The 107609-nt window shown below is 32.6% G+C and overlaps 10 protein-coding genes, 1 long non-coding RNA gene and 1 pseudogene across 12 annotated transcripts; 2 read left to right on the forward strand and 10 right to left on the reverse strand.

The window, feature by feature from the left end:
* Window positions 1–1519: 1519 nt before the first annotated feature.
* LOC107927868 (uncharacterized) lies at window positions 1520–14910 on the reverse strand. The gene is made up of 2 exons (XM_016858992.2): window positions 14773–14910; window positions 1520–3785 (listed from the first exon to the last, which is right to left on the reverse strand). The coding sequence occupies exons 1-2, from the start codon at window positions 14783–14785 to the stop codon at window positions 1687–1689; spliced, it is 2112 nt and encodes a 703-aa protein (XP_016714481.2). The 5' UTR covers window positions 14786–14910; the 3' UTR covers window positions 1520–1686.
* An 18422-nt stretch (window positions 14911–33332) lies between these two features.
* Window positions 33333–36628, reverse strand: LOC107939399 (uncharacterized). The gene is made up of 2 exons (XM_016872730.2): window positions 36304–36628; window positions 33333–35633 (listed from the first exon to the last, which is right to left on the reverse strand). The coding sequence occupies exons 1-2, from the start codon at window positions 36314–36316 to the stop codon at window positions 33529–33531; spliced, it is 2118 nt and encodes a 705-aa protein (XP_016728219.2). The 5' UTR covers window positions 36317–36628; the 3' UTR covers window positions 33333–33528.
* Window positions 36629–46337: 9709 nt separating this feature from the next.
* LOC107939393 (NAC domain-containing protein 6) lies at window positions 46338–48003 on the forward strand. Its single transcript, XM_016872723.2, has 3 exons — window positions 46338–46680; window positions 46778–47046; window positions 47338–48003. Exons 1-3 carry the CDS (start codon window positions 46494–46496, stop codon window positions 47725–47727), a joined length of 846 nt encoding a protein of 281 aa, XP_016728212.1. The 5' UTR covers window positions 46338–46493; the 3' UTR covers window positions 47728–48003.
* Window positions 48004–48670: 667 nt separating this feature from the next.
* Window positions 48671–50188, reverse strand: LOC107939406 (endochitinase). 2 transcript variants are annotated; one of them, XM_016872736.2, is made up of 3 exons: window positions 49697–50188; window positions 49376–49535; window positions 48671–49207 (listed from the first exon to the last, which is right to left on the reverse strand). In XM_016872736.2, exons 1-3 carry the CDS (start codon window positions 50121–50123, stop codon window positions 48829–48831), a joined length of 966 nt encoding a protein of 321 aa, XP_016728225.2. In that variant the 5' UTR covers window positions 50124–50188; the 3' UTR covers window positions 48671–48828. The 2 variants fall into 2 exon arrangements, with proteins under 2 accessions (XP_016728225.2, XP_040959173.1); XM_041103239.1 differs by having other exon boundaries at window positions 48671–49211; window positions 49697–50171.
* A 2958-nt stretch (window positions 50189–53146) lies between these two features.
* LOC107939407 (endochitinase 1-like) lies at window positions 53147–55045 on the reverse strand. Its single transcript, XM_016872737.2, has 3 exons — window positions 54439–55045; window positions 54135–54294; window positions 53147–53630 (listed from the first exon to the last, which is right to left on the reverse strand). The coding sequence occupies exons 1-3, from the start codon at window positions 54605–54607 to the stop codon at window positions 53279–53281; spliced, it is 681 nt and encodes a 226-aa protein (XP_016728226.2). The 5' UTR covers window positions 54608–55045; the 3' UTR covers window positions 53147–53278.
* Window positions 55046–57036: 1991 nt separating this feature from the next.
* On the forward strand, window positions 57037–58295 carry LOC107939387 (uncharacterized). The gene is made up of 2 exons (XR_001695112.2): window positions 57037–57703; window positions 58007–58295. It is a non-coding gene; the product is annotated as an uncharacterized lncRNA (long non-coding RNA).
* A 2393-nt stretch (window positions 58296–60688) lies between these two features.
* Window positions 60689–62186, reverse strand: LOC107939402 (endochitinase 2). The gene is made up of 4 exons (XM_041095786.1): window positions 61720–62186; window positions 61517–61620; window positions 61362–61381; window positions 60689–61269 (listed from the first exon to the last, which is right to left on the reverse strand). The coding sequence occupies exons 1-4, from the start codon at window positions 62177–62179 to the stop codon at window positions 60867–60869; spliced, it is 987 nt and encodes a 328-aa protein (XP_040951720.1). The 5' UTR covers window positions 62180–62186; the 3' UTR covers window positions 60689–60866.
* Window positions 62187–76691: 14505 nt separating this feature from the next.
* On the reverse strand, window positions 76692–78383 carry LOC107939397 (endochitinase-like; annotated as a pseudogene).
* Window positions 78384–79289: 906 nt separating this feature from the next.
* LOC107939404 (protein ALTERED PHOSPHATE STARVATION RESPONSE 1) lies at window positions 79290–84096 on the reverse strand. The gene is made up of 6 exons (XM_016872735.2): window positions 82558–84096; window positions 82320–82477; window positions 81996–82219; window positions 80034–81909; window positions 79829–79950; window positions 79290–79744 (listed from the first exon to the last, which is right to left on the reverse strand). Exons 1-4 carry the CDS (start codon window positions 83819–83821, stop codon window positions 81168–81170), a joined length of 2388 nt encoding a protein of 795 aa, XP_016728224.1. The 5' UTR covers window positions 83822–84096; the 3' UTR covers window positions 79290–79744; window positions 79829–79950; window positions 80034–81167.
* On the reverse strand, window positions 80058–80384 carry LOC107939401 (acidic endochitinase WIN6.2C). The gene has a single exon (XM_016872732.1). The coding sequence runs from the start codon at window positions 80382–80384 to the stop codon at window positions 80058–80060; it is 327 nt and encodes a 108-aa protein (XP_016728221.1).
* Window positions 84097–90887: 6791 nt separating the features above from the next.
* Window positions 90888–94036, reverse strand: LOC107939390 (protein HIGH CHLOROPHYLL FLUORESCENCE PHENOTYPE 244, chloroplastic). Its single transcript, XM_016872720.2, has 8 exons — window positions 93763–94036; window positions 93437–93675; window positions 92733–92831; window positions 92464–92658; window positions 91975–92067; window positions 91784–91879; window positions 91291–91431; window positions 90888–91215 (listed from the first exon to the last, which is right to left on the reverse strand). The coding sequence occupies exons 1-8, from the start codon at window positions 93917–93919 to the stop codon at window positions 91039–91041; spliced, it is 1197 nt and encodes a 398-aa protein (XP_016728209.1). The 5' UTR covers window positions 93920–94036; the 3' UTR covers window positions 90888–91038.
* A 991-nt stretch (window positions 94037–95027) lies between these two features.
* On the reverse strand, window positions 95028–100102 carry LOC107939383 (protein ROOT HAIR SPECIFIC 17). Its single transcript, XM_016872713.2, has 10 exons — window positions 99783–100102; window positions 99605–99655; window positions 99354–99444; window positions 99036–99112; window positions 98450–98538; window positions 98171–98354; window positions 97427–97608; window positions 97210–97312; window positions 96785–97116; window positions 95028–96371 (listed from the first exon to the last, which is right to left on the reverse strand). Exons 1-10 carry the CDS (start codon window positions 100035–100037, stop codon window positions 95945–95947), a joined length of 1791 nt encoding a protein of 596 aa, XP_016728202.1. The 5' UTR covers window positions 100038–100102; the 3' UTR covers window positions 95028–95944.
* Window positions 100103–107609: the final 7507 nt, after the last annotated feature.

Raw genomic sequence — 107609 nt, forward strand, 5'->3', positions numbered from 1 at the left:
ATGTGGGTGGGTTCCAATAATTGGTGATGGTAAAGACACTCGGTTTTGGGAGATGTTTGGGTCCCAGATGTTGGCCCTTTGCGCGAGATTCCGAAAGATACTCAAGTAAGAGATATGGCCAGTGAGGATGGTTGTTGGATATGGGATTTATTTGCAGATCATCAATTAGACCATTCTACCATCTTAAAAGTTACGGCTATTAGACCTCCTAATAAGGTTGCAGGGAGGGATATTTGTGCTGTAAAAATGCAATAGATGGAATCAAGCAAAGCACCATGGAATTGGCATTTGAAGAAAAGTAATAACTACACATAAATTATCTAGTCCATAAAAGTTGAGCATTTGATAAAAGGAATATACATATCATATGTGCATCATGCAGTACATTTTATATATAAATTAGAAGGATATAATAATTTTTTTTTAAAAATAATCAACAAAAAAATAAAAATATTAAATATATATTTAATTTTGAAAATATTTCTTAGCAAAAAAGATTGAAAATATTTAATAAAAAAACTTATTATAATTTATAATTTTTTGAATCACTTCAAATTGAAGTGATTTTATCTCTATTTAAAAAAATAAAAATATTATAAATTCAAGGATTAAAAATTTGATATATATATATAATAATTATTATTATTATGCATGCAAGTATATTAATTTATTAACCACATGAATTAATCTTCAAGTTTTATTACTTATTAAATAATTCTATTAAAGAAAAATATATTTTCTTTTAGTGTTATATTACTGATATATCATAATTGAAGAATTTACTTTCAACTCATAATTTTTCTTTTTAAAATTATATGAAATTAAATAAAATTGATTAACTCTCTTCATAAAATTTTATGTTTGGATTGATTATATAAAATTGCATTTTTTATTACATATCCAGGATCGTTTGCTTGTTTTTGGTTGCTTTTGGGATTTCGGTTGATACTTGTCGCTTTCTTTGTATGGATGCTACAGAGAGAGGTGATCACAGTTTTTCCGAGAGCAGTTCCTCAAGGAATGTGTGGCAATCAATTTTGCGCCTTTACTCCACTCATAAGGCTGCAGGAACCTGAAGGCAGGATTTAGCTTGGGCGATTTTGAAACTTAAAGGAAAATCCTTACTTATTGCTATATTCAAGCTAGTTTGGGGTGCATATTTGTATGTGATATAGAGACAGAGAAACAAGAGGCATATTGGTGCATCTTTCTTGATTGATTGTGGGGGCTAGTTTAGGAGGTAGATCTAATCAATAGAACTAATCTTGTCAATGCTTCACTTTATGCTTTTTGGGTATCATTAGTTAATTTAATTGTATAGCTTAAAGTTGCTATGCAATGTTTTTTGTTCTTTTGTAACAGTTTAATTGCATTATTAGATTAATGAATTTCATCATTCATCCAAAAAAAAATTACATTTTTTATGTGATATTTTTAATTATCAGTATATCAAATTATATATAGTGATATAATCTAAATTTTATTAGAAATAATATTAAAATAAAAAATAAATAAATTATACAAAATCATTTCACATGCAATATTTTTAAGGTAATTACTACAAATAGAAATAAATTACTACAAAAAATAAAAATAAAAAACTAATCTATACATATTTGCAAACATCTTATTTAAATTTTTTGGGGAAAAAAAGAAATACCTTAGAATGCAAAAAAAAGAAGAAGTTTATATGTGGTTAGTATCATCAGTCGATTTTTCTTGCTTATGGACTTGAGTACTTAAACCAAGATGTGCCATAATGAGAGCAACATGAGTGAGCAGCTCGCCACCATGCCTCAATTGTTGTGCATGTTGCTCCCATGTGCATCGACTTGCACCATAAACCATCATCTCCATCCATACATCACTTATCATTTTCCATTTCTCTTCATGATCCCACCTCTCTGGTATTAAGGCTTGTATTTTCTTGGCAAACTCCACTCCTTCCCATAACGCTCCAAATTCGAGTTCTGGTAATTGAGTAATCATAACGTCCGGGGACGGTAACCATAGTGTTTCGATGAATTCCATCATTGCGGTCTGTTTCGATTTCGGTTGAAGAGGTATCCTTTGAGTTTGGTTGTAAGTGTCATCGTTTACCCTATCACTGAATCCCTTCGGCAGCATTGTAGGACGGACCAAAATGAGGTACATCATGTAATCGGACAAGGATTTGCCGATCTTGCATATCGAACCGCAGCTGCACTTTCGATGCTTCAAGAGATCGTCGTAGTAAACGATCGAGGTAGCGATGTGCCAAATAAAGATCCGACGGGTGAAATCCGTGGATTCCATTTTCCAGTCCTCGTTCACAATCGGATCCAAACCTTTCCTCTCGAGGATGGCATCACCTTTCTCCCCCAACATCTTCTCGAGATGCTTTGGATTAAACTGTTTGTTACTAAGCTCGGTACGCATGTTTTTGAGGTGTTCAAAGATGAATTTTTTCAACTCGTTATCCACGTCCTTCCACTCTGAATACCAAAACCTCTGCAAAAGGTTAATGAAATCGATGGACTTCAACGCCCGAGTAATTTGGCTTGTCTTGGCCTTCAAGTAATACCCCAAAAGATCATGTTGTGCCATTCTCCGTAATCCCTCCTTCGATTTAATCGAACGTAACTTTTTCTCCGCGAACCAAAGGTACAGCCTCTTGAGTTTGTTTTTTTTATTTGCATGCCACATCAGCGTCCACTTGGACCGAATGTACATATGGAACGAAGAGCTCTCAAGGAAAACTGCGCTGAACAGCAGCACGTAGGTGACGACAAAGTCAACCGTGTGATCCTGGAACTTGTAATAAAGAGCCGAGAAAGCTATCAGCACAGAAAAAGCAGAGTAAAAGCATATTAAGCGAAGCGCTAGGTTGCAAATATGGTGTTGATGATGTAGGGGGTTCTTGGTGAAGAGCAAATCGTAAAGGAATTCGAGTTCGATCTTAACGAAATTGAAGGCCTCTGCTGCATTCTTGGTACAACGGTTGAGGTACACCAATTCACCGTGAAGCTCCTTCGAAATCTGGAACGGCAGATCGGTGAAGAGAGGCTTGAGAACTTCGAAAGATGAATGCACTAGCCGAAGAAACCTTACTTCCTCAGTAATGGTCGGATCTTCTATAAACCTTTTACTTCTCGAAAGATCGTAAAGTCCTGTTCGGATCATTTTTTCCTTTTCGTCCCCATCACTGCTGCTATCACTCGGATTTTTCGATCTCAGGGGTACATAAAAGGACTTCATGAGCTGTTTCGGACTCGCACATCTAAGAGCCCATATCCTTTCGAAATACTTGAGAACTCCAGCAATAAACAACGGGACAGCCATAGCGTTTAGTTCGGTGTCCGATTGAAACCGGACAGAGATATAAATCGCCTCTCCGATCTGGAAGAACATCCCAAGAAAGTGGCGCAACCAAAGCTCATTATCTTCCAAAGAGTAAGCGGTGATATTGTAAGGACCGCCGAGATGCCATAGAAGAAAAGGGGTCCAGAAGACAACGAGTCCTTTTTCCAATCCAACACTGCCTCGAAGAAGGGTACTAAGCACAAGGGTTGCCATCCAATCTGCAGAAAGATATATTATCCAGGCACAGATTGCAATCAACGGAACCCGAGCTCCAGTATATTTCTTTCGCCTCTTCCCGAAATGAATGAGGAAAAACTGGAGAACAAGACTGAGGAGAACCATCAATCGAAGCTCCCATTCGTTCCAAAAGTTATTCACTATTTGTGAGAATACCCTCCTCAACACTGTGCCCTTTATCTCTACATAAAGTAGAGAGACGGCAACTGAAAATTCAAAACCATCCATTATTATTTCTTTTTCATTGTTACAAAAGGTTCACATAACAGGGTTTGAATCTATATGAGGTTGAATAATTAGGTAAAATAAGAAGGAAAAAAACACTTATACAACATTTCGAAAAGAATTGAATTGTCATTTTTTACAAGAATACAGACTAAAATGTTAAAGTTTTAGACATTACAGCTCGTAAGATAATCCACGTGTACTTTATGTATTGAATTTTGAGTATTTTTATAACGCTAAATTATTTGTTGACCTGATATATAAGATAAATAGAGTCGTACTAGTACAAAATGTATGTGAAGTGTGAATGGCCACCAAATAATTTAAAAACTATTTGATTATTTTTAAAACTTTAATGTCTAAATTTATCTAAAAATAATAATAAATATCAGATTGACAAAAGATATAAACGTTAAAAATTAAATGTACCATAATGCCAAAAAGAAATATCTTAACAAACTTTATGGATAATCATCGAGAAGATAATTTATATCCTAATTGAGAAAGTTATGCCCAATACTTATAGCTAGAGGTGATTATCATGCATTGTGTTTATTGGAACCCACCATTGTTTGAAAAGTCAAATGGGGTGGGCACCAAAAGTAGAAAGTAATATTGGTTGGCAAGTTGGGTTAAAAGTTGGCATGGGATAACTGCAATTTTGGTCCCTAATTGTATAGGGACATTGCAAGTTGATTCTTGAACCTCAACTATAAATAGGCCTAACCATTGCTTACTTTCTTCATCCCATAACTGACATTCTCTACTTAAGGCATTATTCTCTCTCTCTATTTGTAAATTTCACTTGTAATTTTTGGAGTGAAATATATTTGGTAGTGCCCGAGGACGTAGGCAAAATTTGCTGAACCTCGTTAAAATTCTGGTGTTCTTTATTATTTGTTTTGCATATTTTGTGAATGTGATTGTAGTGATTTATTGTGCTATTAAATTACGATAGAGGGATATTCTGGCTAGGAAAGACTTGGTATTTAAGTGATCTTCGTGTTCTACCTCTCTTTCCTGGGAATTGAACTTAGTGTGATTTTTCAGTACAATAATTTTACTCTTTCACACGCTTCCGCGCAACAATTGGTACCAGAGCCAGGTTCGTACTTGGGGAATACGACCGTTTACAGTACTATTCATGTATACGGCACTATTCACGTATACAGTACTATTCACGTATACGGCACTATTCACGTATACGGTACTGTTCACGTATATAGTAGTTGGGATTGAAGAGAAAAATGGCTGCAGCATCGTCATCAGCAAGGACTACTGTGACAAATGCAAAATTTGAAGTAGAGAAATTTGACGGTACCAATAATTTTGGTAAGTGGCAATGTGTGATCCTGAATGTCTTATGTCAGCAAGAGCTAGATATAGCCCTTGAAGAAAAACCTGACAAGATGGATGACAAGGAGTGGGCCAAGATCAATAGACAGGCGTGTGGTACAATCCGCCTATGTTTGGCCAAAGAGCAGAATTACTCTGTCATGAGGGAGACATCAGCGAAGAAGTTAATGGGATACACTGGAAGAAAAGTTTCTAATGAAAAGTTTTGAAAATAGGCTTTATATGAAAAAGAAATTTTATCGATTCACGTATGCACCCGGTATGTCGATGAATGACCATGTGAACTCATTCAATAAAATTTTAGCAGACTTGCTAAATTTGGATGAGAAATTTGAAGATGAAGACAAGGCATTATTGTTGTTGAATTCCCTTCCTGATGAATATGATCATCTTACCACCACATTGCTTCATGGGAAGGACACGATCACATTTGATGCAGTCTGTAGTGCGTTGTATAGATCTGAGACTCGAAAGAAAGATAAAAGAGATCACAGAGATACAACCGCAGAAGTCTTAACAGTAAGAGGTCGTTCACACAGCAGCAAATCTGGTAGAAGGGGAAAGTCCAAAGGGAGACCTGCCAAAGATGAATGTGCCTTTTGCCGTGAAAAAGGGCATTGGAAAAAGAATTGTCCTAAGCTACAAAAGGGCAAGGCTATTTCTAATGCATGTGTAGCGGAGCATGATGAGGAGTCAGATTTTAGCTTGGTTGGCATGGCAATGGCATGTCAAACGGATGAGTGGATTTTGGATTCAGGATGTACTTACCATATGTGTCCTAATAAGGACTGGTTTTCTAGTCTTAAAGAGCTAGAAGGTGGAATTGTTCTTATGGGCAATGATAGTGCTTGTAAGACAATGGGAGTGGGTACAGTCCAATTGAAGAATCACGACGGCTCAATCCAAGTCTTGACAGATGTTCGCTACGTACCTAGCCTGAAGAAAAATCTCATCTCATTAGGTGCCCTAGAATCTAAAGGGCTCACAATCACTTTGAAAGATGGATTACTAAAAGTAGTAGCTGGGCAACTGACGGTGATGAAAGGCACAAGAAGAAATAACTTGTATTTTTTAAATGGAAGTACAATTATTGGATCAACATCAACAGTTTCTACAAAAGATGTAGATTCAGAGGCTACCAGATTATGGCATATGCGATTGGGACATGCTGGTGAAAAAGCTTTGCAGACATTGGTGAAGCAAGGCTTATTGAAAGGTGCAAATTCTTGCAAAATGGAATTCTGTGAACATTGTGTTCTGGGCAAGCAGAAGAGGGTAAAATTTGGTCCAGCAATTCACAATACGAAAGGAATTCTGGACTACGTTCACAGTGATGTGTGGGGACCTACCAAAGTAGCTTCTTTGGGAGGTATGCACTATTTTGTTACTTTTGTTGATGATTATTCAAGAAAAGTATGGGTGTATCTAACGAAAAGAAAAAGTGAAGTTTTGGATGCATTTCTAAAATGGAAGAAGATGGTGGAGACTCAGACTGGTCGAAAGGTCAAACGACTTCGATCAGATAATGGTACTGAGTACAAAAACGATCCATTTCTACAAGTATGCCAAGATGAGGGCATTGTGCGACACTTCACTGTTCGGGATACACCACAGCAAAATGGGGTGGCAGAACGAATGAATCGAACTATACTGGAGAAAGTTCGATGTATGTTGTCCAATGCTGGATTGGGCAAAGAATTTTGGGCTGAGGCAGTTACATATGCGTGCCATCTAATTAACCGTTTGTGTGACACACCTAAAGTGACCCTAGTCGAAAAGTGGTTTCGGGACCACGAAACCGAGTCTTATAAATAATTAAAGGTTATATTCTGTGTTTATGATGTGAGTAAATGCTTGTGTGATAGTTCCATACTTCAATTTGGTCAGTGTATGTGAAAATTATTAGTAGGGACTTATGTGAGACAATTTAGAAATATGCTAGGCAAGTGCTAAAGTGGCCTATTAGTATATGTGGGAAAGTGCTTGTCCTTGCATGTCAAATTAGCCAAACTATAGGTAGTGGCCGGCCATGCTACAAATTGTATAATCAAGTGTGAATTTTATATTAACTTTAATTAACTAGGTGCCATATTAGTATGGAGGATGTAATAAAATAAAAATTGATAACTAAAGGAAGGGATGGGTGAAAGAAAAAAAAAAGAGATCATCAAACATGTTTCTTCCTAGCTGAATCTAAAGAAAAAAAAAAGGGAACAAGAGCATTTGGTGATGAAAACAAGTTGTGTTCTTTGGTTCTTCTTGGCCGAATTGAAAGGAGGAAGAAGGGAGTGAAGCCATCGGTCGTCTTAGGTCAATATTAAGGTAAGGTGTTCATATTAGTTCTTGAAATTTTAGTTGATCTTGAGTGAGATATCAAGTTATTTTTTTTGTAACCCATGATGAAATTTTGATTTTTGGATTGAGTAAGGTTTTCGACTATGGTAGCTAATAATGGTGAGTTTTGTTGTTTCATGTTAAAGTTAGGTGAATGATGATAGATGAGTGTTTGAACCATAAAAAGAATTCGGCTACCTTGTTATGAACTAGGGCCGATTGTGAGTTGGTTGTGGTTGAATATTACATGCTTGGTAGAATGGTGGATGAAAGTGCCGAATGTGGTCTTTGGTTTGGCATGAGGTGATAAATAAAGGTTTAAAGGTAGCCTAAGTTAATTGATACTCACTAATGATTTCGAATGGAAGCTTTGTTAAGTGTGAAATGAGTGGCCGAGAGAGAGAACTATAGACTATTGCCGAATGTATGTTGGGTTGATTGAGTCTCCAGATTGATTTTATGTGAGTATGCATGACCGAATATAATCGGCCACATGAGTAAAGAAATGGGTTATTTGATATGTGGTAAAAGTTAAGTGTTAAACGAAATGGAAATGATTTCATATGTATGTGACTTTAATGTCTAATGTATATATATATGGGTTAAGTACCTTGATTTTCTCTTTTCGATGTTCAAATGATTAAATCAATTTATTTGTTAAATTAAGCTCAAGAGCAAAGGGGAACTAAATCCGATAAAGGGAAGGAAAAAGTGATCAAATAGCCGCCGAAATCGTTCGACCACATCCGAGGTAAGTTTTAAGTGATTAAACGTTGAGTAAATTCAATCATAATAGGACATAATGAGTTGATTTAATAAGATATGATGTGGCCATGATATGTCTTAAACTCAAATGGTAAGTTCATATGTGTTTGGACTTGGAAAGTTAAGAGCAAATTGTAATAATTTGCTTTGGACAGCAGCAGTAACGTGATTTTAGAAAATCACTATAAATTGTTGGTGTGGAATTATAGGCTGAATAAAATATGTAATCAAGGCTTAATTAGTCTAGTTTCTTATCAAAGAGACCTTGTGAGCAAACAAATTTCCTATAAAGAGATATTTAAAGTTGTGTGAGACGGTGTCAGAATGACTCCGAAATCCCCTGTTCTGTTTTTAGAAAATCATTATAAATTGTAAAAAAATGGTTATAAGATAAAATTTATATGCTTAGACTCCTTAATGAGTCTAGTTTCAAATGAAATCAAATACAACACATTTTTAATTCTGTAAAATGAGAAATTTGATTCGTAGTGAAGAGTGGTCAGATTAGTCAAACAGTGAAACAGGGGAAACTTTAAGAAAAATCTGGTATTGATTGGCCAAACCTAAAATTCTGAAAATTTTATGGATGGAATATATACGAGTCTATATTCAGGGAAAATTAACGGCAAGTGATTTGGAGTTTTTTAGCTCCAGTTATAAATAATTTAGTGACTACTGCTCAGGAAAACAGCTCGTAGTGAATATGTGATTTTGTTGTAAACATGGATAAAACTTGTTTTAGTTACTCATAAGCTATTGATTAAACCCATACGTGAATTCTAAATCGTGATATTGTAAAACGATACATGAGTGTTAGATGGATCTTTGATATTAAAATTTGTGAAATTGTAAGTTTATGAGTATTCGAATATGAAATGATAGTATGGCGTGAAATTGAATTATTCATTGGGAAATGATTAATGTAGGTTCGGCCAAGACAAAGTGTATACATGATAGTATATGTGATATGTGAAGTATATTTGGATAATTGTGATGTGAATATATATATGTGATAAGGCCTAATGGCCGATGTGATGAATGTGAAAGTGTATATATATGTGATAAGGCCTAATGGCCGATGTGATGAATGTGAAAGTGTATATATGTGATAAGGCCTAATGGCCGATGTGATGAATGTGAAAGTGTATATATATATGATAAGGCCTAATGGCCGATGTGATGAATGTGAAAGTGTATATATATGATAAGGCCTAATGGCCGATGTGATGAATGTGAAAGTGTATATATATGTGATAAGGCCTAATGGCCGATGTGATGAATGTGAAAGTGTATATATGTGATAAGGCCTAATAGCCGATGTGATGAATGTGAAAATGTATATATGTGATAAGGCCTAATAGCCGATGTGATGAATGTGAAAGTGTATATATGTGATGAGGCCTAATGGCCGATGTGATGAATGTGAAAGTGTATATATGTGACAGGGCCGAGCGGCCAACGTGATGGATGTGAAAGTGTATAAATGTGATAAGTCCCAAAGGGCAATTGTGTCAGTACTATATCCGGGTTAAAACCCCGCAGGCTTTATGCGAGAGTATTATCCTGATTAATGTCCGTAGGCTTCGTGCTCGTACTATATCCGAGCTTTAAAGACCCGACGGCTAAATGCTAGGATTCAAGTAAGACTTTGATATTGAGTATCTGCATTAAGTTACCATCAAATAAGTATTATGTATTCAAGATGTTCAGGTACGTATTACTTACTCATCGGTGGAGTGATTTCGAGGTGAATTATCAGTATCAAAGAGGTAGGTAAATGTGATTAATATTATAACTCCAAATGTGAGAATGTGCTTTGGAAATATTTGACCATCTAGGTCATTATTATTCGAAAGTAAATATGTGGCAGCCAAGTGTTGCGTTTAATGATATTATAGATCGAGATGAAGCTCTAGATTAACTTCATCGAACAGTTGAAATGAATGACCAATAATAGTGATTGAGAACACTTTGTCTTGCTTAAAACTTATTAAGCATTAAATGCTTACTCCGTTCTTTGAATCTCTGTTTTATAGATTTTGGTTCGTCAGCTATCGGACTCGGGATTATTGAAGTCGAAGTCGCCCACACTATCAAAGCCCTTTTGGTACACTTTTGGTTGAACTCTGAAAATGGCATGTATAGGACTACCCTTTTTGTAGTGGGTCATGGACCCTTTGGATTTGTATAATTTTGGATAGCCATGCGAAAATGGCTTATATATGTTTGAGCATAATGTTATAATCATTTGGTATGGATATGGTTATTGAGAGGTGTGGATATGCTTAACAAGGATTGGCCATGGGAATGGTTAATCACTATCATAATTTGTGCTATTTATGCTAAAAGGGTTAGTTGAATCATGGAAACTATGAAATAGGTAAAGTCTACCTTAAAGGCAGATGCTGACAGCAGCGTGATGTAGATTTGGAAAATCACTAAAAATAGTAGGAATGGAATTAAATAGTGAATAAATTATTTAAATGAACCTTGATGAATCCACTTTCATATGGAAGAAACGAAACGGTCATATGAGTGGTATGTTAAGAGATAATTAGGTTTTCGTGAGACAGGGCCAGAACGGTTTCTGGATTCCCTGTTCCGACTTTGGAAATTCATTATAAATTAACCAGAGATAATTAGGAGTCATGCCATATATGTATAGATTCCTCTCTGATTCTAGTTTCTATAGAAACAAACGGCATCAGTATTGAAGCCTTGTACAGGGAGATATCCGAATTGTAATGCATGAAGGTCAGTGTAGTCGCACCCTGTAACAGGGGAGACTTTAACTAATAAACTGTACTAATTGGCCTGACCAAAAATTCTAGAAAAAATATGTAGATGGACATAGGAGTCTAGTTTCAGGGAAAAATCACGAAACTGATTTTCGAGTTGTGAAACTCAAGATATGATTTTTAAGGTGACAGCGACACAGTTAGCCAGCTGTCTGGAAAAATTTAAAATGGACTGCGATAGTAAGCGAATTTAGTCTGTGAACCCCTCGTGTCCGACTCCGGCAACGGTCTTGGGTACGGGGTGTTACAGTTTGCCATCAGCTGCAATAAATGGAAAAACTCCTATGGAGATGTGGACTGGTAAATCTGCTATTGATTATGATTCTTTGCATGTATTTGGTTCCACTGCATATTATCATGTAAAAGAATCTAAGTTAGACCCAAGAGCAAAGAAAGCATTATTCTTGGGTATAACTGATGGAGTAAAAGGATATCGTCTCTGGTGTCCTGATACAAGGAAGATTGTTTTCAGTAGAGATGTGACTTTTGATGAATCAACCATGTTGAAGTACAAGGATTCACAAAAGGATGACAAAACCAGTAGTACTTTGCAGCAGATGGAGCTTGAAAAGGTTAACGATGATCCAGCTAATATTGAAGGGACAAATGATGAAGAGGTTCCTACCCAAGAACCTCTACAGCAACAAGATTCAATTGCATATAGAAGGCCAAGAAGAGAGATTCATAAGCCTGCTCGCTTTGATGATATAGTGGCCTATGCACTTTCAATTACAGATGATGATGTTCCTTCTACTTACACAGAAGTAATAAGTAACCCTGATGGTGTAAAGTGGAAGCAAGCAATGAATGAAGAAATGCAGTCTCTTCATAAAAATAAGACCTGGGAGTTGGTGACACTACCCAAGGGAAAGAAGGCAATTGGATGCAAATGGGTATATGCAAAGAAGGAAGGATTTCCTGATAAAAATGAAATTCGATACAAGGCTAGATTAGTAGCAAAGGGTTACGCTCAGAAAGAAGGAATAGACTACAATGAAGTGTTTTCTCCAGTTGTGAAGCATTCGTCTATTCGGATTTTGCTAGCCTTGGTTGCGCAATATGATCTTGAACTAGTTCAGCTTGATGTGAAGACCGCGTTTTTACACGGTGATTTGGAAGAGGAAATCTATATGACTCAGCCAGATGGATTCAAGGTTGCTGGAAAAGAAAATTGGGTTTGCAAACTGACAAAGTCGCTTTATGGATTGAAGCAATCTCCGAAGCAGTGGTACAAGCGATTTGATCAGTTCATGAAAGGGCAAAGGTACACAAGAAGTAAATTTGATCATTGCGTGTATTTTCAGAAGCTACAAGAAGGAACTTTCATATACTTGCTCTTATATGTTGATGACATGCTAATAGCATCTAAGAGCAAAGTTGAGATTGAAAGATTGAAGACTCAACTCAATCTCGAGTTTGAGATGAAAGATCTAGGAGAAGCTAAAAAGATTCTCGGCATGGAAATATGGAGAGATAGAGCTCATGATAGAGTTAGCTTGTCTCAGAAGCAGTATTTGAAAAAGGTACTACAGCAGTTTGGCATGAACGAGCAGACAAAACCTGTAAGTACCCCGTTGGCTTCTCATTTCAAGCTTTCTGCACAACTATCTCCTTCGACGAATACGGAACGAGAATACATGTTGCAAGTTCCGTATTCTAATGCAGTGGGTAGCTTGATGTATGCAATAGTGTGTACAAGACCCGACATTTCACAGCAGTTAGTATAGTGAGCAGGTATATGCATAATCCTGGAAAAGGACATTGGCAAGCTGTGAAATGGATTCTACGGTATATTCAGAAGACCGTGGATGTTGGATTACTGTTCAAGCAGGATAATACACTTGGTAAAGGTGTTATTGGGTACGTTGATTCTGACTATGCCGGTTATTTGGACAAGCGAAGATCAACCACCGGTTATGTGTTTACACTTACTGGAGGACCAATAAGTTGGAAGTCTACACTACAGTCTACAGTTGCATTGTCAACCACAGAAACCGAGTACATGGCTGTAACAGAGGCTGTAAAGGAGGCTGTTTGGTTACAAGGTATGGCTAAAACCTTGGGGTTGGTTCAGGAGCATATTAACGTGTATTGTGATAGTCAAAGTGCTATTCATTTAGCAAAGAATCAAGTCTATCATGCACGTACAAAACATATCGACGTACGATTCCATTTTGTGCGGGAAATTATTGAAGAGGGCAAAATTTGTCTTCAGAAGATCAAGACTGCAGATAATCCCGCAGATATGATAACCAAGGTGGTAACAGCAACCAAGTTCGAACATTGTTTGAACTTGATTAATATCCTGCAAGTTTAACAGTTGAAGAAGGCACTATCAAGTATTGTTGTCAAAAGCAGAAAGAATTGTGTGAAGATAAGATTATCGTAATCAAATCTTCAAGGTGGAGATTATTGGAACCCACCATTGTTTGAAAAGTCAAATGGGGTGGGCACCGAAAGTAGAAAGTAATATTGGTTGGCAAGTTGGGTTAAAAGTTGGCATGGGATAATTGCAATTTTGGTCCCTAATTGTATAAGGACATTGCAAGTTGATCCTTGAACCTCAACTATAAATAGGCCTAACCATTGCTTACTTTCTTCATCCCATAATTGCCATTCTCTACTTAAGGCATTATTCTCTCTCTCTATTTGTAAATTTCACTTGTAATTTTTGGAGTGAAATATATTTGGTATTGCCCAAGGACGTAGGCAAAATTTGCTGAACCTCGTTAAAATTCTGGTGTTCTTTATTATTTGTTTTGCATATTTTGTGAATGTGATTGTAGTAATTTATTGTGCTATTAAATTACGATAGAGGGATATTCTGACTAGGAAAGACTTGGTATTTAAGTGATCTTCGTGATCTACCTCTCTTTCCTGGGAATTGAACTTAGTGTGATTTTTCAGTACAATAATTTTACTCTTTCACACGCTTCCGCGCAACAGTGTTAATACTATGGATAGTTATTCAAATATAATCATTTTTATGTAAAATTTAGGAATTATATATCTTCTACTATTTGTATATATATAGCTTTAGTAAGATTTTAAATATAGATAATTTATTAGTAAGTTTTTTTTTAGTCATTCAATTATAAAAAAATTACAAAATAATCACTCAATTTATTGGGTTTATTTTTTTTATCACCAATGGTTAATTGATTAACCAAAAGATGACCAAATATGTTGAGTTAATATCAAATTTTAAGGGTAATGGATTATTGGTTACAATATGCTATAAGTCCTACTTTTCGTATATTTGGAATTCAAATTCTTGTACTCTTTGTATATTTGAGAATTTAATCATTCTACTTTTAAATTTTAAAATTGTAAGTCCGATTATCAACACCGTAGTAATTCTTCTATTTAATTGAGATTCATTACAACTTTTTTTTTTTGTTACATGGTTACCAAGTGAGTATTTTTATTTTAAAATTTTACATCAATAAATCTAACAGAAGAATTTTAACAGTTGAATATAAATTTTGAAATCTAAAAAGTAAATGTAGAAACTAAAATCCAAATATACAAATAGTAGTATGAGAATTTGAAGCATATTTTAACTACATGGCTCGAAATCCTATCATCAATCTAAATACACCTTTCATCACTAAATACATATTGAAGAGAGGAGATTGATAAATTAATCAATGCTAAGAGAGAAATTAAAATGAACAAAATTTCACTATTAATCATAATAATAATTTATACTTACTTGCAAATAGCATGTATCACTGCGCTGTTTTCCAGATCTTGACTGTAAATATTATTGGAAAGAAATTTCATGGAATTGAAGATAGATTGAAAGGCAAACTGTACAAGGAAAAATCATGCTTGGCTCCTTTATATTGAAACATATAAAGGAGGCAAAGAACGTGTAATACGTTGACATGAATATTGTATGCCAAGAAAAGAACTTTCACTGAAAACCCTAACAGTGAAAAAAATTATTCATATATTCTTGGAGAAACAAAGACAAAAAGATGTTTCCAATTAAAATTCTTGGTGCTGTTGGGTAAAATGCATGAGAGGGGAATCAAGCAAAGCAGTGGGGAATTGGCATTTGAAGAAGAGTAATAAGTACATGAATTATTAGTAAAGCAAAGGATCAAAGCATAAAAGTTGAGCATATCGCTTTTTTCAATGGATTTATACCTATTGGTTACTAGATAAAGAGGTACATTAATATATAAATTATATGAATGTTTGCCATTTTCAATTTATCATCATGCGAGTGATTATGCATTAAGATGCATGATTGATTGTGTCAAAAGTGTAATATACGTCGAAAATAACAGTAGTAATGATCGCAAAGTAATAAGAAAGAAAAATAAGAATACGTCGCAAAGGAGGAGAAATTTATTAATGTTGAAAACAACAATACAAGAAGTTTGCATATACAGTTTTTAAGAGTTAAACAGTCCGTATAATGGAAGAAGTATAATCCTATACAAATTAAACTTGTTCAGCCTTCTGTCCTTCACTCGCACAAATTCCCAATTTTGTCTCTCTATTTTATTTATTTAACAATTGAGTTGTACTTCGAACTTTTCAGACCGGATCAAATGGGATTCAGGTCACACAACTCTAATAAGAAGTATATAATTTTTTTATATGTACATTTTTTTGTTGATCATATAGGCATCATGCACATGATAACATTAAGCTAACATATCCAAAAAAATCTTAAATTACTACATTTCGTTTAACATATAAAGGTTTACGTGGAGAAAAAGAGAATGGAATGTAAGTCTGATCATTAGAGTTTCTTCATTGCTTTCATTAACAATGTGAGTAAACACATCCACAAATGAAGCTTTGAGGAGTGCTTACAATGTGTACGTGGCTTATTTGAATCAATGAAGGAGACTTGTTAAGGCTACTTTTGTTTTCGTTTGATTTAGAACTGAGAAAGACTTGAAGAAGGTAATTGGGTTGGAAATAAGGAGTATTTTAAAAGAAATCTCACATTATCCCAAATTACAAGAGGTTTTAGTCATGTATTCTGTCCATATGGAATTCTGTTGTATGTGTTTAGTCTCTGAACTGTTTTAATGTTCTAATTTTTACTCATTTTTCACTCGTATTGCTCTCAAGTGCTTAATTAAGCATCAAAACGTGAATATAAATAATTAAGAGTATATAATTCACAATTAACACCACATAATCACCCAAAATATGCACAAAAAATGAGGCCAAAATATATTACTTTTGACACTTATATAAAAAAACTCAAATCCTTAATTTAAATTGCGACGAGTTTTTCACTTTCTTACTTTCTCTCTTATTGATGAATATTTTTCTTCTGATGTCGTTATTTCTTCTTTTGTTTTTTTTAATAAAAATAATGTACAAAGCTTAATTTTTAACTTTTGTATTATATTGCCGAAAGATTAAATTGTAGTTGATGGATGGGGGCTTGGAAACAATGCCCTATAGATGTTGTGCAAGAAGAACCCTTTAAATGCTTGGCTTGAAAATGTTTTCAAAAGGGTTGGGTAATAAGTGGGGCAAGTTTGTGATGCTCGATGGACACCTACTAGTAACAAAGAAAGATTTGACATTGCTAGTATGACTATAAAATAGGTTTTTTGCATTTTTCACTTTTCACATAGCTAGATGCATTGTGAGCGAATATATTTTCCATTTTTTTCTTAAAATTTCGAAAATTTTGTAAGAATACGCGCATTATTGTTAATGCAGGAAGATGTAGGTTCAAATGTGTTGAAGTGCATTATCCTCTTATTTATATGTTGGAGAAGGGCTATGAATAATTTTAGACATAATATCCAACAAATGTCAAGCAAAGTTTTTAAAGTTTTTCAAAATTTCTTAAGAATGAGTACTTGTCCAGTAATCCTTAAGAAAGAATTGATATTTAAAAATGTTGATTGTCACCCACATCTGTTTCCTAAAATCTTACGTATTGCACAAATTCTACATCAAATTGATGCTGATAATGACAAGATGATGGATGTCTTTCATATCAAAGTTTCAGAGGTTACCAACATTTGTATTTGCCCCCCAAACTTGATCCCATCCCAAAACGCCCCAAATTCAGAAAAACTTGTAGGAACCACAGAGTGAGAGTACAATGACCCTAGTGTTTCAACGAATACCTTCGTCGCGGTCTGTTTTGTTTTTGGTTGAAAAACTATTCTCTTGGTTTAGCTGTAGGTCTCATCGTTTACCTTATCACTGAACCCCTTTGGCAGCATGGTTGGACGGATCGAAACTAGGTACATCATGTAATCGGACAAAGATTTGCCTATCTCGCAGTAATGATCCATTGCGGCTCTTCAATGCTTCGAGAGGTCACTATTTTGGTCGTTTAATTATCTTAGACTTTTTGGTGTTTTTATTTTTACATTAACTGACTAGTGATAAAAAAAATAAAATTGAATAGTTGAGTGTCACCATTTTGTAACTTTTCATAAAAGAAATTTATTGATAATTGAGTGACAATTTTATAATTTTCCATAATAAGAAAAACAAAACTATAACAAATGGGTGACCTCTATTATAATTTACCCAATTAAAAATAAAAAGTTTTACTACTAATAGTTACTCGTGACTAGCATCGATCACAGCTGCTTTTCAGTGAACTTAAGAAATAGGTAAATCCCAAATGATCAACCCAAATCTTGACTTTAGATTTTAGGAAACATTCTTGGAAAATAATTTCATGCAATTGAAGATAGATGAAAGGGAAAAGTCATGCTTTGCTTCTTTATATTGAAATATACAAAGGGCAAAGAAGGTGTATAATGTTTACATGAATATTAAATTCCCACAGACAAAGAAAAGAATTTTCACTGACAATCTTAAATGCTAAAAATTTCCTTAAATTTCTTTTTGCTGTAGAAGACAAAGTGTGTTATTGTTTTTCCCTTTTGCTGTTGGGTAAAATACATGAGAGGGGCATCAAGCAAAGCAGTAGGGACTTGGCTTTTGAAGAAGAGTAAATAACTACATCAATTTTTTGTAAAGCTATGGATCAAGGCATAAAAATTAAGCATATGTCATTTTCCAATGAAACCCTTTTTTAACTTAATGGTAGCATTATTTAAGAATTTTTATCAAAAAGATTGGCACTTAGGCTTTTATATATTAGCATTATGTGTTTCAACGTTTGGCTTTGTTGAATTTTGATTTTCTTTTTAATTTTATTTCTTGCGCCACCTAATTTTTCCGTATTACCGTTTAGGTTACCCAAATTTAAAATTTTTTAACATAAACACTAATATTTGAATTTGTTCTTATTTTGGTTATGCGTTATTAAATTTTCAATTGTTTTGGTTACTCTATTTTTTTTTCTGAAAACAATGGTGGTTTTAGTTTTAATTTTAATTTTTAATTTCTAGTCTTTTTTTTTTGCATATATATGCTATTTTTCAAGGTAAAGATGCCTCTAGATCTCTTGAGAACAGTCCTTGGAGAACCTTATCATGATAGAGCACAATGATGATACTTGTAAAATTGGAATCCGAGATGAGGAGGATGGGCCATCTGAGACTGAACCTTTTTTACATCACTGATGCGGTGGATCTCTTGAGGTTCTTAATAGTGATTTCTTGATTGACCAAAATTCATCGTCAGGTATGCCTGGTTACGACAGGGCTAGGATACAAATTTTAGCAATTTTATCAAGGTGAAACATCTCCTGTTCGTTTCTGAATTCTTCTAGTGTTGTGGTTATTGTTGGTTTGTCTTTCACCACTTTGGTGATTATTTTCCAAACATAGCATTTGGGTATCAGTTTGTAGTGTTTGTACTATGTATCATGTCTTTGTATCCTTATTGTTCACAATTCCTATTAGTGGAAGTATTTTCTTTAAAAAAAAACGCTCCAAATCTTTCTACTCTTCATACATATGGAATTTAATTCCCTACTTTCTTTTCAAAGAATTTAGTCTTTCTACTTTTTCAAATTTAAAAATATAAATCCAATTGTTAATACGATTAAAATTATCTGGCAATTTTAAGTCCATTACCTCATTATTTTTCTTATCTATCAAATGAGTATTTATTTTATTAATTCAAAATGACACACCAGTGAACTTTATAAAAAAAAATTAATAGGGTTAACTATTAGACTTGAAGATAAAACTTGAATAGTGAATATATTACCCAAGTCAACCTTGAAAATAAAAAGCATCAAACATAGTATTATAACCTTGAATCAATTGCATTTTTTTTAGGTGAAGTATATTTCGCAATTACAAGTAATTTGTATAACTACAATTAGACTTAATTAATATAATACTCAAACAAAATCATAATTACAATCAATACATTTGTATAACTATAATTAAGATCAAATTATTAAATAAAAAATTGACTAATAATTAAAATCATTAAAGAAAAAGTTTAAAAAGGGGTGGGAAATGCAGAAGCACTAGCTTGATCAGCTGATTCTTCAAGCCTTTGGACTTGAGTAGTTAAACCAAGATGAGCCATAATAAGAGCAACATGAGTGAGCAGCTCACCACCATGCCTCAATTGTTGTGCATGTTCCACCCATGTGCATCGACTTGCACCATAAACCATCATCTCCATCCACACTTCGCTTATCATTTTCCACTTCTCCTCATGATCCCACCTCTCTTCACGAACCAAGCTTTGTAATTGCTTCCCAAATTTGATTCCATCCCATAATGCCCCAATTTCAGAAAATTTATTAAACTCTAAGGACAGTAATGCTTCACTGAATTCCTCCATGGAAACTTTCATATTTTTCTTCGGAGATATTCTCTTGGTTTGTTGGTAAGTTTCTTTGTTCACTATGTCACTGAACCCTTTCGGCAGCATTGTAGGTCGAACCAATACTAGATACATCATGTAATCGGACAAAGATTTGCTGATTTCACAAGCTGGATTGAACAACGTGCTCCTCCAATGCTTCGAGAGATCGTTGTAATAAACGAGGGAGTTAGCGATGTGCCACACGAAGATTTGACGGGGGAAATCTGTGGTTTTCAATTTCCAATACTCATCCTTATCATCTAGATCAAAGCCTTTCTCTTGGAGCACATTGTCACCTCTCTCCGTCAATATCTTCTCCAGGCCCTCAAGCTTAAACTGACCTTTTTCGAACTTGGAACGCTTCTCGTTCAGGTGATTATAGATGAACTTCTTTAACTCGATATCAACTTCCTTCCACTTCGTGTACCAAAACTTCTGCAAAAGGTCACCGGGGTCAATAAACTTTAAGATCTGAGCAAATCGGCTTACCTTGGCCTTCACGAAATACTCTAAAAGATCATGTTGTGCCATTTTTTTTATTCCGTTCTTCGACTTCGTCAAATGTAACCTATTTTGAACAAGCCGATGGTATAGCTTACGCATTTTATCTTCTCTAACAGCGTGCCTGAGAATCGTCCACTTGGAACGAATGTGCGTGTAGAACGAATAACTCTCGAGCCAAACCGCTCCTAACAGCAGCATGTAGGTGACGATAACATCAACGGTAGAATCTTCGTTCTCGGGATAGAGAACTGAAAAAGCTACCAGTATTGAAAGAAGAGAGAAAAAACAGAAGCAACGAAGAGCTAATGTTGGTGCAAAGAGACAACAACAGACTGTTTTCAATCTTGCTTGTATAGCAAGCCTCGAGCCTTGCTGAAGAAACAAACTCAGAAGCAAGAACAGAAACACATGCGAATGGAAAACAAAAGAAATTGAGAGAGAGTATTTTGAATGAAAAGAGCTGATATTTTCATTAACAAAAATCCAGAAGGCATAATGCCATTACATATAATAGATAACAACAACAAAATGAACAAGTCTTTACCTAATGACATACCTAACACCACTAAATTTACATTGGAAATTGTTAATCAGCTTGCTTAAGTTTCTTTGCTGATTTTTCAGTCAATCAATCAACAAAAAAACATCATAAGGTTTACCAACTTAGTTCAACATGAACTAGATTACAAAATAATAATTAAAAATACAATCAAAACATAACAAGTAGTTAGGCAACTTCAAGCTCCAGTTTCTGCACTTCATAGCTCGACTGCTTGCTGCCACTTCTCCTTGCATGGCCACCTTTGCATGTCTTGCATGGGAACTAAATTCAACACTCCTCCTTAGTTTCCATGCTAGTGACACCTAATTGCCTTCTTAATTTAACAAATTTAGACACATTGAGTGCCTTTGTAAAGATATCAGCAATTTGCTCTTCTGAATTGCAATGAACCAGCTCGATTTCATGAGCTTACTCCATCTCCCTTATGACATGTAGCTTGATGTTGAAGTGCTTTGTTCTACCATGAAAGATAGGATTCTTTGCAATTGCAACAGCAGATTTGTTGTCACAGTAAATCTCTGTTGCCTTTCCTTGATTTTGATTTAAATCAGCTAGGATTTTTCTAAGCCATATGGCTTGATTTACAGCAGATGCAGTAGCAACATATTCAGCTTCTGCTGTTGACTGTGCTACCAGACTTTGCTTTTTAGAACTCCAGCAAAACATGCCTGAGCCAAGACTAAAGGCATATCCAGATGTGCTTCTCATGTCATCACAAGATCCAACCCAGTCACTATCAACATAGCCTATCAGCTTCATGTTTTCAGCCCTTTTGAACAATACACCATGATCAATGGTGCCTTTGATGTATCTAAGCACTCTTTTAGCTGCTTGAAAGTGCTGATCATTGCAGTAATTCATGTATCTGGATAGCACACTAACAGCAAACATGATATCGGGTCTTGTTGCAGTTAAATACAACAGACTACCAATAAGACTTTTGTACATAGTCTCGCAAATTGGTTCACCACTCCCTTGCCTCGAAAGCTTCACTCCAACAGCCATTGGTGTGCTTGTTGGCTTACAGTTCTTCATAGAGAACTTATCCAGGATCTTCATAGTAAAAGAACTCTGACTAAGAAAGATTCCCTTTGCTGTTTGCTTCACTTCCATTCCAAGGAAGTAGTTCATTCTGCCTAAATCAGACATTTCAAACATTTCCATCATTTTTCTTTTGAAATCTTCCAGCATTCTTCTATCTCCTCCAGTCACCAATAAATCATCAACATAGAGTGACAGGATAAGCTGAGTTTCTACTTGGTTCTTCTTCACATACAGTGTTGGTTCACTGAGACTTCTCTCGAATTCCAAACTGAGCAAGTAAGAATCAATTCGAGCATACCAGGCTCGAGGAGCCTGTTTCAGGCCATACAAAGCCTTTTTCAGTCTGTACACCTTGTGTTCTTTGCCAGTGACCACAAATCCTTGAGGCTGTTCGATGTAGATCTCTTCTTCCAGGAAACCATTGAGAAATGCAGACTTAACATCAAGCTAATGAATGGTCCACTGATGTTGAGCAGCCAAGGCAACTATCATTCTAACTGTGTCAAGCCTGGCTACTGGTGCAAATGTCTTCAGATAGTCCAGACCATACCTTTGGCTAAAACCTTTGACAACAAGCCTGGCTTTTAGCTTGTTCAGACTGCCATCTGCATTCTGTTTTGCTCGATAGACCCATTTTACTCCAATGGTCTTCTTTCTAGTAGGTTTATCAACTAGCTCCCATGTCTGGTTCTTCTCAATCATGTTGATTTCATCGACCATAGCTAGTTTCCAGCCTTCATCTGCCTCAGCCTCTTCAAAACTGCTAAGTTCTGCTATTGCAACCTGTGCCCTTTCATAAATATCATCTAGGGCCTTGTGCCTCTCACAGGCACATCATCAACATCCATTTCAGGTCCTAGCTGCTCAAGTTCAGCTTGATTAGGCATCAGGTCTTCTGAAGCAGCTTTTGGTTCATTCTTTTCCCAATTCCAGCAAGCCTTCTCATCGAAGATGACATCTCTGCTCACTTGAACTATGTTTGTCAAAGGATCCAGCACCCTGTAGCCTTTCTTAACTGAGCTATAGCCTACTAGAACACCTGGTTGAGCCCTTTCAGAGAGCTTGTCTCTCTTTGCTGCTGGTATTTGTGCATAACACAGGCAACCAAACACCTTCAGATGTGCCAAGGAAGGCTTGAAACCGGACCAAGCCTCGAAAGGTATTTTGGATGCAAGAGCTTTGGTAGGAAGCCTATTTTGAAGGTAGACAGCAGTGTTTACTGCCTCAGCCCACATGGTCTTGGGCAGTTTCTTCTCAAACAGCAGGCACCTGGCCATATCCATCAAGCTTCTGTTCTTTCTTTCTGATACCCCATTCTGCTGAGGTGTGTAGACATTTGTAAGCTAGTGTTTGATACCAGCATCATTGCAAATGGCTTGAAACTGAGCTAAAGTGTACTCAGTGCCATTGTCTGACCTTATCGATTTCAGCTTGCAACCTATTTCTGTCTCTACAGCAGTTTTAAACTTCACAAACACTTGAGCTACCTCAGACTTGTGTTTTAAGAAGAAAATCCAGCAAAACCTTGTAAAATCATCAATGAAGAGGATGAAATACCTATTTTTGCTGAGTGATTCAGTCCTCATCGGGCCACATACATCAGAGTGCACCAGCTGCAGTTTTTCAGTAGCTCTCCAAGCTGAATTTGTAGGATATGGCAGTCTTGCCTGTTTCCCCATCTAGCAAACTTCACACACATCATCATGCTCCACTGAGCTAGTAAAGTTCTCTGCCAAGCCTTCTTTGGCCATTCGAGCCAATGATCTGAAGTTGGCATGCCCAAGCCTTTGATGCCAAAACTTGAAATCATCAACAGAGGTTGTATATGCAGAATTTGAGTCATTTGGCCAGTGTACCTCAAAGCATTTGTCAGTCATTGTGACTGTCATAAGGCTTGATCCACTTGGATCAGCAATGTGGCACTGTTTGTTCTTGAACACAACAGAATAGCCTTTCTCGAGCAATTGAGCTACGCTGAGAAGGTTTATGTCGATTTCTGGCACTAACAGCACATTTAGAATGATCTTGTTGCCTGTGGGGGTACATATCAGCACCTCTCCTCTTCCTTCAGCCCTTATGAACTGACCATTTCCAACCTTGACCTTGGTTTTGCAACTTCTATCCAAGGTTTTAAATAAGGAGGCATCTGGTGGCATGTGGTTAGTGCAACCACTATCCAATAACCAGCCTTTTGAGCATTTCTTCTCAGCAGCTAAGCAAGAAACAGCAAAGACCTGCTCTTCTTGATCACTACTGTCCTCAGCTACTCGAGCTTCAACCTTTGGTTGTTGAAATTGACTCTGCCTTGACTTGGTTCTATTTTTGCAAACCCTTTCAACATGGCCTTTCTTCTTGCAGTGTTGGCATACTGCATCTGGCCTGAACCAGCATCTGTCTTCTGGATGACCTGGCCTCTTGCAATGTCTGCAGGGCTGGTCATTGCTCCTTGCAGTATCAGGCTTAGGCCTGCTTTTCCAAGGCTTTTTACCTCTTGGAGCATTGATGCTCGAGGCTTCTCTAGCCTTGGCATTGAATGCACCTTCCTGGTGGTCTTCAGCTCTGCTAACTCTCCTTTGTTCCTGAGCATAGAAAGTGTTGATTAGCTCAGTCAAAGAGATGGTAGCAAGGTCTCTTGAGTCCTCAAGAGAGGATATCTTGGCCTCATATCTCTCAGGCAAAGTGGAGAGAACTTTCTCTACTATCCTTGCCTCATCAAAGTGCTCACCAAGGAGCCTTATACTGTTAACCACTACCATGATTCTATCTGCATACTGCTTCACTGTTTCTTCTTCCTTCATCTTCAGGTTCTCAAAATCCCTTCTCAAATTCAATAGCTGCTGTTGCCTTGTTCTCTCAGTGCCTTGAAACTCCTCCTTAAGCTTATCCCATGCCTGTTTTGGAGTCTCACAGGCCATAATTCTGGTGAAGATGACATCTGACACACAATTCTGAATGCAGGACATGGCTTTGTGCCTTTTGGTCCTCTCATCAGCATGTTGCGTAATCTGAGCTACTGTGTGATTGGCTCTCAGTGGTGCTGGCTCAGCATCTGTGTTGACAACTTCCCACAGATCAAAGGCCTGTAGGTAAGTCTTCATCTTGACCAGCCATATGTGGAAGCATTCTCCATTGAAGACTGGTGGGGCTGCTAGTGAAAAACTTGAGGAAGACATTCAGCTTTCTTAGTTTGATAAAATAGGTCCACTAAGAATAAAGCTCTAGATACCAATTGTTGGTGCAAAGAGACAACAACAGACTGTTTTCAATCTTGCTTGTATAGCAAGCCTCGAGCCTTGCTGAAGAAACAAACTCAGAAGCAAGAACAGAAACACATGCGAATGGAAAACAAAAGAAATTGAGAGAGAGTATTTTGAATGAAAAGAGCTGATATTTTCATTAACAAAAATCCAGAAGGCATAATGTCATTACATATAATAGATAACAACAACAAAATGAACAAGTCTTTACCTAATGACATACCTAACACCACTAAATTTACATTGGAAATTGTTAATCAGCTTGCTTAAGTTTCTTTGCTGATTTTTCAGTCAATCAATCAACAAAAAAACATCATAAGGTTTACCAACTTAGTTCGACATGAACTAGATTACAAAATAATAATTAAAAATACAATCAAAACATAACAAGTAGTTAGGCAACTTCAAGCTCCAGTTTCTGCACTTCATAGCTCAACTGCTTGCTGCCACTTCTCCTTGCATGGCCACCTTTCCATGTCTTGCATGGGAACTAAATTCAACAGCTAAGCTCACAATATGGTGCCTGTGTTGTATGGGGTTCTTGGTGTAGAGCAAATCGTAAAGGAATTCGAGTTCAATCTTGACAAAATTGAAGGCGTCGGCTGCTGTCCTTGTACTAGGATTGAGGTAGACCATTTCATCATGAAATTCTTTTGAGATCTGAAACGAAAGATCAGTAAACAAAGGCTTGAAAACATCACACGCTGAATCTACCTCCCGAAGAAACCGTACATCCGAAGTAATCATTGAATTTCCTATAAAATCTCTCTTTTTCGAAGGATCAAAAAGGCCGGTTCGGATCATTTCTCTCATTTCGCTTCTAACACTGTCGCTACTGCTCAGATTTTCCATTTTCGGGGCAGAGTAAAAGTACTTCATGAGCTGCTTCGGATTTGCACATCTAAGAGCCCATATCCTTTCCAGATACTTTAAAACTCCCCCAATGAACAACGGAATAGCCATAGCATTTAGCGCGGTATTCGATTGAAACTTCACATAAATATAAATCGCCTCGCCGATTTGAAAGAACATTCCAAGAAAGTGGCGCAACCAAACCTCATTGTCTTCCAAAGAGTAAGCAGTGATATTGTTAGGGCTGCCGAGATGTCATAGAAGAAAAGGGGTCCAAAAGACAATGAGTCCTTCTTTTAATTCGTAGCTGCCTCGAAGAAGGGTACTAAGCACAAGGGTCGCCATCCAATCTGCTGAGAGATATATTAGCCAAGCAATTATTGCTATCACTGGCACCCAGTTTCCAATATATTTCTTTCGTTTTCTCCCGAAATAAACAAGAAGAAATTGAAGAAAAAGACTCAACATAACCATAGAACGAAGCTCCCATTTATTCCAAAATTTTTTGACAATTTCAGAGAACACCCTCTTCAAGACTGAGTCCTTAACCTCTACATACAGTAGAGTGATGGCAACTGAAAATTAAAAATCTCAATTAGCTTAGATAAAATAAGGAAAAAAAAAAGTTCATTGAAAGGATATCCAGTTTAATAGTTAAACAAATTATTTTTTCCAATTATAGAAATAAGTCATTAGTTGATTCTATATGCATAAATCATAATTATGATGTATGGTAAGGGCTAAAAGTAATGTGTTTTAATTTCATTTTTATGCTTAACGGAGCACTTGGGAGCAAAAGAAACGAAAATCAATGCCGGAACAAGCTATAGAAGCCACACAGGCTGTGACCAAAATCCCCCAACACATAAATGGAAGTATAATGCATTTCAACGCACTCAAACCCAAACCTCCTGTATTGATAACAATGTTCATACCAATCGAGCTAAGACTCAATCGACTCTTTTATTAATTTTCTAAGCATAAGCATCTATATATATTTAATAGAATAGATTTAATTTCTATAGAAACAAACATTCGAGTTTGAATGAAAAACCTAACCATATATGTACTATGCGTAACACAACCAATATTATAAACATCTAGTTTAAAACAAGCAGGTGGATCATAAAATACCCTTTATAGACAACAAAGAAAATAAAATACATACATTGAGGATGTTAATCAATTAATGAATGCTAAGTGAGAAATTAAAATGAACAAATTTTACTACTAGTCATCACAGCAATATGTACTTACTTGCAAATAGCATCGCTCAACTGCTATTTTCCAGTAAACTTCAACAAATATCTAACCCAATACCATCTACCCCATATCTTGACTGTAAATTTAGAGAAACATACATTCTTTTAGGAAACTTTCTTGGAAAATAATTTCATGGAATTGAAGATAGTTGAAAGAGGGGAATTATATATAAGGAAAGAAAACTATGCATTGATCCTTTATATTGAAACATACAAAGGGCAAAGAACGTGTAAAATGTGGGTATGATTCATGAATATTGTATGGCAAAGTCCCATAGCCCAAGAAAAGAATTTTCACCATAACACTAAAAATGTTCTTTATTATATTCTTGGAGGAAGAAGAGAAAAAGATGTTTTCCCGTAAAAGATTTATTGTACTGTGGAAAAACTAAGTTATAAGGGAGTGTGAGTGTTTTATTGATTTAAAACTTGAAATTTTACCAAATAAAAGGAAATATTTACATGTTTCTATGTTATGCAAAAAGCATGAGAGTGGAATCAAAGCAAAGCAATAGGAAAATGGAATTTGAAGAGGAATGGATCAAGGAATTAAAGTTAAGTATATGGCATTTTTTAAATGTATGGATTTATAGTTATACTAGATAAAAGGGCTATATATATTTTTTGAAACATTAATCTTATTAAAGGTTATTATCATATATGCTCTTTTGATACAATACTTAAAAGTACCCAAAGCCCCTCCCCAACCCTTAAAAAGGAGGATAATGCGCTTCAGCGCACTCAAACTCACGCCTTCCTATACTGAAAACAATATCGATATCAATCGAGCAAAGACTCAATCAGCAAAAGAGCTATATATTTTATAAATATTTGCAATTTAAAAAAAATAAAACTTTATAGTTATTATCATTAAGCTTAGTTGTATCATAAAAAGAACTATTAAACTTATTCATCAATCGAGTTGGATTGCAGTTTGAAATTTTTTTTTGTCGAGTTAAAAAAATTTTTTAAATAAATTAATATATTTTATTTATCCTACGATGCACTATAACAAATTAGTGGTTGACAATGCGAAAAATCATCTATACAAAATTTCGACCTTCCCTAAGTTGCACAAATTCTAATATCACAATGGTCCTTTCTAATTTTCTCTCCAATTAGCCTCAACGTGATTACATCCCTTATTCTTGATAAACATTCCTATTCAATTCTTAAAGTACTTGCAATTCCTTTCTTTCCAATTCTAGTAAATCACAACATGCCAAGCAAGCCTTGAGACAATGGAACTCAAAGTTTTACCTTTGATTTTAGTTACTACCCATTACATCTCATATGTCCAATGCCTTGCAAACCATTTTATTGACCAAAGTCTCAAAACCCCCTTTGAATGCCTTTGAGTAAATTGAAAAGAAAAAAAAAAGTGATTTCTTCTCTCCAAATTTGAAGAGTACTATAAATTTGCATACTCCGGCCTAGCCAACTTCTTGTCATTTGTTAGGAATTGCCATCCAAGTTATCACTACGTTTGGCAAAAGTATTATTTTTCATCATGTTTTAGTATATGAGTTAGCAATAAACTAATTTCAATCAATAATTTTTAGCCACTCACGTGGCTTGTTTTGGAAAAAGAGGAGGAAACTTTTTGACTTTTTCAAGTTTAAAAGTGCATTAACTAGTCTTTATTTTATGCCAAACTATCATGATATAATATATATATGTAATAAAAAAGATTTTTCGGTGAATAACCGAACGAGTAGTACTCTTCAATTTTCAAAGCTACCCCAGCTGAGGGAGGTGTCCTATTGTATCCTTTTACCAATTCTTGAGCCAATAGTATCTATAATATTGTGTCCACTAACAAATGGACTCTAATTCCTTGCCATGATGTTAGGTAGATGTTTGGCCAAGCCTCTTTACTAGCACTCTAGTGATGCACTTCTAAATGAATGAGCAAAAGATATGGGTCAAATATTCTTTAGCACTACTTGCATTAGAATTCTTTTGGCATTGAAACTACCATGGTTGAATTGAAAGCTAGGGTTAGCTTCCTTATCTATAAAAAACATATGATCCTAGATTTTTGTCCAAAGAGAATTTCCTCAGCTTCTATTAGTTAGAAAACTCAATCAAACTGATAATCAAAATATATTTAGACCTACATTAAAATAATTATAGACATAATCTACTCATGATTTACACAATGTGAGACTCGAGTCTTGGATCACAAAATTCTCAAGACCTCAACCTCACTATTAAACCAAAATCTCATTGACATATAACTTTTAAATAGAAAGTTAATTGCACTAGACATCTCCAAATTATGACCCTCATTATAAATTGGTCTCTAAAGTTTAAAATATTCTAATTACATCCCTAAACTATTGATGTTTTATAACTTATGCCTTTTCATTATAAAAATCATTAGTTTAAATATTAAATGAAACAACAGATCTTACGTGGCATAATTTACCATTTTAGATTTATCCATATGTGTGATTGTGGATTGTACCTCGTATTTTTTGACAAAACAGAGTCAATGTCGTTACGAGGAAAAGTCAACGTCCCAATGACATGACACTCAATGTCCCGACGAGGCGACATACGACATCACGACATGTTCCCACATCAATCTGATTTTTCTTCTAATTAAACTCTAATTATTTTTCCTAGTCAAAGTATGATTAATCTAGGATATTTTAGTCATATTTGACCTATGAATTTGGCCTATAAAAGCTCTTTAGCAACCCTAGCGTAAAGGACACAACATAACACAATTAAGAAATAGCTTTAACAGAGCTTTAAGAGAATTTTGTGTTTTAATCGGAGAGTTTTGCATTCGGGATTCAGAATTTGTTTTTTATTATCTTCATCTTGTACTTTTCATATTACTTTCTCATTAGTGAAGTCTTGTTTTACCCGTAGTTTTTTATTCTCTTGATTTGAGGAGTTTTTTTACGTAAATATTTGTGTGTTTGATCTTCTCTACTCTTTCTAATTCATTGCTTATACGAGTAGATCCCCAACAATAACTATGATTAACTAACCGATTATTATTTCCAGATCTGTGCCAGAAATCTCAAGGCAATGTTAGGAAGAAAGTTAACATTAAGGAAGAGAAAACTCGCAAGCTAAGTATTCATCAGACTTTATTTAACAATTGCAAAATTGAATTCAAGTATTTGAATGGTTGATGTTTAAATTGTGGGTTGGTGTTTTCATATCTATGCCAGAAATCTCTCTTTTATTGTTCAAAATTTTTTTATGAAACAACTTTGAATGTTAAGAATATATAAATCAAAATTCAAACAATTTTTTTCGTTTCTAACACTGACCGTTAGATCGTCTTGCACCTTGGACCAAGCTTAGACAAGTAATTTTGCACCTTGGGTTAGCCCGAATTCAATTTAAATAATAAAAAAAATGTAAATTTAAATTTAATTATAAAATCTATAAAATATTAATAAAAAGATTTTTTTAATATTTTATTATTTTTAAATAATGATTAGAGCTTTAATTGATATGATTAGGCAAAGTGTGTTGATACCATGCCTCAATTGCTGTGCATTCTCCTCCCATGTGCATCGCCTTGCAGCATGAACCATCATCAGCATCCACCTTTCGCTTATCATTTTCCATTTATCCTCATCATCCCATCTCTCTTCGCTTACCAACATTTGTATTTGCCCCCCAAACTTGATCCCATCCCAAAACGCCCCAAATTCAGAAAAACTTGTAGGAACCACAGATTGAGAGTACAATGACCCTAGTGTTTCAACGAATACGTTCATCACGGTCTGTTTTGTTTTTTGTTGAAAAACTATTCTCTTGGTTTGGCTGTAGGTCTCATCGTTTACCTTATCACTGAACCCCTTTGGCAGCATGGTTCGACAGACCAAAACCAGGTACATTTAATCGGACAAAGATTTGCCTATCTCGCGGCAATGATTTGCGGCTCTTCAATGCTTCGAGAGGTTATCATAGTAAATAAAATTGTCACTCAACTATTTTGGTTGTCCAACTATCTTAGATTTTTTGGTGTTTTTATTTTTACATTAGCCGATTGGTGATAAAAAAAATAAAATTGAATAGTTGAGTGATCACCATTTTGTAATTTTTCATAGAAGAAATTTATTGATAATTGAGTGACAATTTTTGTAATTTTCCATAATAAGAAAAACAAAACTATAGTACATGGGTGACCTCTATTATAATTTACCCAATTAAAAATAAAAAGTTTTACTACTAATACTTACTCGTGACTAGCATCGATCACAGCTGCTTTTCAGTGAACTTAAGAAATACGTAAATCCCAAATGATCAACCCCAAATCTTGACTTTGCATTTTAGGAAACATTCTTGGAAAATAATTTCATGCAATTGAAGATAGATGAAAGGGAAAAGTCATGCTTTGCTCCTTTATATTGAAGCATACAAAGGGCAAAGAAGGTGTCTAATGTTGACATGAATATTAAATTCCCACAGACAAAGAAAAGAATTTTAACTGGCAATCTTAAATGCTGAAAATTTCCTTAAAATTCTTTATGCTGTAGAAGACAAAGTGTGTTATTGTTTTTTTTTTTTTTTTTTGCTGTTGGGTAAAATGCATGAGAGGGGCATCAAGCAAAGCAGTAGGGACTTGCCTTTTGAAGAAGAGTAAATAACTACATCAATTTTTCGTAAAGCAATGGATCAAGGCATAAAAATTAAGCATATGTCATTTTTCAATGAAACCCTTTTTTAATTTAATGGTAGCATTATTTAAGAATTTATTATCAAAAAGATTGGTACTTAGGCTTTTATATATTAGCATTATGTATTTCAACGTTTGGCTTTGTTGTATTTTGATTGTTTTTTAATTTTATTTCTTGCGCCACCTAATTTTGTCCGTGTTCTTGTTTAGGTCACCCAGATTTAAAATTTTTTTAATTTCAACACTAACGTTTGAATTCGTTCTTCTTTTGGTTATACGTTATTAAATTTTCAATTTTTTTGGTCACTCTATTTTTTTCTGAAAACAATAGTGGTTTTAATTTTAATTTTTAATTTCTAATCATGTTTTTTTTGCATATATATGCTACTTTTCAAGGTAAAAGTGCCTCTAGATCTCTTGAGAACAATCCTTGGAGGACCTTATCATGATATAGCACAATGATGATACTTGTAAAATTGGAATCTGAGATGAGGAGGATGGGCCATTTGAGACTAAACATTTTTTGCATCACTGATGCGGTGGATCTCTTGAGGTTCTTAATAGTGATTTCTTGATTGACCAAAATTCATCGTCAGGTAGGCCTGGTTACAACAAGGCTAGGATGCAAATTTTAGCAATTTTATCAAGGTGAAACATCTCCTGTTCTTTTCTGAATTCTTCTAGTGTTGTGGTTATTGTTGGTTTGTCTTTCACCACTTTGGTGATTCTTTTGCAAACATAGCATTTGGGTATCAATTTGTAGTGTTTTTATTTATTATTTGTACAATGTATCATGTCTTTGTATTCTTATTGTTCACAGTTCCTATTAATGGAAGTATTTTCTTTTAAAAAATGCTCCAAATCTTTCTACTCTTCATACATATGGAATTTAATCCCCTACTTTCTTTTCAAAGAATTTAGTCTCTCTACTTTTCAAATTTAAAAATATAAGTCCAATTGTTAATACCATTAAAATTATCCGGCAAATTTAAGTCCATTACATCAGGGGCAAAGCTAGGGGGACTAGCATGGGCCCTAGCCCCCCCTAAAATGTAAATTTGTTCTTTAAGCCTTTAAAATTTTTTAAATTAATAAAGATAAAATTACACTTTGACCCCTATAATTAGATTTAATCCTTTACAAATTATAAAGATATAAACTATAAAAAATTAAAATTTTATCCGGCCCCCTTAAAAATTTGTTCTAGCTTCGCCCCTGCATTATATCATTATTTTTCTTATCTATTAAATGAGTATTTATTTATTTCAAAATGACACATCAGTGAATTTAATAAAAAAATTTAATTATGTTAACTATTGGACTTGAAAATAAAACTTGAATAGTGAATTTATTACCCGAGTCAACCTTGAAAATAAAAAGCATCAAACATAGTATTATGACCTTGAATCAATTGCATTTTGTTTAGGTGAAGTATATTTCACAATTACAAGTAATTTGTATAACTACAATTAGACTTAATTAATATAATACTCAAACGAAATCATAATTATAATCAATACATTTGTATAACTACAATTAAGATCAATTATTAAATAAAAAATTGACTAATAATTAAAATCATTAAAGAAAAAGTTTAAAAAGGTGTGGGAAATGCAGAAGCACTAGCTTGATCAGCTGGTTTTTCAAACCTTTGGACTTGAGTAGTTAAACCAAGATGAGCCATAATAAGAGCAACATGAGTGAGTAGCTCACCACCATGCCTCAATTGTTGTGCATGTTCCTCCCATGTGCATCGACTTGCACCATAAATCATCATCTCCATCCACACTTCGCTTATCATTTTCCACTTCTCCTCATGATCCCACCTCTCTTCACGAACCAAGCTTTGTAATTGCCTCGCAAATTTGATTCCATCCCATAATGCCCCAATTTCAGAAAATTCATTAAACTCAAAGGACAGTAATGCATCACTGAATTTCTCCATGGAAACTTTCATATTTTTCTTCGGAGATATTCTCTTGGTTTGTTGGTAAGTTTCTTTGTTCACTATGTCACTGAACCCTTTCGGCAGCATTGTAGGTCGAACCAATACCAGATACATCATGTAATCGGACAAAGATTTGCTGCTTTTACAAGCCAGATTGATCAACATGCTCCTCCGATGCTTCGAGAGATCGTTGTAATAAACGAGGGAGGTAGCGATGTGCCACACGAAGATTTGACGGGGGAAATCTGTGGTTTTCAATTTCCAATACTCATCCTTATCATCTAGATCAAAGCCTTTCTCTTGGAGCACATTGTCACCTCTCTCCGCCAATATCTTCTCCAGGCACTCAAGCTTAAACCGACCTTTTTCGAACTTGGAACGCTTCTCGTTCAGGTGATTATAGATGAACTTCTTTAACTCGATATCGACTTCCTTCCACGTCGCGTACCAAAACTTCTGCAAAAGGTCACCGGGGTCAATAAACTTTAAGATCTGAGCAAATTGGCTTGCCTTGGCCTTCACGCAATACTCTAAAAGATCATGTTGTGCCATTTTTCGTATTCCCTCCTTCGACTTGATCACATGTAACCTGTTTTGAACAAGCCGATGGTACAGCTTACGCATTTTGTCTTCTCTAACATCGTACCGGAGAATCGTCCACTTGGAACGAATGTGCATGTAAAACGAATAGCTCTCGAGCCAAACCGCTCCTAACAGCAGCATGTAGGTGACGACAACATCAACGGTCGAATCTTCGTTCTCGGGATAGAGAACTGAAAAAGCTACCAGTACTGAAAGAAGAGAGAAAAAACAAAAGCAACGAAGAGCTAAGCTCACTATATGGTGTCTGTGTTGTATGGGGTTCTTGGTGTAGAGCAAATCGTAAAGGAATTCGAGTTCGATCTTGACAAAATTAAAGGCCTCGGCTGCTGTCCTTGTACCAGGATTGAGGTAGACCATTTCATCGTGAAATTCTTTCGAGATCTGAAACGGGAGATCAGTAAACAAAGGCTTGAAAACATCACACGCTGAATCTACCTTCCGAAGAAACCTTACTTCCGAAGTAATCATTGAATTTCCTATAAAGTCTCTCTTTTTCGAAGGATCAAAAAGGCCGGTTCGGATCATTTCTCTTATTTCACTTCTAACACTGTCGCTACTGCTCAGATTTTCCGTTTTCGGGGCAGAGTAAAAGTACTTCATGAGCTGCTTCGGATTTGCACATCTAAGAGCCCATATCCTTTCCAGATACTTTAAAACTCCCCCAATGAACAACGGAATAGCCATAGCATTTAGCGCGGTATTCGATTGAAACTTCACATAAATATAAATCGCCTCGCCGATTTGAAAGAACATTCCAAGAAAGTGGCGCAACCAAAGCTCATTGTCTTCCAAAGAGTAAGCAGTGATATTGTAAGGGCTGCCGAGATGCCATAGAAGAAAAGGGGTCCAAAAGACAATGAGTCCTTCTTTTAATTCGTAGCTGCCTCGAAGAAGGGTACTAAGCACAAGGGTCGCCATCCAATCTGATGAGAGATATATTAGCCAGGCAATTACTGCTATCAATGGCACCCAGTTTCCAGTATACTTCTTTCGTTTCCTCCCGAAATAAACAAGAAGAAATTGAAGAACAAGACTCAACGTAACCATAGAACGAAGCTCCCATTTACTCCAAAATTTTTTGACAATTTCAGAGAACACCCTCCTCAAGACTGAGTCCTTAACCTCTACAAAAAGTAGAGAGATGGCAACTGAAAATTAAAAATCTCAATTAGATTAGATAAAATAAGGAAAAAAAAGTTCATTGAAAAGATATTCAATTTAATAGTTAAACAAATTCTTTTTTCCAATTATCAAAATAAGTCATATTAGTTTATTCTATATGCATAAATCATAATTATGATGTATGATGAGAGCTAAAAGGAATATGTTTTAATTTTATTTTTATGCTGAATGGAGCACTTGCTAAAATCAATGCCGGAACAAGCTATAGGAGCCACACAGGCTGTGACCAAAATCTCCCAACACATAAACAGAAGTATAATACGTTTCAATGTATTCAAATCTAAGCCCTCCTATATTGACAATAATGCTCATACCAATCGAGCTAAGACTCAATCGACTCTTTTATTAATTTTCTAAGCATAAGCATCTATATATATTTAATAGAATAGATTTAATTTCTATAGAAACAAACATTCGAGTTTGAATGAAAAACCTAATCATATATGTACTATGCGTAACACAACCAATATTATAAACACCTGGTTTAAAACAAGCAGCTGGATCATAAAATACCCTTTATAGACAGCAAAGAAAATAAAATAAATACATTGAGGATGTTAATAAATTAATGAATGCTAAGTGAGAAATTAAAATGAACAAATTTTACCACTAATCATCACAGCAATATATACTTACTTGCAAATAGCATCGCTCAACTGCTATTTTCCAGTAAACTTCAACAAATATCTAATCCAATACCATCCACCCCATATCTTGACTGTAAATTTAGAGAAACATACATTCTTTTAGGAAACTTTCTTGGAAAATAATTTCATGGAATTGAAGATAGTTGAAAGAGGGGAATTATATAAGGAAAGAAAACCATGAATTGATCCTTTATATTGAAACATAAAAAGGGCAAAGAACGTGTAAAATGTGGGCATGATTCATGAATATTGTAGGGCAAAGTCCCATAGCCCAAGAAAAGAATTTTCACCATAACACTGAAAATGTTCTTTATTATATTCTTGGAGGAAGAAGAGAAAAAGATGTTTCCCAGTAAAAGATTTATTGTACTGTGGAAAAACTAAGTTATAAGGGAGTGGGAGTGTTTTATTGATTTAAAACTTGAAATTTTACCAAATAAAAGGAAATATTTACATGTTTCTATGTTATGCAAAAAGCATGAGAGTGGAATCAAAGCAAAGCAATAGGAAAATGGAATTTGAAGAGGAATGGATCAAGGAATTAAAGTTAAGTATATGGCATTTTTTTAATGTATGGAGTTATAGTTACACTAGATAAAAGGGCAATATATTTTCTTTTTTAACATTAGTCTTATTAAAGGTTCTTGTCATATCTCCTCTTTTGATACAATACTTAGAATTACACATAGCCCCTCCTCAACCCTTAAATAGGAGGATAATGCGCTTCAACGCACTCAAACTCACGTCCTCCTACACTGACAACAATATCGATATCAATCGAGTTAAGATCCAATCAACAAAATAGCTATATATTTTATAAATATTTGCAATTTAAAAAAAATAAAACTTTATAGTTATTATCATTAAGCTTAGTTGTATCATAAAAAGAACTATTAAATTTACTCATCAATTGAGTTGGATTGCAATTTGAATTTATTTTTTTTAATTTTTGTCAAGTTATAGTTTTTTTTTAAATAAATTAATATATTTTATTTATCCTACAATGCAATACAACAAATTAGTGGTTGACAATGTGAAAAATCATCTATACTAAATTTAGACCTTCCCTAAGTCGCACAAATTCTAATATCACCATGGTCCTTTCTAATTTTCTCTCCAATTAGCCTCAACGTGATTACATTCCTTATTCTTGATAAACATTCCTATTCAATTCTTGAAACTACTTGCAATTCCTTTCTTTCCAATTCTAGTAAATCACAACATGCCAAGCAAGCCTTGAGACAATGGAACTCAAAGTTTTACCTTTGATTTTAGTTATTACCCATTACATTTCATATGTCCAATGCCTTGCAAACCATTTTATTGAGCAAAGTCTCAAAACCCTCTTTGAATGCCTTTGAGTAAATTCAAAAAAAAAAGTGATCTCTTCTCTCCAAATATGAAGAGTACTATCAATTTGCATACTCCGATCTAGCCAACTTCTTGTCATTTGTTAGGAATTGCCATCCAAGTTGATGTGCGTGATAAGTTTTATATTTATGATTGATCGTATTTGAAAACTAACTATTATCACGATAAAGGCAAGCGCACCTATCAAACAGTAGTATAGCTTATAGCAAAACCGGAATGTCGAACCCACAGGAACTAAAAGTACTAGTATTAACCTTCTTTTTATTATCGAGCCTAAAAATAAGGGGATTTGCTTTATCTAAACTAATTAACTAAACTAAGAATGCACATGAAGTAAATTGGGGAAATACTTTTGGGAAAACTAATTGATTTAGACAATACTCAAGGAAGAATCTACCTAGACTTCACTTGTTATTTGACTCTGAACTAGACGATTTATTCACTTGACTCGATCCGTAAAAATCTCTAATTTATATTATTATCTCTCTCGAGACTAACAAATTCTAACCCTAGGTTGATTAATTGAAATCTCTTTCTAATTAAAACCCCTAGTGTTGCATTAACTCGATCTATGGATTCCATTATTAGGTTTGACCCTAATCCGGAAGATTTATGTCGCCCTATGTCTAAGGCTGCAATCAACTCCGTTTAATTATGCTAGATCTACTCTTAAACAGGGACTTTTGCTTCTTTGAATAAGCACATCAATACTTGAATCAATATCTTGGAATATTAAAGCAAGAATTAAGAACACATAATTAAGAACAAATCAAGTATTTATCATATAATTCAGAAAATAGTAACAAGATCCGTTTTAGGTTTCATCCCCTTTAAGTATTTAGGGGATTTAGTTCATATGTGTAAAAGAAAACATCTCAGAAGAATAATAATAACAAAACATAAAGAAACCCAAAAACCCTTGAAGGAAATTAAAGGGAGATCTTTAGTCTTGAAGGAGAATCCGGCTTCTGAGACGGATCAATCGGCTTTCTTCGAGTAATTTCTTGCCTCCCACTCCGTATGCTCCTCTAGGTGCCTCATCGGGTGTTTATATAGGCTTTAGAATGCTTCAAAAACCTCAAAAGTGGCCTTTTCCGAGTAGAACTAGACTTGGGCTAGACAGGGACACGGCCGTGTGCCACGCCCGTGTGGGGTGGCTTAGGCTGTGTTAAAATCTGCTAAATAGACACGGGCGTGTGGTCTACCCGTGTGAGGAAGTCCAGGCTGTGTTGATTTCCTACATTGACCCATTTTCTCCGTTTTTGGCCCGTTTCTCGCTTTTTACTCTCCTATGCTCACCTAAGTATAAAACATGAAATTAAAGGATTAGGAGCATCAAATTCCACAAATCTAATGATAATTCATCCATAAATGTGCTAAGCATGGGATAAAAATATATATAAATTATGACTTATCACAAGTTATCGCTACGTTTGGCAAAAGTATTATTTTTCATCATGTTTTAGTATATGAATTAGCAATAAACTAATTTCAATCAATAATATTTAGCCATTCACATGGCATGTTTTGGAAAAAGAGGAGGAAACTTTTTCACTATTTCAAGTTTAAAAGTGCATTAAATAGTCTTTATTTTATGCCAAACTATATCATGATATATATAATATATATGTGTAATAAATAATATTTTTCCTAATATTATTACGTGAATAATCAAACGAGTAATACTCTTCAATTTTCGAAGCTACCCTAGCTGAGGGAGGTGTTCTATTGTATCATTTTACCAATTCTTGAGCCAATAGTATCTATAATATTGTGTCCATTAACAAATGGACTCTAATTCCTTGCTATGATGTTAGGTAGATGTTTGGCCAGCTTCTTTACTAGCACTCTAGTGATGCACTTGTAAATGAATGAACAAAAGTTATGGGTCAATATTCTTTAGCGCTACTTGCATTACAATTCTTTGGCATTGAAACTACCATGGCTGAATTGAAAACTAGGGTTAGCTTCCTTATCTAGAAAAAAAAATGTCATCCTAGATTTTTGTCCAAAGAAAATTTCCTGAGCTTCCATTAGTTAGAAAACCCAATCAAACTGATAATCAAAATATATTTGGACCTACATTAAAATAACTCTAAACATGGTCTACTCATGATTTACACAATGTAAGACTCGAGTTTTGGATCACAAAATTATCAAGACCTCAATCTCACTATTAAGCCAAAATCTCATTGACATATAACTTTTTAAATAAAGAGTTAATTGCACTAGACATCTCCAAATTATGACCCTCATTATAAATTGATCTCTAAACTTCAAAAAATTCTAATTACGTCTCTAAACTATTGATGTTTTGTCACTTAAGTCTTTTCATTATTAAAATCATTAGTTTAAATGTTAAATGAAACAACAGATCTTACGTGGCATAATTTAAAATAAAAATTTTTTAAAAAAGTAAAACATTGATACATACCTTTTAAAAGTAAAAACCAAAAATAAAATAAAACCAAAAAAAGAGAGATTAGATGATAAAGCTTCTGTCAAGGCATTGAAAACCTCAAACCAACATTTTCACAATATTTATTTTTCTTATTTTCATTTTAAATTCTGTCAGATGAAAGATAACATCTAATTTAACGGCTAAATTAATGATTTTAGTAACAAAATAAACTTATTTTTATAACATCGACAGTTTAAGGATGTAATTAAAATGGTTTGAAGTTTGAGGACATCTGTTGTAATTAACTCTTAAAAAGATAAACTCAGTCTCTCATTTAACGTACAATCTCAATTGAATATAAGACTACAAATGAAAAGGATAAAAATATACCCAAAAAAAAACATAATAATTTAGAGGTTTTCTTTTAAATATTTAAACTTTGCCCATTCAAAATTTTTTTATTGAACATTAATTTTATTATAGGTTCTTATTATATTTATTCTTTTTTTGATATAATGTCTAAAACTATCTATAGCTTCTCTCCAACCCTTAAATAGGAGGATAATATACTTCAGTGCGCTCAAACTTACGTCCTCCTACACTGACAACAATACTAATACCAATTGAGCGAATATTCAATCGACATACCCATTCAAATTTAAAACCCAAAGTTTGAAACATAAAAATGTTTAGTCCATTCAAATTTAAGCATGCAAATGGTCATTGTATTCACATTAACATGTAAATTTTAGACCATTGAAAATCTATTTTTTTTTCTTTTAAGTGTAATCTTATATAATGAATTAATCCTTGTGGATGTAGGTGGTCAATTTTCAAGGGTCATCGTCGTTGTTCAGCAAGTCCTTGTTCAAAGTCCTTATGTAAAGACCGTTCACCCCGATTAAGTTAATTGGTCACTTGTATATTCAATTGATTATTGTATTAGAAGGAAATTACATATTGTAATTATGTTTTGGATTCATATAGTCGTTCTTATATATGTATGTGACATAGTTTTGTTCACATTTTGGTCCGTCAGTTTAACAAATTCGGTCCAAATTAGGACTGAGTTTGAAATAAATCTTTGATAATTCCATTCAAATCTGGTTCAAATTAGTTATATTCAATTCCAATTTTTATTTAAATAATAAAAATATTTTATTTAAAATATAATTTTTAAATATATATACACTAAAATGAAAATATGTTACTTTTTATTCGAATCCAAAAATTCGACTCAATCAATTCAAGCCCTAACTCGATCAAACTCAATTTGTTCATAAAAAGTTAATTATTGGAACTCGTCCAACATAAATCTAAATTGATCTAGATCTAAATTGACTCAAACCCAAAGCGATTCGAATATGAAATGACTAGAATGTAAAATAACTCGAACCAAAAATGATTCGAACTTGTAATAAAATGATTCGAACCTGAAACAACTCAAACAGAAAACGATTCAAGCTCGAAATTAGATCAAACCCAAAATAACTTGAAAATTTTCAAGTCTAAATTAACTCGATTCAAAGTGACTCAACCCATCTAATTGATAGGTCGAAATGAAATTGATAATCTTTTTGTTTTTTAATAATAAGGGTTAACTGCATCATAAATTTCAAACTATGATATGAATTCTAAATTGGTTCTCAAATTTTAATACATTCTAATTGAGTGATCAAAATATCATTAATATTGTAACAATCCGATCATTTCATCATCTTAACTAGCAACTTGGATATTAAATGCTAACTTGAATTTGACATGAATAATATTTAAAACACGGATCAAAATTTAAACACGTGTACCTGTCAAATAGGTAATTTGGATCTAACATATTAAAAACATTCTCCTAAATTTTAATGACAATGTCTGTTATTTTTAACACATTAAATCTAAATTGTCCATGCTTGCAATAGTTATATGCTTTTTCAAAGATATGAGCTAGAATTTGCAAATGAGAGTATATGATTGAAGCAATATTGATACTTAGAACATTTCATTCGCATGTTTTAAAATTTGAAAAACAATTTGAAATTGACCTCTTCAATGGAGGCAACTTTTGATATGCTCTTTCTTAGCACATCAAGATTCAAAGGGATAAAGTAATTCTAGTCTTTGAACTTGAAATTTTCTCACTTTAGTTCTTAAACCTTTTTTTGTCCACACTAATCGCAGTAATTGACAATTTTTTTCAATTTGATCCTTAAACTTAAATTTTATTAAGGTATGATTACATGATATTTTAAAATAGTGTCACACCACCTAAATTTATTTTTTTTAGTTTTTTATATAAATTTTTAAGTGATGTCATGGTACAATCTAAGAATGTCATGTCAATCTAAGCTCATGGATCAAACTGGGGAAAGGTGTGAAGTTACAGCACTAATATGGGCCAAGAAAAGTTTAAGGACCAAATTAAAAAAAAGTTCCAAGTTAAAGGACTAAATATTATTTTATCAATTTGAAATTTGGTGGATTAATCTAGTTAACCCAATTATTATTATAGTAATAAAAGTGAAACCGTGTATTCCGTACAAATGAGTAAACTATTTAATAGAAAAATTAGATTTAATCGTCACAATAGTTAGCAAGTAAATTTCTTGGAAATAGCAGCGAAAGCTACCTTTGTTTGCTGTCAACAGTTTACTTACCAAAACTAGAAGAAATGTGAACAAGACATTAAATTGATTGCTTTTAACTACTTGCATTAACTGATGACCAATTCAAAATTAAGCTTTTGGGCAAATATCAATTAATTACTATGTATAATACGGCTAATTATATATTGGAGCGAATTTAAAAAAAAAAATTTTAGAGTCGAAATTAAATTGTAATTTTTAATAATTTATATTTTTATAATTTTTAAATAATTAAATTAAATTTTTATTATTTTTAGAAGTATCAAAGTATAATTTAATCTTTACTATTTTAAAATTTTAAATTTTTTAAAAAATCTAAATGGACAATATTCCATTTTAGGGGGTCGAGGCCCCTGGTAGCCCTTTGAATAGGTCACTGATTATATAATTATTGTTTACACTAGAAAAAGCAAGAGACTTCTCGGGGACTACTATGTAACTTAAAAACTTTTTTCCTAATTAACCCCTAAACTTAAATTTCGTTCAGCTATGATTATGTGGCTTTTTAAAATTGTGTCGCGTCATCTCTTAAAATAATTTAAAAAAATTATGTAAATTCTAAAAAATACAAAAAAAATTATTAAAATTATAAATAACTTTTTTGAATTTTCTTTTAAACAATGATGATGCGACATAATCTTAAACTGCTACATCATCGTACCATAACGAAATCAAAGTTCAAGACCAATTTGTGAAATTTTGCAAATGATCTGTTCCGATTTAAATTTCACAAATCATTGACATTATTATTAGCGTAATACCATTTTATTGTCGCATATTACATACACAAATAATTATATTTAATAGTTATTTTTTTAAAATTTCTATAATTGAATAAAAATTAATATTTTAATCGTACAGTTAAACAAAAATCAAATTTTCATGTTTAAGTACATCAAATTAAAATTTGCATATCATATTATATATTTAATAAAAAATGAGAATAAAATATGATTATAATTAATAATGATTGATTACATTCATAAATATAATATTACCTAAAGTGGTGTATAACTTTAGCATGATATCTCATTTTAAAATTCAATCAAATATCATACATGAAACACGAAACGTGACTACACTTGACTACAGAAATTTATAAAAGAAAAATAGTAGTATATATGTATCTATACATATGAGACAATTTATGCTAAAAACGCGGTGTTGCTTTTCCATTTTAGATTGGCAACTTGGGTAGCAAGTCTTTATTTTATGATTTATGTATATTTGATTTAGGTATATTTAAATAGGATATCTTCCTATTTAAAAATTAAAAAAAAGTTATATTTTTTTATTAAAATGTCTGGAATTATTTATAGTTTCTTTCCCACTCATAAATAAAAAGATAATATACTTTACTACACTCAAACTCAGGGGCGGATTTGGGGGGTTGGTAGGGGCCCCGGCCCTCTTAAAATTTAAAATTTTTATTTAGCCCCTTAAATTTTTTTTAAAATTTTTAAATTAGTAAAAGTAAAATTGCACTTTACCCCTTAAAATTATAAAAATTTGATTTAATCCTTTAAAAATTATAAAGATATAGACTATAAAAAATTAAAATTTTATTCGGCCCCCCTAAAAATTTGTTCTAGCTTCGCCCCTACTCAAACCCAAGTTCTCTTGTATTGGTAACAATACACATGTCAATCGAGCTAAGACTCAATCGACAACAAATTTGTATTTTAATATTATTAAACATGTGTTCAGTTTTTGAATTTATAATTTATAATTGTTTTTATTTAAAGATGATATAAAAGCATTAAAAGACAAAAGTGTTTTCATAATAATATGAATTATAATTTAAAAGAAATATTTTCTGTAATTTCATAACTGAGTTTGTGATCTAATTAAAAGTGATTACATCCAGTAAAATATTTAAATAATAGCTTAGATATTTCATTTAAAATATAATAAAATAATCAACATATATTTGATATAATGATTGGTTACAGTGTAATCTCAAAAAAAAATGATGTTCAAGCTTGAAGACGTTATTATTAAAAAAAGAAGTGACATTCGATTTTTCTCAAATATTTACATTAAATTCAAAATTTTAAATCGTCATTATTAAAAAGACTTTAACAAAATACTATTACTACTCAAATAAAATTATAGTTATATATAAATATATATATATAAAGTAATTGTTTATTATATTCCGACAATCCTCTTTAAAAGTTAGTAACACTTTTTATATTATTTGTAGAGTCGTCAAGTCAACAGTTTAGTAATGATTCGATGAACATGCTCCCACCACATGTTATCTTATTCCTCAATTATTTAATACTCTCAATCTCTGAAATTACGGCTTGACCATTTCAAATTTTCATTTAAAATACATAAAATATTGAATAAAAATATTTTAAAATTTAAATCCATCAATTTAAAATTACTATTTAGTTAATTAAACATTATTTACAAAAATATATGAATAATTATTTAATACAAATGACTTTTTTTTTAATAGGCGAGTGATTTTACTGTTTTTTTTTAAGTTGTATTTAAATAAATAAATAAAACAAAATTTCAAATTCTCTTATAGAGTTAAAAATTTTCTATCATCTGTGTATCAAATAATTATCCAGAATATATTAATACTAATATAAAAATAGTTTAATATTTGACATATTGTTGATTAAAATTATAATGTGATTTTCGTTGGAAGTTAAATTTATTTTGGATTTATTTAATACTTAATTTTAACTCGATTGATATAGGTATTGTTGTCAATACTAGAGGACATAGGTTTCAGTGTTCCTATTTATATTTGGGAGGGTAGTTTTTTTTCTAATATTATTATTATAGATTCTAATCATATTTATTCTTTTTGACACAATCTCTAGAATTAATTATAGATTCTTCCCAACCTTTAAATAAAAGAAAACAGACAATAATATTCATGTCAATTAAGTTAATATATACTTTTTAGCCTAATAGATTGTACCATATATATTAAAACCATATGGACATAAAATTGGAACTGCTAAAATGTGTAAAAGCATATATGCAAAAATAGTAGCCAATATGACCAATTCAAAGGAATCTAATTTACAAGGTTTTAAGATTGAAGACCAGGGAACTTATCTATAGTCTTGGTTTCTTATTTTTCAAAGATCAAATTATATGATAGAAATTTTCTTGGAAAAAAATGTTGTTTGGTAGCAATGCCACTGGAATTTCCGAGCAAAACCTAGTCCACAAAAAAGGAGGTCAAGCAAAGAACTCATAAATTTTTAAAATTTAATTTTTTTCACTTACTAAAAGATTAATATTAAACTCGATACAAAGCACAATTAACTGAAAACTCAAATAAATTACTTGTATATAACAAGATTCGACTATGAACATTCAAAATCTTAAGATTTCAATTATCACTGATACTACTAAAACATCTATCAGACTTTAATTTTCGAATCAAAAGTAAAATTAATTTTCAATATACATCAATCAATGATGACTTTATTGTGATTAACCGTGTGGGTTCCACCATGAAAGAAAAAGACCCCAAAAGTCTCATTCCATCATATTTTTCTAGCAAATGCTTCCAAGTATTGCAAGACTTTTCTCTCTCCCCCCACACATAACTTCTGGTGCTGCTGATATTTACTTGGTCTTTTCCCTCTTGTTCAAAACATTTATAAATAACCAAGTGTGTTAATCTACCAAACATTGTGTCTTTTGAATGCAACAAACATTTCTTACACTCTCTTGCATCTTATATTCACTTAATATACGTACACAAATAAGCAGCAACAGCCTACAGCTACAATGAGTAGCCTATCCAGTATGGATGATAATGCTACCCCGAAGATCGAACTTCCAGGCTTCCGATTCCATCCCACCGAGGAAGAACTGCTCGAATTTTACCTCAAAAACATGATCTACGACAAGAAGTTACGTTATGACATTATTGGATACCGTAACATCTATCATCATGATCCTTGGGACTTGCCTGGTACGTGGATATATACACATATATGGTTTAATATGATGGTTTTAAGTAATGTTAAGCAAATTTATAAGGTTGGAATTTTTATTTTTTTTTATAATAGGGTTGTCGAAGATTGGAGAGAGAGAATGGTATTTTTTTGTTCCAAGAGATAGGAAGCATGGAAGTGGTGGGAGGCCTAATAGGACTACGGCAAATGGGTTCTGGAAAGCCACCGGTTCCGACCGGAAAATCGTGAGCTTATCGGACCCGAAGCGCATTATCGGCTTGAAAAAGACTCTTGTTTTCTATAAAGGGAGAGCTCCACGAGGGTGCAAGACCGATTGGGTGATGAACGAGTATCGTCTCCCGGATGGTTGCTCCTTGCCTAAGGTATTTAATCTTTCTTCATCCACATACATGTTTGCAGTTTAACCACATGTTTTAAACATGCGAAGCAACTTAATCATCTTCGTTGAAATGTTTATAAGTTTAGGACCAATTTAAAATCTGAACCATAGTTTTAGGACCCTAAGTGCAATTAATCCAAAACTAATATGACTTGAACATTTTTTAATGTGAACACTCTGGCATTATGATTTATAATGGGTCCCAAACTTTTGGGACAAAGATATAAAAGAAAGTTGTAATCAATGCTAATGTCATTGTATGATTGAATGGCAGGAGATAGTATTGTGCAAAGTATATAGGAAAGCAACTTCCCTGAAAGTTCTTGAACAAAGAGCTGCAATGGAGGAAGAGTTGAAAGCAATAAAGAACACATCTCCTTCATCTCCACTATCATCTATGGAAACAGTATCCTTTTGCAGCCCAAAAGAGGCTCAAGTGCCAGCACCGCAAATGTTCTTTAAGAAAGAAAATGAAGAAGAACAAGAACAAGAAACAATGGTGGAAAAGAAAAGATGTTTACAATTACCATTAGATAGTGAAAAACTACCAGAGCTTCAAATGCCCAAAGTGCTAAGTGATTGGACCCAAGATCAGTTTTGGACTCAACTGAACAGCCCTTGGTTCCAAAATCTCACAACCTATGCCAACATCTTGAATTTCTAAGTAAAAGCTTAATTAATTATCACCTCAGCTCGAATAGGATTAATCGTGAACTGTAAAACAGGTCAACAAGGCATCTTATTTCATTGGTATTAATTAGTTTAGACCCTGATGTTGTGTATATAAGCTTATCTCCTACTGTTTTAGTTTAGTTCCTTCCTACTAGCCTCGAAGATGACCAAACTTTTTTAGAGCTACAAGCTTTGGAAGCCTTTGCTTGTTTTGTTGATGATATTTTTTTCATAAATGTTTACTACGTGATTAATTTGTTTGATGTAACTTTGGAGTTTTATTTTAATGAAAATTTTGAAATTTGGTGAAAAAATGGTATTGAATGCATTTAAAAGCTCCCTCTATTATAGGAATTTAATCAAATTAGTCCTTCTACTATTAAAAAAAATCAAATAAGATCAAATTAGAATAGAGTTAATATTTATTGTTTAAAGAGTATTATTTAATGTTTAACAAAGTTAATATTTTTAAACTTTTTATGGTTCTGTACATAAAATCTTTTGTTTAGAATTGAACTATAATTGAAAAATTAATAACTTTCAAGACAATTTTTATACAATGACTGTTAACTCTACTAAAATATGGACTTTTTTTATTATTTTTAGTAATATAGAGACTAAATTGATCAATTTAGAAAGATTAATTTGATTCAATCCCTATAATTCAAGGACTTCTTAGACATTTTAACCAAAAATTGAAGGCAGAGAGTGGTGCTATCTATTAAGTGTATAGTCAGGCGCCCCTAAAATGAAAAAAAAAATCTCATTTAAGTTCTTTAAATTTTTTTAAATTTTTAAATTAATAAATAGAAAATTATACTTTAACCCCTTAAAATTATAAAAAATTAATTTAATCATTTAAAATTCATAAGGATGTAGACTATAAAAAAAATTAAAATTTCATTCTGCCCCATGTAGAAAGTTCTTTGGTAGAGTTTAATTTAACCTAACCATGATATTTATAAATATTAATGTCATTATCATTTTAGCTAACAATTATTGTTTCTAAAGTCTACAAACATTAATATTCCGAGGGTAAAATGCATATTTGATTATATAAATTAGATGATAAACACAACATCATCGAATCGACTTAATGGTGGCCGAAATTTTTCTGGTTGTAGCAGTCAATACAGTCACCGTAACTAACTCCGAACATGTCACAATACCTTTTATAAAACCCGATGAGGTCCTCTCCCGCTGCGTTCCAACCCCGACCGCATAAACCGCCATTGACGATATTTGTGATCACTCCATACCCTGGAAGCCTACCGGCCGCCACGTCCCTATCTGAAGGCGTCCACGCTCCAGTGATCACATCGTGGCAAGAAGGCTTTAACCCTTGCGGAGTCATCCAGAACCACAATGCAGATTGGAAACACAATGTGGCATCGCTTACTATCAGGTCTGGGTTTTCTAACAACTTCTTTTCCATCCCAATGGTTGCTCCAAATTGACCATAGTTGTAGTTCCTTAATTATCAAATTTTGTTTCATTATTTCAATGTCAATAAAAGAAACACAATTGTCGAGATATAAAAATTCAATAAAATTGACATGAAATTAATGTGGATTACCGTTCGGACAACCATGTTCTAGTCAATATTTCTATTTTTAACAAGCAATTATAGAAATAGTTACCAAGTAAGTTGTATGGGGCCTCGACCATAATATTTCTGACCAGGAACACATGGGTACTCTTTGCATGTCTTGTCCAAATAATCCGAAGGAGGGTTTATTTGCTTAGTAAAGCAGTATCCCCATACATACGGACCACCGGGTGCATTCCACCCTACTCCTCCTAAAATCATTAAATTAATCACTAAAATTAGTTGTGTATACATTTTAACCACATTTAATTACACTAAATTAAAAATTAAATTTTATGTATTAAAGTGGATGAAATTTATCCCCTAAAAATATGCTCAAACTTTGTACTGATTATAAGAAAAAGGAACAAACCAGAAGTTTCATGTGAAGTTTGGCCGAAGAAAGCAGCAACTTCCCTCTTGCGAGTAGCATCATCGCCGGTTGCAGCAAAAGCAGGATAAGCCTTTGCAGCTTCCATTAAAGCATCATAGGTGTAGAACCCAGCGGCAGGGCAACGAGGATCGTTTCTATACGGAAGCATCTCTTCAAACACTTCTCTTGTTACAATGCTGCTCAGTCCACCTCCACAGTCGCTTCCGCCGCCGCAACCACAACCGGAGTTGCCTTTGTTGCAGTTGCTTCGGAAACTAATTTTTTTGAGGCGCTGATAATTATTGGAGCCACGGCAACCCCACTGGGCTCTTGGAAAAATGGCAGTGCCACCGCCAGGTTGCTTTTCACACTGCGGAGTTGAGCCTGGGAATACATTAGAGCAAAATGATAAGGCTGGAGCTCTCATTTTTTGTGAAAAATGTAAGTGGGTTTCTCTCACTTGTGTTAGTGAAGAAAGGGCAACAGTATGATAAATATATATATCAGATTCTCATCTACCAAAGTTAATAATGTGGTCTGCCATGGCTGTTCAAGTTTTTGGCTTTTTGCGCTTTGATTCAACCTTGGGACCCACCATTAAAAGTGGTAACTCAGATGAACGGCTATTTTTCTCCGTAAATTCCAAAGCAATAATAGTTATCTAAGTTACTAAACTGCTAATAAACTTACTTTTTAATTATTTAATTTTAAAAAATTATAAAATAATTATTGAATTACTAAAAAAATTTATTTAAGTTAATATTTGTAACTTTAAAAAATTACAAATTAAATTATTTAAAAAAATTTATTTATAAAATTAAGCCGCTATGCTCCTTTTAAAGTTCCTCTCTCAAGTTCTGACTGACGATTCGACGATTTTTATGATGAATCAATACTCATACAAGTTTTAAAATTTATCGATATTAATTTATTTATTGGTATGATAAAAGCTAATTGAGAAATTCAAGATAAAAAGTACATATATGGGAATCTAGTTAACACGTGGGCAGGCTGTCGCTAATTCAAGATTTTTGTTTAAATCTAAATATTTGTTGTTAATTATTTTTTATATCTATAATTTTGTCTGGATATTCTCTACATATGAATTTTTTTTATTTTTAAATTCAATAATATTCTGATGAAATTTGAACTTGTATATATGTATTTCAATTTTTTTATTTTTTTATTTTAATCAAAATATCATTTAATTTTTATATAAATTTATTACTATATTTGTTACATACATTTTCTTCCACCTATGAAGCTTATAGCTTCTCTCAAAAGATGAGTGAAATCCCCAAAAAAAAATTTGGGGATTCTCTCGTGGAAAATGATATAGAAGAACTTGGATAGGAGACCCCTTTCTCGACCCTTTTAGAGAATGTTCAATTAGGGTTAATATTTGATTAAATTAAGTAAAAAATTTTGAGTTAATTGAGTTATTAAGTCTTATTTTACTATCTCAATTTGATTTGGAATATTTTTTAATAGAGTCAAGTGAAATAAAATTCAAGTCGAGTTGAATAGAATCAAGTGAAATTGTTCGAGTTAAATTAAAAAAATTAAACATATCAAATTAAAATCTTGTTACTGTATAAATAATTTCATGTTAGAGCACGTAAATTTGAAACCATATATGTTTGATAACTTTTTCAAAGCAAAATAAGAAAAAAATATTCATAAACTTGAATCGTTAATTATTATTATTTTTATAATTTTTCTAATTTTTTAAAAAATATAATTTTTTATAGTTTTTTGAATTTTTGAAAAATGTTTTTTATTTTTGTAATTTTTGATAAGATAGAGATTAATTTGCTCATTTTCAAAATTGACAATAACTAAAAGAATATTTGCATCAATATGTTATTTTAATTATTTAAGTTATTTAAATTGTAAAAATTAACTCGAAATTTAATTTTTTTTAATTATTTCAAATCGAATCGAATTTTACTCACTTGGCTAAAGATTTTTTTCAGACTCATGTAATAATTTCCTAGTAAAATGATTATAGGGTATAAAATATATTTATGTATTAACAATTTTATTTTAATTAAGCTAAAAATCGAGCTTCATTTACAAACGGAAAATGGTCTACTAGTCATGTGGGTGAAATTAATAAATTATTAATTATTTACATAAGGTATAAAATTCAAAATGAAATAATTAGGAGTAGGATACTTTATAATTTTGATTTGAATTCCACTTGACAATTTAAATTTTAATCCGATCTAATCCCTTTTCATCATAGAAACTCAATAATTTAAATTAAAAAAATATAACCCTCATAAAAAATAATACAAACATGATTTAATTACGATTATATGTAGGAAAGTGGGGTTTGTTCGGGTTGAGGATCTTGGAATGTGTCTTGGTGTGCCTCTCATTCATAAAAAAGTTGGTGTAAGCACTTTTGAATTTTTGGTTAATAAAGTCCGTAACAGACTGAATGTTGGGAAATGAATAAATTGTCTTTGGCTAGCAGAGTAACAACTGTGTTGCCTCATTCGATTTATGCGGGACCAGATAAGCTATTATGGAGATGGGCAACAGGGATAATTTTTCATCGACAGATACTTATAGAGGTATTCACCAACTTGGCTCGGTGAATAATTCTAGTGCTAGGAATTTGATTTGGAAAATCAAGGTGTCTCTAAAGGTTGAGTTGTTCATTTAGATCATGTCGAAGAATAGATTATATTGACTAATAGAGTGAAAGGAGACATATGGCGAATGAAAGCCATTGTTCAAGATGTAGCAATGTATATAAACCGAGGATCCATGTTGTTTCGGATTGCACCTTTTCTAGGACTGTTTGGTGGTCAATTGTGCCAACTCATTCTCAAGTAAGATTTTTTTTTCCTCTGCCACTAGATCAATGGATTTTATGGAACATGCAAAACATTGAAGATATTGATAGTTAAGAGATAGAATGGTGATTTTTTTTTCTATAATGTGCTCGCTGCTATGAAAAATTAGAATATATATGTGTGTGTTTTCTAGTAGTCACAGTTGTACCTAAGAAATCATGGATATTGGTGTTAGTTGGACGAGGAGTTACGTAAGGATGCTAGCACCTGTGTTACATGTTAATCCTATGGTTATTGCTATGTAGTAGTCAGCTCTGAAATAGAGGTTGGAGTAAGCTTAATACAAATGGAGCAGTGTCGTTAAATGAATCTTATTTTACAAAAAAATACAAACATGAATCGATAATTATCTAAATAAATAATTCAAAATAATTTATACTCAAAACTTCAAAATTGCAAAAACAAAAAACAGAACACACAAATAACTTAAAACCCAATCTTCATTCAACCTCAAAATCTTAGAATTTTAGAACATAAACTGATTCAATTCAATTTAAACTAAATTCAAACAAATGAAAGTTGCATTTATTGAGACGGGATTTTCTATGAACATGCAAAAATTTTGAATTCAACTTCCAAGGCAAAAGAAAAACTTCTAGTTATTACAGAAAGTGTCAACCCAACCCCATGTGATGGTTTCATAATAAAAAATATTTATTCCATATATTAAATTTTTTTATAAGTCTTCCGTAAATTAGATAATAATAATAACACATCATTTAATATAAAGAATCCTTTCTAAAATCCTTCTGATTGTAGCAATCAAGATAGTCGCCGTAATTAACTCCAAACATGTCGCATTCCGACCCCGACCGCATTGACCTCCATTGATGATATTCGTGATCACTCCATACCCTGGAAACCGACCTGCCTCCTTGTCCCTAGCTGAAGGCATCCATGCTCCGACGATCACATCGTGGCAAGAAGGCATTGACCTTTGTGGAGTCATCCAAAACCATAATGCAGATTGGAAGGCCAATAAGGCATCGGTTAATAACAGATCTGGGTTCTCTAACATCTCCTTTTCCTTCCCAATGGCTGCTCCAAATTGACCATAGTTGTAGTTCCTTAAATTATCAAATTTTGTTTCATTATTTCAACGTCAACAAAAAATAAAATTGTTACATCAATAATTAAAGCTCTTGTTTAGTATTCAAATGATACGGATTTAAAATTTGTATATTATAATAATAAAAACAAAAGGATCAACTACACTCAATGAAAAGTAAACTATTAGTAAATTTAAGTTTTGATCATTCAATTAAATCTTGTTAATTTAAAAAAATAGACTAATATTCATCAATAAATAAAATAACATATTTTAAACCTAAGTCGATCTACGGTCAATGTCAGATATCAGAAAATTTTTTTTACAAATAGTGTGAATAAAAAAGACTATGTAGTAGAGATTTAACGGTCTAATAATTTAAGTAAAAATTTTTAAATAATTTAATAACTATTATATAAATTTTTAAATTTAAAATAATCAAAATATAAATTTATTAACAATTTAGTAATTTTATGCATAGTTTTCCAGATCAAAACCAAGTGGAATGTGACGTGTAGTTTACCAAGTAAGTTGTATGGGGCCTCGACCATAGTATTTTTGACCAGGAACACATGGGAATTGTTGGTTTGTCCCATCGCAATATTCTGAAAGAGGCTTTACTTCTTTATTATAGCAGTATCCCCATACAAATGGACCGCCTGGTGGGTTCCTCCCTCGTCCAGCTAAAAATCATTAAGTTAATCGTTAAAGTAATATTTGAATTCAAAAATCCAACTTGATAAAACTAAAATTTGATTTAATTGGATCTGTCAGAGGGTAGGTCAGTTAAATTTAAAATAATTAAGAATCTGAAAAATGGGACAAACCAGCAGTTTCATGTGATGTTTGGCCGAAGAAAGCAGCAACTTCCCTCTTGCGAGTAGCATCATCGCCGGTTGCAGCAAAAGCAGGGTAAGCCTTTGCTGCTGCCATTAAAGCTTCATAGGTATAGAACCCAGCGGCAGGGCAACGAGGATCGTTTCTATACGGGAGCATCTCTTCAAACACTTCTCTTGTTACAATGCTGCTCAGTCCACTCCACCGTCACTTCCGCCGCCGCAACAGCAACCACAACCGGCGTCGCCTTTGTTGCAGTTGCTTCGGAAACCAATTTTCTTGTGGCGGTAATAATCATTATTGGCGCCACGGCAACACCATTGGGCTGTTGGAAACATGGCAGTGGCACTACAAGGTTGCTTTTCACACTGCATAGCTGAGCCTGGGAGTGCATTAGAGCAAAATGACAAGGCTGGAGCTCTCATTTTTTTGTAAAATATAAGTGGGTTTCTCTCAATTGTGTGAGTAAAGAAGGGCAAGACTAGGGAACTGTATAAATATAACTACAATTACTACCCTTTTTCCTAGATTCTTCTTAATTTTTAAGGGTAAATTACAAAAATATCACCTAGCTAGTATTTCTTTAGATTTAGTCACTAAACTTTTCAAAACTAAATATTTTAGTCACTATTCGGTTAGTTACCATTAGATGATAGAAAAAAAATTACATGGGCTTTTTTTATTAATCTAATAACAATTTTATCCCTTTAATGCTTATTCATTCTATCAATTTGATCCTAAATATAAAAAATTTAACAAATTTAGTTCTTAATTTTTACAAAATTTGTCATTTTAGTTCGAATTATAAAAAATTCAATAAATTAAGCCCTCAACATTTATAAAAATTTTCACTTTAGTTCTAGTTCTAAGATTTCAAATAAAAATAAAAATATTCACTTTTTTAAATTTTAAACTAAAATGATAAGTTTTGTAATCATTGAGGGTCAAATTTGTTGATTTTTTTTATCTTTAGGATAAAATTAATAGAATGGGTAAATATTGAAGGGTTAGATTTGATATTAGATGTCGAAACCATTCTTTAAAAAAAGGGGGAATCGACTTGGTTTGAAAGGGAAGATTAAAAAGGGAGGCGCCACTAATCTTTTATTAGGTGTGATCGGATCACCTTTGTTTTAATAAATCATTTTAGTTCACTAAAACGATATTTTTGGTCTACGAAACTTGAGAGAACGGGTTCGGTAGTCAGTTACGTGCGAGGAAGGATTAGCACCCTCGACATGCCCAAAAATTGGTACCGAATTGATTAGTTAGTGTCTTAATATCGAAAATGGAAAATCGAGAATGGATTTGAAATACGATCTTTTCTATTAATATTGATTTTAAAATTTTTGAATTAGCTTGAATCGATTGTTTAAAGATTTCCTTATTCTCAAGATATCAGAGTATCACATCCCGTAAGTTAGGACACAATACCATGAATTCCCGAGCACAAGGTCGTCTTTTAATTTAAACGAGAATTTCATGTGTTTTAAAACTCGAAAAGGATATTTAACTATTTAGAAACAACGAGAAAATCGAAACCCCGTAAGTTAGGGCACAATTCCTCGATATTTCAAAATGCAAAACATTGCCTTATTTGGAAAATTTCATTTTCGAATAGTAACGAATATAATATTTAAACGGCGTGTATTATTTATTTAGGTTAAAATAAAACAATTTATTAGATGAAAATATTGAGATTTAATTTGTAAAGCAATGATACGAAACACGATATAATAATAAATATAAGCAATAATACATGACTAACACCACGTAAATATATGACGATAATGTGAAAATATAAGCGAACGTATTGTGGTACATACAATGAGGATAATGATTCAAGATACATTATTTACATGCTAGAATTAGCTATGGAAGATCAATAAGGACATATATAACAATTTAAAAAGTATGGAACCAATCAAAATAAATAAAATGTATGAACCATTTGAAAAAGATAGCAAATAAGCTTAAAAATAAATAATAGTAAAAAAATAAATTTTTTAAAATCAATAATGCATAAAACATTTTTTTTAAAATATATATACATAAATTTTATAACAAATAATATAGACATAAGTACATAAAGTTTAAAAATGGGTAATACAAAAAACTTATAATAAATAATACATAGAATACTAAAAATAAATAAATAGAATAAAAAAATAAAAAAACAGTTTAAGATAATTAAATAATTTTAAATAAATAGTGCATGAAACGATTTAAAATAAAAATGGTACCTTAGAGTAAAAACGTAACAATTTATAATAACTAATATGAATAAAGATCTTAATGTAAGGCAAAATAGTACGAAAGACCCAAAACAGATCAATAAAAAGGTTTAAAACATCATGCGAAAGATTTAAGAATGAATGTGCAAAATAATGGAATATAAAAACAACAAACAGTCTAATAAAAAATGAAAATAAAATATGTAGCATATGCATGCATTAAAATAATATGTGTAAAAAACCTAAAATAAATAAATATAAAACAGCTTTTAAAATAAAAAAGACAAATACACAAATACAGTATAAAGTTTGAAACTAAATAAAATAATATCTAAATAAATTGCAAATGGGGCATATAATAAAATATAATGAAACAGTTTGAAATAAAAGAAGAAATGATTAAATTAAAATCAAAATGAAAGAAAAGGTACAAATTATAATAACAGATAAGTGTCATGGACTACATCAAAATACATTCAAAGTTATGAGGACGAAATGGGACATTATACCACGTATCAAATGCGCTGCATTTCAGCCACTCAGGCCGAGGATTAAAACAGAAATGAAATGAAATAAGCAGGCGAAATTTAAAAAAAAGAAAATGCAAAAAGGACTTAATCAAATGGCGCAGGAAAAGAAGAGGGACCATGACCGGAAATATCCCATTTTATCCTGAAAAAAAAAGCAGCCGTTTCTGTGGCCTTTAAGCCATTCTTTTTTCCTTTTCATTTCAGCTTCCATTTAAAAAAGGAAAAAAAGAAAACAGAGGGCCTTTACCCTCTCTCCCTCTCCCTGCTCATTTCGGCTAGGGTTCTTAGAACCTTCATCGCCGCCTTCACCGCAGCGCCACCACAGGCGGTGGTTGGGGTGTAAGCGGGGCTTTCAAGCCCCTATTTAAGGCGAACTCAACAGTGAAAACTTCCTCGACCAAAGAAGATCCAAAGAAGGAACCCCCTACGACCTCTTCGGGTCGAATCCGACGACGGAGGAGCGATCTCCGACGATGGTCACTTCGATTCGGGTAAGTCCCCTTTGATTTTATACCCTTTTTTATTTTTTTAGATTTGTAGTATAAACAAAAAGAAATTTAAAGAGATGAAAGAACGAAATGAAAACAAAGAAAGAAAAAAAAATCGGAGATCAACCTTTAAAATTTGTTCTGTTCTTTGATTCAAATGTGCGTGTAAAAAAATTACAAAGCTTTGGTTTTTGATTTTATAGCCGGATCCGAGAGCTATTTTTGTTTGCATTCATTTTGTTTTCTTGTCATTTTTGTTGTTTTCTTTATTGTTTGTATTGCTTGCGTGTGGATCTCTCTTTGCAGGTGTGTCAGAGGCGTGTAAGGCCGGTGGTTGGTGCCCCGAGCGGTGGTGGTGCGCGTGGCAGAGGCTGGTGGCTGAAGGCATGCGGCTAGGTTGCTGCTTGCTGAAAAATTTTTAAGATAGTGGGCCATTTTGGGCCACTAGGGTTTTTGGTTATTGGGTTTGGGTAGTTTTGGGCTAGAATCTGGGGAGTGGGCTGGTAATTGGGTTTTAATTAAGTTTATTGGTTTGGGCCAAAATTGGCTGCTACATTAAACTAATAAAAAAGCCCACGTCATTTTTCTGTTACAATTGATGGGAGAGTAATTAAAAATTTTAATTTCAAAATTTTTAGTGACTAAATCAAAAAATTTAATAGTTGAGTGCCTAAAATAGAACCAAAGACATAGTGTAGTGACTATTTTTACAATTTACCCTAATTTAATATCAAATATTAATATACTTTTTAAACAGATTATGTAGGATGCTTAAATCAATATATAAGTTTACAAGTAAATCCACCTTAGAACTACAAAATTTAAAATAAAACAAATACTTTTTTAATTTAAAAATTAAAAGAATAATTTAAAAAATTTTAATTTTTAAAAATTTTACTAACAAGTCAAATAAATATATTAAAAGATCAATTTGAGAGTAAACATACAGACAAATAATTTTAAATATGAAAAGATTTGGGTCTTGAGCATTCAAATTTGAGATTGTATCAGTTTTTAATTTATTTGTGATGTAATGATTTAATTTAAAAAGATAGAAATTTTCTATTGATTTTTCATTTTTTTCAAAATTTTGGAAAAAAATTATTTAATTCACATCAAACCCACTATAAAATAACACCTGAAACTACAGAATAATGTTCTATTTAACCTTTTTATGGAATCATTTTATTTAAGTTTTAAGATTTAATCTAATTAAGTACTTATATTTAAATATTTTATTGAGTTCGGAAAGCTAGGGAGAGAGTAGGAGTGTGGTAAAATATTTAATAATAACTAACGGGAGAGTGAGTAAAATATTTTATTTCAAAAAGTTTAGTGACTAAATCGAAAAATTAAAAGTTGGGTGACCAAAATAGAACAAAAGATATAGTTGGGTGACTATTTTTGTTGTTTACCATAATTTTTATTATCATATATTATAAATATGGATAAATATCAAAACTATACATGAATTTTGATCCGATGTGCAATGTCATACATAGACTTTGATTTTGTGTGATTTTATATATGAAAATGTAATTTGATTCAATTTTCATTAAATTTTCACAAATCACTAACAACATTATCGAATTAGCACCATAATATATTGCATATACAAACAATTATATCAATCTAATATGAAAATAAATGTATGTATTTATTTTTTTTAAATGTGTACAATTGAACCAAAATCAAAATTTTATGTATATATATGAACCACAATTCAAGTTTTGAAGTGTGCACGATTGACAAATTTTCTTGCGAAGTGTAATTGCATATGGATAGAGGAAGTCATACTCGCTCTAAGCTAAGTTTTTAAAGTATATTTGTTTACGGGTTAGGTTATTTGTTCAAGTCTAAAGGTTTGTTTGAAATTTGAGAGAGTTTAGGTAAAAATATTAGGTTTGAAAAATGGGTTTGAATAAAAAAAATAAGCTTTTTTAAAATATGGGTCAAGTTTGTGCTTGAACATTCAAAGCCCGAGCCCATCCCAATAAGTTTTTTTAAGTTTGTAATGTTTTATATATTACGTAATTTATAACACATAAAAATAAAATCTATTTTTAAAATTTTTATAGTGTAAATATTTGTCTAGTGTTCATCTTCTCCAGTATTAGCCTAGGTTCGAATCATCCTTATACTAAAAAATATTAAGAAATATTTAATAATTCTAAAAAAGAACTTTAATAAATAAAATATATATAAAATTATTAAATAAATGATATAAATATATTTTAAAAATTTAAAAAAAGTAAAATGAGCGGACGTAAAATAGGTTTGGGTTAGCCATTTACAAATATGGATGGACTTGGTTAATTTTAGACCCAAATTTTGAGTCGGGCCAAACTTAGGCAAGCATAAATTGTGTTATTACTATGCTAGCCTAACTTGTACTCTGTCCAACCCGTGATCACCTCTACTTTAAAGTATTTAAGCGGATCTCTCAACTATGATCAGTGTTCTGTCTGAGGTGTCTATCTCGGATTTATCCTTGAGTTTTGTCTCCTAACCACTCAGAGTACCTCAAAAGTTTCACGAAGTAAGAGAGTGCCTCACTCATCAAAAAAGTGTGAGTATTTGCTTTTAGTGAGATTTGAATCCATGCTATTACATGACATTTGTGAGTAAACGAGGGCTGGCGTGGTTAAAAGTCGACAGAAATAAGAAAACTATAGCCATTTGATCAAGTCATTAGAAACTAAAAAATTGTGTTAGGTACTTGGAACTTATTAAATTGGTTACCAAGTATGTTGTTTTTTTCTTAAAATCTTCTCTCCTTTAATGTGAAATCGGTTGAATTAGTTAAATGGTAAATTCTCTTAATTGATGTTTCTTTTTCTCCCTTTTTATTTCAACCATTGATTTAAAAAAATATCACACAAAATTCTACTATAATAAAATCTTTAAATAGGCGCGAAGATAATAAATCATTCGGTGAAAGAAAAAAAATTAAGCTAAAATGATGCAAAACATTATTAATGTAATAAGCATAGATTTTATTATGCTTCTGCTAAAGCTTACATAAAATTTAAAACACAGCAACTTTCACATAATTAAGCATAGAACACATTGTCCAATATATATATATAGCATCAAGAACAACACTGCTCTATGTCTTTTTTATTTCAATGCAGAAATTGCTTATCTACTATTCAGACACCGTAAGCTATATAGACTCCAATAAGAGACCCTGGTTGAAAGGCACCTGATTGTAGCAATCAAGGTTGGGGCCATAGCTAACTCCAAGCATGTCACAGTACCTTTCATAGTAATTAATTCGATTCTCTACATGATCGTTTGGACCACCTTTACCACATTCGAAGCCGCCATTGATAATATTTATGGTCACACCGTACCCTGGAAGCCGACCAGCGGCTATGTCTTTAGCGGAAGGTTTCCATTCTCCGGTGATCACACTGTGGCACGATGGCTTCGGGGGTTGTGCAGTCATCCAGAACCAGAGAGCAGACATGAAGGACAATGTAACATTGGTTTTCAGCAACTCAGGGTGTTGTAAAAGCTCATACTTCTGTCCTATGGATTCTCCAAATTGGCCATAGTTATAGTTCCTGCCATATCAAATTCCATTTTCATTTTATAGCAGTGTCAACAAAATAAGTTTTTGTCTAATGTCCATAGATGGTAAAATAACCCTACAAACGTGTTCATCGCAAAGCTAAGCTAGATTTAAGCTTGATATTAATATATTTTATGTTTATTTAAGTTAAATTTGATCTTAAAATTTTGTTCAAATCTGTCTATATTTATAAATGATGAATCAAAACCTATTTTATTCCTAACATATTTTAAACTAACGTGATAACATGGATAATTTGGGTTATAATCGCAATAATCTGCAAGGCAATTTACATTCTCATTGTAGCAATATCCCCATGCATATTCAGCACCGGCTTTACGACCTACGCAGATCATCATTTTACTCGTTAAATATATATATATATGATACACGAATGTTTATATTTCTGTACTTCGGAAAAGCTATAAGACAAATTAATTACCGGTAGTTTCCTCGGAAGTTTGGCCTAAGAAAGCAGCAACTTCCCTTTTCCGAGTGTCGTTATCCCCGGTCGCCGCAAAGTCCGGATACAACTTTGCGGCAGCTATGAAAGCATCGTAGGTGTAGAAGTTAGCGGCTGGGCAAAGATAATGGTTCCTATATGGCAGCATCTCTTCAAACATTTCACTCGATATAATGTCACCAAGTGCACCACCGTCACGGCCACTGCCTCTGCGTCCTCCACCGCCACCACCACCAGAGTCACCATCACTGCAATTAAGTTGACAACCATTTTCCACGAGGCAGTAGCTGTTAGTGGTGCCACAATAGCCCCATTTGCTACAACATATTTCACCAGGACATAAACCACCACCGGCTTCCTCGCCACATTGCACAGCTGTGGCTAGAAGCACCGCATAGGATAAAAACAATGAAGAAAATAACAACGTATGTAATCTCATTATTGCAAATGTCCGTAGATTTGTGATGAAATGCGAGAGGATAGGGTTACATATATATAGAGAGTTTTGTTTTGACGATGGATAAATATCGGAATTTAACCAAATATTATTGAAAATGTTCGATAAATATCAGAACGTGGCGCTGGCTGGTTTCGGATTCTCATCCACCATTGGACAATCAATTATTGCAAAAAATGTTGGACAGGTCTAGCATACGTGGACTGCCAATTTTTTTATTTTTTAATAATATTTCGCTCGTTTTGCAATAAGTTTTGGCTTTTTGCATATAAATTCTTTTGTATGTGGTTTGTAATTTTAGTATCACAAATCAAATCTTTTAGTTATTCTTAAACAAACAAACAAAAGCGTAGCTACCGACAAAACATTTATGCCAAAATGTTATTGTTGTTCATTTTTGAAGATCGGAGGGTAAAATTATCATTTTAATTTTTAATTTAAAATATTTCATCTATTTTTATTAGTATGAAGTGCACGTGGTATGTCAGGTATAACTGTCTTGCTAGTAAGCAGTCTTTGTTTGCAAGCGAACCATAAGAAGATGTGAATGCGATGTGGACCTTGATAATTCCAAACAGCCTTCCACCTATTATATCTCTCGTTCCACATAACCACTTTTAACATATGCACTTTTTAACTGAAAAACCTGCATTTGTTATATGTGTCCAAAAAATTTTATCAGGGTTGACTAGAGGATGTGGTGGTTGAATGCTCGTAATCTTTTTGACAATATCTTCTGGTAACCATTCCTTAAAAGCCTTCAGATTCTGTGCTCCATATCTTTAAGAAAACAGTTCGTGATAAAACCTTTTTCTATAATCCTATTCGAAGTGGCCAAACATTTTTTCTTTGTCATAAGGTACATAGGAAATTTAATTTTAAATCCAAATATACTTATTATTAGGATTAAATTCGAGTATTGCTATTTGAATAGTAATCTCTGAATTAGTTAAATTATTCATCCAATATTTGAGTTCACTAATTATATGCATTTAGTATGCATAAAAATTTGGGTTAATATATGATTCGGTATTTAAATTTAGTTTTAATGTTCATTGTTTATACGATTGATATTTTAATGACTAAACCATTATATTTCATGATCTATTACATGTCAAATTTGATATAAATTTAAAATTTTTAACCATTTGCTTATGTAAAAATAATTCAACCGTTGAATATTTATTTTAACAATTTGAAATTGAAATATAAAAATAAAAATATTTATTTTTGAGTATACCAGAGACACAAAAATCACAATTTAACTCATCGAAAATGCGTGATATGTTATTGTTAGCCATTTTACCCAAAAAAGCCATTTTCTAAAATTATTTACGGAAATGGACCAACTTTGTGATTATTTACCGAAAATGGTCTAATTCCCCGAAAACTCGTCTACGTCAGCGCGATCTAAGGTGATATGTTAGCAAAACATGTCCCTAGGAGAGCGTTTTGTCCATGTCGGCACAAAGCGCGCCCTCAGGGACGTGTTTTGCCCTTTTTTTAGGGTTAAGGTTTTCTGCTTGGTTTAGGATTTTAGGGTTAAGGTTTAAGATTTTAGGATTTTAAGGAAAAAATAATTAAATTAGGACTTAGGGTTTAGTGTTACTTAATTAAATTAACTATTAATTAAAAAATCAATTAAATTAAGGTTTTGGGTTTTAGGGTTAATTAATTAAATTATGTTTTAGTTTTTTTAAAATAATTGTGTTTAGGTTTTTGGAAAAAATATATTAGCAATATAAAAAACTTTTTATTTTTTTCTACAATAGTATCTAAAAAAATAATTTTGAGAAGACGTTTCTGAACAAATAGTGTCGAAAATGCTTCAAGTAGGATGTACTGTCAGCAAAATTACTGAAAAAAGCTCCTATGTGAACGCTCTTTTTCTACAATAGTATCTAAAAAATAATTTTGAGAAGACGTTTTTGAACAAATAGTGTCGAAAACGCTTCAAGCAGGATGCGCTGTCAGCAAAATTACTGAAAAAAGCTCCCACGTGGACACTCTTTTTCTACAGTAGTATCTGAAAAAAATAATTTTGAGGACGTTTTTGAACAAATAGTGCGCAAAAGGCTTCAAGCAGGATGTACTATCAGCAAAATTACTGGAAAAAGCTCCCATGTGGACGATCTTTTTCTAGAGTAGTATCTTAAAAATAATTTTGAGAAGACGTTTCTGAACAATTAGTGTCCAAAACGCTTCAAGCTGGATGCAATGTCAGCAAAATTACTGAAAAAAGCTCTCACGTGGATGCTTTTTTTCTATAGTAGTATCTGAAAAATAATTTTGAAAAGACATTTATAAATAAATAATGTTCAAAATGCTTCAAGTAGGATGCACTGTCAGCAAAATTACTGAAAAAAGCTCCCACGTGGACGCTCTTTTTCTACAGTAGTATCTGAAAAAATAATTTTGAGAAGACGTTTCTGAACAAATAGTGTCCAAAACGCTTCAAGCAGGATGCACTGTCAGCAAAATTACTGAAAAAAGCTCTCAATGTGGACGGTCTTTTTCTACAGTAGTTCCTATTTGGCCTTAGACTAATGAGCCAAATTTTATTCTCAGGTCACATAAGTTACAGCAAGAGAAATTGAGGCTAAAGTAGAATAAAACTGAAGATGAGTGAACGTATTAGTGCTGTTATTTACTATGATTGTGAGGTCCATGACATCGAGAATGGCGTTATTTTTTTATCAGAAAACACAGCGCGACTGGTTTTTAACCAGAACATAGATTTAACTGAACTTCGTAAAAGAATTAGGCGTAAAATTCTTGGAACGAAGCTAATAAAAGTTTTGTCTATTAAGTATCGATTTTGTGCTTTAGTTGATCCCGTGAGATATGACTCATTCGACATCAAAGGTCATCATAGTTTGGAGGCAATTTGTGACTTCAACATTTACTGTTTTCGAGAGGAATACACAACCTCTACCCGACACTTCGTTAGTGGGAGGCAGAACACGGAAGTGCCCGTGCTTAGTGATAGTATGGAATACACAACTCTTGCATGCACTCAGTTAGTGGATGGTACATGTACCTCGATGGGTTGATGTTCGATGCTAGAAATACGAACTGGGAATGACATTAACTTTTAGTGGTTGGTAATCTACATATGATTAGGGACGTTATTAAACATCTACAAGAAGGAATGATGTACTCCCTACGACATCCATCGGCGAGGGGACCTCGTTCGTTGCAAATAATGGTGGGTCGGATGATAAGTCCGATGTGGATCCACCTCGAGAGCCCGAACCTGATAGTGCAGAAGTTGCATTATTTTTTGAACCAGAGCCTGCTCCAACCATTCCTGAAGATGTTAAAAGGGGGTTCAGATGAATAAAAAAAAGATCCGTGATTCAGGGTGTACTCGCTTTTAGCCCACATGCATAATGTCGATCGATCTCAAGATGATGCATTAGAGTTTCCATATCTACCACACAGAAGGGGTGACCGTACAAGTTTGTCATTGGATTCAGGTAAATTGAAAGTTGGTAAGGAGTTTTTCAATAAGGATAGTTTTCTTGGTGCATTGAAATAACATAGCATCATGAACGGGGTTAACTACAACGTGGTTAAATCCAAATCCAATAAGCTTAAGGCCAAGTGTACAGTGTAAGATAATATATGTTCATGGAAAATCATGGCCTCGTTGAGGAAAATGGCAGTCTTATAGAAGATAAAAAAGTAAAAAGGTCTACATACATAAGTTGGTGATACAGTATCACTAGGTGTTTAGGGTTTTTGAATAATATTGTTATTACGTAATGTTGCATTATTTATCGTACTTCATTGACAGGTGTTTCACAAGATCATCCTAGGATGGATTCAGATATGTTAGCTAGCTCAATACTACCGACGGTGAAGGCGGATCCCAAGACTTCAGTACCGGTCTTAATTGCTAATATTCGTAGCCAATTGAAGTACACGCTCTCTTACCGCAAGGCTTGGATAGCTAAGCAGAAGACGTTGAAAAAGATGCATGGTGGGTGGAACACTTCATATAATAAAGTGTGGCAGTGGTGTTAGGTGCTGGAGAGATATATCCCAGGTTGCATAACAGACCTTGAAACGGCACCTGCGTACTCCAACAACCTATTGCTCCGTGGATGCCAAGTGTTCAAGCATTTGTTCTGGAGTTTTAAGCAATGTCAAGACGCATTTCTATACTATAAACCATTGGTACAAATTGACAGTACCTTTATGTATGGTAGATATACTCATCGGCTATTGTTAGCTGTGGCACAGGATGGCAGTTGGAGAATCCTTCCAATTGAGTTGGCAATAACACTGGGGGAGTCAGCTGATGACTGGATTTATTTCCTTCTAGGTTAAGGTGGCATGTCTGCCCCCAACCTAATACTTGCATTATATCGGATCAGGGCACTAGAATACTAGCCACAATTGAGCTACAAGGAAGCCTATGGCATCGTACACACTATCTGTATTTTCTAAGGCACGTTGCGTTTAACTACTACGGGCAATATCGATCTACAACTGAATGACGACAAGTGAAGAACGTGGGTATTTAATCTCTATTAAATTAATTTCGTTTGTAATATTCAATTTATTCTGAATGGAAGAGTGGTATGTAATTTTCGATATCAACTTATATTGGCAGGGTATGAGAAAAGTAAGGACCATTTTCATGAGATGTTGGCAGTTTTGCATTCAATTAACGAAGAAGGCGCAGACTACCTCTGTAACATAACTTCCGAACAATAGACACAAGCATACGGCGACGGCCTACGATATGGTCATATGACCTCAAACCTAGCTGAATGCATAAATTCTGTTTTAAAAGAACGCGTTATTTTCCAATAATATAGGTTGTGTGAGAGACATATTTTTGTTTAGTGACACTATTTCCAAAGCGAGTAGTGAGTTATAAAGGTCAAACGCAAGGAGGCCATTTATGGTGCGCAAAGGTATTACAAGAAATTAACAATACGAAGGTAAAGGCCAACACCATGAACACAATGTGTCACGATCGCGAAAATTTATAGTTTCGTGTGAAAGAGTTTGACAGGCCGAACCAAGGTATTATTGGCGGGCAGTATTGTGTACACTTGAGAAATAGGACCTGCGACTATGGGTGGTTTGACGCTCTTCGTTATTTATGCGCTCATGTAATTGCAGCATTTAGATCCCATGAGCTATGTCGACGAAGTGTACAAAATAGAATACATGTACAACGTATGGAGACACGTATTCTCACCAGTCCCAAATGAACGTAAGTGACTGTCTGTATCGTTTGCTCCGTTTAAGCTGTTACCAGATAGAGAATTGTGTCGCAAATCAAAAGGTTGACCTTGCTCGATTAGAAAATATAACAATATGGATATCCAAGAAACAACCAACCAATAGAACTTGTGCGGATGGTGTTGGAACCCAGGCCATAAAACTCGATCATGTCTAAATCGAAATAGTTGATAATTGTTGTAATAAAATTATGTTGCATTATTTATATTTTATTAAAAATATAAAAATATTAAAAATATTGCCTTATTCAAAAAAACTTTTATTTTATTAAAAATATAAAATGTAAATTACAATTAAAATATTAAAAGTAACTTTTATTTTATTAAATGAAACAATATAAAAAAATGTACAAATATATTAAAAATATAAAAATATTACCTTATTCAGAAAAACTTTTATTTTATTAAAAATATAAAATGTAAATTACAATTAAAATATTAAAAACAACTTTTATTTTATTAAATGAAATAATATAAAAACGTTTATACAAATATATTAAAAAAATCAATGTTGGTGACGGTCGAAATCAATGCCATATGGAGGTCGTCGACGGTTACGCGTTGGATTCCTCCTTAGTTCAGTTCCCAATGGGGGTTGTGGTTACTCCAGCGGGGATTGTGGTTCCTCCTACAGGGGATCTAGTTGTGGGTGTTGGGAGGATGACCCACCTTGATAGAATAATGGCTGCAGAGGTGTTTATATCACTCATGGCGGAGGTGTTTGAATCCCATAAGGTGATTGGGATTGGTAAAAAGAAGAGCTCCCTAACGGCGCCTCGTACGATCCTTCATGCAATAACGGCCTATAGATCGAACGTTGACTCGAAATAATCAGTAACGGAGATGAACCAGGCCATACATTCCAACCTACCATAGGACTAGAAAAAGGAAACATATAAGGGTTAGAATACATATAAGAGCTAGGATACACACCTGGCATAATCTGAAAAGGCTGTGACATGAGTGTCATTGGTTGAAGTATTGGGCCCGGTAATTGTATGGACGCTATTGATGGGCCCGTGTCGTCATCCCTTCTTCTTGGATTTAAAGGGCCCCATCATTCCTTTTGGACACGAATTTGTCGTCGCCTCTCCTCTTCTGACAATAAATATGGCTTGTCATGGATCCTAAACCATAACATTTATTTCGGCGCTCACGCTAACTGAGGAACGATGATCGGCTCCTGAGTAGGTGTATAATTATATAAATTTTCCCACATTTTAATATATTTTGACCAGTATCACGGCTAATCCGTATTCAATTACCGTAAGTCGACTTTGTGCTCATCATCGAGTACCTCAGGTACCACGAAAATCGATTGTCAGAACTCAAATTGCTGCAATACTCTATCTGACTGGTGCATCTCTACGGTAGCATAATTGACCAATGGGACATTCACATACCAAATGTTCGAATTTTGAAAGAATTCATCCAGAATTACTGCTTGAATTGCCGGATCCCCATATGGTGTCTATTGAAACTATGAACATGATAAAAATATTAGTTATATACATAATACTGAATACTAAATACAAAATGACTATTTTATTATGTATATATATTTTATTTAATACTTACTTATGCTTCTGACCGTTGGTCTAATAGAAGTCGTATATATTCAAGAGATATAGGTATTCCAACATAACTCGCCGAATAATTCCACCTAATTAAATAAATTTTTAGCATACAATTATATTTTAAATCTACGTAATAATTGTAAAATCTAATATAAAATTTATCTTATTATGAGTGGGAATGTATATGGGTGCTCCACTCGATGACGTAAAAATAGAAAGTAAAATCGTGCCCATGATTGCAGTAGTGATAGGCAACCTCCGATTTTGGCTTTATTCGGTCGTGTCTCCCCGCACATCTCCTTGTACAATATTGCTAACACGGTAGACCCTCATGCCAACTAAATTCACCAGCAGTTTTAAAATCGACGAGTTTCAACAGCCATCTCAAATGTACGAGGTTTCATGACAAATCTGGCATCAGATAACCTCCAATCATCTCAAGAATGTATGCTCGAGTATATCATAGTCTTTCTAGTTCAATCGAATCATTATCCGGCTCCGAGAATGTGTCTCATAACCAGCCCATCTCGATCTGACCTCCGTTAATATTATCCAGAATAGCACCCAAAAGCTAGTAGCATACGACTCCCCAATCAACAGATTGAGCGGACCCGGTGACTGTGTACCAATCCACCGGCAATCCCAGTTGCAACTGCACATCTTCCAGAGTGATAGTACACTCTCTGCAAGGAATATGGAAAGTGTGTGTATCGGGTCTCCACCTCTCTATCAACGCACTAATTAGTTTCGGGTCCAACTTGCACCCCCGACCTATCGTGGCCATGTGCCAAAAACCCGCTTCCCGCAGGTAATTCTCTATCAATGGTGATGGAGGACCAGACATATTACGGATATAGCATTGCAACACCCGATCTACAGACTGTTATAAAAAATTATAAAATAAAAATTAATTAAAATTGCATAAATGAAAAAATATTAAAGAATATTAAAAAATTAAAATTAACACTTATCATTTTCATTTGTTCGATGGAGTTGTGTTTATTATCGAGACGAATTAATTCTCCGGCCATTGTTAACACGATCGAATATCTTTTAATTTAAAAAAAGTAATTCAGAAAATTTTTAAATAGAGCTTTTTTGAAAAATTAAAGAGAGCTTTGAGAGAAATTTGAGAGGATTTTTGTGTAAAAAAAATGAAATAAGGGTTTTATAATTTTTTTTTACCGTTGGAGCCCAACGATAAAAAAATTAGCCGGGGGTTAAAAAAAGGGGCAAAACGCGTCCTTGGGGGAGCGTTTTATCCACGTTAGCACAAAGCGTTCCCTCAAGGAAGCGCTTTATACTGACGTGGACAAAACGTTCCCTCAAGGACACGTTTTGTTGACACATCACCTGAGATCGCACTGACATAGGAGTGTTTTCGAGAATTTCGGCCTTTTTCAGTAAATAATTAAAAAATTGGCCCATTTTCATAACTAATTTAAAAAAAAAAGACTTTTTTAGGTAAAATGCCCATTATTGTCATATATTTAAGAAAATACCGAAACGCGGCACTAGCAATTTTCATATTCTCATCTACCAATGGACTAATTACTTCAAAAAAAAGTTAGACACATTTGACATGTGGGCGGCTATCCAATAATTATTTTAATGGTAAATTATTATTTGTTATGTGGGCCGCTATCCAATAATTATTTTTGTGGTAAATTACTATTTGTTGGACACATTTGACACATAGTGGCTATTCAATATAATTATTTTAGTGGTAAATTACTACTTGTTGGACACATTTGACACATGGGTGGCTATTCAATAATTATTATAGAGGTAACTTACTTTTTGCTCTTAAAACTCTTGAATTTTTTTTGTTAAGTTAATTCTTAAACATAATAATGATTCTCACGTTGAGGGTTGAACTAAGTTATTAGGGTTTAAAATTTTTTTATCTAAGTTAGTTATTGAATTTAACTATTGTTTCTATATTGATGTCTGAACTTGACAATTGTTTTTACATTGAGGCCTAAACTTTAGAGCTTTTAAGAAAATATTAAGGACTAACTTAGACAAAAGTAAGTTTAAGCCTCAATATGAGAATAATTGTTAAGTTCAGTATCAAACTTAAATAAAAACTGGTTCAGCCAAGAATACGGCCTAACTTAAACAAATAAAATAGTTTAAGTCCCAATATAAAAAAAAGGTTACCAAATTCAGACCCCAAAAATAATTTAACCCTTTTCTCGATATAAAGTCTCTCAATTTTATTTTTTATAATTATACTCTTGCTATTAAATCATTTTCATGAATTTTGTTGCAGAGACCATTGTTCGAAAACATCGTATAAGAAAAAACAAACAAAAGCTTGAGTACTAAAATCTAATTAAAATTTTATTATGTGTAAGTATTATGCATAGGTTTCAATTTCAGTAGGGATGAATTTTGCCTAACTAAACTTTCAAAAATTTTGAGTAGGTTAATAAAAATTTCTCAAGGTTTTGGGTATTTATTTCAAAATTTCTAAGGGGTTTAATCATAGTTTTCCAAATAAAAATTTTGGGGCTCCCTTGCCGTAACTATGTTCGTCTCTGAGTCTTAATATATGTTGTTATTATAGGTGGGTTTTGTCCAATTATATTCCAATTCTATGTACATGGAAAAACTCAAAAACTTAATTAAGCAGTCCAAAATTAAATTATAATTTTTAAGGGATTAAAATCATTATATAAGCTTATTATATAAGAACTTTAAAGGAATTAAATTAAAATTTTATCATCTTGGGGCGCAAAGTGTATTTTTATCATTAAATTAACTTATAGTTTTCGGTATTTATTATTGAGAGATGTTAGCTCCTTCGAGAGGAATTGTTGTCTATCAGGAAGCCAATCCAATCTCCCAACAACTGAAGGTATCCACCAAAGAGTGTTTCGTCTCTTGTACTCTACCAAGAGCCAACGTGTTGATCCCCAACAAGTGACTTATATGCCATAAGTCAGGGGTTAAACCCCACCAAGGGCAAGATACTCACGTCACCTTGGTGGGTGGCCATACACCTACGTAAAGTCTATGCGTTTTTGACTCTGTGAACTAGGCAGTCAGAGTAGCCGCTCAAGGGAGACAAAACCCTCCTCGAAGGAAAATACCTTCAATTGTTGGGAGATTGGGTCAGCTTTCTGGGGGATGACACTTCAAAGACTTCTCTCGAAGGAGCCGGGCACCCTAAAAGAAATTTAAAGAGACTAAAATGATAATTTGCCATTTTTGTGTGCGAGATTAAGGTCCTTGGATATGTATTTGTAATTTAGAGTTGAATCATGTCAGATCTCTAAAAGATAAACAAAGTTCTATCAACATTGCTTTTCATTCCTAAAACTTAAACTCATTCAATCATTTTAAGCTATTTAATTATTTTAGATTTTTGGACATAAATTCTGTTAATAGGAACCATTGTTAGCAACCTACTTGTGTAATCTATAATTTTAGTTTTCAAAAGATAACAAATCCTTTAACTATCCTTTAAAAAAACAAAAACAGCACATGCTAAATTAAAATTCAATGTAATATCTCAAAAGTCATAAAGTTAAAATAAAGTTAAAAAAGAATAACCAAACCTAAATATATAAAAAAGATCGAGAAACAAATCAAACTGAATTATCATGAAGGATTTAAAAATTCTAAAAAAATTAATTGAATCGAACTGAATTTAATCCTAATAATAATTGTTTAGTCTTTCTTTTAACTTAAGCTTGATAAATATAAATCGCTATAAGGTAAAAAACAAAAAAGGAGCTGAGAAAGACGATGTTTTTCTTAATAAATTCAATCAAGTTTAATCAATCTTGATTAGCGTTTCTAATTATTAAATTTGACTATGAATATGCCTTGACTTAAAAGTAAGGTTGAAATTTTAAGAATTTTTAGATTTTAAGCAAGGGCAAAGCTAAAATATTTTTTGGAGGGGCCAAATTTAAATTATAAATATTTTAGAGAGCTAAAAATACAATTTCCAATGGATTAAACTAAACTTTTTGTTGTTGGAGAGGGCATATTTTAATTTTAAATTTCAAGAGGGGCCGAAATACAATTTTAATATTAAATAACTTAAAACTTTACAAATACTCAAGGGTCTAAAGGGCAAGTTTTCTTTTTTTTTTGGGGCGGTAGAGCCCCCACCTGCCTCTTCTAGCTTTGCCCCTGATCTTAAGTTCAAGTCCCACCTCATGTAAATCACGTGTGAGTTCTCTTCAAATTTTATTTTTATTTAACTCTTGCCATTTGTGAATCCTGTTCACATATATTATGAGTATCATTTCGATTGTACTTTGTGATGGCTGATTCTGAATATAATTATTTGAATATATTATTCATAATTACAATTCTAAATGTACTTAAAATTGTATTTATGACTTCTTAAAATTTATATATTATATCCAAATCTTCCAATCCAATTAGATCAATTTAAACACATATATTTCATTAAAAACAATAGAATTTAAAGATGGTTAAAAACAATTTTGAGGGTCTTAATAAGAATTTTTTAAGATTTTGAATGATTCAATTCAAATGTTCAAAATTTTGGGGATAATGATATATGTTTAAAATTTTGGAGGGGGCCAAAACTCCCCAACCCTAACTACGTTCCTCAAGTATGTCCCACCATAAACATTCATTTTTACAGTTAAAAATTATTAGCTCAAAGAGCAAACTGGTCCATTTAAAAAAAAATCAATAATTTCTACGGTTAAAAATTAGTCGATGTGTATTGGTATGAGGTACATGTGACATGCTACGTGTAACTTTCCTATTATTCCATCAGCCACGTTCGTTTTTAACAGTTATAAAAATTTAAACTGAAAAGATTAATTTGCTCTTTGATCTACTGTATAAAGATTATTTTACTCATATTTTAAGTAAAGAGGACAAATACAATCTAATTTTTATTACAAAGACGCATAATTTTGCCCAATTTCACCTTTCTTCTACCACGATCAAAAATAGTTAACAAGAAGAAATATCATTGGTTAATAAATTTCGGATGTAGCTGGAAACAATTAAGCTTCTTGGGACCATATATAATATATTTTATCCTCTCTCTTTTTAAAAAAAAATTTGGGGAGAGAATATGAGATAAAATTAAAAAATTCTAGATGGTGAGAGTTAAAATTATTGTGTTAAAGTAGCTTAAATTGAGTTATTAATGGGCTAAAAAATGAATATTTGATTTACTAAAGGGGCTAAATGGATTAAATTGAATTATTAAAATTTAAGAGGGGCTAAAAGCATAAAACTGCAATTGTACTATTTTGGTCAAGCTCTCGTAAACGTCCAATTAATCATGTTCATCAAATGATAAATTTATACGTCAAACAAACTATACTTTATCGCTCCATTGTCTCATCAATGGGGACAACACCGGGAGGCTAGCAAAGGCAAGGTAAGGCTCCCTAAAATGAAAAATAACACTTTTCACCTTCTAACATTTATAAATTTATAAGTTAATAGATTGTCAAATTATACTTTGATCTTTTAAAAATGATAAAACTTTAATTTAATCTTTTAGGAAATTATAAAGATATAAGTTAGTACAATAGTGAAATTACATTTTAACTCTCATAAAAATACATAATTTTATTCCAACGCCCTTTTTTTTTAAAAGGTTCGTATTTGATAAACTAACCATATCCTAAAACCAGAGCTAGCAAGGCTATTATGGCAAGGTACCATAACAATTGCCTCTCTATTCGAGGAGAGGCTTATAAAGAGAGCCCTCCAAGACGTGTGAACTATAGCAAAACTAAAAGGAATACGTAGATTAAGTGATTTTCTTAATTAATGTTATGCCTCTCACTGGCACCTCTCTCATCAACCTTGCAAGTTATATCACAAATTGACGTGCTTCTAATTATAAGATTAGGCATCTTCAAGCAATCTCTTAAGGAACACTGTACGGGAAACAAAATACCTTCCATTGCTGGAAGTTCGATCAGCTGCTCAGCGAAAGAGATTTTGAAAATTTCTCAATTTCTCAATTTCCCTTGAAAGAATCAGCCCTCTCAACAATTATCATATAATAGTATGCATAATTGATGTCATACAATATTATCACCTAATATTATGCATAATTATAGAACCCAATGCGCGCGATCCTCTACCCTATTGTCCGGACCACCTTGACCGCATTCCAAGCCGCCATTGATAATATTCGTGATCACACCATACCCCTGAAGTTCACCTTCCCCGTCACCTTGCCAAATCCGGCAATCACATTGTGGCAAGAAGGCTTCGATGATTGCAGTTGTCATCTAGAACCAGAGAGCAGACTCAAAGGACATGGTAACATTCGTTTTTAGCAGGTCAAGGTGTTGTAAAAACTTGTCCTTTCGTCCTATGGATTCGCCAAACTGGCCATAGTTATATAATTCCTATGGATATCAAATGAAATTCCCTAAGCAATGTCAATAAAAAAACCAAGTTTCTTTTATTACCATAGAAAAGTGATCATGAAGTTACCATGAAAGTTGCATGGGACCTCGGCCACCGGGGTAGTCTTCGTTGCAATAACCTGCAGGGCAACCTATTTCCTAGTTATAGCAATATCCAATCACCGAGTGTGGTGTCCCATACACCTACAGAAATCATCAAAATACTTGTTAAAAATGATACTCTAATGTTTTGATTTCTGTACTTAGAAAAATCTAGACAAAATTACCAGTAGTTTTGTGGGAAGTTTGGCCTAAGAAAGCAGCAACTTCCCTTTCCCGAGCCTCATCATCACCGGTTGCCGGAAAGTGGCTGCTAAGAAACCATCATAGGTGTAGAAGTTAACAGCATAGCAGCTAGGATCGTTTTCTACAACTGCACCACCAGTTTCTCCACCACCGCCACCACTGCCAATGTCATCTCTGGTGCGATTACTTTGGCATTTTTCCTTGAGGCATTTTAAAATCTATTTTTAAAACTTTTATGGTGTAAATATTTGTTTGGTGTTCATCTTCTCCGGTAGTAGCTTAGGTTCGAATCATTGTTATACTAAAAAATATTAAGAAAACTTTAATAATTCTAAAAAAGAACTTTAATAAATAAAATATATATAAAATTATTAAATAAATGATATAAATATATTTTTAAAATTTTAAAAAAGTAAAATGGGCGGGCCTAAAATAGGTTTGGGTTAGCCATTTACAAATATTGATGGACTTGAAAAAAATTTTAGGCCCATATTTTAAGTCTGGGCCAAACTTGAGCAAGCATAAATTGTGTTATTACCATGCTAGACATGACCTGAACTCAGTCCGACCCATAGTCACCTCTATTTTAAAGTATTTAAACAGATCTCTCAACTATGGTTGGTGTTGTGTCTGAGGGGTCCATCTCGGATTTATCCCTGAGTTTTGTCTCCTAACCACTTAGAGTACCTCAAGAGGTTCACGAAGTGAGATAGTGCCTCACTTATAAAAAAAAGTGAGAGTATTTGCTTTTAGTGGGATTTAAACCCATGCTATTGCATAATATTTGAGAGTAAACAAGGACTGATGTGGTTAAAAGATAGAAATGATAAAACTATAGCCATTTGATCAAGTCACGTTAGAAACTATAATTGGTTATGTTGTTTTTCTCCGAAAATCTCCTCTCCTTTAATGTTAAAATCGGTTGAATTAGTTGAAAGGTAAATTCAATGCAAAACATAATTACCGTAATAAATTAAGGATTAAGCATAGATTTTATTATGCTTCTGCTAAAGCTTACATAAAATTTAAAACTCAGCAACTTTCACATAATTAAGCATAGAACACATTGTCCATATATATATATATATATAGCATCAAGAACAACACTGTTCTATGTCTTTTTTATTTCAATGCAGAAAGTGCTTATCTACTATTCAGCACGGTAAGCTATATAGACTCCAGTAAGAGACCCTGAAAGGCCTCTGATTGTAGCAATCAAGGTTGGGACCATAGCTAGCTCCAAGAATGTCACAGTACCTTTCATAGAACATAATTCGACTCACTACCCGATCGTCTGGACCACCATTACCACATTCCAAGCCGCCATTGATAATATTTGTGGTCACACCGTACCCTGGAAGCCGACCAGCGGCTATGTCGTTAGCGGAAGGTGTCCACCCTCCGGTGATCACACTGTGGCACGATGGCTTCGGGGGTTGTGCAGTCATCCAGAACCAGAGAGCAGACATGAAGGACAATGTAACATTGGTTTTCAGCACCTCAGGGTGTTGTAAAAATTCCTCCTTCTGTCCTATGGATTCTCCAAATTGGCCATAGTTATAGTTCCTGCCATATCAAATTCCATTTTCATTTTATAGCAGTGTCAACAAAATAAGTTTTTGTCTAATCACCATAGATGGTAAAACAACCTTACAGAGGTGTTCATGGCGAAGCTAAGCAAGATTTAAGCTTTATATTAATATATTTTATTTGTATTTCGGTTAAATTCGATCTCAAAATTTTGTTCAAACTTATCTATATTTATAAATGATTAATCAAAACCCATTTTATTCCCTAATATATTTTAAATTAATGTGATATCTTAAAAGTAGAAAGATGGCAGTATGAATTTACCAAGAAAGTTGCATGGGACCGCGGCCACAATAGTTTACACCAGCATAACATGGATAATTTGGGTTATTATCGCAATAACCTGCAGGGCAACCTACTTCCTCATTGAAGCAATATCCCCATGCATATCGACCACCGGGTGCACCGCCCCATCCACCTACGCAGATCATCATTTTACTCGTTTAATATATATACATATATATGATACACGAATGTTTATATTTCTGTACTTCGGAAAAGCTATAAGACAAATTAATTACCGGTAGTTTCGTTGGAAGTTTGGCCTAAGAAAGCAGCAACTTCCCTTTTCCGAGTGTCGTTATCCCCGGTCGCCGCAAAGTCCGGATGCAATTTTGCGGCAGCTATGAAAGCATCGTAGGGGTAGAAGTTACGACTGGGCAACGAGGATCGTTCCTATATGGCAGCATCTCTTCAAACATTTCACTCGATATAATGTCACCAAGTGCACCACCGTCACCGCCGCTTTCTCCGCCTCCTCCGCCGCCATCGCCACCACCACCAGAGTCACCATCAGTGCAATTAAGTTGACAACCATTTTCCACGAGGCAGTAGCTGTCAGTGGTGCCACAGTAGCCCCATCTGCTACAACATATGCCACCAGGACATAAAGCACCACCGGCTTCCACGCCACATTGCACAGCTGTGGCTAGAACCACCGCATAGGATAAAAACAATGAAGAAAATAACAACCTATGTAATCTCATTATTGCAAATGAACGTAGATTTGTGATGAAATGCGAGAGGATAGCGTTACCGATAAATATCAGAACGTGGCGCTGGCTGGTTTTGGATTCTCATCCACCATAGGACAATCAATTATTACAAAAAATGTTGGACACGTCTAACATGCGTGGACTGCCAATTTTTTTTATTTTTTTAATAACATTTCGCTCGTTATTCAATAAAATTTGGCTTTTTGCATATAAATTCTTTTGTATGTGGTTTGTAATTTTAGTATCAAACATCAAATCTTTTAGTTATTCTTAAACAAACAAACAAAAGCATAGCTACCGACAAAACATTTATGCCAAAATGTAATTGATGTTCATTATTGAAGATCGGAGGGTAAAATTATCAGAGTTAACTTGTATTTTATTCTTTATTTAAAATATCTTATTTATTTTTATTAGTATGAGGTGTACGTGGTACATAAGGTGTAACTATCTCGTTAGTAAATAGTTTTTGTTTGTAAGCAAGCCGTAAGAAGAAGTGAATGCGATGTTAGCCTTGATAATTCCAAATGGCCTTCCACGTATTATCTCTCTCGTTTCACATAGCCACTTTTAACATATGATATGTACTTTTTAACTGAAAAACCTCCATTTGTTGTATGTGTCCAAAAATTTTATCAACGTCGACTAGAGGATGCAGTGATGGAATGCTTGTAATCTTTTTGACAATCTCTTCCGGTAACCATTCCTTAAAAGCCTCCAGATTCCATGCTCCAGCTTCTACTACTATATCTTTAAGAAAACAGTTCGTAATACAACTTTTTTTTATAATCCATATTCAAAGTGGCAAAACCTTTTTACTTTGTCATAAGATACATAAATTTAATTTTGAATCCAAATTTACTTATTATTAAAATTAAATTATTACTATTTGAATATTAATTCGAATTAATTAAATTATTCGTCCAATATTTGAGTTCACTAATTATATGCATTTAGTATGCATAAAAATGTGGGTTAACATACCATTTGATATCAAAATAGGTTCCATTGATGAAAGTTCCATACAAATGACATTTCGAATATTTCTCAATTTCTCTTGGAAGAACCAGCCCTCTCAACAATTATCATATAATAGTATGCATAATTGATGTCATAGAATATTATAACATAATATTATGCATAATTATAGAACCCAATGCCATCCTCTACCCTATTGTCCGGACCACCATGACCGCATTCCAAGCCACCATTGATAATATTCGTGATCACACCATACCCCTGAAGTTCAACTTCTCTGTCACCTTGCCAAATTCCGCCAATCACATCGTGGCAAGAAGGCTTCGATGATTGCAGTTGTCATCTAGAACCAGAGAGCAGACTCAAAGGACATGGTAACATTCGTTTTTAGCTGGTCAAGGTGTCGTAAAAGCTTGTCCTTTCGTCCTATGGATTCGCCAAACTGGCCATAGTTATATAATTCCTATGGATATCAAATGAAATTCCCTAAGCAATGTCAATAAAAAACCAAGTTTCTTTTATTACCATAGAAAAGTGATGAAGTTACCATGAAAGTTGCATGGGACCTCGGCAACTGGGGTAATTAGGGTCTTCGTTGCAATAACCTGCAGGGCAACCTATTTCCTAGTTATAGCAATATCCAATCACCGAGTGTGGTGTCCCATCCACCTACAGAAATCATCAAAATACTTGTTAAAAATGATACTCTAATGTTTTGATTTCTGTACTTAGAAAAATCTAGACAAAATTACCAGTAGTTTTGTGGGAAGTTTGGCCTAAGAAAGCAGCAACTTCCCTTTGCCGAGCCTCATCATCACTGGTTGCCGCAAAGTGGCTGCTAAGAAACCATCATAGGTGTAGAAGTTAACAGCATAGCAGCTAGGATCGTTTTCTACAAGTGCACCACCAGTTTCTCCACCATCGCTACCACTGCAAATGTCATCTCTGGTGCAATTACTTTGGCATTTTTCCTTGAGGCAGTAATCGTCAGTGGAGCCACACCAACCCCATTTGCTACAACATAAGCCTCCTTGACACAAAGCACAACCGGCTTGCTTCCCGCATTGCTCCACAGTGGCCAGGACACACACGCGCGCACACATATAGATGTGTGTATTTGTGTATATAATGGCTCTGGCAGATTTCAGATTCTTGCCTACTAAATGATGCTAAAGGTGCAGAGAGAATTATAGGAAAATGAACCAATGATTTATAGCTCTAGTAATCAGCAGCTTGTATACAGTGAATTATATCTATATATAATATACTGTCAGCGTTTATATCTATATAAACCTATATGCTGACAGTGAATTACACACGCTATAAAGTTACAATGTACAGAATTCATTTTGGCTTTTGTTATAAACACCATATGTTATCGAAGTTGCTTGCAATTTGCAGGGCACAACAATGGACATAATTCAATTTAATATGAAAAAGAGATAAATAGTACAACATTTGAACGTGTATGATCATTCTTAACTTGCATTCACTCTTAAAACGCTCAAGAAAAACGACCCTATATTTATAAAAAAAGAACTCTTTAATCATGCAAAAATTGTGGAGGAAAAGCTTACTCCAATGGTTCATGCCCGAATTTCTTTCGATGGAAGACGGTGCACGATGCTGTTGAGTCGAAAAGAATGCAATGAGTTGCGATTTTGAATGAGATTTTGCGACACCATGAATTGTTCTTACTTCTCGAGCTCTTGGCAAGCTTTGATGGTTTTGGAAGGCTTTGCTATCCACATCACCGAGCAACATTAACGAACCCATGGTTTGCTCCCTTCTTATTTCCCTTATCACCCGAGCTGAATTGTGCGTTACTGTACCAGTCTAACCAACCACTTAGCTTCGTTTCTCGTAGTTTATTTCATTTTACTGCCCTATGAAACTCTTTCACGTTCTTGACCGGTTCTTTCTTCAACACGTTGCAAAAGCTCCTCATAAGCTTTTGAAGACTCCGAACTAAACTTTTCCATTGCCTCAAAAATACGTTGTAAGCTCCCCTGCAAATTACCACTACTAGTCTCGCTCTGATACACGACATCTCCGGGAACTGACAAACTATTACCATCTCCAGAGACCAAAACGATTTGTTTATCCAATGCTTGGATCTCTTTTTGTAACTTTTGATCCTCTCTATCCAAATTCATACCCCGTCTCTCTAAATCCTTATCAGTCATCATTCTCCGATGCATTTCTGATTTATCGTGGTCCCAAAGTTGGAACAGACCCATAGCAAAAATCCGCATCGAATTAACCACTTCCCGTTCTGATATTCTATCCATTGTTTGTGACCATTGATTACATATTACAAATATGGGTGGTGCACCAACCCGACTAGGTGAAAATGGAGCTATTCCATCATCGGTCACTTCTGGTTCATAGTAAAGACATTTCAAAAGCCAATTATTCAAAGCCCTGACGTAACCCTTTTGTGCACCTATCCAACGAGAGAATCTTAGAGCCCAATTAATAAGTTCATGCTCGAGCTGTAATGTAGCTGTAAGGTGGTCATCGCTGAGCATTTTGCCTGATCCAATAGAACCTAAAGCTTTGGCTTCTCTGATCACCTCATACTGATTTCGATGGCATTTGAGCATACATTTCCACATTCTGCTTAACCTGGTGAAAAGAATTACAAGGAAACGACATGAGACAAATGTAAGCTGCGTGCCATATATATACAAGCTAATGAAAACACTGTTTACCCATCAATCAGTTCATTGAGCAGCGGCCATAGTTCATCGTCCCTGATCTTATTGATTGTTACAGATATCTTATCAACAACTTGAATTGCAATTCGTAACTTTGTAGATAGGCTCCTGATTATATTCCGGGTTGAATCAACTTTAGTAGCTTCAGCACCCCGTTCATCAAGTCGTTTCAACCTACGGGATTTCTTGTCGTAAGCTACCCGTATCTTCTCCTCGGCCTGCATTGCATATGAAACTTCGAGTTAATGAACATCAAAAAGGTAATGCAGCACATAACAAGAACAGGGCAATGCATATACAATCTATATATATATATACCTTCACTTCATTATAGAGCTTTTTTTCCCAAAGATACAACTTTTGCAAAGTAGAGGAAAGGCTTTTCGGTTTCCTAGCCAATTCTTCATCGAAGTCTAGTAAAGCTGGATCAGTGTTATCGGTTAAAGATGGCTGAACTAGGAGTAACATCTTCGAACCTGTTTCATAGCGAAAATCCGAGATTTAGCATTAACACTTACTATTACCTAAAATTCCACACTTTCTAGTCCACAATTACCATGTTTGTGCTGATAATGAAGTGTTCCGACATCGAGCAGCTTGGCAATTTCATTGGCCGACTCCGAAGCTCTCACGAACTGAACCTCTATCTCTTTAGCCACCTCGAAAGCATTCCTCGGAACGGTTCCTGATCCATTGCCACATTCCTCGGCCCTCTCATTGTCCACAACTTTCTTATCCACCACATGAACTTCATATTCCACTCTCTCATTTTCCATCCCATCACTCGGCCTCGCCGCCTCGGCTTCATTACTTGCAACTTTCCCATCTTCGGCTTCGACCGGAGACTTCGAATTCCCGCCACTGCCACCGCCTCCATGCACTTCTTTAACTACTTCATGTTGATAATCTTCATCTTCTAAATCAGGTATCCCTTCCTCTTCCCTTACCTCCCTTGAATCCCTACTTGGTGTATAAGGACGATTGTAGTTCTCATAAATCTCAAAAGGGCTCAAAAAATCCCAAGCTGAAGCTCTGGGAGGTGAAGGTGGAGGCGGCGGTGGTTTGGAGGATGACGCCACAGCCCCCACCGCCGCCGTCGACGGCTGTTGCAGTGAAGAATCATAACCAGGCGCCGGATAAGAAGAATAATTACTGAAACCACCGTAATTTTGGTAACCCGGATTAAGGTATGAACTAGGATTATCATTAAAATAAGGATAATAAGAAGAAGGAGATGAAGATTCACCCATATAAACAGTCTCTGGATTCATAGGCCTTTGTTCATAAACAATAGACGGCATTGGCTGTTTCTTCATGAAATTCATATGCATAAACTCATTTGGAAATGACCCAGATTCAAAACCTCCATAATTGGGATAATTTTGGTGAATATACTCTATATGACCACCGCCGCCGCCGTCGTGTAAAGGTGAAGAATGACCCGAATGATGCAAAGACGCGCCGGAATCATCCTCATCTGAATCGGAATGGAACTGTAGATGAGACCCAGAATTTGAATGAGAATGGCGGTGAGAAACAACATTCTTTCTCGGTGAACTCGACCCACCTTCAACCTGATCCACCGCTTTACCTTTATCAGAAGGCGGAGAAGGCGGCGGCGGCGCCTCTAAAGAAGCTTCAGGATCATACTCAACAAAACTATTCAAAGACTGACCAAACAACTTCAAAGAAGCAATATAAGCAACATGAGCTTCAGCTAAAGCAAATCTTTGTTGAATCGCTTCATCTAGAAAACTACATCTTTCTCTACAAAGAGAAACCGCTGGTAAATCATCTAACTTGGAACTAGAACATCCCATAACTCCAAAAGAAAAGAAAAAAACGACCCAACAAAGCTTAGTATCTAATTCAAATGTAGGAAACAGAAAAACATGATAATAGTGATTGTTTCTGGGGAAAATTTCAGTGAATGATGAGAAAGAAAAGGAAAAAAGAAAGAGAGAATCTTTCTGTGTGTGTGACAGCGAGGAGTGTATCGTCGGGTTGTAAACATGAACAGAAAGTAGAAAAAAGACAAAACAAAGAGATGGAAAAACAACTCTTTTCTCGAACTGTGCCTGTTTTGTGTGCGTCGGTGTGTGTACATTGCTGGACCGTTATTATATCAAATCAAATTATAAATATTAATTTCTCTTTTTTTTATTAATAGCATAGTTATTGGTATTGGAGAATAAAAGTTACGTCATATGGTTAAAAAGGAATGAATTTTTTTTTATTCTTTTTCTATTTCTGGATAATGAGTGGGAAAATTCTTGTTTGGGTTGAAAGAAAGTTTTGTGTTTTGACAATTTCCCGCTTCCGCCTTGAAATTTTATACGTAATTAGGGGTGGTAATTTTAATTATTTTTAATTATTTTTTAAAAATTAATATATTATACTAAAATATTATTAGACATTTTAGAGTTGACGAAAACAACTACTTCATAGTCAAGTTTGGGGGTGAAATTTTTAAATAAAATAGAGGTTTAATGGGTTTAAGATTTAAAATATTAAAATTTGAGCGAGGAAAATTGTCCCGTCTCACTCTATTGATATCCTCAATCATTATCATCATATTGTTATTATATTACTTCTTACTTATCACTATCATAAATTTGTCTAATCGAGTTCGAAATAGACTTAAACTCGGAACAATAAAAACTCAAAAGAATTTAACACAACTAAATAATTCGAACTCCAAATGACTAAAACCTAAAAGGATCTTAACCCATAATGACATGAGTTTCAAACTCATTATTAGAATCCAAAATAATCACAACTCGAAATGAATTTAACCCGAAACAATTCAAATTAAAAATAACATGAACTGAAAAATTAATCCAAATCCAAAATGATTTGAACTCGAAATTAACTTTGAAATAAAACAAAAAAAAACACTCAATTGGTAACAATGTAATTGAAAAATGTTATAATAAATCTAAATTTAACCCAAAAAAAAAACAAAGAATGACTAAATTCCAAATATCAAAAAATTACAGGGACTTATAGTAGAATTTGCCCTTTTGTAAATGATTTAAATTGAGTTATTCCTTTGTGGTGAAGGTGAAAGCAACCATCCCATGAAGGAAACATTTGGTTTATTTTATAAAGTTAGATTCTCAATTGGGCACTTTTGATAAGCTTACTATAAATAACTCAAAATCTTATTATATTACTATGAAAATGAAAGGACCTACTTTTTAATTTAATAATAATTTTTTTCTGACTAAACAAACCTTGTCAAGATTTTGGATTTGACAAACACATCCACACTAATAATGCTTTGCACATGCCCTTTATAGTTTACTTAACTGTAACAATGTGATTTAAAAGTATAACATGTCCATCAATTATACCATAACTCACAATTCAATTTTTTTTTTATTTATTTAAAATAAACCTTAACATTATTCATAAATTTTAAAATTAAATTGCAGCTGTTGATTGAGTTTTAACTCGATTAGTATCGATATTATTATTAGTACAAAAAAACGTAGGTTCGAGTGCGCTGAAGCACTAGAATTATGAGTAGTTTTAAGTATTGTATCAAAAAGAACAGATATAATAAGAACCCATAAAAAATTTAAATTGCAGCTAGTCAAATTCCGTTATTAATTCTTGTATTATTTACTCATTTTAGCCCTTATGATTTTTTTAAATATTGAAAATTTTAATCCTAATTTAAATAGTAACTATTAAATCTATTAATTAAAATGGCGTAATTTTTCGTGAACATTACGTGAAAATTGTAAGAAAAATATAAATTTTTTGAAGATTATTAAAAATTATTTTAATTACACTTTTTTTTCCTATTTTTATTTATATTAACCATTGGATCCTCCCCACGTGAGCACTCATGGGATCCATAATTTTGAATTCTAGATCAACGACCATTGACAAGGGAAAAGAGACAGTATGGGATTGATGGATTTGTTTATAGATTAAATTATTTATTCAATTAGTAGAAATTTGGTAAAAGTAGCAGAGGCATTTTATTCATTTTACTTCAAAAAATTGAATAAATTAATTTTTTTACGTAATATTTAAGAATATAATTATTATTTTCATTAAAAATATTTTTTTTTCTATTAAAAATTGATGTGACTAACAAAGTAATCAAACAATAACACATGGCATGTTACGTATATTTCATGTTGATGTACATGATCAATTTTAATAGAAGAATCAATTTGCTCTTTGATTTAATGTATAGAGATTAATTTACCCATATTTTTAATATAGTGGACAAAATGCAATTCAACTTCTAGTACGCCCTTAATTGTTTAGATTTTAAAATTTAAATTCAAATTAAATTTTAACTAAATTATGGGCATCACAAACAATTAATGAAAAATTAAAAATAGTGATGGTATTAAATATTTTTGTATAAAATAATAAAAAATTAGAAAGGTAGCACATGGCATGCAAAACAAAATTTGGGTACAATCACACACCCCAATTTAATTATAAGTTTATCGATATTATTATCAATGTAGGAGGATATAGGTTTAAGTGTGCTGCGCATCATTCTCATATTTAAGAATTGGGAGAGGTTAGGATAGTTTTAGGCATTATATAAAAAAGAGTAGATATTATAAACTTATAATGAGATTAATCTTTGAAAATTAAAAGTATGATAATGTATTATTAGTGGGATTATTATTTAATATACGGGTGGTAAAGATTTTTAACTCCTCAAGCGAGTTTAAGAAATCGTTATGTGTTCTATTTATTTAGTCTTTTTTATTTTTTAAAATATTAATTAAAATCACTTTGCAGTTTCTTAAGTCTGCTTGTAGAGTTAAAAAATTTCACCACTAATATATCAAATTTGATATTACTCCTGAATAATAATTCTAATAAAATTGTATTTTAAATTTAATCAAGTTTATATAAACATTTTAATTCCTTGAAATTTTTTAATAAATTTTCTGCTTTAAATTATTTCGAGTTACAATTAAATAATAAAAAATTATAAACATTGAATTAAATAATTTAATTCAAATTTACTCATAAAAATACTAAAATATTATAATATCAATCAATACATTCAATTTTTTTTTTTAAAAGTTTGTGTATCTTTTTGGGATCTCAATCCTCATTATGAAAATAAAATAAAATGTGACAAGCAACATAGTTTTTCACATATTAAGTGAAGTAGTTATCAACTTTTAATATCATTGGTGGTGGCATTGATGTGTCCCATTAACAAGAATGGACCACATTGGCAGCAAGAAATAAAATAAAGTAGAGTCGCCCATTGCCAATTTTAAAAGTAAAAAAAATAAAATTCTCATGTTATTGTTTGGTTTATTCAAAAATCTCGTTTTATTACTCTTATTTGAGTCAGATTGGTTAAAATAAAAAATTTGTTATCTGAATCCAATTTAATAAAATCAAACACATCGGTTTTTTTTTAAGTATTACAAGTAAAACAAATAAATGTATAAATAATCACAAGTATCTATTACAACACAGACTGTTCGAGGAATCACAAAGTAAAATTAAATCATCACAATACGATTGGACCAAGAGATGGTATATATTATCTAGACTAAAACTAACAAATTGGATTAACCAGATAAAATTCTAAATATGGTAGTCGCATATGACGAAACTGCGAGACCCATGCGTATAATTGCGAATGTTGAGCCTTGAACAACTCGTGAATATATTTAATATAATCTATTTTTTTAGTGGAAATAAAACAAAACAAAGAGTTTACAAAGTCTTAAACTGAAACACCTTAAGGAGTTTGTTCAAATAGAAGTAAGATGTCTTCATTACTCTGATCCATTTTTGCTAGGAAACTCGAAATTTTATTTTCTTCTTTGGGCATATGTAGGATACGCCAATATATTGTCTTTTCCAACAGTTGATGAATTCGTCTAATCAAGACTGAATTCGAGTTTCTTGAAATATTATCTGTACTTATCAACCCTCTATCAAATCCTTATTTTAACAGAAGAAAAAAGCCCTCAAAAATATCCCATAACTTAGACCTCCAATAAAACAAATTCCCAAGAACTTAATGTATTCAAAAGGCAGTAAAGAATTAGCCAATCATATTTTTGACATGTATAATAACAGATGGCAGAGTAAAAAAAATTTGGAAAGGGAATTTATTTGGGATTCAATTGTTTGGTCCCCACATTGAGAAAATCATAGAATGGTAAGTAAATTTTGATGTAGAACAATCATTGAAGACAATCATGGGAATTAAATGGAAGAATTTACAGTAAATATTAATGTATTAATAATGAGCCACTGTAAGTACAAAAAAGTAATCATCTAAAGTTAATAGAAATTTAGATTTTAGATTTCAAATCATCAAATTTTGTTATATTATAATAGTAAAGCAAAGAGAAAAAAAAACACTTGGATTCAACAGAAAATATTTTTATCAGAAAATACTATGGGCAGATAAAGAGAAATTCACTAATATTGAAAACAACAATACTAGAGATTTTCGATTACACACATTTTAAGAGTTAAACAACCCTATTATAATCAATATCTAATAGAAAAAATATAATTCTATACGGATTCAACTTGAGTGGCATGATTCGTAGGCCCGAGACCATAGCCCACCACAGATCCCTTATTTTGCCTCTCTATTTTATTTTTTTAACAAGTTAATTGCACTTCGAACTTTTCATGCCGGATCAAACGAGATTCGGGTCACACATCTCTAATATATTTTATTTTATTTTTTATATTCCGAGATTATAAAATTTTGAGGGTTGAAGTTTGAATTTTACTACATATAAATACTATTTATTTAAAGTTTCACTGATTGTAGATTCGGTTTAAATGTATTCCAATTTAAGTTCGAATATATTTTAATTATCAATCTTAATTGTAATTTATAAAAAAATATTTTTAACATATAATTATGAAACATTGTATCAAAATAAAATAGATAGCATGATAATTTAAATTGGACCGATCGGCCAGACAAAGAATTAGTTGGTGTATCTATTTGAATAGTTAATTTAAACTAAAAAGTTGATTAAATCAATTATTAACTTAATAATATATTTTTTTATTTTTTAATAATTTATTTAATTAAATAATATAAATTAATTGAAAAACCAAATAGGTTTGATTTCCAATAAGATTTTGAAAACTTTGATGGAAGTGAGGGCAAAAGCAAAGCATGTGACTAAAAAAAGTAATACTAAGCACAGTACCTTTTTTTAAGTAAAAACTATATATAATACAAAAGAAGCTATGTATGTATGTGCACATAGAAAAGTAAGTCACAGTCACAACAATCACTTTCACTTTCTCTGTTAAAACCTCCCCCTTCACCTTACCATTCAAACTAGATTTATTGAATTTTTAAGTAAATTCTATGTGATAAATTATGTTAATAGTTATTTAACTATTAATAATTTTTTTATTATTTAATTATGAAAAATTATAAAATAATACTTATATTTATTCACCAGCTAATTAATAAATTAACATATTAGAATTTTCTTAAAAACAATAAATATACTCGTATTCAACAAATATTTGTATTTAATATTCGATCTGAATTATTTTTTATTAAATTAGTGAAAATAAGGCATGATTGATGTGAGGAATGAAAATGAGAATATACATACACTGTCTGTCCTACCACCAATTTGTTTCAAAAGCCAAAAAGAAGAATAGTGAGAGATTTTCATCATATTCATGGCCTTACAGGAATGTGGGAAAGTTGAGTTGAAAGCACCTCAGAATCCATTTTTTTTTTTAAATAAAGAATAATAATGATTCAGTAGCGAAGTCAAAAATTGATTTAGAGGAGTTAAAATTAATTTGTATATTTTTATAATAATAAAAATATAATTTTATAATTTTAAAAGATTAAATTAATTTTTATAATTTAAAATTTTATAAATTATAAAAAGACTTAAATAAAAGATTTTTTATTTTAAGGGAGATTGGGAGCTCCAGCAAGCCCTCTTGACTTCACCATCAAATGAGCCTAAGTGTAAATAAAATAAATAAATTTAATAAGAATTCATATTTAATACATTATCAATATACTAAATAATTATCGAATTTATGTATTAATGTATTCATTTTTTCAATGTTTAACTATTCATATTATTTTGAGAAGTTATGAATTTTCAGATCTAAAAAATTTGGCATTCCGGGCTTTGCAATCTTCCAATTTCATTATTTGGAGTTCTTAACTAGATTTACACTTGTTCCATTTGGAAAAAGCCCATTCAAATTAGTCCATTTTAGGCTCATTTTAAATATGTTTTATTTGATTTGATAAAAAATTAACATTACTTATCCCTTAACTCGAAATTGAAAATGATTCAAATTTAAAATAATCAGAATCCGACATAACACAAGCAAATAATCTAGGATAAGCTATAAAAATAATCATTTTTATTTACCTCAAATGATGTTTTAGTCACTTATATTATCATTTTGTTATGAAGTGACCACTCTACAATTCAACTCCGTTACCTCCCTAACAACAGTCTTACGTGACAGTCCAAATAGATTTTAAATACTAACTTGAATATCCAGTTGCTTGGATGAAAATAAGTTTTTAATTAAATAAATTTAATTTGGACTGCCATATAAGACATCTAAGTTAACATTTTAAACCCATTTGGACTGTCATGTAAGACTACTATTAGAGAGGTAACTGAGCTTATAGGTAGAGTGACAACTTCGTAACAAAACGACGACGTAAGTAACTAAAACATAACATTTCAAACATAAATGACTAAAATATAATTTGAAACAAATAAAAATGATTATTTTTGTAGTTTACTCAATAATCTAAAATAACTTAAATTTAAACCCTAATAACCTAACTAACAAACCCGAATGAATCAAACCCAAATTACCCAAACATAAAGTAAGTCGAACTTAAAACTATTAACTCGGATTCAAAACCGATCTGGCCAATTGACCATTTTAATTTGGGTATAATCGAACCTCTTAGGGATTAAAAGAAAAGGGCTGTCTAAATTTTGTAATCACAAGTTACACTATAATTACAAGTAGTTTGTTTTTGCTTTCAAAATATGATGTCGGTTTGCTTTGATTGAGCTTTGATGTCTTTCAGTTTCTTCAAAATGTTTGTGAAGTAATCTTGAAGATACTTTTCCAGTGACACTATATCTTTCGCATCGACACCGAGAAGTTCGTAAGTCTCTGTCATCGGAGCCGAGAAAACCGTATCGCTTGTAAGAACCTGTAATGCACACACGACATTAGTACACCCCTTAAAAGGATCTAAAGCAAGATGATGAGTGACCATTCATTTTACCTCTGAAAATGCCAATCTATCAGCAACATCATTTGTCCACTCGAAAAACCGAGTCAACTGGCGTGTAAATCTTAAGATGGTAACTGGAACTGTGGTAACGTTTGCATCTTGCCCCGCAAGTCTCTCGCATAATGCTATCACCTTAAGAAAATTTAATACAAAATAATATAAACGGATTTTGTCCGACAGTTCGATTATCAGAGCACTCAGAAACACTCGATCTTGATTTCCTATAGGAATGGCAATATGTTTACCTAACAAGTTCAAAAGATCTCACAGCACTATCTTTGAAAATTGAAACCAATCACCGGAAATAATCATGGAGCACGAAAGATCCCGAGACATTAATGATACAATATATGTTAACGTAAAAAGTCCAAAATATCTTAAGATACCGATGATACGAAAGCTAAAACGTTACACTATCTTCAAAATTGTTCACCAGAAATAGTCACAGTGCAAAAGAGCAGCAACAATAAAGATTCTCATATACCTCTTGAGTTGTCCAAGCACGAGGACCGGCAAACGTGAGAAGCTTTCCATTAAACTTCTCGTTCCGCAAAGCTATAAATGTCAACCTAGCAATATCCTAAAACCAAAAGAAAACCAAATCAAATACCGAAATCCCATGCCATATATACAAGAAACCGATCCACAGTACAAGTTATGCATGTCTAAACCAACCTGTGTGTCCATGTAAGCGATTCTTGTCGGAGCATCTGTCCCCCACACGGACTTCTCTTCCAATATAGGTACTGCATATTGGCCAATAAGCCCCTAACAAATTGGCAACAACCATTCACAACAATACAGCTTATATACAAAAGGAAACGTGATTCAAACACATACAGTAATTCCATCATACTGACATACTGGTTCTTCCAAGAAATCATGTTTCTATACTTTAATTAATACATACATACGCACGCGCACTCACACACAGACATACATACATTGCACACACATCCATATGTACGTATACATTTCTGCAAAGATTGAGTTATAGATGACATTTACTTGCATGAAACCGCATACCGGATTGTGATGTGGGGTAAGCCGAAATCCTGAAGGAACTTTACACACACACACACATACATATATACATCATACACATATACACACACATATGTACGTATACATATCTGCAAAGATTGAGTTATAGATGACATTTACTTGCATGAAACCGCATAGCCGGATCGTGATGTGGGGTAAGCCGGAATCCTGAAGGAACTTTTCGGTACAATATTTGATCTCCATTAGTGGAACTTCAGGATGCTTATCACAATTATGAATAGAAAAGAAAACATATTTCTGAATCCCCATTGCTTTTGCACATTGTATAAGAGCAACTTTTCCTTCCCAATCTACCTAAACAGAACACATGAAAATTAGATAATCTCAAGTTTTGAGCAAATTTTAACCATCAAATCGTTCAACCGTACCGTTTTGATGGGCTCTTCTGGACGGCCGGTGGCACAATCGATAATCGTATGGATACCAACCAATGTTGCAGGTATTGTCTCTGGTTTACTAAGGTCTGCCTGCTCAAAAAATGAATAACATGCACTAGAAGGCCAAATTTTAAAAGGCATACCAAATTATAAGGTTTTTGGTCTAATTAAGATTTTAATCCCTCTATTATACTAAATTTGAAATTTAATCTCTCTAATTTAATTTAACGATATTTAGTTTGCTCAAATTAGGAGATCTAATAATAACAATAAAAATATCACAATAACTAATGGTGTTATCTATTTGAACCTATTAATAAAAGGGATAAATATCAAAATTATACAAAAACTTTGGCCCCATGCGTCATGCATCAACTTTCATTTTGTATGATTTTATATATGAAACTTTGATTTGATACTTTTTTCACAAATCATTAACAACATTATACAGTTAAAATGGTTGATATATTGTACACAAAAAATTATATTAATCCTATATGAAAATAAATGCATGTGTTCATTTCATTAGATGTGTGTCATCTATCAAATTACATGTTAGAGCAAAATTCATATATAAATTTAATATTTATCCCTTAATAAAATTATAAAAATAAAGGATTAACATGTTAGAGGAATTAAATCTCAAATTTAACTTAAGTAGAGGGACTGAAATTATAAATAGATCAAGAATTTACGTTGACAACGGTGGCGCCCCAGTCACGGAGAAAATCGGCAGGCGCGGGGCGTGGCCGAACAAGGCACCTAACATCGTAACCTTCATCGAGTGCACGTCTCACGATTTGTCTTCCAAGAGTTCCGGTGGAACCAACCACTAATATGCTAGTCGGTCGGACGGGAGTCCCCGGAGCCAAATTCACCGCCTGAGTACTTCCACTGGCACTGCACGTCACCATTTGTTGCACGTACGATTTCTCTGCCAGCAAAAGAACAAGAATAATCGAGATGAAAATTCAAAATAGCATTAGAATTCGAAGAAAAGTGGGAGAAATTGAATGCTTACTGGTGGTGAGAGAGGTGGAAGAATGGATCAGCGGAGTGTCCGGCGATAGCGTCCGCCGCCATGACAGTGCGGCGGTCGTTGTAGATTTGGAGTTGTTGTTATGGTGATGGTGGAATGTGCCACGAGTCGCTAGCTGAGTGGGGAGTCTCAACGCCATTGCTGGTTTTTTGCTTTGCTTTGCTGCTTTGGGTTTTGCTTTGCTGCCCTGTTGTTTTGTGGAGAGAGAAAAGGGAAACTATGGATATGAATATTGCCACGTCGTTTCATTTGAAGTGGATTACGATTTATCATTTATGCCACGTATACTTTCTGGTTGGCGCTCCTCCTCCTTAACTCATGACATCTGCAACGGTGTCGTTTCAGCTAAATATTTAAAATAATAAACTATAAATACATAAGACTCATAACAATTATAATTTATAACTGAATTAAGCAATTCAAATCGAAGACAACTTGCAGATAATTTAGAAAAGTGAAAGTCAAACCCGAGCATTAAGATTTTAATGTCAAATAATGAAGTAATTAAGTAGAAGTTTTTTTTTTAGTGAATAGAAATTGATTAGACGAAAGTAATTAGGCTAATTTCTCTATAAGAGAATTTTCAAATATTCTAAGACCTAATTTTTTATCTCGAACTATCTTGATAATTTCATTTACGATTTTATATTCTTCACGAGAGATATATTAAATTTTTTAATATTTTACTGAGTCCACTAATTGGTGAATTCTCAAGAGTCAAATTAGAACCCCAAAGATACGTCTTGAATTTCATCAACGGCTTCAAGACTATTCGTCCATATTAGAACACTATCGTAACCCCATTGCAGAGTAAATTTCAAACCATTTATGATACCCTAAAGTTTGGCGTCAACAACCATGTACATGTCTAAATATCTGCTAAAACCGATGATCCACTCTCCATTGTGATCACATGCAAATCTTCCGATAGTAGCAAAACCGTCATCATTTCTAACCGAACAGGCTGTAACTTATTCTCGATTAAACATGATTTAAAATTTAAGTGATTACTACACTAACATTAAATAATGAATTGATATATTATAAAAAAATTTATTTCTAAAGGTATCTATCCGAACGAGTATAGTATCTATCTTTCGTATTCTTTAAACTCATTAAGAGAGTAGATATTAGTTACGAGTTTTAAAGCTATTCTATACCCAAAGTAAGGAACGATATTATTAATTTACACCAACTAATAACATTATAAAATAAAAATGTTATAGATGAAAAAGAGATTAGAAATATAAACCAAGTACATCTTTTAAAAGTATATATACAAAGTACAAACACAAAGAAAGAAAAACTATTGAATAATGAATATCCCTACTATTCCATCAATTACATTTTTTTTTTCTTTTGCTGTACTTTCCATATCTGCCTTGCAGTAGAACATTATAACAAAGGAACCTTTTTTCCTTTTTCCTTTTATTATCTATTATTTTGTTTTTTTTCCCTTTCTTTCTTCAAGTAAACCGGGTAAAAAAAGATACAACTTAACAACTGCACTAACCCCATACAGTGATCCATCATCATTTTTGCCTTACGGCATAAATTCGTCCAACACGATAATGTAATAAAAAGCAACAAGTTCCTTGTTCTACTCCTCACCGCCAACATATACAGAAACCGTTATGCCCTAAACCTCCATTTGTTCATTGCCATTGTCCACGCCCGACCTGGCCTTTTTTATCTACACAGACAGTGAAATATCTCTGTCCACGGCAGCAACCTCCATTTTCTCCAACTTATGATAGTAAAATAATTCGGTAAAAGTACCATAAACACCTTTGAATTAGGAACCAGATTGTATTTTGATTCCTCTACTCAAAACAATGCGCAAATTAATCTTTATACATTAGATCAAACAGCAAACAGATACTTTTATTAAAAATTTCATCCATTTCTATTATTTAAAACTATTCCTTGTATATTAGAATGAGATTCACGTGAAATGGATGAAATTTTTAACAGAAAGGACCAATTATTCTTTGATCTAAAGTAAAAAGACTAATTTACAGTTTGTTGAGAAAAGGAGCAAAATATAATCCAATTCTTAATAAAGGGTCTCTAAGTTAGTTTTTACCAAAAAAATTCCAAAGAATTTTAAGGGGAGGGAACAAAAAAAAAGGCTCATTACGAAATTCCCAAACCTGGTCTTTCATTAATCTGAAAATAACTCTTCCACTTCAGGTTGTTCTTGTTTTGTTAATACATTGCTGTCTGTATCAGGCAGGTCTTTAATGTTGTCTGAATAATCATCTTCGATCCAATCTAGATCTTCCTCAATAGGATCTTGTTCATCATTTACTTCAGCTGTATCTCTTCCATTGTTGTCATTTTCATGGTCTTCTTCTTGTGTTTCTTTTTGAATAGTTTCGGTTCCTTTAGTTTCACATATACAGCTAGTCGGGTTTTCATGGAACTCACCTCTACCTGGTTTCAATTCTTTTGGTGCTCCCATGAAACCTACTTGAAAAGCTTGAACCTTAGTAGCAAATTCTTCCCATGTCATGTTGTTTCGTGCCATGAACAATTTGTATAGTTTCTTTGCGTTTGGTCGGATTGTTGGTTTATGTCCGAAGTATCTCCTGTAATAAAAGAAACATGTTTAGAAACAAAAGGGAAACAAACAAGTATGACATTGGTAAAAGTATATTTTGTACTAAAATTCTGATTTCATTTTGCTCATTTATTAAAAATGGACAAATTAATCTTTATATCTTAAATCAAAAAATAAATTAGTCATTCTGCTAAAAATTTCAAATTGGCACGTGACACACCATATGTCATGGTTAGGTTATTTCATTAACTACGCTAGTTTTTAAAAGTACAAATAAATGAAATTTTTAATAGAAAAGAACAATTTGCTTTTTGATCTAATGTATAGAAATTAATGTACTCAATTTTTAAGTAGAAGTAAAATACAATCTAACTTAATATAGGGGCTTCTATAATACTTCTACTGTGTGACATGCAAAAGTAGTGAAAAGAGTTTGCTTACCTTCGACCAGCTATCATTCTAACCATGTTTCCATTATTGTTCGAGACGAAAACATCGCTTTCGTCGCAAACAATGTAATCCAATGCGGCCATTCGACTGGAAAAACTTGAAAAGGGTGCTAACTCCGCCTCAGTGGCTATAGTTTCTTTCGAATGAAAATTAGGGAACAATGCTTTGAGTGGGGCTAACGTCTCTTCACCTCCATATATTTCACCGGACGCCACGTAAATGTGAACGTCACTTCCGAACCCCAATGCTCTCAACATCAAACCAATTTCCTCTGGAGTTAGCGGACATCTGCCTTGCCTTCTCATCTTTTCCGGGTTGCTCGCCTACGGTTCATGTCAACATAAACATGTTAAAATGCTTTAGAATCATCTTATTTAGATTTGAATATGTGTGTTTAACAGTTTATACGGCCTTACATGTAAAGCTTTCCACCTCCTCCGGATTTTCCCAAGTTCCCTCCTTTCTTTATCTCCTCCACCATAATAACATCCGGTGAATGCAAGCATATCAGGTTCGAACCTATGGAAAAACGACATATAAACCTGCATTAATGAAGTCCTTGCGTTTTTTACGGTAACGACAAAACTGAATACAGCCATGCACAATATGATTAACAAAAGAGTGCCTTTTTACCTCAAGTGCAATGCTATAAAATGCTTAGCTTTCATCCTCATCCTTTCAACCAAGAGTTTACCCATTTCAAGAATGGGATCTGTGAATGTTAAAGCATGGTAATTTACCCTACATCTAAGCTTTTGTAAATCAGTTTCCAACCTATTCGAAAGCCGATAATCGAATTTTCTAAGCTCAATAGCCTGCAACATGAAAAAAGAACGGGGAAGAAATTGTCATATTTCAAATTTTGTGCTTGTTTCAAGCCCAAATAGACCATTATAGTTACTTTTAACATATGAAAAAATAGATCAATGATCATCCTTCAACATATGACATAATACTATATGTCCAGAAAGGCCCCTGAAGCCTTGTAAATCAATGCCTGGTCTTTATGGATACTGGTTTTCTAACATTATGCCCGTCTCCACAATTGCAACTTACTGATATGTTATGTTTTTTTCTGCCAAAACATATATAATACATAAGTGGAACTTAGTGTCAGATTTCAAATATTATGCTTGTTTCAAGTCCAAATAGACCATCATAGTTACTTTTAACATATGAAAAGAAAGATCAAAGATCATCCTTCAACATATGACATTAATACTATATGTCTACAATCCACTGAAGCCTTTTAAACCAATGCCTTGTCTTTATGGATTACTGGTTTTCTAACATTAATGTTTGCCTCCATAATTGCAACTCCGTTATATGTTCTGTTTTTCTACCAAAACAGGAAATTTAGAGGGTATTATTACTTACTTGCTTCTTAGTTAGAACAGGTAGAACACGAGTCTGATAACATCTCTCATTGCATTTCCTCGGAACAGCCATGCGACGTGGTATCCAAGGTTTACCTTCCTTGAGTGGTAACTCTTTGATTATTTTGACATCTCGAGAGAGCGATGAAATGAACCGGTCGACATTGAATATTTCAGCAAAACCACTGCATCCAATAACCCCATACCATATAAAATATATAGAACATAAAACTATATGCCCCTGGTTTTAGATTTTAAACAAAGGATGTCAACAGCAGACCTGGCATCTTTCCAATAGGAACGTTGATCCAGCCTAGGAACAACCAAAGTTGCATTTAGAATATATGCTGCAACAACAGAATCTACAATCTGTAGCCACAAAAGTTGTAAAATTATGAGCAACATATATGTAAAACTTGCTACCTTTACACTGTGTCCTTATATATGACCGTTATGAGCCCCAAAAGTGTAGAAGGACCATGGACGCCCTTGTACTAGAAGTCTGATAGCATTTTGTCCCTCTTAATTAAAAAATGGGTAAGCCAGTCCCTACATGTTAGATTAAAGAGCAAACTAATCCTTCTATTAAAAATTACATCCATTTTTATTGTTAAAAACTGGTCCCTAAATGCTAGAATAAGGTACACATGACACGCCATATAAAACAATCTAGTTATTTTGTCAGCCATGCCAATTTTGAAAAGTAAAAATAGATGAAATTTTTAACAGAAAGGACTAACATATATGGAGTAATTTGCCCATTTTTTGAGTAAAGAGAGCAAAATGCAATCTAACTTCTACTACATATCCATAGTACTTTTACCACCCAAAAGATGTAGGCAAGAAGGCAATGAAAGGTAACTTACCCCTGTTCTTTGTTGATTTAACCCTCCACTGGTGGAGATCAATAAGTACCGGTTGGGATATGTTTTCATATCAGCAGCTGAAAAAATGGATAACATTGCTAAGTAACCATCAATAAGGTAGCTTAAGTCATTATGAAAATATGTATATATATATTCTAATAAATGAAGAAACGCCTAAAACCAGTTCTTCTTTTTAAAGTTCAATAACAGAGGCGGCATTCAATTTTAAAGCCAATTCAAAATAGGTAAAGAAATCCAGATTTCTATATCAGAACCAAAAAAATGAAAATGAAGAATTCAAAATTGGAACTACTTTACTTTGAAACTTGTTAGAGGCGTTACTGCATCCATAATAGACCTTTGATCGACTCGTACTCCATAAACCACGATCTAAATCTCCTCCAATTGTCTAAACATACGACAAAATTAACTTAAATCAAATTCAAATCCGATTTTAAGATCCAAACAAGTCAACAAACTCAAAAACAAAACAAAAAATCAGAAAAAAAAATAACATTACGCTCTTACACAAAAATGAAAAAGAAATAAAGAAAAAATGAAAACCGTACCGGAACCTGAAACACCGCGTTGGACTCCACGGCCGCTATTTCTTTCCTCGCCTAAACCGGAAGAAAAAACAAAGCACAAAAACATAAATAAAAAGCACATGAAAAACAATATTATTTTATTTCTTAAAGTTAGAAAAGGAAAACGCATGAATGGCGAAAAATGTGACGTGGTACGTACCAAATAGTGCGGAGGAAGGAAGAGAAGGTTGGCGGCGGGAGGAGGAGAGAAAACCGAGACGGCGAACAATAAAAGGATGAGACAACCGGAGACGAAGGATACGAGGGAGAAGATACGGTGCCGTTTCCGCCATAGAATCCGATTAAGCTCGACGCAAATATCATTTGAACCGTGCAGGAGGATATTGTTACGTTCTCTCTTCTTTCGTTTCATTTTCAGAGAGAACATAAGCTGTTTCAGATTCGTCAGCATCATAATATTTTCATGTAAATATGTTTTTGGAAAAAAAAATTTTGTTGTATTTTCTTTTTCGAATTAAAAAAGGGGATTTTTTTTCTTTATACTTCGCAGCAAACGCTAATGGCGCGTAAACCTTGGTAAGAATAGAATATATTTTTCTTTTTCTGTTTTTTTAAGGTTTTATCATAAAAACCCTTATACTAATACTGAAATTGCATTTCACCCCTTTATTAAAAAATATCAAAGTATTATTATATATTAAATTAAAGAGTAAATTAGTCCTTTTGATTAAAATCATCATCTATTTTACTGTTAAAAACTGGCATGATTGACGGACTAACCAGACAATTACACTTAAGGTGTCATGTATACTTCATGTCGATGTACAAAGACTTATTTTTAATAGTATAAATGAGTAAGATTTTAACAAAACAACCAATTTGCTAAACTATTTGCATTGTTAAAAATTAAGGTAGTTGACGAAATAACTAGATAATGACATATGGTATGTCATGTGTACCTCATTTTTATGTATAAGACTCAATTTTTAAGAGTAAAAATCAATTTGTTTTTTGATCTAATATTTAGCTTAAAATATATTTAAATATTAATTTTTCTCATAAATAATAATTATTTTAACATTTTCTTTTTTTCTAATTTAAATTCAATTTAGAACAAAAATGCGTTTTCTTCTCGGTTTTTACATTATTTATAGAAATAAAGTTTGTCTTAATAATTTTTTTCTATATAAATGTGGTGATATGATATCCTTAAAATTTGTCTTAATAATTTAACAATTTTAAAAAATAAAATAAAAAAGGCTGAACAAATTATTGTTATTTTGTTTTTTTTGGCTGAAATGAGACATAATTAGTCTCTCTTACATCACGTGTTAGGCACATGTTTCCTAGACTTTCTGTGTCTCTAATCTGACAAGAAAATGATAACGGCAACGCCAGCGTAAAGCGCGTGCATGTTTTTGAATAATGATATTATGAAAGGAAGCCAAGTCAGCAACCAATTCTCCGTAGAATTGTACAACTGTTCCAAGTAAAGCAAGATTAGGCTAAAACTTGTATTAAGAGTGAGGTTGAATCAATTTTATGTGATAGTATGATGGTTAAGAGTTTTTATTATTTTAGATATAGTTTAGATTTAAGTCTCATTAGTCGTATTTTTTAGAGATAAAATACAATCGACTCCTAATGTAAAGGTTTTTACAATATTTTTACCACCATTTTAATTATCGAAAGTTTGATCGAATTTTAAAATAGTTGGGACCAAAATCTCAAGTTTGAGTAATGAGTTTGAGAAAAAAAATTGAAATATAGATGGAGCCTCAAACTTGGATTGACTTGATTTATTTTCAAGTTTTAATATGCTATGTTTATTTTTTCTATTTATTAGCAATTTATATTATAAAAAAATGGCATAATAATAAATTTAGCTCTTAATGTTTACAGTTTTTTTTGTCAATTTGACCATTATTCTTTTTTTAGTTAAATTCGACTCTCAACATTAAAAAAAAAGTCAAATTTGTCCAATAGCTTTTAAAAAAAATCAAATTGTTGTTTTTTAATGAAGACACTAATTAAAATTTAAATTTTTAAATATGACAACGCGTATGATAATCTTAATCCACATGTACTTCATGTTATTTTTTAGTTTTATGATTTTTTTTACAATTTTTTTGAATTTAAATTTTTTAATATTTATAATTTTTAAATTATTTATTGATGTGAAATATCAAACAAATATTGTTATATTGACACAAAGTATATATGAACTACCATAAAGGATGTCACGCAAACACCATTAAAAAGTTAATGTTTTAGGCAATATTTTCTCCAGAAAAAACTATTTGATTCTTTTTAAAATATTAATAATCAAATTTAGCTTAAAAAATAATTATAATCTTAAGTGGATATGTTCGAACTCTTTATTTTTAGGAGTTTTGACTTGAATAGAATGATGGTTAAAACTTTTATCAAATATCGCGATATGAGTTTGAATCATGTTACCCCTATCTCCTATTACTAATATTGTATAAAAAAACTCTTTATATTTAAAATTTTAATAAAAAAGTTGAAATACATATAATTATTAAATATTAATAAATATAATTATATACTTGAATTAACCGTTTATATAAAAATAATAATAAGTTTAAGCAAAATTTTACAATCTATGAACTCAACTTTTTTTCCTAAATCGAGTTTAGACAATTATGAATGGTGTTAATAGTTAGCTCGGCTCAAAGGCTTAATCTTACTCGACTATGAACGCCTCTAATTCGAAGATTTCCGAACATAGACTCTTTCATACACGTGCTTTCACGCGCGTGGTTAGAAACAACTTCCTTTTCTCTAGAAACTTTTGCCAATTTTTTTACTTTAATTGTAACGAAAGGTAATGGCGATTCGGGTAGAATCCGGACCACTTTATCACTATTTAAAAACCTGAATTATTAATTTAATTTTAATTAATTTAATTTAAAATTGGTTTGAGTTGTTGTCCTTTTTTCTAATTAAAAAGAAATAAATTATAAAACCAATTATCATTATTGCAAACAATAATTATTTTTTCTATAAAAATAGCTTATTTTAGTTAGGTGAATAAAATAGTTAGTTAGATGCAACGAAACAAATGTCATTTGTCAAACACCAAATTATTATAATCTTTTGAGAAAATGATATACAACCAATGCCTATTAAGAAATAGTTATTTACGGATTGAGTGCAAGAGTACGTGGGTTTGAGTGTGCTGAAGTGCATTATTTTTTTATTTATGGGTTGAAGAATGACTATGATTAATTTTAGGCATTGTGTTAAAAAAGAGCAAATATGATAGTTAAAAAGGAATCTATTTAAATCCATCAATTAAATTGATTTTTAAGTTGGAGTTTTTGGGTTGTGTCGTTAGAGTTCATATCATTTCATGTTATTATCACTTCAGATTTTAGTTATTTTGAATTAATTATTTGGGTCATTTTAAGTTCGGATTGTATTGAATTTAAATTATTTCGAGTTGGGACCATTTGTTGGGTTCTTATTATTAACTTTCTATGATTATGTTAGGTTGGATCGAGTTTGAGTTTAAATTTGATTCCTATCATATGTTCGATTTTGAGACATAATTAACAAATCTAAATTTATGAGTACTATAGATTAAGCTATTTATGTAAAGTTAAATAATATGGTTAGATTATAAACTCAGCTTGAACTAGCTTCAACTAAGGAAGGCAAAATCTTGGGATAGATAAAACTGTTGGTATAAATATGTTAAAATTGGCAAACCAAGGATGGCGAATCTTAGGATAGATCTAGCTATTCGTGTAAATATGTTAAAAAATTTCAAATAAAAATCTAATTAAATTATTACACAATTACGATATTAGTGTAAATACGGATGGTTCAGTTAGATAGGAGAAAGAATTTGCTGCAATATGAGGCTTAGTGTAACAGTTAGATAGGATAAATCATGAGATTTGGTAGATGTTTGGGGAACTATATAGTAACAGAGGCTAAACCTTGGGACATCATAGACGGTTTAAAACTTATTGTAGATAGAAGATTCGAAATGATCTTTATCCAAATTGATAGTCTCGATGCTGTGAATGCCATTCAATAAGGTATCTTTAGAATCTCAAACTCAACTCTTCTTAGAAAAATCCATCAGATCCTGTCAAAAGTTAAACAATGAAAAGTCTAACATATTTCTCGAGAAGAAAACATAATGACAAATAATATTGTCAAGATGATTTGTGATAGAAAGTCAGGGCTAAAATCGAGTCGAGTTGGATCCAATAAAGAAATTTCGAGTCAACGAATCCTATTATTTATACTCAATATTGCGTTTTACATGAACTGATTATTTAACTAGTAAACGAAGTACAAGATTATTTAACTACATAAGCAAAGTTGATGGCTAAACATTTATCAAAACAACGTAGTTTTTTTTTTCGAATTTTCGAATAATTCAGATTGTATAATTCATATTTGAGCTCAACTGAAAAAATTAATTTTTTTTATTATAAAATATATATAATATTCCAAGTAGGCCACTCAGTGCACAGAATTTCCAGTTACCACATGCTAATATGGAAATCAAAATGGTAAGATGATTTCATTAATTAATTAAAAAATCCAAACTTAGACACTGACATTCATTCATTAAAGAAGATAAATTCCCCCTTCTTTAACTATTCATGGTGTTTTCCGAGACAGGCTTTTATATCTTCAGATTCCAACTTTATTTTTTTCACAATAATTTTGGACCGTTATTTTTAAATAATAATATTTAATTACTACAATTTATGTTGTTTTATGTTTGTTTGGTTGGGCAAATTGCAAATTTCATTGTTTTACTCGAAGACCAAAAGGAATCCCACACATCAACATAAATAAATAAATAAAATTTTGTTTCGAAATGGGAGAGCTCAAATTGTTTATAAAGTTAACATCCATTGTATGTGGATTTCATTGAATTTATAATATATATATATTTACATGAAAAGGAAATAAATATTTAATAAATATATTTTTATAAAAAAATTGATATAAAAAATAAATGAAATCTTAATAAAAAAATGTTTTAGGTTTAAATTTCATTATGTACATGTATTTTTTTTATCTTTTATATAAAAAAATAGAAATAGAAATACCTCAAAATAATATAATTTGCTTTGTCAAATATATATATAAAATAAAATAAGCTTAATATAACATCTGGTACTTGAACTTGACATTTTTTTTCTTAATTTGGTATTTAAGCTTTTTTTTAGGTTTAATTTTTTACTTAAATTTATTAAATGTTATACAAATTACGCAAAACACTAACGGTGTTAAATTTTTTCTGTTATGCTACAAAAATATTATTTGTATTGGAAGAAACTCATGTTAAAAAAATAGTTATTGAGCTATGATTAACGAATTAATATTAAATAAGAAAAAAAATTTAACCCGATATTAAAAGAATTTTATTATTTTCAATTAAATAAAATAAATAAAACTAAAAATAATTGAACATATAAAATACAAAAAAATCATATCATCTGTCATATGTAGGTCATACATTGATTATTTTGCTACCACATAAAAATAATATTATTAGTATATTAGAGTAATTTGTAAAACGTTTGATAAGTACCAAATCGTACAACAAAATTCGGTACCAAATTAGAAAAAAGAGTCAAGTTCAAGTACTAAATTAGACCTCCAAAAAGTTTAAATACAAGAAAATGTGTCAAGTTTAAATACTAAATTTAAAAAAATGTCAAGTTTAAATGTAAAATATTATATTAAGCCTACAGAATATATAAATTAAAAGACACTTATTAATTTTTAACTTTTTTCTATGCTTTAATTAGATTTTTTTAATTAAAAGTTATAAAATTTTATTACCTTTTAACTATATTTTATGTAATTTAAATAGATCTTTATAATACTTTATAATATATTTATTTAATATCTTAAAAATAATATTATCTAAAAAAATGTAATATTTCAAATTGAGCCCTGATCAAATTAAAGTAGTTTATTTAGGATAATCTATACTCAAGATCATTAAATTATTAGTAAATTTACGTTCTGGTCACTTAATTTTAAAAAAGTTACAAAATGGTTATTAAATTATCCGAATGTTTTTAGCCATTGGATTGTTAAAACCACTATTATACGACCTTCTCTATTTGTATCGCTTACACCAATAGAAAGTTGTCATTCTTGTTCTGTTATACAATTCACTTTTCTTTTTCCACGAAACAGCGTTGAACATAACAAATTAGCAAACCAAAATCCAAACAGCTTTCTTTTTTTATCTCCGATGTATTGAATGTCAGATTGACTTGAATCTAAGGTATATTATTCTACTCGTTAATAGGTATTGATTCACCATACCAATCATGGAATCATTAATTGGAGCTTGCTAATAAGATTTTCTTACAAAAAAAAAAACTCAACAATCCAGTGAATTAAATAAAAAGTTTTAAATAGTTTAATGATTTAAATGAAAACTATAAAATAATTTAAGTGATCATTTTATAACTTTTTGAAGTTGAGTGACTAAAACGTAAATTTACCAATAATTTAATAACCTCAGGTATAGTTTATCCTTATTTTCTAAACCAAATTCAAATGTAAAAATTTTAAATAAACCAAGTTCAAAATTAAATTAAATCATAATCGAGCAAGAAATCTCACCGGTTAAAATATGCCAATAGTTCTGTAATTTTCAGAAATTAAGAATTTAGTCATTATACTTTATTTTCAAGAATTTAGTCACTTTATTTTTTAAAATTTTAAATTTAAATTCAACTGTTAATACTGTTAATTTTTTTTATCAAATCCATGTTAAATTATAACATTTTTTAATTATAGGATTATCAAGTGAGAAGTTTTTTTATTATTTCAAAATGTCACAACAACAAATTTAACAAAAAAATAACTGTATTAACAGTAGAACCTGAATTTTAAAACTTAAAAAATAGAAAAATTAAATTTATGAAAATACAAAAACAAAAATTAAATTATTAATTTTCAAAAATTGCAAAGATATGGGCACATTTTAACCATCGTCACATCCCACTCCATCGCCATGCTAGGGCTGCTCAATAGTCAAACCGGATCAGGCCATTTAAAATATTTTCCTCTTTTGTTATCCATGTACGGCCTAGGCCGGGTATATGCCGGCCCGCTATCAAATTCTTTTTCTTTAAGGATGAATATTAAAGTTATAACCAACTTTTATGTAATTTGCAACTAAATTAAAAAATATTCTTCATGATTAGACGTATTCAAAGGTTAAATGGTCTATTTAAGACCATGATCAAATGCTTACCACAAAGACGATTCTAAAGGGGTTGATATTAGCCTCGGCCCTCTTAAAATGAAAAATTATCATTTAAGCTCTATAATTTTTTTTTTAAATTTTAAATTAGTAAAGTTAAAATTATACTTTTCCTCTCCCTAAAATTATAAAAATTCGATTTAATATTTTAAAAATAATAAAAATATAAACTATACAAAATTAAATTTTGATTTGGCCCCCTAAAAAATTGTTCTAGCTTCGCTTTGGCTTATCATTTTAAAATTCATTAAGAACCAAAACTACATTTTTGAAAACCGTACTTGTTTCTGCAATAGAAAGAATGGACAAAAACTTGGTAAAAATATAAGAGAATACAAATAGAGAAATCAGATATCCAAGACTAGTTCCATAGGCATTGGCTCTTTTCCCTGGTTTTGTAACGCCCCCTAACCCTATACCGTCATCGGAACAGGGTTACGAGACATTACCAGTCAGTACAGTCCAATTTCGGTCATTAATTAAAATAAATATTTACACACATCCTAGTTTTAAGATGTCGTCCCTTTAATGGGCCCTCGCGGTCCAATATGAACAGTAAATTCAATTCGGGACTAATTTAAAATTACTACGAATTTTTAGTAAATTTCAAAATTCATACTACATACCGTTGCCAACCATAATTTACTCATTTCATGAGTACATCTACAACCTAAATGACTCTCATAAAACATCCTAGGTACATGCCATTACCAATAATTAACACACTTTACCTTAATGAAT

The sequence above is a fragment of the Gossypium hirsutum genome, chromosome A03 (assembly GCF_007990345.1).
Source record: "Gossypium hirsutum isolate 1008001.06 chromosome A03, Gossypium_hirsutum_v2.1, whole genome shotgun sequence".
Lineage (NCBI taxonomy): Eukaryota > Viridiplantae > Streptophyta > Magnoliopsida > Malvales > Malvaceae > Gossypium > Gossypium hirsutum.

What these genes read in the sequence shown, in the direction of transcription:
- LOC107939401 (XM_016872732.1), bottom strand. Translation starts at nt 80,384, where the DNA reads ATGTGTGCGCGCGTGTGTGTCCTGGCCACTGTGGAGCAATGCGGGAAG.
- LOC107939393 (XM_016872723.2), top strand. Translation starts at nt 46,494, where the DNA reads ATGAGTAGCCTATCCAGTATGGATGATAATGCTACCCCGAAGATCGAA. An exon ending in TGATCCTTGGGACTTGCCTG is followed by an intron (nt 46,681 to 46,777) that starts GTACGTGGATAT and finishes TTTTTATAATAG; the next exon opens with GGTTGTCGAAGATTGGAGAG. An exon ending in ATGGTTGCTCCTTGCCTAAG is followed by an intron (nt 47,047 to 47,337) that starts GTATTTAATCTT and finishes ATTGAATGGCAG; the next exon opens with GAGATAGTATTGTGCAAAGT.
- LOC107939407 (XM_016872737.2), bottom strand. Translation starts at nt 54,607, where the DNA reads ATGCTCCCGTATAGAAACGATCCTCGTTGCCCTGCCGCTGGGTTCTAT. An exon ending in AACATCACATGAAACTGCTG is followed by an intron (nt 54,295 to 54,438) that starts GTTTGTCCCATT and finishes AATGATTTTTAG; the next exon opens with CTGGACGAGGGAGGAACCCA. An exon ending in GGCCCCATACAACTTACTTG is followed by an intron (nt 53,631 to 54,134) that starts GTAAACTACACG and finishes TGATAATTTAAG; the next exon opens with GAACTACAACTATGGTCAAT.
- LOC107939404 (XM_016872735.2), bottom strand. Translation starts at nt 83,821, where the DNA reads ATGGGATGTTCTAGTTCCAAGTTAGATGATTTACCAGCGGTTTCTCTT. An exon ending in TCATTATCAGCACAAACATG is followed by an intron (nt 82,478 to 82,557) that starts GTAATTGTGGAC and finishes GCTATGAAACAG; the next exon opens with GTTCGAAGATGTTACTCCTA. An exon ending in AGCTCTATAATGAAGTGAAG is followed by an intron (nt 82,220 to 82,319) that starts GTATATATATAT and finishes TATGCAATGCAG; the next exon opens with GCCGAGGAGAAGATACGGGT.
- LOC107939406 (XM_016872736.2), bottom strand. Translation starts at nt 50,123, where the DNA reads ATGAGAGCTCCAGCCTTATCATTTTGCTCTAATGTATTCCCAGGCTCA. An exon ending in AACTTCACATGAAACTTCTG is followed by an intron (nt 49,536 to 49,696) that starts GTTTGTTCCTTT and finishes TAATGATTTTAG; the next exon opens with GAGGAGTAGGGTGGAATGCA. An exon ending in GGCCCCATACAACTTACTTG is followed by an intron (nt 49,208 to 49,375) that starts GTAACTATTTCT and finishes TTGATAATTAAG; the next exon opens with GAACTACAACTATGGTCAAT.
- LOC107939383 (XM_016872713.2), bottom strand. Translation starts at nt 100,037, where the DNA reads ATGATGCTGACGAATCTGAAACAGCTTATGTTCTCTCTGAAAATGAAA. An exon ending in TTTATAGCATTGCACTTGAG is followed by an intron (nt 97,313 to 97,426) that starts GTAAAAAGGCAC and finishes GTTTTTCCATAG; the next exon opens with GTTCGAACCTGATATGCTTG. An exon ending in GGAGGTGGAAAGCTTTACAT is followed by an intron (nt 97,117 to 97,209) that starts GTAAGGCCGTAT and finishes CATGAACCGTAG; the next exon opens with GCGAGCAACCCGGAAAAGAT.
- LOC107939402 (XM_041095786.1), bottom strand. Translation starts at nt 62,179, where the DNA reads ATGAGATTACATACGTTGTTATTTTCTTCATTGTTTTTATCCTATGCG. An exon ending in AACTTCCGAGGAAACTACCG is followed by an intron (nt 61,621 to 61,719) that starts GTAATTAATTTG and finishes TGATCTGCGTAG; the next exon opens with GTCGTAAAGCCGGTGCTGAA. An exon ending in CAAATTATCCATGTTATCAC is followed by an intron (nt 61,382 to 61,516) that starts GTTAGTTTAAAA and finishes GCTTAAATCTAG; the next exon opens with CTTAGCTTTGCGATGAACAC.
- LOC107939390 (XM_016872720.2), bottom strand. Translation starts at nt 93,919, where the DNA reads ATGGCGTTGAGACTCCCCACTCAGCTAGCGACTCGTGGCACATTCCAC. An exon ending in TCGCTTACATGGACACACAG is followed by an intron (nt 91,880 to 91,974) that starts GTTGGTTTAGAC and finishes TTTTGGTTTTAG; the next exon opens with GATATTGCTAGGTTGACATT. An exon ending in ATAGATTGGCATTTTCAGAG is followed by an intron (nt 91,216 to 91,290) that starts GTAAAATGAATG and finishes TGTGCATTACAG; the next exon opens with GTTCTTACAAGCGATACGGT.